This window comes from Populus nigra, chromosome 4 (assembly GCF_951802175.1).
Source record: "Populus nigra chromosome 4, ddPopNigr1.1, whole genome shotgun sequence".
In the NCBI taxonomy this organism is placed as follows: domain Eukaryota; kingdom Viridiplantae; phylum Streptophyta; class Magnoliopsida; order Malpighiales; family Salicaceae; genus Populus; species Populus nigra.
In genome coordinates, this window is record NC_084855.1 from 11,513,543 (window position 1) to 11,639,871 (window position 126,329).

The window sequence follows — 126,329 nt, forward strand, 5'->3', positions numbered from 1 at the left end:
TGTACTCTTTTCATGATAAGTTACTGATAAGGTGATTTTTCAATGCGAGCATGGGAGATTATGCTGTCTTTGATGTGGATATTTACGAGCTTCACTACACTTGAAGCACCTCTGGAGAGTGGAGATAAATGAACCACTTTTTCGGTGCCGGTTGCCGGAATATATCGCAGAGAAATAACTTGTATACAGGTTCTTTAAGGTAACTTAACTAGACGGGTTCTCGTTGCTAGTCTAATGGCAACCGATCCCTTGCTCCCCCAATCTCTCGGTTGTCAGAACCGTTTCCTATCATTGGGCTACAACTCTCACACCCCAGTTACGAGTCCAATGGCAAGGACTTTCGTCCCAGGATTCAACGCAAAGATGAGAAAGAAATGGCTTTGGTTGTTTGCCAACCATAACCAATTATCTGTGAAGCTTGAGCTAATGTTGCTACATTAGTTCAAGCTATTTGACCTCAACTTCTTGCTTTCTATGTTCTGATGATGCTGCTGCTGTACCGTCTTACGAAAAGAACGAAGAAACTATCATGAAAACTGCGAGGCTCTAGTAACTTGGAAGAGAAACACTGCAAGGTATACAGAAAAAGGCCAAAACTGCATTTTGATTGGCTAAGGCATGATATTTCTCATTCACCATGGCAAGCTTTTCTGCTCTGAATTGTAAAAGAAGAAGAAAAAGAAATGTTGAGAGTGGGATTTGAACCCACGCCCTTTCGGACCAGAACCTTAATCTGGCGCCTTAGACCAACTCGGCCATCTCAACATTTGTTGACCGGGAAGCCTCATGATAATATATAAACTTTATGTTGTAGCTGCATATCAGAACACGTTTTTGCTTAGCGGCAGTAGTGATATTACCAGGGAAAACAAAATCCTGGTAAAATTAAAAACATTTGGTTCACGTTAAGTTTCATACTTTCATCTGGTTTCGAGGGAGAAAAGCTGTAATCATTATTTATATAATGAGATTAATTTTATAAAAATAGATTAATAAAAGTAGAAGAGAGAAATATTATATAAAAATATTTTTATTATTTTTTGTTGGTTATAGATTTTATTCTTTCTCTTCCCATCCACCCACGTGTATTCATTTCTTTTTTTAAAAAAAATAAATAAATTTAATTGAGTAACTAATAGAATTCAACTAGTTATAATTTTAGCGTGTACAATGATTTTTTTCTTTTAAAATGTTTGATATTTATATACAAATTTTTTTTACACCAAAACATATTATCAAAACTTGAGTCTAGATAGTTTTAAACGGATTCCAATCCTCTTATATTCTTTTGAATATAATTTTTTTTTTTTTATTTAAACCTTCTAAAATAAACGATAACTTAAAATATTATTACCCAAATATTACTTCATTAAAATCTAAAATTTAGTTATTTTAGATTAATATTACATTTCACATACTTCTTGTTTTAAGACAAGAAATGCATTCACATAAAGAAGCTGCATTGGCCTTGTGCCAAGAAGTCTTGGAACAAAATAGTAAAAAAAGCTTTCGAACTCTTTACAAATGGCTCTCCTCTTATTGTTTTGTTTTATATATGTTTGTACACAGAATTCAAAATCTCCGAAAATTCTTTCCTGTATTAATCATCATCAAGCTCTCAGAAAAGAAAAAAAAGTTAACTAGCAACGAGAATCTTCACAAGAAACTCAGAGAAAACAACTAGATTACAAGTAACGAGCGGAGCAAAACAGCACCCACTGGCACTGTCTCCTATAAAGATAAAAACGAAACACCATCTCGTGGAATATCGAAAAGAGGAGTTAGTCCCTGAACACACCTGAAACCCAGAACATTTCTGTGGAGAAGATAGCGAATTTCTCATATCTAAGGCTCATGAGACTGTTGTTACTTTCAATATCGCTGCCAAAAGCTTTAATTATTTCATTTACATTCCCAGAAAATCGATGGTCGCCCAACGTCAACCACCCTATCGTTTCTGCATCACCACAATTTCCTGACGGAGAACGCAAACAAAAGCCTCCAACGCTCCAGGCCAACCCCACCACGTCATATTACTTATCCAAATCCTTTTAGCAGAGGAATTTGTTCAACATGCGCACAAAACTGGCTGCAAGAAGCAGCTGATAAAATTTCTGTGGAACCCAAATCCATTTGTCATAACGCGTTGGTGTAGAACCTGCTACATGATTTTATCAGGACCCTCCCATCTCCAAACAGACTGCCAGATACTATCCATCTCACTCCAGTTATCACCACCTTTTAACTCCCCCTTTTCCATGACCAGCCAAAAAGAGAACACGCCAAGTTTACGTTTTTTTTTTTTTTGGGACCCTGACTGTATTACAGACCAAGTTTGAATCACAAGTTTTTTTTATTCATATAAATTATATAATATCCAATGGGAACCCTGAGAATTCTAAATACAGACCAGCTTTCGTTTTCCCTTTTCTTCATTATCATCCATCAAATCTAAGTAAAGGAAAAGTCACTATATTGTTGGTTCATGCAAAGCATAAATAAAGCAATACTCGCTGCTGCATTACAATTCTGTTTTGCCATTCGAATAAACATCCTTCTCCAACAAAACAAAACATTGGAAGGTAAAAATTTGCGGTTCTCATCAGATCCAAATGCTCAAAAAGACATGGAAACAACAAGGCTGACTGCAAAACATATTTTTCTATCATCAACATTATTCAAAATCAAAGCATCGAAATCATCTAAATGACAAAAAAAATAAAATGCCTTCCAATAGTTGAAATGGCTAAAGCATGAATATTATTAATGAAAAAGCACACTTATTGCACGGTAAAGGAGCATAAAAAAATGTTCATGAATAAATTAACCTACCCAAAACATCGTACAGAGCTTCCATAAAGCATGACTTTTATTCCAATCAGCCCAATATGACATGACTGGACGCAATCTAATTGTGCACTCTTACAAAATGGTTGAACACGCAACATTTAGACCTTTTGCTTTCCTTTTTGAAGTCTGTCTAGTTCTTCTTCAGCATGTTCCAACTGCAGCTTTAGGGTAGATATCCTTCGTTCTAAATCTTCCACAGCACTTCTGCTGGTGGAAGGTTGATATGGTGATGTAAAGTGACTTGATAAAGCTCTGAGCGCTTCAACTCCAGTAACCTATTAAATAGGAAAGCTAGTCAAATGGATGATTAACTAATAAAAATAAAATAAAAAAGCATCAGAGCGGCAAGAAGCCAAGTGAATGACAGAAAATTCACCCCTTCATCTCCAGAATACACTGAGGTAGAAAATAATACAAAAACAAATTGCATTCAATGGAAAATAAGCTCCTTTGGAAAACATTGGCATACGCTCATCCTAAAATATTTAGAAGGTGATAAAAAAAAATATAGGAAAACAATAGCTAACTAGTTTTAAAAACGGTTTACATTGCTTTAAAAACACGAAAGAAGCAAGAAGTTCCTTGGTAAGTCCTACAAGCTATGGCACAAGTAGCTTACCTCTTGTGGCAACAATGGAAGTTTTGTAATGTTGAAGTCATCATACAACATATAGAACTGATCAAGGTACTTCTGTTGCATCCGCATTCTCGCTTTGAGTAATTTGGATTCGACATCTACAATAATAACACCAACAAATAATGGTTAACATATTTATCTAAGCAAGAATATATATATATATATATATATATATATATATATATATATATATATAAAGTATAAAGAAAGGGGAGTAAGGGACATGTTAATAACACCTTCTTCATCATAAAGGACTTGATTAATGATAATATTATGCGTGTCAATCTCAAACTTGGTAAGCTCCTGAACCAGTCTCTCAGTTTCATAAAGGGATAGGAACTCGGGAATGCAAACACAAACAAAGGTTGTCAAGTCCTGGAAACAAGAAATACAAGTGCATTAAATAATTAATTATAGTCAGATGAAAAGAAAAGAAAAGAAAAGACAAGTGATAAAGAAACTAGAATGTTCAACTGGAAAATAAAAGTATCATCTATATAATGAAAATTTTCAGTGAGAATCAGCCCATCAAGAAAAATTGCAAGTCATAGCTTCCAAACTTACAAATCTACAGTATCTTAGGCCATCGATGTAAGAAATTATTCAAGTAGATGAACATGTCAAAGACAAAATACACATCCTTGCACCAAACCTTAATAGGAAGGAGCAAAAAAATAAAATTTAGTTACACCCTCAAAACTATATGCAAGACACCCATGATATGAAAAAATAGATTAACTTCAATCCAATTTAACAACAACACTCCACTGCATGTCATTAAACTACAATAATTCCAGACACACGGAGAGATAATGCAGCAACAATGAGAACTTCCTAAACCCATACTTATTTAATTACCATTACCACAATTCAGGCACCTTCATCGAATATGCTACAAGAGGCTCAATCCTCTAAACAAACTCTGGCATATATACAATCAAACAAAAAACCCCTGCAACTGAAACATAACATAATTAACACTCAAATGTATGCAAACACAATCACATGGATTAAAGATCTTACTGGGTCTTTGAATTGCTTATTGACTTGTTCAATCACATCTTTCATGCCTTCAAGCCTTCCCAAGATTGCATCCTCACCAAACTCATCATCGATGCCAAAGAGACGAGTCATCTGTCACAAAAAATTCCAAGAATAATCAAAAGACATGAGAATTAAGGATGCAGAGGCGTGAAATTTAATATCACTCAAATGTATGGGAACAGGAATCCACTACTCAGAGACTAAACTTTATTCTCAATCATCAATGGGTCAAAATGGCAAGAGTAATACATTCTGCACTTCTTCCAAATGACTAGAAGTTATAGTGACTAAAGACAGCAGACAAGCCCCTACTATTATTATCTTTTCTTCTTTTTTTTCTCTCAGATAAAAAAAACTTAGCATTTCTGGATTCAACTCTTTAATCAGAAGCTTCAACCATACAAATACCAGGCAGAGAATAAGGGGAAAGTAGAAAGAGTACTGCCATCTGAGGTCAATCCTATAAATGGTCCACCAATCATGGATGGTTCAGTATGTTTTTGGTCTCACCATTCCTGCCTAATGTATGAATGACTGCTTGAACTAAGATAACTAGGGAAATGAAAGGACAATGCAGAAAGAGAAATAAAATTGCAGTCATGCACCGGCAAAAGGCTCAAATATTGAACTGGCACATTGGAGATTGAATGATCATTCCACAACCTAGAATCAACTCGAAGATTTGATAAAAGCAGAAGGAATAGAATTAATTAATTTTCATGCCATTCATACATTAGACAGAAAAGGAGCACCGGACTGATAAATGCCCTGTGGGTACAAAATTGTATAATAAGTCACAACTTAGGAACCCAAACAACAAAGGATCAATGTGAACTGCATTGATTAAATTTTTTCCGAAATAGAACACAACATATCATAGTGCACTGTATTTTTATGTCCTAGCCATTAAGCTAAGGTAAGTGGATGTTGGAATGAAAGGAAATACAACTGCTCAATTAATAGAACATGCTAAAATAGGAATAGAAAAAAGAAGTTAAACCAGGCATCTGAACAGTTTGAAATAACTTATTACATAAGCATCACCTGACAAGAAAAGAAAAGGATGAACTTTATTTAAATAGTTGTTTCAACTATCATATAGTCAAAGACAAGCCAACAATATGACCCCCATTTGAATTAAAAGGCTAATACTTGATATAACAATGAAGGACATACCTGACCAATTAAGCCGCCAAATTTACTTTTCAAAGACATCACCTTCTGAAGCCCCTTCTCCAGAGTTGATGGAAATTGTAATAGCCGGAGTGTATGACCAGTTGGAGCAGTATCAAATACAATACAGGAATAATCCATCGTTTGCACCAGTCTGCAGGAAAATAAGTTGAGCAGAAAGCATTCGATTCTTGATAATTAAAAAATTAAGTTGATTCAACTTGGTCTAGCAAAGGCGAGAGTGAAACCACCATGTGTCTCTCAGCAGAGCTTTGGCAAGGAAGGGAATAAGATGTCAGTTTAGGTAAAATAGAAAAAACACTTCACATACAACAACACAATTCATTCACTCACATTCTAATTACATTTGTAGAACTATTACAAGAACTGAATATGGTAAAAGACCATATCAAGGACATGCTCAAAACTGTTTGATCAAAGATTCATATGATGGAAACAAATAAATAACATCCACTAGCTCAAAACATGTAGCACAGCTCAAATAACATGCAAGAAGCCCAGTTTATCAGTAGGAGTAGTCAACTCAACTATAGCTACTTGACAAATAAATTCACTTAAAGTTAACCCCTGACCAGTGCCTGTCATCGAAACAAAAGAGCAATCCTGGAACTAATAATGTCATAAATCTCAACTTCTTGCAGCTTTGCAAACTTTGAAGAAACCCCAGAGCAATCCTCAATAAAGAAAGGAAAATAAGCATAGCATCCCCACCCATAAAGTCAATCAAACATTAAGCCATTAGATCATAATATTTATTGATCCACTAAATGCTTTTCAACATTGCAAGTGATCAAGATAATGGAAACATGGTTCTTACTTCAACATCTCCGCGAAACTCATGGCCTCATCAATGCCAGGAATTGCATTCGCAAGCTCAGAAAACAAACTATCCATTCCTTCGCTTCCTCCAATATCATCGTTTTCAACGTTAGGATCCACCTCCTGCAAATCACCATTACCCAAATAATGCCACAATTATATAATGAAAAACAACATTATCAACCAATATAACAACTCCCCAATACAATTAACAATGAGAACTCAAAATCAACCTCTTCAAAGAAAAAAAGAACAAAACTTCATCAAACTTTACACAGATGTTTCACACAACAAAATCAATTTCTGAACTCTTCAAAAACCAAAAATCAAAAACTTAAAAAGAACTAAATTCACAACTGGGTATTCTCAAATTCAATTAAAAAAATACAAAATTCCCTTGAAATCCAACAAACCCAAAACCAAAAAAGATCCAAACTTTTACCATAGCGTATAAATTGCTGAACCCATTAACCAAAGTAGGAGTCTTCGTAAATCGTTGTTGAAACGCGTCACTAAGGTTATGAGCTGGATCAGTAGATATGATTAAAACGGAAGATCTGACTTGAGCCAGAAGAATTGAGAGAATCGAACTGCAAGTCGTTTTGCCTACACCACCTTTGCCTCCAACAAAAACCCACTTGAGAGTGTCTTGGTCTAGTATGTTGCTTACCGTTCCATCTGGTATATCTGTTGTTGCCATGTTTTTACAATGTCTTCTTTCTTTTCGTGTGGCTGTCTTTGTTTTGTTCTTGTTTCAGCTTTGGGTTTTCTTTTCTTTTCTCTAAACAGAGAACAAATCGAAGCGGAGAAGTGGCAGGCTACTCGTTACGGTGGCGTTTCTGGATCTTTCGTTATATTTTAAGCGCATAAAGTGGCATCATGGGCCAAGCCATACTGTTTTTTGGGCTATAAATGAGTTTCCGATATGTCAGGATTCCGAAGCTGCCCCGAACCGCAGATCCTTCTCCCGATTCCTAGAATTTTATAATTGAAAATGATAATGTAGAAACTACTAGCTAAGGTACCCGTTTAATTACATAATAAATCATAGTTAAAATAACTACTTATAAGAAATACAGTAATTAAGATAACAGAGAAAAATGTATTTTTTTAGTTAAAATTATCTTTTCTAATTTAAATAATATTTTTCTTTTAACATGTCTTTTTTTTTATTAACAGCTTGTTTATTGAATAAAAAAAAACTAATAGCAATTAAAACAATTATAGTAATTTGAATTAAAGAGGAAAAACTTTTTTTAATAAAAAAACCTTTCCTTATTCATATATTTTGTTTTAAAAAAAACTATCAAATTTTTTTTTATTAAAACTATTATGATTAGGAAATTAAGTTTCAATAAAAAAAATTGATGAATTGTTCATATTGAATAATAAAAATATATTTTATTCTTATTGAATATTAATGATTATTTAAAAAATTCATATATTAAATTAACATATAATTATTCATAAAGTAATTATCAATATTACCATAAAAAGTTCTTATTTTTTTTTAAACTATGGAATAATTGTATAATTCTTTAAATATCACTTTAATACATCTATTTAAACAAAATTTGATTTAAAATCTAAGAAAAATAAAATTTTTAAAAATAAAAACTGAAAAAATCCAAAGGCTATTTAACAAAAAGTTATAGGAGGTTAGACCTACATACTTGATTTTTTATTTTTTTAATAAAATAATAAAGCATTATCTATTTAACAATGCATTTTCTTCTTATTCAAATTTTGCCCACCAATCAGGGTTCAAGTTCTAGGACATTAAAAACTCAAATTTCAACATGTTTCATTCTAAAAACATCTCTAAAACATCTTAATTACCCCTATAAAGCCATTTATAACATTAAAACATCATTTAATGAGTTTAAGAATCGTAAATCAAAAACTAAATTCATAGGCTCTACCATTTCTAATACGTTTAAAGAAAAAAAAATCATCTTAATTTAACTTCCATTTTTAAAATGATTTTATTAACACTAAAATCATCACTTTTTATGGTCGAAATATGGTTGACTAAACATATTTTCCCTCATTTACCCTTTGGATGATCTTCCATATCCTATCTCAAGAGCTAAGAACTAAAATGTCATAAAAATAAAGTTTAGAATCAAAACATAAAAGGCTAAAACAATGTCGCGGGTCGCACTGCTACGTCGTCAACGACGATGGAGGCTTTTGTTGTGCCTCCAATGAGGTGTTGTGTTGCAAAAGTTTTTGGATTTAGTCATAAAATTATGATTAATGTTCAGGAGTCGTCACCTAGTATTATAGTCACTAGAAACCTAAAGTCTGCAAGAATTTTAGTAAGAGACTGATTGAGTAAGGTAAGTTGCATTGTTGTTTGATTGTTTTTCTATGTTGAGTTTCTATTTGTTGGTATTTTTTAAGGTTCAATGCAGATCTCTCTTCATGAGAGACTCTCTACCTTATCGAATTAAATCCTAACCATTCCAAAGTCTGAATTTTAGCATCACATTTATTTACACCTTGTATCTTTAATACCTAAGGGTGTACTTTATCATATAATTTTACACACTACAAATATTAAAGTCTATATTTGAACCCTAAAAAAAATTGAAAAAAAGTTTTTGATATTTTGGTCAAACCCTAATGGATGGTCATAAACTGGTTAAGATATCCACTTTTTCTTGGATTTTCAAAACATGAGAAAGATGCAATGTTTTATTTTTTTATGAAAATATGCTTGGAAAGATTTTTAGGATTTGACTGTATGCATGAAAACATTTTATTTTTTTTGAAAAGGGAAATTAATTTAAAGGTTTTGAATTTTTTTTGAAATATTTTAGAGAAAACCGAGTATTTTAATACTGAATTTGTATTTTACAATGTAAATTTACGGCCCGATATTATACAAAATTGGTAGAAAAATATTTGAGAAAATTATAATTTTTTGAAATGATTTGTTATTTTATTTATTTGTTTTGTTTTCTTAATATTATAATATATTATTATAAATAAATATATATTGGTTGGGCCGGCCAAGCCCAAAACTATTGGGTTGTGCTGGTCTCGGCCCAACAGAGCTTTTTTTCTTCTTTTTTGGGGCTAGTCCGAACCGGCCAAGCCATCTGGGCTAAGCTGGAAATGGGTCCAGCCTATCCCCATAATTGCTGGCGAATGCCAACAGTGCATGACGTGAATTAATTCACGTCCTGCATGCTCTGATTGAAGGAAGAAGAACAAAAGGCGTGTTGTAGGCGGGGATGGTTGATGGAATTCACCTGGGCTAAGGTTGTTGATGGCAGCCCGACTATTGGTGCTTGGCGTGATTGGAGAAAAAGTGGCATTTTCAAGGCAGAGCTAGAGGCAGGAAGAGAGAGGAAAGCAGAAGAAAAGAAAAGGTAACAAAGAGGGGGGAGAGAGAGAGACCAATGGTGGCTCTTGATGGCTGGTCGGTGGTGATGTTGGCTTCTTGTGATAGAGCTGGTGACTGACGAGCTAGTGGTAGCATCAGTCAGCGGCTGGAACGACAGAAAGAGAAAGAGAAAGAGAGAAAAAATTGCAGAAATCAGGGGTTATGGGGGCTTTTTTTTGCCGACTTTAGACCCGATTTCCTTCATTTTCTGGCCATGAAATCCATATTTATTTATAGGGGATGGAAGATGGATATTTTTTTATTTAATGGTGCTAAATCCTGGCCTTTAGTTCAGTTGGGAAGGATCTCAACCGTTGGTTTAAAGTATGCATTGTGAGTTGTCAAATATGTAGGAAAAGGCTGCATGAGTTGATTTTTTTAGGCCGGCACCAAGGTCGTTCTGTTGTCAATCGATCTGAACGAGTCACATGGGGTTGTAAAGCAATGTCAGGTGATTATTTTGGTTCATATGTTGTCAATTTTGGTGGACATATAAGGTACTAAATGCACTTGAAAAGTAGCCACCCAGACAGCATTTTCGGGCAAAATCGAGGAAGATAATGAACAGTGACCAGACAACGTGTCGTCTAGTTTTTTTTTAAAGTTCAATCTAGTCCTTCGCCTTTCAATGCCTTTTTAATTGCACTTCTAATTTACCTTGAACTTTTGATTTAGTGCAATTTAGCCCATGCCGAACTTTAATTTTATCCCCGAATGACGGCGTGCCTTTTGCACTTTCGACTTTGGTCTTGGATTTATGCAATTTAACCCCTAATTGACCATTAAACTTCACATCTCTTCAATTTCACCACCGGTTTTTGTCAATTAAGCCTCTATAGTTTGGTTCTTTTTACAGAGTGGTCCTTGACTATGAATTTCTTCAATTTGACCCCTATTTAACCTAAAAACTCTAATTTTCTTGCAATTTTGCCCCCTAATTTCAATCAATTAACTTGGTAAAAATTAAATTTGGTCTCTTAAAATTATAATCTTCTCAATTAATTCCAAATTAGGCTCATTTATTTTGTTTTTTTTAAAGAGTGAATTTTGAGGAATACCCCAGAATTGGGTTATGACAAATAATAGGGATTGATTATACGTAAGTTAAAACTTCAAGGACTCGATTGAAGTTTTTCGTGCGTTTTTGAACAATGAAAATAAAAAAAAACAACTTTGTTTTGTGACAAATTCAATCCCTTTTTTCTTTTATTTTTTAGCTATATTCTAAAATTTTATTTTGTAATATCTATCTTTAACTTAACATCAGAATATTCTTTGACACTTCACATTTGTGAGAACATGCACAACGAAAAAAATCTCAACATATAAACCAATTTAGTTCTATTTTCATATTGAGTCTTTTAAGTTGATGTGTCTAATGGATCCAAATAAAATGGACCCAAAATACCCCCTAAAATGAACAAAAAAAATTGCCCCAAAATAAACCCAACAAGAACACCCCTTGAGCTCCGGCTTTGTACACTGAGCCCAAAGTATAGTAAGGAACCCAAGGAGCCTCAGCTCGAGTGTGGTAACCTGAGTCTATGCAGGGCGTAATCCCAACATGGACGTGGTATACCCGAGTCCAACACTTGCTAGTGATATTTTTGGGACTCCACGCGAGTCTTTCAGTATTTTATACTGATCTAATATGTATTATTTTGAGTGTAATACAACTTAAAATATCACAAGGTGAAATTACATTGCAACATCTTCATAAAAGGATAAGATTCATGGGCTATAAATATACCATGAATCCTTAAAGTCAAAAGTTCATAATCTCTTTATTCTCAATATTTTTAGCATATATATTTCAAAATCTATATCTGTAAAATATCATTGTACTTTCTCCCTCTATAAAATTAGTGACTTTAACATTGGAGAGTCCTCGCGTCCATCAAAGTGAACCTTTTACAGAAACCAACTATCAGACACCTGGCTTACCAGACATCACTTACAATTACCACAGTTACTGGCCACTTGTCTTATTATACATCACTTGCTACCACTTATCAACCCTCTGGACTTTCCATATCAAATCACCAGATACCTTGACTATGAAGAATGGATTAGATTGCTTGAGTTAAGAGATCAATCAATTATCCAATACATCAATCTTATTCCTAAACATCTTTGATTTTAGGACTCATTAATTGATGTCATTTGTGGGAATTGATCAAAAAGCTGTTAGTTTTTAAAACTTGTTTTTAACATTTCCATGTCATTCCATGACACACAACCAAAATACTTCTTGGTTAGGACTTAAGACAAATCTACTTGTTATCATAAACACTTATACCCAAAATTGACCTTAGGTGGATCATTTATTTATGCCTTCCTGCATGTTTTGTTTGATGGATTGGCTTCCCATGATGTTTTAAGCTATTGATAACTAGCAGTTGTTTAGATTAAACATGTGATAATTTTCATTATCCAACATCAATACAAGACCTTTGAATGTAAAGGAAATATGAAAAATGAAGTTGTCACCTAGTTTTAAAGGAAACTACAAATTCTAAAATATGTATTAGTTTAAAGATCTAAATAAAAGGTTGGTTATGCTCAAAGAAAGACAAACACCACCCTTATTGCATCATTTCAAACAAAAAATTACCTCTGTTATATGTTCATCTTTAATTTATTCCATACCTGCCATTAATCTAAATTATTTTACGATTTTATTCACAAATCTTTTTATCATTTATCGATGTTCATCAAGTCAAGTTAGGCCCTGAATCAAAAGTCTCACAACTCGATGAATTGTTTTATTATATATATATATATTATTTTAAAAAAAAATCATGTCAGGCCTACTTTGATCCCTAATAAAAAAATAAAAAATAACTGAATAAAAAATTTAAACAAAACTTGATCTATTTTTTCTAGCATGTTTATAGGAGAAAAAAACATAATCATCAAGCTCCTCTCATAAAAAGAATCTATTCATATAAAATAAAACATCGAGTTTCATTGTTAAAAAGTAACCAGTAGCCAGCTTTGTCTCTTTTTTATTGTTTTCAAATGACTTTTTCTCTTTTCTTTTAGACTTGATGAATGAAATGTTAAGAAAAATAAAATTTTGAGTCAAAATTAAAATTGTCAAAACTAAAGGAACTACATAGCAAGAACAAGGAAAGGGGTGGAGTAAATAAAAAATTTTCTAGCAAATTTATGATTGAGCACAAGATTCTCTTGTTTTACACTTTGATTTTTTTTTTGTTGAATTTTTTTTTAACAAATTTTATTAAATTGATCATTAATTTGCACATGAAAAACTGCAATTGAAAAAAGAAAAGTTTGGCAGTGAAAAAGGAAAAAAAAATTATTAGTAGCTTGGATTGCTAGAAAATGTTATATTTAGTAATGTAATTTGTAATACCAATATTGATTTTAGAAAATCAACCAAGTTGTTTGATGACATTTCCCAGTTGTAAAGGTGCCTGTTTTAAAAATCCATGCACTGAATCTACATCTACATCTACATCGTCGACCGACCATGGATTGCTTTTTCATAATTTCAGACAAGACCGCTAGCTCCAGTCAAAGAAAGATAACTCATTGTTCGAGAATAGATGGTAAGTTTTACTGACCACCCTGGTCTCTCTCATGCGCTTGGAGGAAGATGACAACATCCATGGATATCCTTAGTGACTCAAAAAGAAAAGAAAAGAAAAACGAAATGATTTTCAGAATTTGCTCATGAATGCTAGCTAATTAGTCTTCGTGTCACTTTACCTGGGCTGCCAATTTCCAACTTGACTGCTAGGAACCAATTAAAAGTGTCATCTTAATTTCGTGACTTGGCATAAAACGCCCTCAATAAGAAGCCGCAAAGTGGCCCAGTCCGTGCCTTAAATTGACGTGCCACAAAATTCATTGTCATTGAAATTTTGTTGATTTAATTATTTTCCGACCCACAATTTTGTTATTACCAAGGAAAAAAAAATAGAGTTCTACTTATTTTGAAGGCCAGGAAATGATGGGTTCTGCGTCCTCTTTCCATCTTTACACGTCGTTTCCTTTTTCGTAGTTTAGCTACTAGCTAGCTATTCAATCATTCTATGTTTCTTTCCCTTTTCTTGTCGTGCGCAGGTCTCTCTGTTTTGCGCACAGACCATGTCATGGATATCTCCAAAAAAACAAAAGCTGTTTCAGCAACGCACTCTCTCTCTAATTACTACTTGGTTGACAAATGGCCATGGTGTTCCTTCCTTTAATGCCGAGCCGCTCTTGTAGAAAGAATGTCGTGTCAAATTGTTGATCCGATTCTTGACCACCAGCTCCTTTTTAATTCTGCAGGATCATGATTAATTGCATGCAACTACAAAAATAACCGTATGCTGTGTTTGGTAATTTAAGCAGCGCTACTCTCAGATCATCCCTACAAATTGCAAAATTCTGAATTCGAGATAGGGTGAAGTAATTAAATGATAAATAACTTGTTTCTTGTTCCTTGTTTGGACTCCAAGTTCAAGGAAGAATGGTTTCTTTAAGCCAAAATAAAGGTGACAATGTGCAGTTACCCAAAAAAAAAAAAATTGATGTGCAGACAATATTATAACCAATTTTCTAATTAAACCCTCGTAGGGTTACATGGAAATATATCTTATATTTAGTTTAATAAATTAAAAACCTCTCCCTTTACAGAAGGATAGCAGTAGCAATAACACAACCATATATTAACTCGAAAAATTAATATTCTGCGTATATTGTCAAACTATATTCCTCAAGAAATAGCAACATTGGGATATTGTTCAAATCTCTTTTTGGTTCAATAAATTTAATTTGCAATAAATTTTATATCCATATCTTTGAGACTTTGCTCAATACCATGAATACAAACACAATTACTCTGCAAAATATTTCATAGAAGATCTCCCTCCCTTCCTTTTAATTTTTCGCAATTGATGTGTGCGTAAAGCCTACAAACATCGATACATGGAAACTCAACAAAACGAAGTAATCAAAAGCAGACTTCTTCAATATATGATGGCTATTTTTTACATAACACTATCTTGTATTTCAAGAAAAAAAGATAAGAGAAAAGAGTAACAAAGAGGCCAAGAAGACTAATACTATAAAGACGATCAACAAAAACTAGCTACCGCAATAATTTCCTAGACCTTGAAGGAGTAATCTTGATAACAAGACCAGGAAAAACATCATCAGGATCATGAATATGAGGATTCTCCTCCACTATAAAAGGGTCATCGCACTTATCACTGATGGTGTGAAGGGTTTCTCCTTCTTTCACAACATAAATTTCATCGCACGGCCGGTAAAATATTTGATTGCCTTCAACGACAACATCATGGTGACGATCATCACCGTATGTGGGAGATGCCTCTCTTAAAGAAGCAAGCAATATTAGAGCAAGAAGAACAAGGGCACAGTACCATGTAGCTGCATCAGCTACGGACATCAACGTAAACATAGGCTTGTTTGAGACTATGAAAGCCATGAGAGATGTGGAGAAAGAAGACATGGAGATGTTTGGGATTTTTATAGAAACATGGGAAGTCGAGTTGATGTGGCACGAGGGAGATGTGAGGAAGAGGGGTCCGTCAGTTTTGGCGGTTTTTTATTGAGGAGGTGTGTGGTGTTGGGGAGCTTGACAAAATGGTCACGATTGTGTTACTCTGGTCACCTTGAGGAGCCAAGGAACGGCCCCCAAAAAGACTCTCTTTATGTACACCGCCTTTTCTGCTTGCTTAATGCTTGGTTTGGTTGTGTTCTGTAAAGATACCCAAAAGACCCTACCAGGTTAATTTTATTTTTTATTTATGGATAATTTGATGAAGTTATTTTAAATAATGAAATTAAAATAAATTAATTTTTTAAAAAAAAACAACCCATAATTAACTTTTAAGACTAATGACTCTGTTTACGAGACTCATATATATATATATATATATATTCACTGTTAATGATTGTCCTAGACTAAATTCATGTATGGTAAGTGATAAACCGTGCTGGCAAAGAAATGGGTGGGTTAGGGTTAACGTTAACGTGGCCCTTTAGCGAAGAAGACATCCCATTAACATGGACAGCCCACACACTAATTAGGAAAGGTGGACTCTCAAGGCCCGTACTAATTCTTGTGACTGCTGCATTTCACCATTTTTCAAGCTGCTAATAAGCCTGCACCCATGGCCTCCCCCTAAAGGTCTCGGTGTTGAGCCATGTCTTTATAACTGGCAAAAAAAAATACAATTCAAGCCGAGGCCTTTTCCGTTCGAAGTGTTGAGTTCTTGTAGAAGACAGGAAATGAACAAGAACAACGATATGTTGTGTATTTACAGAAGAAAAATATTGAACGGACAATATTCTAACCTCTTGGTCCTTGCTAAGAAAAATAAGTGCTAACGAACACCACTATTTTTTTTTATTTCCTCCTACAAAATTTCATTATAGGCTAACGCTAGAAATATCCCAAAACAATGAGCATGGGTTATGTCATTTAAGGGATAATTTCAGTGCATTTTCAGTATAATGGGTGATTCTAATATTCGCTAGATATTCACTTCTGTTGCTTCTAATCAATCATCATCAGCAAGAGACGAGATCAAGCAGCAAGTCATCAACCAAAAGACGAAGCACACCATTCTCAATTTCCAAAGCAAGCTCTTGTTGCTCTTCCTCAAACTTTTTCCATCTGCCTTCCCTGTCCATTTCTCTAACATAATCCTCCCTTTTATTCACTATCTCCCATCCAACCCATAAGCTGTCTTCCCCATTTATCCAAGCTTTTGCTTTATTCAGTAATTCCGCATCAATCCCATTTTTTCTAGTCTCATATCTCCCTGTAGCCAATTCATCTCTAAAGAAGTTCAATAGTAGGTCCACGTTGTCATTGCAGCATTCCACACCAGTTTCTTTGATATGGTTCAGTAGCTTCCATGCCTTTTCTTCGACTTTGTTAATTTCTTCCTCTTCTTCGTCCTTGATCATATTTGTTTCTCTAATTCCTTCAAGATCATCGCTGTCTTCGTCATCGTCATCATCTTCTTCAGAGCTAACGTTTTCGTCCATTGACATCCATTTATCGAGGTTGACAGGGACCAGTTTGGCTACACTCTCAGATCTTCGGATCTTTTCCATAATCTTTTCTCTAGTCCCTGCATTTCGTGGACGTCTTAGAAACATTCTATCATCATATATAGGAAAAGAACCATTAGCACTAATTAATGAAGCCTCATATTTTCTTGTTAATTTAATGAATTAATGCCGCCTCATTTATGCTTGCAGTGCTAAACAATTGTGCATTATGGAGTAGGAATTAAGCCAGAAGGGAACATACTATCCAAAGTGGCAAGGCTTTGATGAAAAGACGAACTTGACTCTTCATCTTCTTCAAAATGGAACTCAATTACTGAAACAGGACTATGCTGTTGTTCGTCCTCGTCCTCCTGTCATTTTACATCGCTCCAAATTAGATCAATTTACACTGTAAAACAAACACAGGATATACCATAGACATGATCATTACAGAGACATTTGAAGCACATTTCCAGTTTATATTAAATCTTAAGCACAACGAACTTTTTTCTAGCTTGAACAATCACCTAAAATTGTTTTTCATACAACCCGAGTGATTCGATGCAAGATTAATCAGTGATCTCATTGTCAACCCGTGTCCAAGAAAGCCATAATTAAACATTCAATCACATAATAGAGTAAAGCAATAAAGGGCATGTTTGCATGCATTAAGCATATCTTAGGCTCCATTAATATTATGCTCCTAGCATTTTCCATGTTGATAAATCTAGATGTAATAAATATTTTGATGGCACTGGCATGTAATGAATGTTTGATTCCCAGCCAACCTTGGCAGCTTCTTAAAAAAATTGTGCCGGTGTGCCCTTAACTAGAGATCTAGATCTATCTAATCTCATTGGACAAAGGGACAATGAACATACTTCTCTTTTGTCCTATGTGATTCAACACTAAATTACATGCTTCTAAGGAAACCGACAAAGTTAAAACACGAGCCACTAAAAGACACATTCTCGCCGCGGGTTAAATAAAAACAGCAGACACGCAAATTTTTATAAAGATGCGATACACTATATAATTTTACCTTGGGACCCACTTTTGTACATGTTCTTGCCTCTGTTGTCGCCTCCAAAGAATCCTCGCCGACACATGGTAAGAATTTCTTACCCGCTCCGACCACATTTTCAACACACTCGTCAAAATTACCGTTCCAAGATGGCAAATAATCCGAGTTGAAATCACTATCGCACCAACTTGACCCGCTACGTGGGGTGGTAGAAGTGGACCTGGTTGTGGTAGTGGTGCAATGATGGGGTGATGGTGGCAAATCCGATGGTGGAGCTTTGTCGTCTTCGACAATGTCCCGAAACGATTTCCACCGTATAATGTCTTTTACCGTGATTGTCATTTTGACTTCATTCTCCTTGTTTTGACACTTCTTTTTTGATAGTCTCCGGGAGAGACTCCTGGGTAAAAGTGAGGGAGACTTAATGGCAATGAAATGCACGTTCTTGACGGCGTTCACCATGGCTTGAAAAGCTGAGATTGTTGTTGAGGCTGCTGCTTTTGAACGACTTTTAAGCAGCTTGTAACTTGCAATATTGTTGCTAGGATTAGCAACGTTTCTTGGATTATAAATATCAGTTTCGATAAGGGTTTTCATGGTGGAATCGCATGGTTTTCTTGAAAATGATTTGAACCCCCTTGAGGAACATGAATATGAATCATCTATGAGAAACTCTTTGAGCATCTTAGGCGTGCGCTCTGTTGAAAATTGGTTTCTTTGATTATAATTTGTGTTTGAATATGAATTATAGAAAGAACCCATGTTTTGGAAAGCACAAGAGAGACGAAATCAACGAGCTAGAAAAATAGACTTAAAGAGCAAGCGAGCTAGTGAGAGTGAGAAGAGGGAGTGGAAGTAGAAATTCAGCTAGACATTATAATGAAGTGGGAAGTGAGTGGGGGGAGAGGGTTTTTAAAGGCTAAAAACAAGAAAGGGGGAGGTAACTTCTAGCTGCCGGGGATTGCAAGGTAAGAAGCTCGTGCGAGTGAATAAGCCCATGTCTTTTTTGGTAATAAAATGGGTGTCAGTTGACAAAAAAAAAAATTGTAGAAGCGTGGAAACTTCTGTTTTATGGTTTTTTTTTATTAAGGGGAATATTAGACTGTTGTGGTAATAAAATCTTTGAGAGGGTAAGATTAATTAATGTATTTCCAGTGTCTTGTACTTGAGGTATGTCGTTGGTTAGGGAGAAGGGTGTGATTTGATTCGAAAATCAGATTGTAATTAAAAAAGAGAATCATTTTCGCAACTAAGTCCTAATTGTCAATACTGTGTTACTTGTCTGCTTTCTAACGACTTGGATCACATGCATGCAGCCACTGGAGCCTACAAGTACCACTGATCGATCTCGTGATTTATGTCTACCATTTTTATTTTTATTTTTACATTAGCACGGTAAATTAAACCAGCATTTAAGTAAGAAAGTTTTGGTAAAATAAAATAGTTTTCCTTGTAACTGTATATTTAATGAATGTTATTATTTTTAAACGTAGCGATCACTATGTTGCTTTCAAATAAATAACAACAGTTTAATATATCATATTTTTAATATGTGACATGTTGTGAAATTTAATCTTCTCCGTAAATCAATAAACATAAATATATAGTCTTTCTCTCTAAAAATGATGCCGATAACCCCCCTTTCTTTAAAAACACTAATTAATGAATTACACTTGTTTTTTCTTATCCTTAAAATACGCGAAAACTCAAACTCTTCTTATTCTCAAAGTCTTTTAGGATGTTTTCTTCTTAAAAACTACTAACAATTATTGTTGTTATTGTCTTCGCCATCCGAATACTTTCTAGTTCTATAAACAAAGTAAACATATTGTATTGTTATTAATTACATGGATTTTATATTTAATTTGTATTTAACTTAGTTGAAATAAAATTATTATTGTTATTTAGGGTTTAAGTGAATTTAGAACTTGTTGAATTATTGATAAATTAGTTATGAATATCATCAATTAGAATTGATTAAGTTAATGTATTTGGGCATGAAAATAACATCAATTAGATTGGATTTAATGAATTATGTATTGTGTTAAATTTCACATAAGTTGTTGAAATTTAGGATTTTGTATGAATTAGTTGAAAGTAGCTATGAATGCTATTAGTTAAGCTTGGTGATTTCATGCAAATGAGCATGAAGTTGAATTCAATAGATTATATATTACGTTGAATTTTGGATAAGTTGATGAATTTGAAAATTTATATGAATTGATGAATTTGAAAATTTATATGAATTGGTTCGAATCAACTATGAATGCTATTGACTAGGCTTAATGATTTCATGCAATAAAGCATGAATGAAATAAAATTCTGATGAATTATATGTTGCGATGAATTATGAATAAATTGTTAAATTTGATATTTTTGTTTGAATTTACTATGAATTTAGATTTGATTTCATGCAATTGAGTATGAAAATATCAATTAGGTTTGATATTATGAATTATGTTGAACTTTGGGTGAATTTTATGTTGCATTAAATTTTGAGAATTTGTTTGAATTGGTTTGAATTTGCTATAAATTTTGACAATTAAGGTTGATTTAATGCGGTTTAGTTTAAATTACATCCAATTGACGGGAATTAGACTTATTTTTTATTTTTTACAGAATATCTTATAACATTTTTATATCATGTTATTACGATGGTATTATTGTTCATTATTATTTCTGATGTGAATAATAATATCACCTACAATAGCAAGAGCAATGTGCTGCTAAATTGTAATTCAGACATGTTATATATAGAAACAATAATGAACAATAGTATATTCGTAATGACATGATATAAAGATGTTATAATATATCCGATAAAAAAATAAAAAATAATATCATCTATAATAGCAAAAACAATAACAATGTCCCGTTAAATTATAATCCAGACATGTTATATATAAAAATAAAAATATTAATTTTCCGTCATTTTTTCTTGGAGCTGTTGGGAATCAATTGATATTCACTCACGAAGATTCAACCCCAACTCAATTAGCCTTTTGTTCGTGAAAAAATAAAATAAATAATATGTAAAGAAGAAGGATTACGTGCGGGCTGCCACTGCATGCTTGATAAGAAGTGAAATGCTGGAGAAAGCTAAGGGATATTTAGTTTATATCATTTTGGTGATTTTCTAAGATAATCCTTGTAATTAATCTCATCTTTTAAGCTTGTAATCCAGCCCAATTCGAATCTAAGAATCTGGCTTTACTCTTTTTATCATTTCCTCTAAACCATTTAAATTCAGAGAGAACAAATCTGCTTACCACCCGAGTACAGGAAGAGGCTATTAGCCAGCCGTCGCCCAGCTCAAACTCCGTCGGCCTTCTCAGCAAACAAAAACAAAAGGATGGGTTATTCCTGGCCAGACTGATCATCACCCAATATTGAACTATTTGTGTATGTTCTTGCTTTTTACCCTCGATGTCCTGCTGCGTGCTGGAGCCACCACACAATCGAACTTGAAAAAGCAGCTATATTGAGTTTCTTTGGAAATGTAGTTGCTATATCGAGCTTGTTTGACAGTGTAATTATAAATGCTTTTTAAATAATTTTTTTATGTCAAAATATATGTCAATAATATATTTTTATTTTTTTAAAATTATTTTTGATATCAACACATTAAAATGATCCAAAATATATAAATCATATTAAATTTTAATAAAAATAAAAAAAATTAATTTTTTTAAAAATCCAGCCACAGACACGTTACTAAACGCCGCCGAAGTAACCGGTGGTCTGTAGTGGCCGACTTGGGAATGGGCACATATGTGCGAAGAGTGGGAGAGCTAGCTAGCTTGCAGGGCCTAGTTTGAAATGTTTTTCAGTACAAAACAGCCTTATGATACGGGAAATCTTCAGATTGTTACAGATATCTGAATTGTCGATTTGCACGTATTGCAAGTCATGGAGGACATGTGCATGTTGCCACTTACTACTGGCCATTAAAACATGCAAAATCTAACTCCCAAAGGTGGCGCGTCTTGTCATTTAAGTGGTGGTTGGTTCGGTGACGACTGCTTGGTCTTTTTCCTCCTTCCCTTGTTTTTTTTTTTCCTTCCCAAGTCCCAATATTCATGTATATCTTTTATAAATTCAGTTATGTTATGGTTTTCAATTTTATTTTTTATTTATTTATTTATTTTATTTTTCAATTTAGTTCTTTATTAGTTTCTTTTAATTATTTTTATGCATTATTTAGTTCTTATTGTTTAAATTTTAGTTATTTTAATTTTAATTTTTTTTATGGTTTGAAATTTTTCTTTGTGGTCTTTCATGTTTGATTTTTACAGGGTAATTTCAATTTCATAACTCGGTCTACCAGTTTCGACGACAAACTTAGTTTAAGTTCGATCTTTTATAGGATCTTTTTTTAAAATTAGTTTTATTTTTCATTTTCATCATTTGACATTGAATTATTAGGTCTTGAACTTCTTGATTTATTTTGTTTTTTTTTTTGTTGGGTTATCTCTGCCTCATATCTCATATCGCAAGTTAATTGACTTAACTTGAGGTGACTTGAGTTTTTTTTTATCATTTGTCATTTAATTATTGACCCTTGAACATGTTTTATTAAAAAAATACATGTGTCAATGCATGATGAGTTATCCCGATTGCGAGGTGGTAAAGTTAACTCGAGTTAGCTTGTATTTTCTTACTAAGTTTTTCTTATTTAAATTCGGTATTTTTTTTACTGAGTGCTTCTTTTGGAAGTATGTTTTTTTTTCTCGATTTTTTTTATGAGTTTTGTTTTTTGATTTCATTGTTTTACATGGAATAATTTTTTCTTGTACTTTGTTGTTTTTTCACTTTTTTTTTATTTAGTTATTACAATGGCTAGTTGATAAAGTTTACTCAAGTTAACTCAATTTTTTTCAAGTTATTTTTATTATACTTTGTTTTTTTGCTAGATGTTTATTTTCAATTTTTTTTTGTATTACAATCTTATATTAATAGTTATGAATTTAACAAATTAACTCGAGTTTGTTTATTTAATATTATATTTTTTTATATTAAATTATTAAGTCTTGAACTTTATATATATATATATATATATATATATATATATATGAATTATTTCAGTCGGAGTTGTGCTTTAATAAATTTAACTCAATTTATTTGAGAAAAATTGAACAAGCACGGACCACAGCATTAGCCACCAATCTATTGAACTATTTGTGCATGTTCTTACTTTTTACTCTCGATGAACTGCTGCGTGCTGGTGCTACCTCACAATCGAACTCGAAAAAGCAGCCAGATGAACTAACTGGTGGTCTGTAGTGGCTGACTTGGGAATGGGCACTGATGTGCGAAGAGTGGGAGAGCTAGCTAGCTAGCTAGCTTGCAGGGCCTAGTTTGAAATGTTTTTCAGCACAAAACAGCCTTATGATACGGGAAATCTTCAGATATCTGAATTGTCGATTTGCACATATTTCCAGGTCACGGAGGACATGTGCATGTGGCCACTTACTATTCGCCATAAATACATGCAAAATCTAGCTCCCAGATGAGACGTGGACCCCAGGGCCCAATGCTGTTGTATTGATTGCGAGTGATGGAGTCAGTGTGCTGAGTGTCGGTTCAGCCCCTGTTGACCCAAATATGCTCGTCAAAAATCATTATTAAAATAGATGTATACACACACATCTAATTTTAAAAGATAACTCAATTAATTAAATATTAAATTTACTATTTAATAATTACATATTTAAATTCTCTCATAATTATTAAAGTTTGAGGTTTATATGATCTTATAAAATTAATTAAAATACAAGTAAATTAACCAAACATTTATATTTTCTCTTCTCCCACACCTTTTCTTTATCTTTTCCCCACCATAGATTGTCAAATAAGCACAAGCTGAATATTTTTTGAATTTTTTTTGAGTTTCAAGAAGTCAGGACAATGCACGAGATACAAATTTTTTTTATGTTATTTATTTATTAATTTAAATATCAAAGATTTTATTTTTTCACAAGTAACTTGTTTTTTTATAAAAACTTTTGGTCATTAATTTAAACCCAACAACCAGGCTCAAATACAAAAGTTTGTATTTAAGCCCACATAACTTAATCCAAAACTACAATACGTAGAAAACTCAATTTTAATGTAAAATATTTTCATAAAATCATCAATTTATTTAACCCCAAATATTTTCCAGATATTTTTTACCACGATAAATGTTTTCCAACTCAACACCTCGCTGATAATTTCTTTTAGAAATTCAATAACTCTGCCGATCATTAAAAAATAACCATTTCGTACCGAAGGCACGTCACCTGTGGGCTTAACTTGTCGACATTGGACCAAACATTTTACAATATCATAAAAGGTAAACGTGGGCCTCGCCTTCACCATTGTTTAAAACCTGAGGCCTGGCCTACTCCGAACATTCTAAACTCACACGGACTTAAACGAGCCCATTAAAAATCCATATATATATATATAGAACACGAAGATTCCTGTAATGGGAGAAAAAAAAAAAAGTAGATAAAAACTTCAAACTCTCTGCTTTTTCCAAAACATGCAAACCTTAAAAAATCTTAACACATTGTCCATTTAATAAAACCAAACTCCCAATTTTAGTATTGTCTTGCAACTACTTACATTATTCAAGAAATAATATTTATGGTTGTTGGTGGCAAATTATGGGATTTACTAGAACCCCATGCGCGACATGAGGGACCCGATTTCTTGAGAGAAAAAGGATCACAGTCGATCTTTCATAATGGATAGTCCAACATGAAACAGTTATCGAGGCAACCCATTTCCGTCAACCTCATCTCTGTCTCACTTTCTTCCGTACCATCAATCTCTGCTCCAAGGTTTGAGCTTTTTTTAGAAACTCTTTTGATATTTTTTTGTGGGGTTTAGTAATGGCCTTAAAGAATCATTCTTTAGTGTGATACTTATTATTATTTTGGAGATGTACGTTGTATGAGTACCCTTTTGGTTAATGATGTGGTTAGATTGAGTGGAAATTGTGAAAAAGTTGAAGATTTTGAAAGATGGTTGTTGTTTTCATTTGGATGTAATGAGAAAGCTTGAAACGTTGGGTTTTTTTTTTTTTTGTAGTTTGGAGTGTCTCTTGTTTTCGTTGTTGATGAGACTCCGTCGCCAATGAAGTTTCAAGCGAGAATAGCAAGGTTTTTTTTCTGTTTTCGGGGGTTGATATTCCGAGTTGGCCGGTGGCTGAAAAGGGTTTTTCGGTAGAGAGGAAAAGACTTTTCTGAAATGTGTTCGAGGGGGTGTGGTTAGTCGCTGTTAATTTTATAAATGTGTTTTCCTTTTATATTCATTTGTGAACCTGCATTTGGTTTCTGAGAATTGCATTCTTAGCAGTATTTGTTTGGACATATATGAATTTGATTTTACTTCTAATGGGAGAGTGCTTCTAATTAACTGATTCTCTGAAGTGGTTTTTGTAGGAACTGCTTGAACTATTTGGTATGCCTGTTTAAAAAAGCCAATGGTGAAGCTGAAGCACTGTGTGCTCAGTTAAATGCCAAAGGCCATGTGGATGCTTGTATAACAGCTGATAGTGATGCTTTCCTTTTTGGGGCTAAGTTTGTGATAAAACCTCAAGCCTAATACCAAAGTAAGCTTTACGTGTCTTGTATTCAATTTTCTGATTATTTGTGAGTTATAGGTAAACTTGGAAGTAGTGCCTGAATCATAATTTCTACAACTTACTGCAATGCAGGGTAGTTTTATAGATCTTTTTATTGTTCTGAATGTAATAGGCAATTCAAATTTCTTCTTCCTTTTGAAACACAAGAATGTCATTGTGTGCAGGAACCATTTGAATGCTACCATATATTGAAGCTGGTCTTGGGTTGAAGAGGAAACACTTGATAGCTATCTCTCTCTTGGTTGGAAATGATCATGATCTAAATGGCGTGCAAGGGGTTGGGCTTGAGAAGGCTTGTTGTTTTGTCTGAAGTTCCAGTGAGGACAAGATATTGGATCTGTTCGTTTCTATACCTGTCTCCAATTTAGTTTCTTTTGTGTTCTTGAAAATAGTGCTTTGTGATTGAGCTCGATCCAACTTGTTCTCTATGCAGGTTACGTGAAATTGGCAATGGGAACACTCCATTTCAAATTGGCCCAAAAGTTGTAGATGATTTAATGCTTGATCTAGATGAGAGCCTAGTAAAGTCAAAAACTTCTCATTGTTCCTTCTGTGGGCATCCAAACAGCAAAAGAGCACATTTCAAGTCAACTTGTGAATATTGTGGCACTAGTAATATTCAGGGTTTGCTTAAGAAAGCCAGAGAGTTCTAAGTGTAATTGTTCCTCCTGTAATGAGGTATATTTTTCCTGTTCTTCTGTTGAGTTTTTTTAGCTGTAGTATGCCTTGATATACCATTATTGAAAGCATTATATGATATTTGTCTGGTAGGATTGAAAAGAAAAGGAGCAGCAAAAACATGAAAATTGGCGCATAAAAGTTTGCAGCAAGATATCCATGGAGCCAAACTTTTCAAATGATGATATCATTTGAATGCATTTGTGCATCAATCATGGAAACTTTACTGGTATTGGCTGTAGGATGTGGATTGCATGTAATATATATACATATCAAATTTTGTTAACTGAGATAGTCTAATCTAACCTATCTCATGATATTTCCTTTTTTCATTTTGACTTTCTTTTCTAAAATTATATATCTTAAAAAAAATCCTTCTGTGCGGGTATAATTCCACCTTTGGAACATTTCAGAAAGCCCCTTTTTTTTCCCTTGGGATCAAGGGCTGTGCGAATGGTGTTAGATGTAGGAGCAAGGTGGATATGTTTGTAGCTTCTTCTTCTTTTTTTTTTAATCTTTTATTGTGACTCAGTTTTCTGTGTTAACTTGTTTGATTTTTTTTTTGAAATGCACATCATTTTTCTGCTATGTTCTGGTCCCTTATTAAGCCCTGAATTATTTCTTGTATAGCTGATGATGGCCCATGCTTATCATGGAGAAACCCAGGCATTGAGATGCTAATTGATTTCTTGGATTTTCATCAGCACTGGGAACCATCTTATGTTCGACTGGGAATGTCTCCCATGTTGTCCACCATATATTTGCAAGAAATTTCTGCCAAGCATTAGAAACCATGTTGTATGGGCAGTGTGTATTTGATTCTATCCAGCCTGTGAAAATAAGACGGACACCAATCTTATGTGATCAGGTGGAGAAAAGCCACAGGTACAGCAAGCAGTCTTATACATACCAACTGTATTGAAGAGTCTGACAGGCCTTAAGAAGAGATCATTGAAATTGATGAACTAGTTGATCAATTGGATGAGGACGTCGCCCCCAGATTCATATTGATGATGGGTATTGCTTCCTGTTGACAGATGAAAATATGGAGCTTGCTTGTTGTGCTTTTTCAGAAGTTGAAAGTTTTTTGCATGAGAAGGTATGGTTTTTTTCCCCCATTCTTCTTCTCTCCTTCTCACTTTGTCAAATTGCTGTTTCTTTTCTTTTCTTTTTTGTTATAAAATCATGGATACCCTATTTTCTTGTTTTCCCTTGTGATTTAGCAAACTTGATGAAGTAGAGGCATGTCTCAAAATGTAATTATCATAAATTAATATCTGCAGATTAATTCTTATATAGGAATCTCTAAGTACCCATTATCTTAGAATGTTTAAGATTGATGGCCCAAGGAGAGAAGCAAGTAGGAATGGGAGAACTGGTTTTATGTACTCTTTGACCCTGATTTCTTTTTTGTATTAGCTAAAATACTTAAAGAAATTGCATCATAGTCCATGCTTTATTAGTCCAAAATGCTGAATAGTGCAAATGGGAATGTTGAATGGATGATTGACAAGACAAGGACTAGTTTATTCAGAGGTGATTGTATATATGAGAAGTAAATGACAGCATGAGATACAGATAAAAAGGTGGAGATGGATTTTCTGGATGGAAGAAGGATAGCAAAACAAGGATGATAGCAAAACAAGGATATTAGTTTCAGTTGAAAAGGTAATGTGCCCTGTGGTGGCTCGAGTTCATCAGGGGTGCTGTGTCCTTTTCTTCATGTGCAAAATGGTTTAAACTTGAGGACTCTAGATCGTTGAAATTGTTTAGTTTGTTATCATGCTGCCTGTTATATATAAGGATCTTGGAAATGAGATAGCCTCAGGGCCTGCCAGATTATTTACTTTTGTGGTTGAAAATTGGCAGGAACGGAGAGCTTCATAAAGAAGAAAGGGTTCAAGCTTAAGAGCTGAAGGGTCCGATGAAAAGTCGGAATCAACAAAGTCAAAACATGTCCAACTTAGTATAACAGAATTTTATCATTCTGCTAAGGTAGCAGCAATTCATGCAAAACAATGAGATCTAGCCAATAATTCTGAAAATCAACAGGATGGGACATCAAAACAGAAGAGAAAGGTTTCAAGTTCAAACCTTCCAAAGTCTATGAGTCGTAGCCTTTTGTTTAAGTAGAGGACATTTAGGGACTTCAGATATGAATATGTACATAAACTGTTAGCCTTAGAACCATTACTGTGGATAAGTGGAGGAGAATTCTTGTACATGAATGATAAGTCTACTTTCTTTTGATTTGTAGAGAAGCCCGCTCTCTTTGTAGGAAATATAGCAGTTTATCTTTACAGTCCATTTATACCGGGTAGCTTTGCTGCTTAACAACTTTTAACGGGTGCACATTTAAACTACAGAGTGACCAATTCCAGGCTCTAAATATAATGTGTTACAGAACAAATCGGTAATATTGATGGGAAGATCCAGTTAGTAGGAAACATTGACCTTCAATTGGGTAATCAATCGATAGTCAATTGGCTTCTTCTCTCTAGACTGAGTCTGTTATGATCAATATTTTCTTCAAACACTCAACCTTCACCTGATTTCCATATTATCTTGCACCAATCACTAGAACTATCATATTGTAATCCTTATCTAGTGTTTGGTAGTTTCCCCTACTCTTATTACCAAATACCTTTGTATGAACCTGGATATTAAGGGAATTGAATAGTTGTTACTGATTTTTGATGGCTCTGAATTCTTCTAAAATAGTTCTGAAACTTGATTTGTTATTTTTTTATGAAGCTTGAGCTTGTTTACTAATATAGGAAATGAAATAAATGTAAATATTGTTAATATAATTTTGAATTACACCTTTTTTTTTTCTTTTTTTTTTTATCTAAGTACTAAGTATATTAGCCTCAACTTGAATGTTAAAATCATGTTAGGTGTATTTTATATTTTATCTTCCATCCAAGCTATAATAAAATATTGTTTGTATTTACTCTTTTAGATAATCATCTAAATTATATTTTATGTTTACGAACATTTTGAATTGAGTATTTAAATGTTGCAACTTTTCATAAAAATAATTTAACTTTGAAATTGTGATCAAACTTGGTGAATGAGTATTTTATCAAATCTAACAAGAGTCAAGCTCAATTAGTTTGGTTCATTATAGAGCATTGCAAGATAATTAATTCCCTGTAATGAGAAGTAATAGCATTGGTTATCATCCCAAACACCATTGAATTGAACATTTATGGGTGGGTACTGTCATCACATGTTTGGTTACATTCATGTGATGACAGTATGAGCAATATAAAAGGTTCATGCATAAGGGTTTTCTTATGCATTCAAATATGGAAAATTGTGCACACTTCCTAGAGAGGAAACTCATCAAGCGACCTGGAGTTCTGTATATATGGCAATTGTAGGGGTATACTGGCAAGCTAATTAAACTGTGTTGACTACCATCAATTTTCAATTGACAGTTACAAGGCTAGTGCTGCCATTTTAGAATGCTCTGCACATCTTCCCAAGTGATTGTCAAAAAATTTCTATGATCATTTTGTTTTATCACACTAGAACTTTAATTCCAGATATGCTTTAATAGTTTTGTAGAGTAATTTATTGAGGAGCCTCCTGGTTTGGATTCAACATCTGGGCAAAGTTTGTTGCTATCAGGGAATGCTTTAAATAACCATCTATGCTTGTGTGAAGTGATTTTGTCCATCCAAATGTGGGGTCCACACGCCATGAACGGACAGAATCATCTCACTTTGCGTGGAGAACTGTACAATTCTTTTCTCAAAGATTCTTTCCTTGGGAAGCTACCATAAGTACTTGATTATCGGTTATATATAGGCAACTCAAAATAAATGCAGACATCCTATATTTTACAGCAGAAGCATATCTATCTGAGTCTCCCTCTCTGTGCCTGTCAAATTGTCCCTCTCTCCCCTGTAGGTTCTGTTCCAGACATGACTAGTGAGCAGTTTCTCTCAGTTGATGTTACAAAAAATAATGCTAGCTCATTTGCTAAAGGTGTTAGAATCTTGGTTGTGGAAAGTGATCCTACATGCCTCAGAATTGTGTCAAAAATGCTTCAGGCATTTGGATATGAAGGTATGTACTGGAGATTAGTCGGTTATCTTTTTATATCCGCCTCTGCTAGACTCTTAAACTACGATTGTTTTATCAGCATCCTTGATCACGAGATGCAATATTGCTTTACTGTTTAGTTATACTCACCTTTAACATTTAGGAATGTGGTGGAGCGATGCGATATATCCTCTGCCTTTGGGCAGGGAAGGTTTTTATTAATGCCCCGTGTACCACGTTCTCAACCGGACCCTATGTTCAATAATAAGTATGCTACGTTAGAGTGTTGTACGAAGTTTAAGAAAAAAAAAAGAGGGTTTGTCGCGTTGGGGGGTGGGGTGGAGGGTGTTGGGGCTGTTGCAGGCAATCCCTTCCTCATATTCCAGGTAGAGTTTGTAATCCTGTTCTCAGATGTTGAGATTTAGTTGCTCCTTGTAGATAACGACACGTTTCCCAACATGCTAGTTTTTGGATCTGTGTTCCTGCTTTGGAAAAGACCATTAAGAGCAAAATCTGGTAATTTATGTTGAAACTGTTATGTTCCATTTGGTCTATAAAAGCTAAATCGAATCTCTTACCAGCTCCAGCCACTTGCTTTTAAGTATTGACGGGCACTTAGCTTGTCTTCTTCTTTCTTCTTTGTGATGGAATGGTCAAATTTAAGTATCTGTAACTTTTTCGTTGATAAATCTTATACATAAAACTTGCTATACTGTTGTACCTGTAGTTACAACTGCTACACGAGCCACTGATGCATTGCACATTTTACGGGAGAAAGAAGATGAAATTAACCTTATTCTGATAGAAACTCACTTGCCTGATATGGATCAATATGAGATCATTGAGACAGTGAGAGCAATGTCTTCTTCTTTGCCCATTGTCGGTAAGTAGTTCTTGATTCAACCTCAGCCATGCATCTTTTTCCATAAGATGCTTGTTATTTAGAAATACAATTTTTAACATTTGATTTTGGTGGTTTTACTTCTATCGCAGTTTTTTCAGCTGATAACAATTTGAGCGCCATGTTAGGCTGGCTGTATAAAGGGGCTGCACTTTATCTTATGAAGCCAATCGTCAAGAACGATGTAAAAAACCTTTGGCAGTTAACATATAGAAAGAAAAAAAAGACAACTATATCTAGCGTAGGATCAAACAGCTTTCATGCTGGGTTGGCAGAGGAGAATGCTTCAAGTGTGACCGCAGGGATCCCATCACTCTTAAGTACCATGGGGCAGAGTGACCAAATGGGAAAAAGAAAGGAGCTAGAAGAGACAGATAACGATGATGAAGATAATGGCAATTTGACTGTTCTAAAGAAGCCAGAGCTTGTTTGGACTAATGAGCTGCATAACAGATTCTTGCAAGCTATCAGGATATTAGGCGTTGATGGTAAAAAATTCTTGACAGAAGTTGTATGATAATATTTTTCTGTTTCCATCTTTTCTGTTGACAATAATGGTACAACATTACTTAAATCTCATTATCAATGTAGGTGCCCATCCAAAGAAAATACTTCAGCACATGAATGTCGCAGGGCTAAAGAAAGAAAATGTTTCAAGCCATTTACAGGTTTGTTCTCTGTATATGGGTTGAGGGCTAGATATGTCTAGGGTGTAAGGACCTTTACTTGTTGGTAATATTTGAAGCCTGATATTTCAAACATGAGTGATAATTGGCCTGAGGATTTTACTGTCTCAAACTACCAACATGTAAATGCTAGAAGCATATATTTCTTCTTTTTTTTGGAGATCTCTGCAGGACACAATTGCTATGTTGATTTTTCAGAATAATTGAACAATGTTATGTTGCTGTATACGTAGTCCTTATGCATTGTAGGATTATGAAAGGGCATCATTTGCGTCTAACTATTACAAATGTTATGTTTTCAGAAATTTCGTCTTTCCTTGAAGCGGGAACAAGATGCAACACAGAAGACCATGATTAGAGATCACCATCCTTCATTGACTTTGAATTTACAAGGAGGGTTTTCTCAATTCACAAACCCGCAATTCTTCATGGCAATATCTCAATCAGAACACAGAAACAATATCCAGAATAATCTCTGTAGTCCTGTGTCAATGCATTCCCTTGGTTCTGCACATTCTCTTACTCAAGTGAACACAAACTATGATGGCATGTTGATTCCTAGCTATGGGCAACAAAGCAAACAGCTAGACCGTACTTACCCCAATTGCAGTCATACTGGAATTGGGACTACTAATGATGGGAACTTTGCAAGTTTAGGACAGAAAGGAAATCATAATGTGGAAGAATATCTCAATCAAGGAACCACTTTCTCCAATGTTGGAACTCATGGCCCAACATTTCTGGGCAACTCTCAGCAGCAGCTGCAGTTTCCACAGCTACAGCCTCAACCACTTCCAGAGAAGGAAGATGAATCTGACATTCCCAATATCGTAACAGAGGCAAGGAATGAGTTCCTTGACTATCCTAATAATGATCTCTGGTAGGTTAATGATTTTTGTGATCTAATTTTTAAATGCTTGCTTCATGCATTAAGTTTCTGTAGGGTAATTATAATTATCTTTATTTGTATTTCCAGTGTCATTTTTATTTTCCCACTTGTAATGCTTTTGTGAATTCTTACACAAGGCTCTGAAGTGGCAATGGAATCCGAGATTGGCTTTGATGCTTTATAGAATGAAGAGCAAGATCCCCAAAAACTTTGAATCTGGCCATGGTTGACGCAGCAGAAGCCAAAGAAAGGGTGCAATTGTTGGACACGTTATCTCTCAGTTTGACATTTAGTTTTACAGTTAATAAGTTGTTAAAATACCTCAATGAGGGCTCTGTTATTTGGATGCCGTTTCCTTGTTTGCTATGCCGATAAAGTAATGACTGTTTGTTGTTATTTAGTTGCTCTTTTTTTGTTTGCAATGGCATAAATTAATCTCTCCTGTCTGGGGAAAAAAATGAAGTTACTGGATATTTGTAGCTCTTTATGGTGTGGTCAAGAGAGTGAAATGCTACCCTCTTTATGATAACTTGCCCAGCTTCATATTCCTAAAGTACATAGAACAGAAGAGGATGGAGTTTTTTCATTCTGTTCTCAACAGGAAAGGAGGATGAAATCATGCCTATTTCATTGGTATGAAAACTCCCTTGGCATAAGGAATATAAAAGCTTACCATAAATGATACGTTGGCAAAAAAAAGCCTATGCTTTTGCATGTGGAATTTCTCAAAGCGAAGTTGAATGAAATCCTAGAGAGAGAGGGAGAGAGAGGGAGAGTTGAATGAAATCACTGCCCATGTGACTACCAGGATAGTTAAATGCTCGATTACCAATCTCAAAAGGATTTTACTTTTGTTCTATGGTTGGTATTTAATTGATTCTGAATAAAATTACATACCTTGTATACATCTTACACAAATTTGGTAACAAGCATATTGCTAATCATAGAGTACAATTATCACTGGATAAATCAGCTGACATGGGACTGTTCTAGCTTAATCAAGGGTTTCTATTTGAGGATTGGGAATGTAGCTGCGTTAAATACTTGGTAGGGAGAGCTTTGCAGCCCTTGTGGTTCTACCCGGCTAGAATCTAGATTAGTCGGAGCTCACCTGATAATCTAACTTAAAAAAACTACATTGCCAGTGTCCCAAATGCATTTTGTATGCCTCATTGCCACTCAATTTATTCTTCACTGGTGTAAATTTTGCCAGGCCATAAAAATAATAAATTTTAACAAGAAAATATATCACATTTTATGCATGTCGGTTCCTGATTCCATAGCAATGTCTGTGTGTGTGTTGACTTCAAAGAGTAGCTTCTCATTTATACAATTTGGATCAGCCTTCATAATTTTTCAAGCATGGATAATACAATCTCCGGCCCTGTTCAATCAACCAAACCCCAAAACCTTCCTTGAGAATTCAATATTGTGGTTGTGGATAACGACCCCACATGCCTCAGCATTGTGCCTGGGATACTTCAAGCATGCAAGTATGAAGGTACTAACTACTTTGTGATTCCTTCTGTGTATTTGGTGCTATGATCATGAGTTCTTCAAGATGACAATTTTTCCATTTTCTTCTCTCTTAGTTGTGCGTTATGAAAAGGCAGCTAATGCTCTAGAGGCCATTCAAAAGAGAACAGGAAGACTAAATTAAAAGTGTAACTTTGATAAGATTGTATATAAGAAAATTACTTAATGTAACAATTAAATGTGTTTTCATTAGTTTTTCCCTGAACAAAAAGTGATGTTCTTGAGAACGCATATCACAGCAACAGAGGCTAAAAAGCAATCTTTTTTCAGAGAAATGCTATGACAATCTAAAATTATATAGCATGTCAAATCCCAGAATAGGGATAAAAACATGAGTCGTTCATAATGCAATACATTACCTCTGAAATCCAATTTCAATTGCATCATGTTTGTGCCATACTGCCATGGCATTCTCAAAATAAAGTAAAAGATGAAAGATGGAAATAAGAATATAGCCAACGAGATGAAACTCAATCATTCATCCCATTCCAAAAGCTCACTTCATCAAATAGACAATGCAAGCGAAACTCCCCTGCTCTGCCCTCTGTTTCCTCTGCTCTATTTCTTCCCAATAATAATCAGCCATGAAACTGGTAGATAAGATCCAAAGCCCTCAACCTAGTCTCACGGGGATCAAAGCCCACAATTCCTCCCCCAAACCCATCATCATACAGCCTCCTCTCCTCCGCCACCGCCACCGTTGACGGAGAAAGAGGTCTTTTAAGCCTCTTATTCTTAATAAAACAATCTCTCATCCTCTCCTCTACCTTCTCAATAGATACCACCTTGCTGGAATTCTCTTCATCATCATCTCCAACTTGCATAGGCTCGTTTCCATTCTCATCAGCCCCAGTTGCCGAGGAGAGAGAGTTCTCTTGTGGTGGGGGTTGAAGAGGGAAAGAAGGGAGTTGGTGGTTTTGAGAGAGGAAAGAGGAGAGGTGATGGTGGGCATGGTGGAGAGAGGAATAGATTTGGAGGAGGTGGTTGGGGTCAGTTGTTGATGGGAGTTGTTTAGCCATTAGTGTTGCTTGCTCCAATGATAGTATCAGGTCAGGTAGTGGCGGTGGTGTGGTGTTGTTGTTCATGTTTGTTGCCTCTCTTTCTCTTCTCAGCAAAGATTTTTTTTTTTTTTATTTGTCAGTTTGCTATTGAGACGTACTGAACAGAAAGTAGGTTTTTTTTCCCTGGATTTTTTTTTTAGGAATCATGGTAAGGTGTTGAGGATGTCAGAATTCGAAGTCAGTTCTTGAAGATGCCCATGTACTACTGTATCTGGAAAGAATTTTTTTTTTTTTTCTGAGGGGTTGTCTTTCCTCTAAAAATCAAAAGCACAAAGCATACTCACAAGTCAATTTTAAAAGTTAATAAAAAAAAAAAAGAGGGTTACAAAAGGGGCTAAAAGCCCAAGAGAACGAGAGACTACTTGCAGACTTTAAACTGCCCTGCTCCGTATTGGTCTTGTATTTAATATAACATCCGACCAGAATACCTGGAGACATACATTATTATCTAAATTAGCCAATCCATCTGCACAGCTATTAGCCTCTCTAGAGGTATGGAGAAATTCAATCCTCCAGTCTCCAAAACATTATTCTACTGGGTTCAGGTTCTTTTAAGCAATAAACACACCCTCCAACCACGGTTTACAGTCTTCTATAGCTTTAGAGTTTACACCTGAATTCACTTTACATTCAATACAGCCTCGTTTTCCAGTTTCCCTGTTCATTTCATCTGTAAACAAATTTGCTACACATAATGAGGAGGGAATTACACTCTGGCAAGCCATAACATATACTTTCAAGTATTTTTCAAATCATACAAACTTACATGCGTGTAATACAATTCTTACACTCCTAGCATCAGCAGATAATCATCTATTATTGACATTGCTGATGACCGATAACTGGAACCAAAGAGATTGTAATGATTCAGGTAGTGATACAGCAAATAGATCTCTCTCCTCTTCTCAAAGCCTGGTTGTTTGGGCATCACCTGGTAAAAAAGGTATGCACAAGAATGTCATTGGATCCTGCATAAGACTGCGGGTACAACCCATTGAACATTTGAGCAGGCCAGCACGCTTCTAAGCATTTTTTAGTTTCAAAATGTAATGTTGATGCAACTTTTCCCTTATCTTATGTGATCAATATAGGACTGCCTGGATTGCATGGTTGTGTCAGGGTATCGCATCTATTGCCTTGACATTGACATGGATGTAAACATGACCATGACATGCCACTATTGATGTGTACCAACGGGACAAAGTCAATGGTTATTGAGCCCCATGTTTAGGTGGATAGTTTTTTGGATATGAAAGAAAACCATAATTTTGGTACTCATATAGCTCGTATCTCTATGGAAGAATTGATACCTCAAAATAAGCATTGTAAAATGATCCTCCAAAACCAGCACACCATGACATTCCAAATTCTGCTTCATTGTGTCCATCTGAAACAAAACTCAACAAATAACGTGCAATTAATGGATTAAAAGAGTAATAACTACATGAACTTCATGCATTTAGCTAGATAATGAACGACTTAAGCAAGCCATGAACTTCAGTTATCAACATTCTCGGGTTAGAATTTCAAGCCATTAATCATCTAAACAGGTGTTTTCTTTCTTTACATATTGTCTACAGCAGAAACATAATTCAGTCATAAATACAAGTGCAAGATGTTTTCAAAGAATACGAGCCCTGCTGCTACACAATGATTTAGCAATCAGATCATTTTTAACTTACAATAGCATGCTGGGTCTAGTATAACAGGCTCGCCATTCTTGTCAGAGCTAATATTCCCACTCCACAAGTCTCCATGAAGTAAGCATGGCTCTATGACAATGTTTTGAAAGAGAGGTGCCATGTTCTTCACCAATCTTTTTCCTGTGAATCATGTGTCAGATAAGTATCCCAAAAATATGTCACTTGCACAAGCTACTGAGTAACAATTGACATTTAAGTTTCATAGATCAAAGTCTTTGTTTGTCTATGAGTGCTGAAACCAAATAACAATAAGTGTGATGAGAAGCACTAAAGCAAATGATATCTGAGTTATTCAACATTAGTGATTTAATATGATGAGGTTCTCCTTAGAAAAGAGAGGTCAGGCAGTCTTCCCATAAAATATGCTTTTGAATCCAAAGTTCATGAGTTGGAAAACAGAATTAAGATCTCAGAATGACTTAATGCAACAAGGAATATCGAAATAATGCTGCATACAAGAGGCACGAGAAGAAGCGTTTAACTACTGTGGTTCTAGTGATGCAAACTGAATTGCAGTTTCAACATTGCACAGCTATACCAAATGCATTCATGCTTATATACCCAGCATCATGTTTTCCAGTACATTTGCTAATTTTGCCATCTATTAAATTTGCATTTTTCACAAGCAAAGACATGGAATGGATAAAATAAATTATCACAAGGATGGGATATGTATATAACCTTTTTGATAAATGGTTGAATCACCATATTGATCTAATGCCAACTTAAGTTGGTAACCCAATCTGTGTTTTCCGTAAAACTCTATCCAGTCTGATGTCCAAGTGTTTATCTGTGGAGTACTACAAATTTGCACATGAATTTCTTAGAATTGAGCAAGAGCCCGGATTCATTATCAATTTCAAAGTCAGTGTACATATGACATTTGCATCAGAAAATAGAGGACAAAGATGACAACAACAGTTTCCTGAATGGTTGCACCTGCCAATGGTATTATCAACATCGAAACCAAAGCCTTTTTCAGATTTCCCAGCTTTATGCATTTCAGCGAGCTTTCTCCCTAGAACAGACTGAAGATTGGTAAACCGTTCAGACATCAAACTGTAAAGAATTATTGCCAAGATCAAATTATCCATTTTCTTGCACCCTCACCTGATTGCCTCTAGATGCCCCAAATTCGATAAACTCCATAATGATGTATGATCCACCTGTTGGTAGGGATCCAACCTACAATGCTTAGCAAGTAGTTACAATCCAATCATAATGCCATGTGAAAACTTATAAAGTTGACATGTTCCATCAATAAGAAGCAACTAATAGAAGAATAAGCTTAGCCTTCTCACCTTAAATGGCCTAGGTACCCTGATTGTTCTGGTTTCATACATAGCACCCAGGCCAAGAGCCTCTCCCTCAAACATGGATGGTCCAATACCCCTAATCCAGTATTTGAACAATAAAAATCTTTAATCCCTTTAGACATGTTAAAATAGAAAAGCATAAGCCTTTGAAGTTATTTCACTGATCTAGAGTCAAGTTTCTTTATTACCTGTTTGTTTTTACAAAGAAAGAACCAGCATCAGTGTCATAACGCCTTGCATTGTTGATACAACCACCACCAATGGCACTAGTTCGTGTTATCTGGGTTGCATTTCCTTCTGACATAATCCAATCACTGATTGGATCATCGCTCATTGCAGCTGAAACTGGTAAATAACCAAACCTCAGGTACAACCAACAAATTCAAGTAAACCCCTACCTACAGGAACTTGTGGCATAAAGAAATTTTTAAAGCAAATGAATTTCCCATAATGACAAACATCATAATTTCTTGAAAGAAAGGCTCATAATCTCCCAGACAAAAAAAGAGTTTCTCTACTGTTGAAATCAATAAAAGCTCCAGTATTTTAACTATATCTTCATATCTAATGGACCAATTCTCCAAATGCAAAGATAATGATATTCTACTAGCATTCAACTAAAAGCTAGAAACGGACAACAACAACAACAACAACAACAACAACAACAAAAATACTTTTACAGTTTAAATGAGACATATGAACATTACTAAAGACTCCACAAAAAATGTCAGATGGCTTCAAACTGCATATTGAAACTGTCACGGGTCAAACAAAGTGAAGTTGAGACTGAAGAAGTGAATTTCTTGTTCCAAGAACATTGAATGGAAATGGGTATCTCTCAAATAACTAGTTTATGTCGAAGGACTATAAGGCCTCGTAGTCATACCCCAAAAATTGAAACTTTACAGCAGTTACTATAGGCATCAAATAAGCCCATAACATGGTCATTGCAATGAAGGGTAATCACTAAAAAAAGACAGAAGAAACTCAATTAATTAAAACTAACTATCAAGTAGAGATTTATACTTGACAGCACAAAAACTAATGCTACAAGCATCATCAGAATTCAAAGCAACATGCCATTAAATAATCGATGCCTTACCTGCAAATGGTTTGCGTTTAGCAAAGCAAGGTCGAGGAGGAAAACAAGAAGAATTGAGAGATGAAATACCAATGTATGACGCCACCATTTTTTTATCTCCTTTTCCTTCTACTCGTCTTTTCTTTGTATGCTTTGCCACCCTGTTTTTTAGTGTATCCTGTTTGTACTGGATGTGCATTTGGTGACACTAGGCATGGCTCGCGGGTCCATATTTTTTATCATGAAAAATGATATTTAGATGCCGAAAATACCTTTCAAAAACAATTAAAAAAAATCAATTATTTGGATTATAGTAATAACCAAGTTTAATAAATTGTTTTTATTTTAATTAAATAATAAAATATTAGATAGCGATAGTAAACAAACAAATTTTTTTATAAAAAAATTACAATACTTTTAAAAAAATATGAAAAAAATAAAATTAGATAAAAATGAACAAAAAAATTAATTTGAATCAACTCAAGGCATTGGGATGGACATAAAACCTAGGTAACAAGGTAGTGCGATGGACATGTAACCTAGATAATAAGAGGCAAGCCAACCTAAATTAACTTGCAAAACTTGTAGTCAAGATCATGAAATCAAGATAATTTAATAAAAAGTTTTTTTGAAGAAAATCACAAAGATATATTTTTTAAAATAAACTAATATTGAATGATGACACAAGAAAAGAAAATAATGTAAGCTCTCATTAACTTTTCAAACTCATGACTTTAATAATTAAATCGAAAGCATTATATATATAAAAAATAACAAAGCATAATTCCTGGAAAATTAAACGATGGAAAATGAAAAGGAAAGAAAAATTAACAACACAAAAGAATCTAAAATTAAAAAATATTAATTAAAAGAACGAAGGTGGAAATTAAAATAAAAAATAAATCAGAGGGCAACTAAAATATTTGATTGAAGGGTTAAATTGAAAAGAAAAATAAATCCAACAAAAAAAATAAAAACTAAAAGAATGATGAACGAATTAAAAAAATAACACACCATAAACTTGAATTGAAGGATAAAATTGAAAATCAATAAAACTTTTATAAAATAGCTAAGGAATAAAAATAAAAAAAAATCAAAAGAATAAGAATCAAATTAAAAAAAACATAATATATGATAAATTAGAATTGAATGACCAAATTAAAAAGAAATAAAACTTTCACAAAATGGACAAGAAAAAAAATAAAAAATTAAAAGAAAAGGGACAAAAAATTTTGAATGGAGATTTAAATTAAAAAGAAAAATAAAACCAACAAAAAGAATAATTTTTTTTTAAAATAAGGACTAAATTATAAAAAAAATATATAAACTTGGATTGAATGATGAAATTGAAAACTAATAAAACTTTTATAAAAATTCTAAGGAAGAAAATCAAAAAAATAAGGATTAAATAAACAATACAATATATAAAAAAATAAAATTAAAAAACTAAATTGAAAAAAATAATATTACACATCAGGGCCAAGGAAAAAATTAAAAAATTAAAAAAAAAACTGAAGTAGAAATATAAAAAACAACAAAGATCAATCTGTAATTTTTAACGTACTAGAAACAAAAAAAAAAAGAAAACAAAAAGACCAACTAGTAACAAACTAATTATTTCTCAACAATACAGGCTGTACCATGAGAAAAAACAAAAAAGTAGCACATTAGAAAGACGATGGAAGCTCACGTGATATCATGAAGAGATGGCGCCTAAAGCATGCAAGTGTCTTTTATGCACCAGCGCATGCACACACATGTCAATAACTTTTTATATAAAAAAATTAATTAATTTTAATTATAAAAGCTAAATTACCCTTGATAAACAATGAAATATCAGAGTAAACCATTTGAAACGACAAAAATAAACATGGGAAACTTTTTTATCGTACGGTCATTTTAGTAACTTAATTGTGAATGCAAAAGTGAAAATTTGAAATTACCCCGCCTCAATTTTTAACATCTAAGGTTATTTATGTCATTACACCATTTATTGAAAAGAAAAGGATTTTACTACCCTTCAACTAGCCCAAAGTTTTTTTTTTTTTGGATTGAGAGAGGTAAACTTATAAATTTACTGTAACAATTTACAGTGAATATAGGTATATATACTGTTCAAAATTCAAATGACCCTTCCTTTTAGTTTATTCTCGGATGTATTTGGCTACTGTTTGAAGATAAAACATTGCGTGGCCTATTCCAGGTACAGAGTATTGCTTGCCGCGGTTAGCACAAACAAACATGGCATGCCATCTTCCGAAAAACCTGGATAGGCTTGGCACAAACAAAGTCGTGTTAGATGAACATTTAAATATATTTAGAGTATATATAATAATATAGTTGTGATTGTTTTTTAAATAATATTTTATATTGAATTGCATGTTAATAATGTTTTTATTTTTGATATTACCATATTAAAACAATCCAAAATATATAAAACTTAATAAAAAAAATTTAAAAACACGATTTACACCTTGTTTCCAAAATAATTTTATATTTTGTTAACAAAATCTTATGTTCTTCATGGTTGTTTTAGGGTTTTGTTCTTCAAACAAAAATACCAAAAAGCTATTTTTTATATGTAATCCTGTATTTACGTTGTTTTCATTCAAAATGTCAAACAAAACCTACCATATTATTGGGATTCTTTGTAAAAAAAATAACATTATACTCGAATTTATATTTTCCTAAAAAATATTTCTCTATTTCTAATAGTTAATTCTGAAGGTCTTCGACTGTAAATTAGGTCTTAGGAGTCATATGAAATAATATATTAATTCTAAAAATAAAGAGCCAAGTTTTAACAATTTATATCTTAGAGACTAAAATAAAATTCAAGGAACTTATAATGATAAATACTTAATATCCAACCGTCCTATTTTAACCTGATTAATATTGACTTCTAACATGTAGTATATTTATTTTGAAAAATATCAAAATAATTTTTAAATAATTTTAATATGATAATATTAAAAATTAAAAATAAAAATAAACATTGTAACATATTTTTAAATAAAAATAACTCTTAAAAGCACGTTACATCGCAGTAACAAACTAATTTTTCGCGCTCTAGTCTCTTATTTTTCGTTTCCAAGAAAACAGAAATGGCGGATCCAGCAATCCACCACGAGACCCAACCCATTAACCAAATCGCCATAGACTACACCCCAGAGGCATGCACTCACTGCCCGGAGTCCAATTCCATCACTCTCACATACGACTACCGTGGGGGCGCACGGTGGCGCAGTACCACCCGCTTTCTTTGCGGCACTTTCAGTTCTCTCATCCAATGTCCCAAAGGTAACACGAGTGGCCTTAACTTCAACATCTATCTTTCTTCTCTTGAAGGTGACAAATCCCAAGATGAGATCGACTTTGAGTTTCTTGGTAAAGACAAGACCATCGTACAAACTAATTACTACGCTTCAGGTAATGACTGTTAATGACAAGACTGGTTCTTTTTGTGGTTGTTTTTTAAAGGAGACTTGATGATTGTGTGCAGGGACTGGGAACAGAGAAGAAATTCATGATCTGGGGTTTGATTGTTCTGATGCGTTTCATGAGTGTGTAATAAAGTGGTGTCCAAATTTCATAGAGTGGTTGATTGATGGAAAGGTGGTGAGGAAAGTGGAGAAAAGGGAAGGGGAGGGATTCCCTGAGAAACCCATGTTTTTGTATGCTTCAATTTGGGATGCAAGCTACATTTGTGACGCAACTTGGACTGGACCTTATATGGGGTGTGATGCACCTTATGTTTGTCTCTACAAGGACATTTGTGTGCCTGTTGGGACTGCGGTGGAGTGTTCTTGTGATTCTTGATCCTGGTTCTTCTTTTTCTGGATTGGCAATCTGTTTTTGCTTTCGTGAGGGCATCAGCTTGCCAACTGTGACCAAATGCTGGTAAATGGTCATTCTTCATGACCTGACCATCTTTTTTATGTGTGTTCTATGTGTGTGAGTATTTGTCTCATATCTTTGATTCTTTTTTGAATTGATCTTTTTAAGTTGTAACGCTCCTTTTCACTTAAATAGTCATGAAATGTGGATCTGTGATGATTGTGGTGGACATTCTTCTTTAAGAACGACTATCCTTATTTCATTTTGTGTTGATTGGTCATATTGTGACGGTTCTAGAAGGAAACTAGGTTACATTGAGATGGATAGATAATTTTGGCAGGATATAAAGTGAACAGTCATCACTTGCACCATATATATATATATATAATGTTTGAGAGATGGCAGAAATTAAGCTGTATAGTTGTTTTTTGTTCGTACCTTGGCAAAGCTTCAGAAACAGCAAGATTATCTTTTCGCTTTATGGTCCAGTTCAATCAATTTTTGGTTTCTTGATTGCTCATTAGCGGTCCAACTCTACTCTCTATTTCTATCTTAGTTTTTATAGGGGTAAATTGACAAGCTTTATTTAGGTTGAGATTCTACTAGTTTATGTTTGCTGCTTTTTGCTTCATGGGTTTTCTCTGTATATCTCGTTCTTGCTGGTTAGACTAGCCAGATTAATTTGCATGTTTCTTTGTAGAGTCCTTTAAGATTGATTTTACTGTACTCTACTAAGATAATAAGTAGACAAAATGAATTGGTTTCACACAGCCCGAAGATGTTATATGGTAGCTTCATTCTGAGGTATATGACAGGGGTAAGTGGTTACTAGTCATCCTCATTAGATAGACTTGGCATCTGTTGGTCGTAGAATATTAGATCTTGCTTTTGTGGGATCCGTGTAATAAAGTACACCCTTACCACCAGATAAAACCGTAATCGTCATTGCAAAAGAGAAGCCTGCAGTGACCCACTTGTTTATCCAGTCGCCCAAAGGCCTCTCCTCTGTTAGGTTCTGTGGAGTGTTAAAATGTCACATTAATCAGCCAGGTATGTATTGTGGACCGGTTCAACAGAGGACCGGGTCATAATAGTGATTCTGATTAGTGGAGAATCTTGATTCATAATTTTTTCTCCCTAACTGCAGTTCATCCCTGTCCATTCAATAGAGATTGGATGATGCTTGAAGGACTAGAAAAGAACCTTTTGCTTTTCTATATCTTTGCTGCTTTATCATGTATTTCAACTGGAGAATCATGTGATTGACTAGTATGGTGGTGCTCATTGCTTTCAATCGAACTGTTCGCCTTCGTATAGTGTTGAGTCTTCAGGGAATGGATCGCATACCTATCTTTTATTACATGCATGCATTTGGGGAAATGTATAGAGAAGCATGGGCCCTAGGTTTGTTCAAAATATTAAGTTTGTTGTCAGTGGTCAAATTGGCTTTCTCAATTGGAAGATTTTGGTATGCTTTCAAGGATGGTGCAAGGGTGGAGATATTTGCCAGTTTGAATTTATCAGAGAACTTGGTGGTTAAATATCAAATCTGCCAAAGAGGGCCAATGCCATAATCAAAACCCTCAACGACGAAGGTGTTTGTCTGAAAAATCATCATCAATTCCTCTTGCAGGGGAGTCACTCTCATGTTGACAATGGTTCCCTTCTTGAGTTCATTTTTTTTGGCAATTGCCAGTGTTCCATGAGTGGGCCATGATGACCAAGCTCAGCAAGCAACTCCAGGTGATTTTACAAAGGGATTTCTAATGAAGTGGGTCATTAATCTTGACGAACAATGTAGTTTTGCCCTTGTTTAAACAATTCACAGGTAAGTATTATTGACGTGTTATTTGGTCCAAGACCAATCAACCACCTGATTGTTTTTTACTGGATTATTAACGTCTGCCATTACCATCAAGCATTAGTGAATTATAGGTAAAGTGCACGTCAAGAAGGCCAAGTCCTTGTCAAATTTTCTCTATTCAATGACAAGACTCGAATCAACCCCAAATTCAAACAATTTCCTGTTGCTTGCTAGGTGGGATTTTGCACTGTGTTATACCCTCATTAATGTAATCCCCAGAACTTTAGTATTCTCAAGGAAAGGTTATTCAAAGCATAAGCATCAATTTTATGGAACAAGTGGCTTGACAGGTAAGCAAGTATCCTTTCTTCTTTGTTGTCGAACTAGAAAGCGAGCAAATAGACCTTCCCTCTCCCCCCAGAAAAAAAATAAAAAAAATTAAAGTTCCAAGCTCCAATCATTGGGAACTGAACTAGGCCTTATCTTAAAGAAATTTAAATCCATGGTGTAAGAAAAACTACAAGCAAAGACAAAAAACCTGTTCACCTAGAAAACTCGGAAGAAGGCAACTCAAAAGAAATCTTTCTATATCCACTTGTTACAGTTTAACGGCACTGTTTACCGCCAAAAAAAAAATACTGTAATCTGAAAGCTATTAGAGGAGTTTTTAAAATATAATTTATATTATTATTTAACATACTTTTTTTTAAGTGAAAACATATACCATATAAAAAAAATCATATTACTCTAAAAATTAGATTATTAAATAAAATTTTAAATATTATTTATATTATTTTTTAACAAGTATTTAACACCAAAGCAATTGCTACGGCCTAGAAAGCGAAGTGTATCCTTTTTCCCACAAGTCTGTTCAAATCATCACCATCCATTCAGTGCCTCCTCTCCTTCTCTGCTAGTCTTTTAGAATCAACTTTGAGTCCACCTAAAGCGATTAGGATTCCAAATGGGTAGTTTTTATTTTTCTACTTTGGTTTGTTTTTCCATTTTGGCATTGGATTATTCAACTCTTGCCATTTCTTGAAGAATCCTGATCTGGGGTCATTGTTACTCTCCTTGTTTATATTGTTTCTTGCCGTCTTTTCTTTAATTTTTTTATTTGCTGAACTTAAGTGGTAAATTCTCAAACTTTGATTGAAAATTCTTGAATATTTGGTGTTGGACTTGGTGTTTTTTAGTTTTGAGGAACTGAGTTCCAGAAGTCAGAAACTTGAGAGGTGATGCAGTTGGGAGATGTTTGGTGCAACTATGAATTTAATCACAACAGCTATTGGTTTTGGTATGAGTGCTACTTTTATTGTGTTTGTTTGTGCAAGAATTATATGTGGGAGGATAAGAGGTGCTGAGTCCAGGCAAATGTTTGAAATTGAGTCCAGAATTGATCCTGAACAGGTATTTTTAATTCTTCGTAACATGTTCATGTTTGGTAAGAATTGTTTTTCTGGATACAGACATCACTAGGATTTTAGGTGACATGCTGTCTTTCCTTTGATTTAGTAGCCTTTTCTTTCTTTTGTTACTTGGTTCAATGATTTTGTCGTGCATTGAATTTCTCTATGTAGCATCTTTTCACATGGTCACATGGCAACTGGGATGAAAGGGTGGGCTGGCATTTTATTTGTGGCATAAAGTTTTGGTACATGTTTATAGCAATTTATTCACTAGGTTTTTGAATATTTATATGGATTCGATTGCGAAAATATTTTGCTCAAACTGAGATACCTTAGATTGGTAGAAGAAAGAACTCAAAAGATAGAGCAAAACAAATTCTGAGATTTCTCGTTTGGGGTTTGGTATCAATTTGCAGCTGTCACTAAATTGGGAAGAAAAAAAAAAACTTTGAATGAACAGCGAATTTCATTTATTTCCTCCCTAGAACAGGCTAGCCATAACATTAGGAAATTCAGAAGACACACAGAGCAAGCCAACACGCTGTGAATTAGTATTTCCCTTTTCTACTTTTTGAAAGTTAATTAAAACTTGAAATCGGAGCATAGGGTTTTTTACCTTCTATTTTTCTGGCAGCCAGAGCATCGTATTGGTGGCCTTGAACCAGTTCTGCTTGCTGCAATCCCCACTCTACGGTTCACCCATGAGGAATTCAGTTCTGCAGAAGATGCACAGTAAGTTTTGACACATTAAAATAGCCTATATTTATGGGTTTTTGCTATATTTTGCAGAACATGCAGCTAGTTTGAGATTGAGGCTTTCTTCTTGTTGTTCCATAACAAGCAAACATTTTTTTTCCCTCTAATCGATCATGAAAATTTTGGTTCTTTGTTAGCCTCGTATGTAAACGTAAAACGTACCTCCTGTTAACTCAATTTTCATATTTCTGATGAAAATCAACAGACTTGAGGCTCTCCGCTTCTGCTTCCTTTTTCCTTCAGTTGTTCCCCATTAGATTAAGATTCAATTATATTCATGTGTTGTATTCTCTTTACTTCCTGATGGACGAAGTACAGATAGAATGTTGTCGTTTTGTTATCAAAGTTAGTGCTGCTAACTCTACGGCTTAAAACTTGAGATTATTATCAAAGTTGGTTTTGTGCTTTGAAATCCCTCCACCAATAGAGCCTTAGAGATCTTTTCATTAATTGAATACTGTGTTTTCTTCCTTGCCCTATTTCTCCTCACATTGAAGCTCAATATTAGGTGGACATTGTTGTCGCTATTCAGCTGTTTAGTTTGCTTCTATTGTGTTCAGTCAAACCTATAAAGAAAGTGAAGTCCTGATGCTCTTGACTTCAGTGTACCATCTGATATTCTCTGAATTAATCATAGATGAGACTCAATATATCTTCTTTCAACAGGTGCTCCATATGTTTAGGGGAATACCAAGAAAAGGAAGTATTAAGAATCATGCCCGGATGCGGCCACAACTTCCATCTCTCTTGCATTGATGTATGGCTAAGAAAACAGTCTACATGCCCAGTCTGTCGGTTCCCAATACAAGATTCTTTTGAAGCAAAGCACATGAGACAGACAGCAATCAGTATGGTCCAGGCAATTGATAGTCCTGATACTCCAAGTGAACAATCTCGGCAATGGCTGCTGCCCAGCTATCAGGGTTCAGCGGGGAACCACAGCAATCAAAGGCATCTTGACCCTGTTCCTGGAAACCCTGAAATTACTCCTGGAGAATCACAAACAAGCCGTTCATGAACCAAACAAATTGTGAGGAATGCTTACATGTGTGCTTTGAGCCAACTTATACACTTCGAGACGTTGAATTACATGGTGGAACAGGTATATACGACTTGAGATTTTGTATATTTCATTGGTACATAGCACTTCTCGTGTCCTTTGCAGTAGAGTTACTCAGACTAAGTCAAATTCATTGTAAGAGAAATTCAATAATCTTAGAAGTTCAAAAAAGAAGCTTGAATCATCTTTAGCTTTTTTCCTGCACATACTTTTCCAGATTTCAACACGTAGAATTTAGGAACTCCATATATATTGACATGGATGACTTCATACATTCGGAATTTTATTGCGGAACTTTCTCCAGCCTTTAGGTTTGTTTCTGAACTCTCCTTCACTGGTTTGACTCATAATGTTAAAGTGTTGCTTTATTTGCTAGTATTTTAATTATTAAAAATAAATAAATAAATATCAGCATCCTCATAGAATTTATAGGCACAGAGATTCCTTAGTGAAACGCAGAAACCTGCTCCAATCACTTGCAGTTACAGGCACAAGGTTTCTTAACAGTCTGAGTTGCAAAAGCAAGGGGAACTACTGGTTAATGCAAAACGAACCCATTTTCACTGTGCAATAAAAGAGGATGTTCTTCTCTTCCCCTTCCATGTCGAAGAAGCTCTCTGTCAGCCTGCAACATTACTTCAATCCAATTTGAGATGTCGTACAATCTCTTCAATCACAGCACAAATCTGTTTATGAGGCTCAACTCAACACTGCATTCAATGTAAAATTATCGGTCATTACATTTTCATTCTGCATTATCAAGCAATTACAATGCATGACAATGTACAAGCATCACAATTCGTGTGAGAACATATTGGACTCCAGTCTAATGTTTCCAAGCTCGAGTTGTCTAATAGAAAGCTCCACATTGAGCGAGCATGTCAACCAGAGCCGTGGAAAGCGCAGCAAGACTGCCACGTGTCAATATAACATACGTTACTATCATAAGGACATGAATGTATTTGCCCCTAATCAGGACATGGATGTTAGATATCTTGGGTTTATCTAAAATCTTAACTTCTCAGGTAAAACTTCAATAAAACTTACTTTAAGATATAATTTATATAATTCTTTAAAATATTTTTTCAAGTGAAAGTTTTTTAAACTTGAAACTTGTTCATGCTTACACTACATCATGCTTAATTTTAGAGTGATATGATTTATATACTATTCAGGATATTAAAATTCGAACTCATGACTATTTAATCAATAAAGCTTTGATATTATGTCAAATAATCATTTCACCCTATAATTTAAGCTATTGGGTTGAATTAATTATTTAACATGGTATAAAAGTCTTGATAATCAAACGGTCATGAGTTCAAATTTTATTATTTTTTTAATTAATAATATAAGATAATATGGATTTGTGTAAATTTTAATTCTAAAAAACAACACTAGATTTATTACATGAAGGGAACAACTAATAGTACTTGATAAAGAGATAAATAAATAAAACATAATACTTAGAACCATTTTTGTCAACAACGGGGGCAAGACCCCATTCATTAGCATACAAGTATTCAAGTGAAGAATTAATGGCTTGAAAGTGATGTGTTGGAGAAATTAATTTTATGGGATTTATTAATGGCATGATATGAAGGTGTTGCTAGACTTCTTGAAAAACAAAGAGATAGACTTGCAGCTAAGAAGATGTTGAAAAATCTTGATGGAGGGATCGCCAAGGTGGTTCTGCCGCGTATCAAGAGATACTCGTGTCCCAGTAACTAAGGCTGAGATCAGAGCATGCTTATTGGTATCAAGAACAGGGAGCAGATAGACACTCTCAATGCAGTCACCTCGAAGCAGTTGCACCCCCGTGATAAGATCCTTCATAAGAAAAAAATTCAACAGATACTCAATTATTCTTGGTAAATTTGTGAATGCAAGTTAGATTTCTTTGAATGGATAGCACACACAGAGTGTTATCAATAATAAAAGACCTTTTAGGAGAGGAAAGACGCATAGATCCAGTGTGAGTAACATGCGAACCTATTCCATCTCCAGTAATAACCTCATTTTCCCCATCATATTCAGATGAATAATTAATGAGGTTGGAGGGATCAGATGTTATATTATGAGAGGCACCTGAATCTATAAGCCACTTCTTCTTTTAACCATTTATGGTAGCGCAATTGGCGACCGCATCAACAGGACGATACTCGAGACATTGTTTGGCTATATGACCAGTTCGGTCACAAAGTTGACGAGCTCGTGTAAGACGATTACTGCGCTGCTGGGATTTTTTGTTGGGAGTTTTGCGATTGTTTGTTTTCTTAGAAGAATTACCTTTGTGATAGAAGTAATTAGTCGTGGTCACCAGGGTGGAGGAGGGTATTTCCAGATGCTTGAGATAGGCTTCATCGCCAATGAGAAGATCATGAAGTTCCTTAAAAGTGAGGGATGTCTCCCGAGCCCGAATTATGGCTACAGTGTCATGAAATTCAGCACCAAGTCCATTGAGGACATGAAGAGTAAGATTATCATTGGTTAAAGGTGTGTTAATGAGAGCAAGTTCATCAATCATGGCTTTGATAGAATGCAGAAACTCAGAGACCAAGTGAATACTATGCTGGCTTAACACGAGTTCTTTCTGCAACTGCATAACGCTGGTCCATGAACAGTTGGCAAACAGACGGGTAAAGGTGCTCCAAGCATCTTGGGATCTGTCAACTGTGGCCACAAGAGGTATGACAGTTTGAGACACAAACAAGAAAAATTGCATTGAGAAGTAATTTATCCTGACAATTCCAATATAAATATGCAGGAGAAAGAGAGGCTGTGGAAATATTGAAGAGGGAATTAGGAGCAGTTTGAGGTGGGCAGGTTAAAGAACCATCCACTAAACTAAAAAGATCATAATTGATCATGAGTAAGGAGGTAAGTTAAGCATGCCATGAAGGATAATTTATGGTTGTTAATAGCTTACAGGCCGGAGCTGAGACGCAGTGTTGATAGCTGCAAGAGGTAGAGTGGTGGCATTTTCTGAACTGGAGACTAGGTTAGGACTAGCATTGCACTCTAAAAGAAAAGTGAACAAAGGAAGTAATCATCTTTCTATATTTAATTAATTAATTCTATTTAGTTAAAGAATAAAATTCATTTTTTAAAAAATAAATTTAATAAATAACAACAAATAAGAAGACTCTGTATAATCAATTAAATGAAAAAAAAATAAAACAAAAGATGTAAAAAGCAAAAAAAAAAAAAGAGTTCAATCTTCATTTAAATAAATGTTAAAGAATAAAATTAAAAAAAATATTAACTTAAAAAATGACAAAAACACCAAAGTAATCCTAGGTGAACCCCTTAAAACTAGGTTATTTCTAAAACTTCCAATCTCTGAAATCCTAAACACTAGCTTAACCAAGAATCTCAAATCCAGACCAATTAAATGTTCAATGATAAAATTAAATAAAAAAATATTAATCTTAAAAAAGAATAAGGGTGAAATATAATAGAAGAAAGAAAGTGGTGGAGGGTGAAATCACAAAAAAAATCAATTCTCAAAATTTCTCAAAATATATAAATAGAAATTAAAAGAATGAGGATCAAATTTGACAAAATAAGAAATTGATTGAATACACAATCAAGATAAAATTTTAATCTCATAAATTAATTCAAATAAAACAAATAATAACCAAAAGAACATGCACTAAATAAAAAAGCAAGAGAAGTTTAGGGGTTAATTTGAAAAATTACAAGGCAACACAAATACCAAGAAAGAGAGAAGGGAAAAAAAGAATTATCGGCGTCAAACCGGAAATCTTTTATATTCACACACTGCTAGATGATGGATGAAACATCAAGACTAATTGAATATCACCCTAAAACAACTATTTTAGTCACAAGAATCAGCCGCGTGTCATCTAAAATTAACAAAACAACTGACATTTGATTGACACGCATCAACATATTTTTTTTTTAAAAAGCTTGTAATGTATTAAAGGACTAAATTTCTTCACACCAACTAATTAATAAAAAAAACCATAAAAATATCATCTTACCAATTAAACTAGGGCAGTTACGTCTTTTAAATGAGCTTATCAAATGAAAAATATGAAAACGCTATAATTGTTAGGTTTGTTTTTTTTATTATTATTATTATAAAGGGTAAATACATTATTTTACCATGCACATCTTATATAAAAATAAAAATAAAAACCCAATGACAACTTAACAATTTATTATTTTCAATGGTAGTGATGTAAATCTATGGTTCTATTACAACATAAAATATCCATCTTGTCCCCGGTTAATTTTAAATTTTCAAAATAATCCCATTGCAAAAACAATTCTAACCTCAACCATTAGTCTATAAATTATTATTTTCACCTTATTTTTTCAGTCTTTTTTTTTATCATCGAGCCCCCATAATGAAGATTTACTTAGTGCTCAGCATAAAAGTCATGGACAAGGTGTTAGAACTTGGAATTGTGGAGTCATCCAACTAGCTGCGAGACAGGTTGCCTATTTGTGCACGAACCATTTCTGAACCTGTGGTTAATTTTAACCTTAGTATGAACCCTAGTAATGAAATGGGCCCCACTGGCCAATGGGGTGAAGCCACATGATTATCGTACATGACACGTGTGTCTCATGGAGAAAATCCAATCACAAGGTGACAACTCCCCCCCTTCCACACCGGGAGGAATGGAGGTTTTGGGAATCTGCAGCCACCCCTGTAGACGATGGTGACGACTGTAGTCCCAATCCAAGGGCCACGCGTTGGTCATTAAGGACAAAAACTTCTGTTTCCCAACCCCCACTAAGGCAAAAAAAGAAAATTAATTAGGAATCAAGCGATGTTAAGTATAATTAGAATGGGACAAGCTGGCGTGGAATAAGATCAGAAGATAAGACGAAGATATGGGACCCACGGTTCATTCTATTTCCAAGCGCTAAATTCCAACGGTATTTTAATTAGATAAACTAACTTCCCGCCGGATTTTAAAAATTGGGGATCCAACGTTCCAAATCCGGTCTTGATTTACAAGCTGACAAATTAGACCGCCTTTTCTCTGTCGGCTTCTCTCTGTACCTTTTGCTGCATCATTAAGCCACTTGGCTCGGCTTCTTGTCCTTGATTAAGCCCCTAGTTTGCTTCTTAAGTTCTAGGTCTTCAAAGTTCAGATGGCGATGGAATTGAAATATTAATGGGATAAAATCAATGAGTTTATTGTTGAAAAACCATTATGTGAAATATATACAATTTTTTTTTTGTTGGGAACAAATTAAGATATAGAACATCAAAGTATAAACAAGAAGAAATTTCATTACCAATCTATACTTTAATTACAAAATTCATTTTTATCCTCATACTTTCTCTTCTCAACCTTCACAATCTTTATGATTTTTTAAAATTTAATTTTAATCCAAAAATTTAATTTTTTTAATTTATAGTCCCTGTATTTAAAAAAAATAAGAGAAAGTCATCGAATTTCAACAAGAAAACAAAAAGTCATCCGTTAACATAAATTATGAATACTTAAAAAGTTAATTTTTATATCAAAATATTTTATTAAATAAGAAGAATTTGGTGATGATTGTTTTTAACTTTAATATTACCTGAAAAACATATTAAAGCTGAGAACTTTTTTTATTTGATTTGATTTTGTATTCTTTGACCGTTTGTTGGGTTTTTAGCTTGATAAATGCAAGGATGCAAGGATTAAGTTGCGCATTCTCACGTCAAATTTAATCCATGTTATTTCAATAGTTTTAAATTGATAAATCCAAATCAAATTTTGCAAAACATAGTATTACTGTAATGCACACCGCGTATAATGCTAGTACGAGGTTTAAAATTATGTTAACATAGCATGAAAGGATGGAATTGAATGAAAAAAATGTCAAGGGATGAAAATAAATAACCATGAAAGGACTAAAAAGTAAAAAAAGAAGAAGAAGGAGCAACCCAGGTGCATGGCAGTAGTCCGCTGTACACCTGGGTCTTTTTAAACATTGAAAGAAATAAGAAAGACGTGGTAAGACTCTCTTTAAAAAATATGTGTACATACTTCAAAGATACAATATATTTTTTGTCGTGTATGATTAGATATATTTTTTTTTCCAGGAATAAAAGGTATAATTTTTTAAAAAAATCAGTGTTAATATTATCAAAGTCATTTCCTATAATCATAGTTTTTAAACTCGGCCTGGTGGTTAGCCCGGTCCAAAACTCGAGTTTGACTGAGTCACTGGATCGGCCAGGTCAATTTCTATTTTAAAAAGATTTCAAAACGGTGTCATTTTAGTAAAAAAAACAAAAGTTAATTGGTTACAACCGAGTTTTTAATTGGATTTTACCATATCATACCGGGTCATTATTTTTTCTATTTTTTCTTTAATCCGGCTTAATTCCAACCCCCGATTAACCCACAAAACCAGCCAGATTTCAAAACTATACCTATAATCATAAAATGTGAATATTATAGTAATAATAATAATATATTTTAAAAATTAATGTAATCATCACAATCACAATAGGAGACAATGAAAGATAAGTAGCGGTGAAGGTAGAAAGAGTAACGGCGACGGCCATGATGATAGAAAAATGGTGGTGTAAAAATAATTATAATAATAATATATTTATAAGAGAAAAATGTTACTACCATCATCAATGATAGCGACGACAAGTAGTTTATATATATAACGAATAAAAATGACATATCATTTAAAATATATATTTTCATTCATTATTTTTATTATGACCTCTTTCATGAACATAAGATTATATTTAATTTTCATTGTAAATATAATTCTTATACTTATTTTTTTAACTGAGAATAAAAGTTTATACTCATTTATATTCTTACTAACCGGGATATAATTCTATTTTACAATCCCCCAAATGTGGACAGCCCAATCATGACCCCACGAGGATGACTTCTATATATGAAACAAATAAGAGGTTAATAATTGAAATATTAAATTATTGTTTCTTTTCAGTGATAAGCACTGATTAATTAAAATTAGCGCATGATTAATTGTATGAGATGAAATAATTGTTTGAGAGTGCGGTTGTAATTATTTTTTAAAGTATTTTTTATGTTGAAATGTATTAAAATAAATTTTTTTATTTAAAAAAAATTATATTTGAAATCAACGCATCAAAATGATCTAAAACATATAAAAAAAATTATTTTTTAATAAAAAAAATTAAATTTTTTAAAAAACATGGATTGACCTGTTTTTCTAAAGAATTAGTAACCAGCCATGTCATTAAGCTTAAGCCACTGCTTGAATCACTCTGCAAAGTACTGATTAGAGCTAAAATCTAATGCAAAAAAAAAAAAAAACAAATAATTGAGATGGGTAACTGCCTACACTCACAAACTTATTGGAGCCATATAAAGCCACCTTTATATACATGGTGCTAATCACTACCTAATTGTGGGCTAATACCCTCTATGCACTTTCCACCTGCAACATATATATGCAGTCCTAAAAAAGACCTAATCACGGCTCAGATAAGTTTAGCCTGTTTAAACTTGTTATAATTTGCTGTTAATGGCAGAGCCTGAAACACTGAAAAACTCTACTACTGCGAACACAAGCAAGGCACAAGCAACCAAAGGCCCTACAGCTAGGAGATTTGTTGGAGTCAGGCAAAGGCCATCCGGAAGATGGGTAGCTGAAATAAAGGATTCATCTCAACGTGTAAGGTTATGGTTAGGAACGTATGATTCGCCTGAAGCGGCAGCTAGAGCCTATGATGAAGCTGCTCGTGCCCTACGGGGGGGGAATGCCAGAACCAATTTTGCTTCGGTTAATCCTAGCTTAAACCAGTCTGGATCGTCCCCTTCTAATGGTGGGTTCAACATGCCAGAGTCTGATGGGAGGCACAGTCTTAGCTTCTCTTCGTTGAAGGCTAGATTGAGCAAGAATCTACAGGGTATCATGGCTAGGACGACAGAGAATAAGTCAACAAAAAATAGAGTGAGTGACCACTTTACTTTTGCTAATATATTCCACTGTAGGAGCTACCAATACCAAAACCCGGTGGATACGAAGAACATTCAGAAAGTTGTGCAGCCAAGCATCATTGTGCCCCATGTATCAGGTCATGAGCCTTCTTGTTCCTGGGAAACATCTAGTGTTTCAGATTGTAGCAATGGATGGATTGGATTCAGACAACATGGGCTTGATTCAGATGGATCTGATATTAGAGAAGTCATCGCTGTTAATGCTGATCAAATGATGGGTTGGATTGATAGCCCAGATGCCAGTACTTGTTGTGGAGAGTGTTCAAGGAGTAAGAGGTTCAAGGTTTCTTCTTCTGTTGTCGTTCCTCCAACCTTTAGTGGGCCTCCATCCTTTTGTGCGTCTCCTTCCTTCAGTGGCTCTGCATTTCATGGTGAGAACTAATGGCATATGGAAAAATGGAAGTCGGATGGTAACTGCGTCGTTCATGGAATGTGATGAAGATGCTAGCGAAAATGTTCTATAATCAATGGTTGGTTATATGGGATGTTAATTTTGTTTGTGTAAATATATTTATTTTATTAATAAAAACTTATTTATTTTTAATATTCATCAAATATATATTTTATTAATGAATATGAAGGAGCTTGTAGAATGAAATGTACATGAGAATTTTATATGAAGAAATCACCTGTGTTTATGAAAAGACTCACATGACGGTTATGTAAATGATCTTTAGACTTGAAATCATTAAATTATTTTATATAAGGAGTGTCATGTTTTTTTTTTTGGGTTTAATGTGGTTGTTCGAGCCAGCTTGCGCGCACCTCGACTAATCCCACGGGCCTTGAAGTTAACGACCATGTAAGTCTCCAATGGTCATCATATGAGTAACCACAAGGTTCAAATCTGAGACCACAGAGAAAGCAAACCTCTTAGTCCCAAACTCTTACCACTAGGCCACCACCTAAATGGTTAGAAGTGTCATGTTTTTTTTTTTTTAGTTTAACGTGGGTGTCCGAGCCAGCTTGCGCGCATCTCGACTAATCTCACGGATCCTGAAGTTAACGACCATGTAAGCCTCCAGTGGTCATCATATGAGCAACCACAGGGTTCGAACCTGAGACCACAGAAGGAGCAAACCTCTTGGTCTCAAACTCTTACCACTGTGCCACTACCTAGATATTTGAAGTGTCATGTTTTGATTCTACTCGTTGTTTTAATTAAGGGTAACAAATAGATAAATATTATATATAACATGAACTACATGAATACATTTAAATAATAAAGAGGAAGTTCATTATTCTGTCTGTTTTTTTTTTTTAAAAAAAAAGGGAAGTTGAATTCAGAAAACAAATCCTGTGTCAGTTATACGGTATGAAGTTTAGAATACGTCAGACCTCTGTTTTTTTATACATCACTGTTGAGAGTGTGCTTTGTTTGTTTCACAGTCTGTCTGTTGCCAGGATTCTGAAGCATGCATGCGCATGTATATCTTCTATATGTTATAACTAAGCAGGTGGGCTAGTATAGTTTAATTAGCATCCCCTTAAAGAATGAATGCGGAAACAACAATTGCCTGCCTGCTAGCTTTTCCTTGTGATGCTTTGGGTACTGTATCCAAATAATTAAGAGGTAATTAAAGCGATCAATTTGCTGCAGTTTTGAATATTACTTTCAAACATAAGCTCCCTATATATGGCAACGGACCTCCGTAAAAGCTCCATGAGTTTTAGATTTTGCGAGCTCTATATTATATATTGATTATGATCATAGGATGAACCTTGAGAGAGAGGACGTGTGATCACCAGACGTATGGTTTTTTCCCACAATATGTTTGACTCAAGGATGATGCACCTGGGGCTACATGATTGGTGCTTGGTGTGCTGATTGGTCCAAGTATCCAATCGATCGAGTCTTCTAGGTGGGAGTTCTAAAATATCAATATTTATTTTAGAAACTAGAGCCTTGCTTCGCAGGTGCATGGAATGTGGGATTTTCCGACCGAGCACATGGGGAGCTAAGATTTTCGGATATGTCCATGAACATGATGGATGAAGTTCAAATCGATTTTATTCATAAAAGAAAAGAGAACCTCCACAAGATCCGTCGCCGGCAATTGAATTGTAAGACTACAAGCTCTATCATATACTAGTCTGGACTTGTAATTAAATGCATTCTAGCTAGCTCAACCAACAATAATATATATATATATATATATATATATATATATATATATATATATATATATATATATATATATATATTGCACTTGAGGGTCTAGCTGTTGTGGTCAATCGTGTGACTTGTTCCGTCCTCGTCCCGGGTTCGACCCTCTATGTGTACGTCTGTCACCCCCGTGGTGCCTAACCTGCCCTTGGGCTTACAGGATGTCCAGTGAACCGTGAGGAATAGTCGTGGTGCGCGCAAGCTAGCCCGGACACCCCACGTGAATAATATATATATATATATATATATATATATATATATATATATATATATATATACATATATATATATATATATTGCCTCACCAAGATCACGCATACATTAATAGAATTAGCAAATGCGGTTCCATTATTTATTGTTATATTTCTCGATCATTGTAGCAAATCTCAAAAAAAAAAAAGGTATTTCAGAAAAAAAAAAAAAGTATTTTGAGAGTATAGTAAAAATTGTTTTTTAAAATATTTTTTATTTAGAAAAATATTAAAATGTTATTTTTAATTTTTTTAAAATTGATTTTGATATCAGCAAATCAAAATAATAAAAAACTATTATAAATATTAATTAAAAAATAAAAAAATTAAATTTTAACAAGAAAACACATGTTAGAATTTACTCCCAAACAATACCTTTATTTGAATTACTTCTATTCTATTGGGTTTTGACATCCAAGAACGCCAATTATAAGATTACCGAGAAGATGAGCATAGGAAAATCTCAATGCCGAAAATATTAGATCCACGGGGCAGTCATTTTTTATTTATTTGAGGTTTGCGTAGTGATTTATATTTTTTAAAATATTTTTATTTAAAAATATATTAAAATAATTTTATCTTTTTTAAATTTAATTTTGAAATTAGCTAATTAAAAAAAAAACTTTTTTACAAAAACACGCGGCCAGACAGCCTCTGGGACAGACAATGACCTCTTCTCTTTTTTAGGAGAAAGAAAGAAACTTTTGAGTTTCAAAACAAAAGAAAATTACGCCATATTTCCACGAAAACGCTGTCGTATTGTTACCATTTTGTTCCCTTGAGCATCCTGTCTTTCTGGCTGTCTAGTGTCTATTCTGCCTATCTTCAATTTCTGATTTGCAGTTCGTCCAGTTACGCTGCCTATCCTAGGGTTTCTCTTCTGAGTTTCTGCCTCACAAAGACAACCAGGTACTCTCTTGCTGCGTTTCTTTACTCCAGTTTTCTTTGCCTGTCTCTATATTTCTATTTATTAATTTCTTTTTGGCCTTGGACGATAAGCTTTGCTCGAATTGCCGGGGAGAATGAGGGCTATATTTTGCGGCAATCTTGATTACGACGCGCGCCAGTCTGATGTAGAGCGTCTTTTTAGAAGATATGGGAGGATTGATAGGGTGGATATGAAGTCTGGTTAGTCAATTTTATTTTGTATTTTTAGTATAATGTTGCTGCCTGAGAATAGATCAAAAAATAAAGTAACTGGTACATTTTGCTGGATGTTGTTTGGTATGTCATTTACTTTTCTTGATGATGGAATAAAGTCTTTGTAAGGCGTGATGATCCTCTCGCCTACCCACATGAGTCATTGAACTTTGCAAATTCAGAAACTAGGGCAAAAGGATTTACCTGTGTTTCCTACTCTGGACATCGCAAAGTTGCTACAGAGGATGTAAGGCGCAATGATCCTTTCAACTGGCCACGTGAGGCATTGGGCAACATGGTTTGCTTCCTATTTCTAGACAGATTCCTGTCCAGGCCAAATGGAAAGATCTCCAGAGCATTTGGATTTCTGAGACTGTGATTGGAAGACGGAGCTGGGACATGTTAGTGTTTTGAGTTTTTGTAGATCAACCTATGTCATATTCTGTGTTTATCACGAGCCCTTTAAACCATAGCAACCACTATGAGTGTGGCACACTAATTAGCCCGCTGCTTTGCTGCAATTGGAGATGGCAGGACAATTATGGTAGAGCTTATGTGCCATCATGTTGATGTCCTGTTGGGAATTTAGTGCTTATTTTCCTTGTATAAATAGTCTAAAAGATGTGAGCTACAACTGTGAATTCTAGGTTGAACATGTAGTTGGCACTTTGGCACCAAGAAAATTTTAGTTTGAATGCACTTGAAAATGAGATTTTCCCCTTTTTTTTTTTTTTTTTCATGCCATTCACTCTTCCCATAGCTGTTAGGGAAAGGTCTTGAACTGGTGTCATAAGGGTCAATTTGTTCTTTGGAAATAATTATTTTTGGATGCATATTAGTTTTCGTATTGGCTGAAAGCAACACTTTTTTCTTCAGCATGTGAACCCAATATACTCAAAGATTTCTTTGACGCAGGATTACTTGGAATGTCCATGCTCTTCTTGGATGGATATGCTCCTCTGCATTTCTTTTTGTGGCATGTTTTCAAGCATCATCTTCTTCTTGTCTTTTTTCCACAAGAACCAACCTGATCCACCATGGAACTATCTTCCTTCATTCCCTGAGACACCATTGCCTTAATTTCCTCATGAGTTTTGGTCAATGTTCTGATTTTGGAATCATTCAGCATAGAAATCATGATGATCTCAAAGCCAATGACAGGCGTCATATTACCTCCCAACAGGTCTTCTTTTGGATCTATTTTTAAAAAACTAAATTTTGTTGGGATTTTCTCATGGTGTATAATGTCTACATTAAAGGATGCTTGACTCAAGATGATCTTTCTTCTGGGTTGTAACTGTTTTTTCCTGGTCACTTGACACTCTGGTTTTGTAGGATTTGCTTTTGTCTATATGGAGGATGAAAGAGATGCTGAGGATGCCATCCGTAGGCTTGACCAAACAGAATTTGGGAGAAAAGGACGTCGTCTACGTGTTGAGTGGACTAAGGTAGGTTTGGTAGTTACTTAAGGTGTGTGAGCCTTGGAGTCTATTTGTTTCATAGTATTTTTGCATTCCATATCTTGGTGTGGTGGGGACAAAGGACCCAAAACACTGTTCACGCATTCGTATGATCATAGATGATTGAGGGTAGCCCAAACCGTTGAGAGAATGGGCTTTAGCTTATGATTTGATTTGATTTTATTTATTTGAACTTTTAGTAGAGTTTATTAATTAGATTTTATTTGTTGGGCTTGATTTGATAATTGTTGGGTATTTTATTTAGTGGGTTATAAGCTTAATTAGTTGTTCTAGTTAGGATTTATATTCTATTTTTTTTCTAAATGTTTGACAGTTTTGATGAATTGAATAAAAATTGCAAAGTTGTAGACTTTTCAACCCCCATTCTTATCTTCTTCAACCTTTTCTTCTCTTTCTTTGGCTTCTTCTTCGTAGCTTATTCTTTTCTCTCTTCTTTAGCTTTAAATCTCTTTTATCTCGCGTCATGGTTTATATTGGCTCCATACATAGGTATGCATATATGTGTTCGCACAGAAACTGTATCTATATGTGTATTAAAAACGTGACCTTCATATTTAAATTTGCAAGTATGTGTTGTTTAAAATCTCTGTGTTCTGGCCTCCAAAGAATATAAGAACGCCAGGCATAACTTGACATTTAGCATATTCATGAAATTTTGGTTAATCCTCTTATCCCCTTTCTCCCTCTCTTGACCCTCTCTTCTTGTGTGCGCAACTCTCGCAATTGCTTCTGTTTGTTTTTCTTTACTTTCTCAAGGATTGGTTTCAGTGTTAAATGGGAAAAATGTATTCACTTCATATATACATTGTTGTATGTTTTTTTTCTATAATTAATCAAATCAACCAAAATTGTGTATTGCAGCAAGAACGTGACAGTAAGCCTGCTGGTTCAAGAAGATCATCAGCTAATATGACTCCATCAAAAACTTTGTTTGTCATTAATTTTGATCCAATTCATACCCGAACTAGGGATCTGGAGAGGCACTTTGATCCTTATGGAAAAATATTGAGCACAAGGATTAGGAGGAATTTTGCATTCGTTCAGTATGAGTTACAGGAAGATGCTACTAAGGCATTGGAAGCAACTAATATGAGGTTGATTTTTTCTTGATAAATTTTCTAGCTGCTTGCTGTCTCATTTAGTAGCCTCATTCAAACTTTGTCTTAGTAATTATCAATAACAGATGTGATTAAGTTGCTGTGTTAGTGGTTTTGCTTTCTTGGTTAAAACAAAATAATCTAACCAAGTTTAATATGCTTCAGTGAAATAACTTATTGTTCAATGTGTGAGACAGTCCAAAGAAACCCATTAAGTGACCATATGAAAGGTTTTCATTGATAAGTGTTTCCAAACTCCCATTGGCATTTTCACTTTTGCCACTTTCGAAAGTTTTTTTCAAAAACTTGTGCTTATTTTAGTGCTTTCTATTTTGATATTGTGTTGCAGCAAGTTGATGGACCGGGTCATTTCAGTGGAATATGCTGCTCGAGATGATGATGAAAGAAGGAACGGGTACAGTCCTGAGAGAAGAGGCCGTGACAGATCTCCTGACAGAAATTATAATCGCGAACGATCCCCAAGTCCATATCGTAGAGATAGGGGTAGCCCAGACTACGGCCATGGACAGAATACAAATGCCAGACCTCAAAGAGGAAATCATACTTATGATAAAGCTGAAGGTCCTGAAAATGAAAGATACCGCAGGTTCATATTATCCTCTACTAGCAATTCTCAGTTATTTTTGCTTTGTGCTCATTTTCTAATTTTTCAATGCTGTACCATGATGTGAATATGCCGTGTTTACAAGCATTTTGACCATATTATTTACAATGCAGCCGTTCCCCGCCATCTCGGGAAAGGTCACGCTCTTGAGAAAAAGCAGAAGGTTTGATAGTCTGTTTGTGGACGTCCTTTTCTATCTTTTGACTAGTCAATTCAGGTAGCTGGGCTCCTCCGTGATGTGCATTTTGTATCAGCTACTTTCTTTCTTTTTTAAGACAGTGATTTTGACATTGATATGCTGTTGATTTGGTTAGCTCTAGAGGCTTCTTGTGTTTTGACATGGTTTGTGATGTTTCATATTTAATAATTTCGTAGAGATTTTGGTGCGATCTTTCTCAAGTCACATTCTTGGTCCTAGTGCGATTCTGGATGAGTGCAAATAAAGCTGGGACTTAGAATGTTGAATAGAAGTTGGAGAGCTATTGCCTGTAATTGTAACTGTAATTGTGTACCATTGTTGTTGTCATTCCATCCCTTTTCTTGGAGAAGAACAGTTTCTACTTTCGAGTCGAGAAATCATTTGTTTAGGCAATTGACACTGAAATCATTGGGCCTTTGTTCAATGACAACAGTGAGGATTACAAAATGTCATTATGGGTTTTGGTGGACATCTTTTTGCGTGCATGCAAATATTTGAATGAGTGAGCTTGCATGTGTTTTTGTTTTCGTGAGTGAAATTGCCTATCTTTCTTGTGGTGATTGTGGAAATGATAGATTAGGTTTCTGGTGGCAACTTGCAGGAATTGGTTTTTGTCGATTTGGGTCAGACCTTGTCAGCCAAAGTTCCACCTTGATTTGTATACAATTCTACCAAACTTGGAAGTCAAACCTTCCCAGATTCCTTCTTCTTCTTCTTCTTCTTCTTTTTTGGTGGTAGGTTTTTAATTGGTCATGATACTTTTTTAACTGCTTAATGCCGTTTCCTTGCATTTGTATGAAGGAATTTATCTGTCCAAAGCATCAACGATTAGACTTATTCATGTCGTCGCTCCCTTTGTTTTTTCGTGTAAAACCTTTTAAAGCATTTGGCAAGTCAAGAGAAGCAAAGCCAAGAATCTCTCTTAAATGCATCCGCTGTACACACTCCACATTATATATATATATATATATATATAATAGTTTTTTATCAACATATTAAAATAATTTAAATAAACAATGTTTTGACCTCAATATTAAAAACGCTTCTTATGTGAGGTCAAGGAGTTAGCAATAACAACTAATCATTACATAACCACTTCAATTATCATAACCCCTGTTTTTATATATCGAAATTAATATATATATATATATATATATATATATATATATATATGTGGAAATTAGAACCATCTCTTGATTGAAAAAGAAACCATGCAAAACTATGGTTTTTAAGGATATTTTACTTGGGGCAACCAAAATTAAGAAATCCAACCCTCTTAAACCTTTGTAAAAGGATATAATTATGTAAACGGAGAGATTTGCAAACTAATAACAAGACAAGAGAAGGGATTTGTGAGAAGGAGCAGTGAGTATGGTGTGCAGTGCAGGTGGGCATAGAAAAAGCCAAAATGTTGCAAAAAGCCGACATGCACAGCGTTTCGCTCCAGTTATGCATCCACGCGTCTTGGTACACTCGCTCTTGCCCCTCTACAAAAATAAAAAGCTAGCTTGCTCTCGGTTCTCCTGCCGCCGGTTGTGAATGGTCACTGTTCCTTTTACAGTCATTTGACTTCCTCTAATGCCCATTTCTTAAAGAATATATATATATATATATATATATATATATATATATATATATATATATATATATATATTAAGATTATGGCTCCTCGAGGGAACTAATAATATTCGTGCTAGATGTTATTAAGTAGCTGTGATTTGCATGTTACTTCACTAGGAAAGTAGTATCGGTGGCATGACTACTTTACCATGCATGCCACTGAGATGGGAAGATTTATTTTACTCGACAAAGCATATTGGAAGGAAAGTTGCCTTTTAATTATTGAGGTAACTATAGGTTATAATAATACTTTCTAGGATGTGGTTAGGAGTGTGGTAATAGTTGTTTTTTAAAGTGTTTTTTACTTAAAAATATATCAAAATAAAATATTTTTTATTTTTTAAAAAAGTATTTTTTAATCTACACATCAAAATAATTTAAAAATATTAAAAATTGATATTAAAAAAAAAAAACGAATATACTAAACGGTACACCTCTTTTCTCGTTGACAAGCCTTTTGAGTCAGGAGATTTGAACTTCAAATTCATCATTGAGCTCATTATACATGTTGCTTTGTCAATGCACTGTGCGTGTCTGGTTATAATAAAGTTGGATAGTAAATTTGCGAAAAGTCTTAGAACAGTGATAGCCTTTGTTTGTTTAAATGTTTTTTTATTTAAAAATATAAAAAAATTAAATTTTTTAAAGACTACTGGTGATCATGTCTCTTAATTTGCCTTTGTTACTTGAGATATAATAAATCGTAGAAACATGCCTTCCTCTCCCGGCATGAAAATTGTGAATCGGATTCGTCGAGTACTGCCTGATTACCGACCCTTTTCACTTTCATGTCTGCCCTTAATATATCACCTTTTTTTTTCCAGTAAAGATCGTGACGTATGGGTCAAGATGAATATATATATATATATATAGACATCAAATTCTTAGTTAAGAGGCAAGGGATAAAGTTGCTAAAATGAGAGAGAAGAGAATGCGATTTTGTTCGGCCAAATTTTGACTATAAAAGAGATCGAATCAATAGGTTTTTCTAGAAAAGAAGAGCTCTATAGAAGTTGTTTGGGATTTTAACCATGCTATACTAAAAGAAATATATATTACAATCTCCAAATCGTTTTTACTTTAGTTTGATTGATTTTAAGTATGGAGGCTAGCTACAAGGTGTTTAGTAGGGTTTGAAAATTGAGTTATTAAGATTCCTATAATGTTCTTTGAGTGCTTTAAGTAAAAATTATAAGTTGAAATTTAGATTTAACAATCAAATATGCCTGGATTTTAATTTTTTAATCATTAAAGGTATTCGATGATTATTATAATAGATGACATATTACCTGTTCAGATAAATAATATGTTGTCTATTTATTAAATAAAAAAAAAGCTAAAGCAAATTATATACCATCCATTTGAGCTTAAAATAAAACAAGATGCGTGGCATTGATCTTCTCGCCCCTAGAAAAAAAGAAAAAGAATGAATGAAACCCTTTAGGTACACTAAAATTTGAATGACAATACTCTCAATATTATTGGAAAGACCATGATGAGATAAATTCAATAATATCTTAAAAAGTTAACAATAATGACTAGAGTGTATTACAAGTGTTGTCAAAAGGTGGGGATTCATTTATCTTTGGACGACGCGTGTACTACTCCAGGCGCTAGGCACTCATGGTTCACAAGAAGAAAAAAAATATAATACTAATAATGTTGTTATTAAAGCTTTGATGTGCATCTTTAGGTTCTCATTCATTTTCTCTTTCTTTTCTTTTTTTTTTATCTCTTTTTCTTTATTTTAGAAACCTTTTAAAATATTACTATTCACCACTATTCCTGATGACTTTTTTTAAAATCACAATTATTATTAGCGATTTTCACCTAAATGTACTATTTTTCAAAAAATTTAAATGTGATAATTCTTTTTCTTAAAAAAAAACTCCACCTCCTCAATGGCCTATATAAATATTTCCAAAATAAAAACACATTCAAATTTCACCCACATCTCTACAGTCAAATGCCCTGTTTGAGAAACAATCACAGCCGAATTATCCATTAATCATGCTCCACGATTAACCCTCTCTGTCTAGACAAAGAGTAAACTCTAATCTAGTAGTTTGAAAAATTAACAAATCAGCTGTACTAGTTTAAATCCCAATCTTATAATGATCCCTTTTAGGGTTGACAGAAAAATTTGAATGCCCGCAAACTCTATCTAAAACTCACCTCATTTGTCGACTAAATTTATTATTTTCACGCAAAACTCATCAATAATTACTGAAATATATATCATTCCCACCTTTCCTTTAAAGAAAGAGAACAATTTTATTTAGAGCAGGGAATATAAATGAAAAACTTCAAATTATAAGCATATATCTCATGAAGATTATACATATATTTCTTAGTTGGACCAGGTATCCATAATTTTTTTATTTGACATGTAATTGGTTTCAAGCTTCTTATATGAAAAATATATAAAAAATTAATTCCAAAATAAAAAAATTTATTGTTTTTTGAAAAGAATTTAAAACAAAGAAACAAATGTGCTCACCAGCAGTTTTGCAAAGAATATTACCTAAGATTAGTCCCTCCTTTAAGCAAACCTGACTGAAGGATCAAGTTATATATTATAAAACTAGAGGGATCAATGTGATGATTCTTTAAAATACAGAATCTTAACTATATTTTACCCCCCCTGCAAAACTTCTCTCTGTGAAAGTACACTCCGTATTAAAATAATGTTTTTTAGCACACAGAGAGGCCTGACACATTATTTACCAGTAGCCGAGAGAGAGAGAAGCAGTTCTAGAGAGAGAAAGAGGGACAGAGTTTGATTTTTGAATGTGATTGTTATTACTTATTAGTATTAGTATATTTGTCATGCTCTCTTGTGTCTGCTAGTGTATACATTCAAACTTGACCTACTAGTTTCTTAGATTCTTCCTTTTCTTTTATTTTCTTACAATGATTTCGACCGTTTGTGTCAGTTTCTCAATTTTCAAACAAAAGCAGCTTCTGGGCATTCCTCATTCTCAGTGAGTGAGAGTGGGATTCCTTTGCTTTTGAAGATCAAACTGGTTTTAATTGTTCATTCTGGAGGCACTACTTAATTCTAGCTTGCACGAAGTTTGAGTCTTGAAGGCAAAGTTGTTGTTCCTCCTAGTGAGTTTATGGTTTCAATCTAGAGAGAAACAGCTCTGGTTTCGATAAAGTTTGAGTCTTGAAGACAAGAGTTGTGAGTTATTGAACTTTAGAAGCAGTTCAGGTTTCAACTGAGAGAGAAAAGGAGAGAGAAGTTGAAGATCAAGCTATACAGCTGGTTGTTGCTTTCTGGAGAGATGACAAATTCTGATTCCTGAGGCGTAAAGGTTGGTTCTTGGAGTTGATTTCTTTTGCTTTTTATGATCCTATTTGGAAAAAAGAAGTGATCTTTTTCCCCTTTTGCTCCCCCCCCCCCTCTCTTATTGGGTTCTCTTATCTGGTTTTTAAAGATCAGTCAGTTCACATAATTAATGGTTCCATTCTCTTACTGTATCATTTTCTTCTCGTAGAGACAGGAGGGGCTTTGAATTGTGGAGGTCTTTGAATGTCGAGGAAGGTCAAATCTAATTGAGGTATATATATTTTGCATTTATTGATTTTAATTTTTTTCTAAATAAAAACGAACTTGTAGTGGGGCTGGTGTATTGAATCAATCTTGAAGAATTTAAATACACCTAATGTATATTACAAATGTAGATAGAGACTTGTAACTTCTCTTCAAAGGAAAGTCTCTCTCTCATTCTCTGAACCAGCTAGCTCTCTATTTATGGGGATAAAAATGGCAATACACAGCCTAGAATCCAACTTTTTATCCAAAAATGAAATCTTGACCATTGGATATCAATCAAGATCACCTTAACAAAGCTTAGAAGATAAATCTGATACCCATGTTCTACCTTCTTCATGGTTGAAAAGTAAAGTTTCAGAAATTTTTTCTTTCACTTCCCATTGTACCCTTCAGCACGACGTGGGAGGAAGTGTTTGGTAATATAAAAATATATAAAAATAATATTTTTTTTATTTTTTAAAATTTATTTTTAACATTAACGTCTGATTTAAAAACATAAAAAAATTAATTAAAAAAAAAACAAATCAAAATTTCTGACAAGTGCGGATGGCCCGTAGTAGTTGTCAAGCTCAAGATTGTATTCGAAAGGGTGTTTTGGTATTTGCATGGTGTTATGTCTTAATAGGACGGCAATATTTTTAGTCTTTAAAAAAGAAAATTCTTTCAATTTCACGAGTCGATCCGTAATAAATTACAACGGTTTCGTGTTTTGCTGGATATGCATTCTTTTAGGTTTAATTTTAGTTGGCATTTAATGATCACTTAAAAGGCCATGGAAATGATTTGTGGGAGCATCTTAAAGGGTACTTTGATTTGGTTGGTCAAGTCTTGTTTTCAGTTAAACATGCTTTGTGTGATCATGCAAGATTCTCGAAGCCCTTGATGTTAGCGTATTTGTTTTTTATTTGTGGTTTATTTTAAAGAACCAGTAACCTTAGTTTATAATTTATGTATGATGACTTTAACTGCTCCACTACCTTTGAATTTTCTAAGCAAATATCATTTCCTTCCTCGTTTCTTAATGCCCAGGTCATCACTTTAAGGTTTGGTTCTCTTTGTAATTCAGTTATTGCAGCTCTGGTGGCCAATTTGATCCGTACCCATTAGAAATCATGGTGGAAGATAGAGGGAAAGAAGTTGTGGTTGATATTCAGTCAGTTGAAGACTGGTTATGTCATGCACAAGAGCTTGTTCCTGTAGCCGTTGACAAGGCCAGGGAGGTTAAGGGCTTTCCTGGTAGATGGAAGATGATAATTTCCAAGTTGGAGCAGATCCCATCGCGTTTATCGGACTTGTCAAGCCACCCTTGCTTCTCCAAGAACTCTCTTTGCAAGGAGCAATTGCAGGCTGTGTCAAAAACACTCAAAGAAGCAATTGAATTGGCAATCTTATGTATGGGTGAGAATTCTTGTGGTAAGCTTAGGACGCAGAGTGATCTTGATGCTTTATCTGGTAAACTGGATTTGAATTTACGAGATTGTGGACTTTTGATCAAGACTGGGGTGCTTGGCGAGGCTACTATGCCTTCAGCTGTGGCTGGCTCATCAACAGAACCTGAGGCTGCTATTCACAGCAATACAAGGGAATTGCTTGCCCGTCTTCAGATTGGGCACTTGGAGGCGAAGCATAGAGCTCTCGACACACTTGTTGAGGTCATGAAAGAGGATGAAAAGACTGTTTTGGCTGTTATGGGGCGGAGCAACATTGCTGCTTTAGTCCAGTTGTTAACAGCAACTTCTCCTTGCATTCGAGAAAAGACTGTTACTGCAATCTGCTCACTTGCAGAATCTGGAAGCTGTGAGAATTGGCTTGTTTCAGAGGGTGTTCTGCCACCTCTCATAAGGCTTGTTGAGTCAGGCAGCACTGTGGGCAAAGAGAAGGCTACAATTTCTCTCCAGAGATTGTCAATGTCAACAGAAACAGCCAGGGCAATTGTTGGGCATGGTGGTGTTCGACCACTGATTGAGATCTGTCGAACTGGTGATTCTGTTTCACAGGCTGCAGCTGCTTGCACGTTGAAGAATATCTCAGCTGTCCCTGAGGTTCGACAAGATCTAGCTGAAGAAGGGATCGTGAAGGTAATGATCAATCTCCTAGATTGCGGGATTTTATTGGGATCAAAAGAATATGCAGCAGAATGCTTGCAGAATCTCACTGCCAGCAATGACAATCTGAAAAGAGCTGTTATTTCAGAAGGCGGAATTCGAAGTCTATTGGTATATCTTGATGGTCCACTACCCCAAGAATCTGCAGTTGGGGCATTAAGGAATTTGGTTAGCTCAGTTTCTATGGAAATGCTGGTATCTCATTGTTTTCTACCCCGTTTGGTTCATGTGCTCAAGTCTGGATCACTGGGTGCCCAACAGGCTGCTGCATCTGCAATTTGCAGGGTTTGCACATCAGCAGATATGAAAAAATTGGTGGGTGAAGCTGGGTGCATCCCTCTTCTTATAAAATTGCTCGAGGCTAAATCAAACAGTGTTAGAGAGGTTTCTGCGCAAGCAATTTCGAGTTTGGTATCCCTTTCCCAGAACCGAAGAGAAGTTAAAAGGGATGATAAAAGTGTGCCAAATCTAGTGCAATTGCTCGATCCAAGTCCACAGAACACTGCAAAGAAATATGCTGTAGCGTCCCTTGCATCACTCGCTTCGAGTAAGAAACGTAAGAGGTTGATGATTTCGTATGGAGCGATTGGATATCTCAAGAAGCTTATTGAGATGGACATCCCGGGCGCTAAAAAGCTACTCGAGCGATTAGAAAGAAGGAAATTAAAAGGTTTGTTCGGTAAGAAATAGAGAGACGAAAATCTACTTTTGTATGACAAGTTCTCTTCCCCTTTCCTTCATGTATTCACCGTTTAATTCTCTGTAATAAACAAAGTAGTCAATGACAAGCTGAGAGCACTCAAAAGTGTGCTAATCTATGCAATCGATGTTCTATTTATAAAAATACATAAGAAACCTCTTATGCAGTTATGCTTCTTTTATTCTTCTTCTAGCTTTCATATTTCGCACGCAGACAGCGCTGCAGCCATGATATTTCCGGCCCCATTTCTTTCTGTTACTCAACTTCTCTTTTTGTTTGGGTAGATCAAAGATCTTCATGCCATAGGCAGACCATTGTAGCTGTCATATTTTAGTTGTGGAAGGAATGGAAGATGTTCCAACCGGTGATTTAAGCCTCTGCAAGGCAACGCAGCTGATTAGCTTCAGGGTTCTTCGTTGAAATCTCTCTTGGTCTGCCACCCACAACTGGGGGTGTCAAAGATTCCCACAAAGAAAACATTGTCGTCTTCAATAGTTAGGAAATGATTGTGTTATCCCCTAATGCCCAACTATTGTGCTTGATGTACAGTGCTGTAAAGACTAATGAGCAGAACCACTCATTGATGCTTCAAATTTGCTGTCAAGGCCCGGTGGCGCCAGAAAGAAACCTCAATCATTTCAATCGTCCAAGAAGCATAATGGCAAGGCCTTCCTTTTTGTTTTTTGTGATTTAAATTTGTATTCACAAGCTAATCCCAGAAGATAAACGCAGCCAAAGATCCCACCTTTCGAAAAAAATCCCCGTACTTCATTTATGTTAGCTGTGCACCTGTAAAATTGAAGATATAAATACGACCTTACCAAGATATGTTGTCGGTTGTAGACTTCAAAAGTAGATTGAAGCACTGATTCTTGGCCCCACCACCGTGGTACCTTTTTACCCTTCAGCATCCGTCGTTTAAAATGAATGGGCAGCAGCTAACATGGGATGTATTCGGGATTGCGTGAAAGTACGCGCGGTAGTTTTTTTTATAAATATATATTAAAATAATATTTTTTATTTTTAAATTTTTTTATATTAGTATATTAAAATAATATATAAAAATAAATTTAAATCTTCATAAAACACTGCATAGAACACATTCCCAAACAATATCGTCCTTTACCTCTAGTTTAATTTGCAAGCCAGTAAGAAAAATAATTACATGTGAAAAATGTAGTTCTCCGAATATAAATATTTAATTTCTTTAATATATAAATATGGTAAAAACCTGAGTCAATAGCTCCCTACCGACCACTGTCACCAAAATAATATAAAGCAGCCCAACTAAGATTCAGTGGGCTTATGTATGGCCCACAAAGTTTGGAACTTCTTGGGCTCACCCTATTGCTAAAGGGCAAAATAAAATAAAAATAAAAATAAAAATTCAAGGCTAACTTTATCGGGATCATGGATTTTAGTAGAGATGAAGATTTGAGTTGAAATTAATAGATATTAATCCGGATTTGATTTGAATGCATAGATAAAGGATGAATATTATTAAATTTAGTTTAAAATTTATTCAAAACTAATTTTAAAAATATATTTATATTTTTTAAAAAATAGATTTATTAATACAACATAATTGATATGTATATATATAAAACAACGTTATGATATTTATTATTTTGTTATTTAATAAAAATATACATGCTTTAAATATATATATATATATTAATTATATGCTTTATTTTTTATTGAATAATAAATAATGTATTTGAACTGGATAAATAATTGATAAATATTTTTTTTTTCTGATAAATAAAAAATTAGGATATAGCCCGTAATTCCCTATTTTTAGTCGGATCACAGGCCCCACCAATCTTCATCATTACCCCGCAATTCCCATATTGGGCTGCGTGCAAAGCCACCGCACTGTCTAAAATCAGCCTATCTACACACATCCTCATCGGTCTTCACACACAAAAATTCACTTAATGACACGAACATGTGATCAGAGCCGTAGATGTTGGATAAACCAATTTGAGAGATGGCTCGAATTTCATGCAGAGACAAGGAAGTGAATAAAAGGCGCCCAGCAAATTAATTTTGTATTTTAGTCCTGGGAGAGAGCGCACCAAACATGGCCTTGTCATGGTCTATCATTAGCTGATATATAGAAACTTAAAAAACACTGGTTGCTGCGCATTTGCCAATTCTATCTCTTTAAGAACAAAGTCCCAATGCTTCTGTAGAGAGAGACGGCTAAGGAGAGATTGTGAATTTCGAGGCCATATCCATCTGGGCACTCCCTTCGGTATTACACGCACACACGCTCTCTCTCTCTCTCTTCTCTTTCTCCTTAGAAATAGTGAATTTGCGAACCCCGTGTTTGATTCTTGATCTGTGCTTTTTCTGTGGTCAAGCTTTGGTCTTTATTTATTAGAGCATGTTCATGTTTGTTTCTACTTAGTTATTTTAACCATTGCAACTTTATTGCTGATGACTTTGAGGTTGCTATCTGTCTTAACTTTTATTTGGGTGTTCTAAAGTTGATTTCTTTTTGTTGCATTCTTGATGTGAATTACTGATTGTCAGGTTCAAAAGCAAATATTGTTTCTTTCTTTAGCTTCTACTGTTGTTGTCTTTTTTTTTTTTTTATATGGGCTCAGCTAGATATAATATTTTTGTTTAATCAGGTTAGTAACATTATTTCAGGCTTGAATTCTTATTGACCGTTTTCTTTTTTATTATTTTTCTCTATACTAAGAAGGCCAAAGGCATACAATCTTTGAATTCACTAGATTCTTAGAATCTTCAATTTCTAAGTGTTTGGGAAGCTGGTCAGTTTTAAATTGAGAATTGTTTCATTAAGAGTTATGTGTGTTCGGTGATTCATCAAGAAACTATGACAGAAACTAGTGATAATCTACTGGAATTGTTTTTTTTTTGCTGCTAAAGAAGATTGCATGGGTTGCTTGTCTATGATATATCAAAGAGAGTATACGCCTCAATTGCTCTGTATTGTGCGGATTAGGTTTAAAAGATTTCGTTTTGAAATTATAGTCAAGGAATGAGTGTTCCTAATCTGATAACTGCAATGATTTTTATCTATGTTTATTGGATTCAGACAATTTATTATAGCTTTACTTTGTTGAATTTGTTAAAAGATTGTTTAGAGGACATTTTTTTTTTGTAATAAACAGCCATTGGCACAATCTAAGAAAGGACCCCGAGAATTTCTTTCCATAGAGATGATTTTTCTGAGTTTTGTTTTTGCATTTCTCTTCATTTTTTCATGATGGAATGTTTGCTTTGTCCATGTTTAATTATGTTAAACTCTATTACTTCTTGAGTTCCAAGGATAGGTCATTAATTGATTTTGCAGGTTTGATCAAGATAAAAGATGAGTACACTCGATGCAACTAGAGCAGAACTTGCTCTTATAGTTCTGTATCTGAATAAGGCTGAAGCCAGGGACAAGATTTGTCGGGCAATTCAATATGGTTCAAAATTCTTGAGCGATGGACAGCCTGGTACCGCCCAAAATGTTGACAAATCAACCAGCTTAGCTCGGAAAGTTTTTCGTCTTTTTAAGGTAGAGTTATATGATATAACATTAGATATGATTAAGTGGAATTACATCTGGCTTTGTTTATTTCCCTTCAAATCTAGGAAATGCAGAACTTTTTCCTGTCTTTCTTTCTGTAACCAAAAACATGTATCATTGTTCAGTAAATGGAAGCCGAAAAGGTACTTTAAATTGGTTGTCCATTTTTGTTCCTAGAAAGAACTAGTGGAATGAATGAAAATGCTGAAGGACCTACATTTGGCAGTGTTTCGTGTGGTCATTCTATGAAGAGGAATGAAAGCTATTCTTCTTGTTTTTATGATTTGGCAAATTTTACCATATGCTTCTTGATCTTGTCCATTTGCAGTTTGTCAATGACCTGCATGGTCTTATTAGTCCAGTTTCTCAAGGGACCCCCTTGCCTCTCGTTTTATTGGGAAAGGTAAGAATGATTTGTTAATAAAATGTTTTTGTTACAGTATCACTGTCTTCATGGTGGTGACTTTAACAATTGGATGCTTATTTCAGTCCAAAAATGCGCTGTTGTCAACTTTCTTGTTTCTTGATCAAATTGTTTGGCTTGGAAGAAGTGGCATTTACAAGGTATGAAATGCTCCACTCTATTTTAATCTTTTAATGTTTCAGAATGAAATTATATGAGAAGCATTAGTTAGAAACCTGAGAAGTCTTGATATTTACAGAACAAAGAACGTGTTGACCTAATTGGCCGAATATCCCTTTTCTGTTGGATGGGATCCTCAATTTGTACTACTTTGGTTGAGGTTTGTAGCTTTTCACTTCCTTTTCTTCTCTTAGAAATTGAGGGAATGAGCGCCTTTTTGCAAGCTGAAGATGATTTCTATGACATCTTCCACCATTTCCACATCAGGTTGGGGAGCTTGGGAGGCTTTCTGTGTCAATGAAGAAGTTAGAGAAGGAGCTTAAGGATGGTGAAAAACATCATGTATGTACATCATTGTCGTATCAGGCTGATTGTTTAAATGCTTTCATGTAATAAGGCATTCTTATTGGTGATCCTTTTTGAGCACAGAATGAGCAACACCGTGCCAAACTTAAAAAATCAAATGAAAGGTCTCTAGCCCTTGTCAAATCAGCCATGGACATTGTAGTTGCTGTTGGGCTACTTCAATTGGCACCCAAGAAAGTCACTCCTCGTGTTACAGGAGCTTTTGGAGTTGTTACCTCTCTAATCTCTTGCTACCAGGTATCCATTCTTCTCATGCACTGTTTTCATTGGAACCGGGAAATCATCAGTATATTACTTTACTTTTTTTAGATTGGCTATGGATTGCCCACTAAAGCATATCTCCTGCCCAATCCAAGATTCAATTTCGGCTCTTCACCCCCTTTGCTTCCTCTCATTGCATCTCCAAATAGTGTCGGTGTAAATTTGATGCTTTTAGTTTTTATAGAGTACATTTTGCTATTACTGAACAACCAAAAAAAAAAAAAAACTGCTTTGCTTTTCATAAACTATATTTAATTGGCATTTTTTAAGTTAATTATTTTTTTGGTCATCATTTCAACATAGTAAACTGTTTTGATAGCACACATCAAATATTTTCTTTAAAACAACATCTTGCCCTGACGTATAATGAGGGGCGGTGATATTGGCAATCAAACCAGTTCTAACCAAATGAGGGAGAAGGGTGCTGTGATGTGTGAGTGCGCTCATCTGAGTATTTGAGTGTCTGAGTTACAGGGACAGTTTTACCATAAATGTGCATGCATTGTATGAAGCACTGCTGGGTTGAACTTGCTTTATTTGGATTTTGTTTTTTAAAATTGAAGTTCCCCGAAGTTTTGGGTGGTGATGCGCGCGCTCTTTACTGATGGATGTTCTTTCTGCCATGCAGTTGCTTCCTTCACCACAAAAGCCAAAGACAAATTGAAGACACGAGCCTGTTCTGCTCAAGAAGTCAAAAATGTCATCTCAATAATTATTTGAACTTTGTGATAAACCCCGTGTTGGTGTAAAGCTTTTTAGCTTCTTGCCATCTTGTGGGTGACCTCGAAGGTTATTTACCTATTTAGTTCTCTATTATTCAGCACCCTTGTTAGTCACAATTCATAGTCCATTACAATCTATCTTGCAGTAGTAATGATAATTCAGCAAATGTAATCTCTGGTTCGTATTTTACTCTACAATCATAGCAGCTGACCTGCTAATGTTTGTCTTGGGGAGGGCTCTACACTAAACTAAATTCGGATCACAGATTTGCACATATGCCTAAAGTAGGGTGGCATTTTTTCGGCTTTTCCACAAGCGTTCATAATTCTCGTATAAATGATTATGTTCAACTCAACCTACCTGGCCAAACATCATCATCTAAGCTTGGTGGTATACATTCTATGTTTTGTTTCTGCCTACTTGGGTGTTTGGTTTTGTTGATGAGGTATTTGTTTCTCGTTATCTTTGTTAGATTGTCCCCTTCTCCATCAGTTAAGATGCTATTATAAATCCTCCATTTTTTTTGTCACCTAAAGAGGGATTTTTTTTGTTTTTTATTTTTATTTGCGTTCGAAGTTTTGCAAGCATTGAAATTGTTGCCGGAAAAAAAACACAGGCCCACTAAGCTACCAAAATTTGCACTCCTCTTAAAAGAGGTCGGCCATTTTAGTTTTCGATTGAGCCATGCATGACATAACGATCGGGAGGTGTCATTCCCGGAATCACTCAAAACAGAAATTTTTTTTGGGGACATGTCTATAATATCACATTCAAGTAAAGCCCTAACAATGTACAGACAATAGGAAAAAAACAAGGGATTTTGATGGACTCTTTAACATTTCGGCAACCTTCAATCTCAGTGACGTCAGATAGTGGCATGCAGATTGATTCCTCCTTAAATCAGCCACCATGTCTTTCCCTCTTAAACCAGGCTAGCGGCGTAGAGCAGAGATGGACACAAGCTCACTAACAGAGGTTGTATGTGCTTAATGGACATAGAGAGGGGGGTTTATTTATTTATTTGAACATGATTGAGAGTAACAGCTTTAACAGCAAAACCTGTCTTCCGATATTAGCACATTCCCATTGTGACTAAGAACTGAAAAGAAAAATCAACACCACCACATGCACGTAACAAGATCTTCGTGCGAATTTCTTAATCGAGTGTAAACCAAAATGATATACATATATAACAACTCTTAAGAGCGGAAGAGTAAAAATAAAAACCAAACGGAAAAACTTGGGATGCTTAGCATAAGGGTTATACACCAGCTTGGCAGGACTGGCAAGGTTTCCAGCATAGTCACTCTCACTTAGATAGATCAGGATACCAACTAGTTACTCAGCCCAGAAGGGAGGGTAAAATAAACAAAGGTAGGTTATAATTATTATAGATAGATGACAGGTTAGAATGCTAACTCATCATCCACTTCATCCTCTGAATTCCAATCATATTCAAAGTCTCCTTCTCCCCTCAACACATTCATAATCTGCTCCCAATCAACACGCCCATGCAAATGTCCACCATGATATGAGGAGTCCTCATCAGATAAGCTTGGTGGGTTACAGCTCTCGGCTTTCAGTATAAACTTTCCCGAAGGTCCAAGCATTTCAACACCAAATGCTGGTGATAATGGCCTACCTTTAACTTGAACTTGAGCCACGCTGCAATACAACAAGAAAGTGCATTAAAAACAGAAACCATACATGATAGTCAGCAGTCCCAATTCCAACACACTGCAAACTGGTGGTACAGGATAACAATTGCAATAGCTCTGCATTAAGGAATAGTTTCTTTTAACTTTCAGCTGTTAAAGGCTGACAAAAATTTTGAAAAATTTTTCAATTCGCAAAGTCACCAACACAGTTTCTATTTTTATTCCCACAACAAAGATTTGGCCAACACTTAACATCATCAAATTTTACGCACATGCAGGGAATCAAGCCTGGTCACTGGAATTAACACTATTATTTGAACATATTCATGGAGACTAGCACACCATGAAAAGCCTCTCGCACAGGCAAGGTTGTGTGGGGGGAGAGAGAGAGAGAGAATTCCTAGAGTAGCGATCCTACTCACATAAAAGTGAGATCCACCATGATAACTATCCATAAATCTCACTATTATGTGGGTGGGGCAGCATAATATATATCAACACCAAAATAAAACTGCTAAAGAAGAGTGGGTTGAACAAACCATGTATAGAACAAGCCATCCATTTCTTGCCTCTGAACCCTTCCCAGCAGCTCAATCTGCAAAATCCCACCAATGCAAACAACTGGTTCTGGAAGCCTGAAGTTCTGCAAGCTGCTCTCCTGTTCATGTAGAAGGCTTTGACAAATTAGGAATTCTGTTGAGAATTCGGTCATAGAAAGTTGTAATTACTCAAAAGCACATGAATAGGAGCTCATGCCCCAAGCAAGCACACATATAGACACAGACAGAGAGCAGCTGACAAAGGAAATATTTTGGATAGAAATCATAGAAGCCATTAAAGATAACAGAAAATATTGTTCTCTTTACAGAAAATTCTAAAATGCAAAATCTTCTCTTGATACATGAAGACAGCTCTATGGGGTTTAAGTTACCATTCAGTGTTCTCAAAGAGTTTGTAATTCCAATTACTGTTCCTGTTCTTTTATCACACAGACAACAAAAAAAGACAAAATCAATCACTGTATATGGTTTATGATCATGTTACTTGGGATTTAGGAATATCCTTTGGGATTGCAAATGAAAGATCGCTACTTGCATTGGTCTGTGAAAAACTTGGCTACTACATTGCTTAATTTACTCCCCAAGGTTTCCTGCAATAAGTAACCAACACAGATGCATGCTGCTGTGTCTACATATTGGATCCCAACTCCATGTCTACATATCTTAGATTGCCACAATTTCCCACAAAAGGATCCATATACTATGCCTGAATATAGAATGCCACACCTGTGCCAATGTCAATCAATATTTCACTATGATCTTTTACATAAGCTCCACTTATTGAATTTATAAAGAAACTGTAGCTAATAGTAAAGCAGTTCCGTGGCTACATTGATATAGGTAGTGTTTTAGTTAAGAAAAGAAAATAAACCACACCACCTTCATCATGACAAAAATAAAGGAAGACATAGTGACATACCTGGGCCATTGGAAACTCTGGTGAAGAGTAAGTCCATATGAACTTGTCATCAGCAGAGTCATCCAATGGTTCACCCAAGGGATCACTCATTGGGTGTATGGGATGACCCATATGAAACCGCACAGATATGGCTGAATATATAGGTGAACCCCGCTGAAAATAAGCTGAACATAAAACCATATGATACCTCAATAAATGACTACTAGAAGGTCAAAACAAATTGAGTGAGTGAATGAATTTGATTAGGTGTATCAGAAGAATAACCTTGGAAAGGTTGTATATTGATTTCAGTAATAACACAGATATCAGCAACCAGTTTATACACAAGTGTCTCAGGCACCGCAGCATTACGTTGTCCTTTACTCGACCAGTATGAAGCTCTGCTTTCAATAGGGTCTCCTTGTTGCAGAGTGTTACGAATGCTTTCCTCTGGATAATTATCAGTGCTAGAAGCACTTATTGCATCCAAAATGCACTTTCCGAATGGAAATGACATGCACCCTTGAACTAAAAAGGCATACACTTTATGCTCCCTCTTCAGAGTTTCCCATTCCGCAAATTTGCTACATCCAACTTCCGAAGCCTTTTCAATATCACAACAGGGTTCAGTGACGCATTCAACTCTAAGAAAGTGAGGAAACATTCTCAAGCACAGCTGCTTACAAAGGCCATTTGCAATCACTGTGAAGCAAACCAAAACAAATCAAAACATTTCCATAAACATAGCAAAATTCAATGTTAAAGGGAAACTTCCACCAGCCAAACCCTGCAACCATCACTAAAATTTCAATGACGATTGTAGTTGAGAAGGTAGTCAAGACATCTTTTCAAAAACTATCAAACAATGAATGCATTATATATAGCAAGGTTGAAAACAACTAGGATCAATCTTGTTAAGAAATAATTGAAAACTGCATGGGCACCAGCAACAGATGATTGATCCCTTAAAATAGAACTTGGGGACAATTGCATGAACGAACCTCAGGGAGAATCTAACTAAATTGCAGCTACCGGAAAATTAATTAATTGTAAATTTCTATATGAAAGAGAACCATTGTTTAAAACCTAAAATGACTAGAAAAACACAAGGAAAAAATCTCAACTGACCAAGAACCAACCAACATTCATTGCAACAAATGCCGTCTACTCTTTTCCTTTGGCAGAAACTAGACGATCACTTAGAGAGCACAATAATTCTTGCAATGAGTTTCTGTAGATACCAAAACAGATGCAAAATGCTTAAAGAGTTTAGTCTAAACAAAATAACACTAAATACTCACCAAAATGTCGCCAAGAACGAGAGACAGAACTAACACGGACAAGATCAGCCGGATCTTCCAAACACCTAAGAATCTTCATCGACGTGTCATGGTCAAGCCAGTCCAAGAAATCCATACGGATCTCCATTTTAAACGACTTAAACCAATTCACTAACAGCACCGTGCTTTCTTTTTTTGAACCTCAAAATCTGATTCAAAAGGGAGAAAAAAAAAACAACGCATTACTAACAACTTCATTAAATAACATCAACAGTGCAAGTACATTCCAATATTGAAATAACCAAATGCTTATATTTAAAGCTTTAGTTCACTCTCATCTAACCCTCCTATAGCAACACAAATACCAAAAACCCTTATGTCAAATTCAAAGTCAAACAAAATCATGAGAAACACAAGCTTCCAAGAAGCTATCAAGGGACTGGGACCTTGTGCAAGCTGAATAATTAGAATTCATTCCCTAATCACTCGCGTAATTAATTTTAACTTCAAAAAAATTAATTGAAATCACTCACGAAATTAATTTTAACTTCAAAAAATTAATTGAAATCATTAAAAAGAGTAAAACCTCTTTAATTTTTTCAAAGGGGACCCCAAAAAAAGAGACGGAAGACTTTCGCATTTAAAGACGAAGAATTCAAAAGGGTTAGTTTAATTCCATTAAATTCAACCAAAAATACACAATCAGGATTTAAAATAAAAAATAAAAATAGTACAAGTAAAATAAGGATTATCAATGATGAAGATGATGATGGCATTGATCACTAAACATAACAAAAGAAAAAAAAACAAATTCAATTAAATCAATGCTATTGGCCATTTCAGGATGAACCGATGAAAAAAAATATTTCAAAAATCAATCAGAAAAGGAGTGATTTTTTGCAAATTGATGGGAGAAAAACAGTGAATGCCAATTTTTTGAAAGAGAGAGAGGAGAGGAGAGTAGGGAGAGAGTAAAAAACGGAATTTGAATTTCTAACCTTTGTTGATGAAGAAGAAAACTGTGCTTCTTTGTCACAAACCCTAGAGAGAGAAAGCGAACGAGAGATTTTGTTGAGAGATAGAGATAGACTTGGTGGGGATTATGGTAACAGAAAGAATGGTTGTGTTGTATATAAATGACAAACAGAATTCGATGCTTCTATCTGTAATTATTATTATTATTATTATTATTGTTAATTGGGTTGGAGTGGATATCTTACATAGCCCCCTTCTTCTTGAACATTTTTTTTTTAATTTTAATAACATCTCCAAATTTCAGATAACTAGGTTTTTGTCGGTCCAGACCCATCTATTTATAAAAATGTTTTTCTTTATTTGTTTATATTTTTTTTTCAAATTAAAGATATCCATGCACTAATTATTGTATAATTATTCTATCCAACACCCCCTCTTTTTTTTTTTCTAAGCATTTGATAATCTCGTATATATTTTTTAAAAAAATACATCAAATATTAGATGTAGGAGGTACATAGCCGGGGAAAGGAGTGATCATATCCTCTAAGAAATATGTAAAAAAAAAAAAACTATAATATAAAATGATATTTTACCAATTAAAAATTTCAAGAATAAAATTAAATTTATACATAATTATTATAACATCAATTCACATACGTTGTCAAAGGCTCTCAAAGCAACCATAATTCTTCTAACTCATTCTTTATTTTATTTCATTTTACTTTCTGCAATGGCTTTTTTTATGAATTTGTATTAAATTGTAAAGAAAAGAGTCCTAAATATTGATTAAAAAAAAATTCATGGGATCATATTTTGTTGGGATAGATACAACTAAACTTCTAGCAGGGCTACACCGCGGGGTCAAATTGTAATAATTTTTTTATAAAAAATGATGTTCATAAAAATATTAAAATTTATTTTAAAAAGAAGTGACCCCAACAAAAAGAATTGAGTTAACTTAAGTTAACCCGTCAAACTTGCAGTTCAGGTTAAGTAATTGGAATAACCCGATAGAAAAAAAATAAAGAAAACCAAAAAGCTCATTCTTTATTAAAAAAAAAAACCTTAAGTTGGAAAAGAAAATAAGTAAAAAAAAAAAAACAATATCAACTCGCGTTGATTATCCAAACTCATAACCTCATCATTAGATTAGAAGCACCTTACCTTGAAAAATAAATGAAACATAATCCTCAACCAATTAAATGTTGAAGGATGAATTTAAAAAAAAAACTATACAAGATTATTCAAAACAAAATAAAAAATATTAATTAAAAAGATCAGCATTGAAATAAAAAATTAATTAAATGACAACTAAAATTTATTAATTGAAGGGTGAAATTGAACCAATCAAATATTGAAGGATGAAATTGAAAATAAAAACTATACAAAAGGATTCAAAACAAAAATAACAATTAAAAGGACATGGAAATAAAAAAATAAATTAGAGGATAGTTATTTTTTTGTATTGAATGGTGAAATTGAAAATAAAATCAATTTAATAAAAGGATAATTAAAAAAAATGAGGATCAAAATTGAAATAAAAAATAAATTAGAGGACAAATATAAATTTTTTATTGAAAGGTAAATTTGATACAAACCCGATGGATATAAAAATTCATAACTAAAGTTAAAATTGATCACAAATCCTGAAAAGCTAAAATCAAGTTTGGAATTAAACTTGATACAATGATAACCTATATCGATATACCAAGACTGTAATAACCAGACCCCTACCCAACAATTATAGAGAATAACAAACAAGAAATATGAAAAATGCCATGAAGATTGGTTAATTTTTTAATAAGTCAAGAAAAGTTATTTGAAGAATTAAAGTAAGAAAATCTTTTACAACACATAATAATAATTGCTAAAATCAAAGTATGTCCATCTCTTATTATTTTATTAAAAACTTAAATACATGCTAAATAACTTTATTTATAATAGGTTAAAAATCATAAACAATGCTAAAAAATAATAAAAGAGCTCTAAATAAAATAGAAAAAAAAATCTTAAATCAATCAAGCAACTAATACAAAATCTCGTGCCATAGCTTCTAAACCTTATCATAAGTCCTTCCCAATGTCTAATTGACATGAAGTTTTAACCAAATATAAAACAAGGCATCAAGTCTTGTAGGAAAATAAGGAATCAATTGATAAAATTTTAGTATGATTCAATGATCGGATCAAAACCCATGCTCATTAACATAAAACCACACATTAGAAAAATAAGATCAATCCACGTGTAAGTAGAAAAATAAAAGACTAAGGCCTAAATATCTTGATTAATCCATTGAATATCTCTTTAACCTTTTTTTAGTTGTCCAATTAGCACATGTAATGAATCTTTTGGTGATGCTCGTTGATTCACATTAGAAATTGAAAAGAAAAATTAATTTAAGAAAATGACAGTTAAAAGAGTGAGAATCAAAATTAGAACAAAAAATAAATTGAAAAAAATAGCATATCGCAAATTAGGATTGAAGGATAAAATTAAAAAAAAAATTACAAAAGAGTCAAGAATAAAAATTAAAAATCAAATGAATAAGGATAAAAGTTAAAATTTCAATAAATAAATGAGGCAACATTGAAATTTCACATGTTCATTATGAATTTTGAGGGGAGAAAAGAGAGACAAAAGTTTCATCAATATCATATCGCCACACACTGCCTTAATAGGAAAAGGATGGTGCAACGCTTCCAATGATATGATGGAAGGGATTTTTGTTTGCTAGGAGGCACCGCTCGCACTGCTTGAAAGGCATGGGTGCCTTTTATATGATGACATGTGCGTTGTATGCACCAACTATTTTTTTTAATTATATTTTATATTCATTCAAGTATCAAGTTATTCCTAAGCCATCATGATAAAAAAAAAACAGTTTGAAAAAACAAAAGGGCCTCTGAACACCAATTTTAAATTTTCTATTTTGAAGAGTAATTGAATCATTTTATTATAATTTGAAAAAAAGATCAAATTGTCCCCAATAAACTTAATAATAACCAATGAGCTTTATAAAAAAACTTCTTACACTCAATAGCTAGCTTAATAATTTTTTAAGGGAAGAACAAAATCATCATTACATTGTTTTAGTGAACAATGTCATTAAATGTGGATATTTTTTTTTTCAAAGGGGTTTTAGCTTTTGTTAATTTAGACAATCATTTCAATTACATTAATTAAAAAAAATAAAGGGGAAGAGGAAGTTATTCTACTTCTAGACTCGTATTATTTATTATAATAGTATTCTAACGAACTTGTCCCTAGAGTATAAAACAATTGAACTAGGAGTTGAGATAAAAATGATTTTTTTTTACCATATTATAAAATTATTTTTAAATTGATTGGGGGTAGATTTATTTTTTTCATTTTTAAGAACAAATGCCGGAAAAAAAAAGATACCTTACATAGAGGGGCTTTTATATATATACATATCTTGTTAAAGTTATTTTACTTAATTATCTTTCGGTTCAAAATCAATAAAAAAAATTATCATTTAGGGCATTTTTATATTTTAAAAATTGTTAAAAATTAAAAAAATTAAAAAACCGTGATGGCATGTGTGTGGAGGTGAGCGAACCTCGAGCCTTTCAGGTGACGTGTGATTGGGCCTAAATGTTGATGTGATTGTACAGGATATGAAAGCAAAAAGGGCCAGCAAAACGACAGGGAGTGTCCAGATCCTGTGTGCATGCCTTTAACACGTGGCACCTGTTTCATTTATTAGATCTGATGATATTAAAGATGTGTTTCCAAACCGCCTTATCTTAAATTATATATATATATATATATATATATATATATATATATATATATATATATATATATATATTTGTTTAAAATAATTTTTTTTCATATTTTTAATTATTTTAATATATCAATATTAAAAATAATTTTTAAAAAATAAAAAAAATATTTTAATATATTTTTAAATAAAAAATACTTTTTAAACCATTGTATATATAATAATCTAAAACACATCCTCGAAAAGCTCACAAATCATGAGATTGAGTCTAGCAATGTCGATGTTTATTTTCGGTTTTTATTCGCAAGAATTAAGTTTACATTTCTGTGTAGATTTAAGCCTAGTTTTATCCATTTCAAAACTAGAGAATTCATGCAAAAGCCCGTTTAATTGCTCCGACTCTAATTGTTCAATTCTCTTTTTATTTTAAATTAATCCACCAATCTATTTCTATAAATCTAATTATTTTTTATTTATTTTTAAATTTAATATCTTTTTTTTATTTCAAACTTGCACTTATGTATAAAACTCAAATACCACCTCACTTGTTAAAAAAAAAGAATATATATAAAAAAATTTAATTCCACATGGCAATTTTTTTTCAGATATATTTCGTAATAAATCAATTTAGATTTAAGTTTTTCATGTAAGGATACCTTCGTTTATTAGGATGAGAATATATCCCAAAAGATTAGATTGGACAATAATCTTAGATAATAAATAAGGAGCAATTAAATTTATAGGGACATATTAGAAACTAAAACTTAAATATAAAAACAAATTAAGCTAATTCTTTAAAAAATTATACCTAATTTCGTAAGTATGCCAACTTCTTAATCAGGGCATATAATTTAGGCATGGTAATGAAAGTACATTTGTGCTTATAAACCTACAATTATTAGGGATGACAAAGGTATCCACAAATTGATTTTTTATTATTATATCAATATCCATACTTATATCTAAGAAAAGATATTTATACTCTATCTAATATTCATTGAATAAAAAATTTAAATATTCACATCCTACTTATTAGATTTTGAATATCCATGCACTGTTTATTATTTAACATAAAATAATATATAATAATAATAATAATGAAATTATAAATGTTGTGTGTGTAATATTAATTTGGTTTTGCTTAAAGTTGATCCTTGAGCAAAAAATATAGCTTATTCTAAAATAAAAAATAATCAAAGTATAAGGAGCAAATGTAAAGAAAGAAGAAATTAAAGGGGTTGTTTTTGAAATTCTATAGGAGCTGACACAAAACTCTAAAAGGAGAGAAGAAGGAAAAACAACTAGTTGTCGTCGACAAACCACTATCAATATTGAAAAACGCGTCATACCAACTTGTACAAGACATCGAGATATTCCGAACATTGCCCCAAAATACTACTTTTAGTTGTTGGAAGGCTCCACATGCGTCGTTTGAATGACGCGCGAGCCGTCCACGTGTTGGCGTGTACAAACAAGTTTTTTTTTTAAATAATATTCAATATATGATAATTACAATAACACTCTTGAGTAATCTCTAAAATTACAATAAAACCAATGTATAATGACAACAAAAAAACTTTATGAGAGCGTAATATCTTTTTTGTCTGCAAGACTACTAAAGTAGTTGCACTATTCTGAATAAAATGAAAGCACTAAAATACCCCTAAGACAAAAGCATAAGTATTTTTTTATTTTAGAGCTAAGGTAGTAATTTTACCGTGTCAGAAATTTTAAAATGACAAATCTAACCTCCCATAATATGTTAAAGACATTTATGTCATAGTAAAAATACTAAACCAGTACACATATTATTATTCATTGTAATAGTGGGACACAATAAATTCTCTTTTAGGTTTAGTATTTTTTCTTAACTAGTTTCCTAATTCGTGCTATCTTGTGGGTCAAATTTAATTAGTTTTCTAACATGTTGTGGGTCAGATTAAATTTTTTTTGAATGTAAAAAAATATATATTCAAGCTACAAGTAATTATTTTACATTGTTATTAAACCTAATCTAATGAGTCAACCTAAAATTCTTCCAATCTTACTCCTTATTTAGCTCGATTTTAAAATTACTCACGTGGGGCTTATTTTAATATGACCTAGTCGACTTGTTAAGTCTAAAGACAACATGGGCCACCAGTAAAACTTTGTGGTTTGACTTTAAATTGTTTTTCAAGATGATATTTTTTTTAAATATTGAGATGACGACATATTAGATTGACCCGAGTTTCATGACTTAACCCGCTAAACCATTAACCCGGATCATGGACTCCATTAAGTTTAACAACTTTGTTTTTTTAATAAAAAACTATTTTTTACTTAATGATGTGATAACAAAAATAGATGTTTATAAAATTTAGCACTAACAAAATACCAAGATGTTTGTTTATGATTGCGATAACCTCATATAAAAAAAACTAAAATAAATCATAAATATCAATTCAAAATCAACTACAGATTGAAGGATGCAATTAAAAAAAGAGAGACAAAAAGGATTCAATAAAAAGAAAAAAAATTGAAAGATGAGATTTTTTTTAAAAGAGAATTATTTGACATTGTTTTTAAACTCGATCCAAGGGATCCACCTTGAAACTTCCCAACTCAACTCCTTGTCTAAAACTCAACTCCTTGTCTAAATTGAGTTTAAAATTAACTTGTATGAAAGTTGTCTCGACATGACTTAGTCGACCTAATAGGTCCAAAGATAATATGGACAACTAATAAAAACATGACTTGACTTTTAAAAAAATTCAAGATGACTTTTTTTTAATATTAAAACAAAGACATATTGGATCGACTCAAGTTTCGCGACTTAACTCGCTAAACCCGTAATCTGGATCATGAACTTTATTGAGTTTTAAAAATTTATTTTTAGAACTTTTTTTTATTTAATTTTATGATAAAAAATAGAAGCTTGCAAAATTAAGTACCACCCAAATACTAAATTGTTTGTTTGAGACTACTAAAATTTTATAAAAAGCAAATCAAAATAAATTATAGTAAATAATACAGAATCAATAAAATATTAAAAAATAAAATTAAAAGAAGAAATTCAATTTGTTGATTTTGATGAGAAATCAACAAATTATCCAAAAAAAAAAAAGAAATTTGGATAATTGTCTAAAATAACAATATTCCACTCGAATTATCAGAATGCTCCCTCCTGATTCAGGTATCAATTAGTGGTTGGGACCATGTAGTGGTAACTGGTGAGAACTTGGGAAGCAAGTTTACAAACTATTTGTTTTTGTATTTTAATTTTTTAAAAAATATTATTTAAATATTATTTTTATATATTTTCAGACAAAAAAGAACATTATTATTATAATCCCAAACGCGTTATTTGCGCAGTGAAAAGTGCTTCCAACAAAAGTAATAAAAAGGAACCGATCCCCTTTATTCCCTTCAGCTTGTTCTGAAAGGAGTGAGCAGTGACCAATGGCCCCATTGGTGGACTCTCCATGGACTCTATTGGTCAATAGAGAATGTGATCGCCATTGTAAATAATATATAAATCAATCGGCCTCTTCTTCCTTCCTGTCTTAGGAAGACGAGAGACAGGAAGACGAGTGAATTGCAATTTCTCATCCGGTGAGTCAAGTTTCACTCTTGAAACACTTTGTTAGTAGGAGTATTTTTCTTCTTGTTTTTTTATTCTAATTTTCATTTTGGTTTTTTGTCTTGGTTAGTCATGGCTAATCCGAGAAGCTCAGTCCAGCTCCAGCTTATGAAACCAGTTGGATTTAGATTTCATCCAACCCATGAAGAATTAATAAGTCATTATTTGGTGCCCAAAACGCGTGGTGATAACGTGGAGGACTTGCTACTCATGGCAGAGGTTATCCTTTGCAAGCATGAACCATGGGATCTACCTGGTAATAAAAATTGACATCTGTATATCTTGTATGTTAATGTCAGAATGTTTTGTAAATGTTGCTTGCACTTATGTCTGCGTAGATAAATCGATTATGAAGTCAGATGATCAAGCGTGGTATTTCTTTTGCCCTCGCGAACTCAAGAATTCGAACAGAAAATGGTCTAACAGAAGAACGAAGGCGGGATTCTGGAAATCAACCTGCCAGGGAAAGCTCATAAAGGCTAAGCATACCAAGAAAGTGATCGGTATAAGAAAGACCTTGGTTTTCCATGAAAAAGCTGGGCCGAAAGCTAAGAGGACTGGGTGGATTATAGACGAATATGATAATATCACCGATTCTAGCCTGTCTAAAGAAGTAAATGCCAACTTTAATCTCCATGGTTGAAGTAACACTGTGTTTGATGCATCATTTGGGAAATTGTGGTCTAAGTAGTTGCTTCACTTTTGTGTTTGACATTTTCAGGGGCAATATGTTCTTTGTAGATTGAAGAAAAAACCAGATGAGAAGACCAAGAAAGGTGAACAAAATCACCACATGACTGCAGTCTCAGATTCTGATGCTGAACCAAGTCAGAGTATGGCTTCTAATTCTGAAAGTCAAAATGGAAGTGCGATGACGGTGAATTCAGCTTTTGATGCAAGTGAACTAGGCTACCATGTGGCTGCTTATAATTTTGAAACTCCAAACTCAAATGAGCTGATGAATAACTCAGATCCTCAAGTTAGTGAATTAAACCACTACATGGCTTCTGATTCTAGAAATCAGAACTCAAATAAGGTAAAGTCTAATTCAGCTTATGCTGTAAGTGGGTCGCTCCACTCCATGTCTTCTAATTCTAAAACTCTATACTGGAATCAGCCGACAGTTGGTTATTGTGAAGGAGGCAAAAGCCACTATAAGGCTTTTGATCCGGAAACTCAAATTTCAAACAACATGATTATGCCAATTAATGAAAAATCGTTAATGGCTTATGAGAAATGGTTAACGGCTCCTGATTTAAAAAATCAGGAATCGCCCTCTCAACCTGAAGGTGAATGCGGTCCTTCCGTGGTGATACCTTCTTTGTTTATAAATCAATCAACTAATGATAGTGAACCCAGGAGCCAAATGGCTTCTGAATTTATAAATAAAAATGCCGACAAGGAAATCGATATATCAGACTTCGATGAACGGAGTTCCCTCACAGAAACTCCTCCGGATTTTTTAAATCAAAATCCTTGTAAGAAGACTGATATGTCAACCCTTGAAGAAGGTTATTTGAGTAACTCGACGACTTCTATTTCAGACAATAATCTAGCTGATGTCGCGCTTCCAGAGGTGAGTTTTAAGTAACATGCCTTGCAGATTATTTTTTATTTTTCTTATGTGGTTTGAGTAGCAAACCGTAGCTTATTCTTACCCTACAAGATACTTCCTGCAGGTAATCCGTAAGAAGTTGGAAAAGCTGGAAAAGTTTCTTGAGCTATAGAAAACAGCCTTGACACTGCACTTCAGCTGCCAGTATGCGTGGAATACAGCCACTACATGCGCTTTGATACCTGTGCATCTACTTAAAAATACCAGTTCTCTAGTCCTATACCCCCTTCATTTCCTATTTAACCAAAAAAAAAAAAAACCATACCGAACAGTCATAAGGAGTTTATTATTTATGGCTTAAGAGGGCAACTACTAATGCTCCTCTAATCAGCCAATTAGGGTAACTTATGTTGCTCTATTTGTTTGGATCCTTGAATGCTTGCTGATCTATATATTCAGCTTGCTTAATTGATGATGTTGCTTAGTTCGGCTTCATCCAGCCCATGCAGCTTCAAGCTGCAATCCTTTAAAACATAGCCTTGCTGTCCCAAATCTGCAGCTACATCTACAGAAAGTCTTACTACTATTAGCAGACAATGCAGCTCTGTTCTATGATCCTGATGCGATTGTTGTCCCTCAGTCCTAAAGACATTATACTTGCAAGTAGTGTGCAAGTTCTATATCTGTACATTTACTTTCTTATTATTCTTATGTGTTTCTGGGTGTGTGAAGGTGAAATTGTATCTAGAGCAAACATCTCTTATGGATTTTGTATCTATGTATCAGTGTGTTTCAAAGATGTTGACAAAACTTATGTTTAATTGATATGTTCTAGCTCTCTTTTCTTATCTTTGTTGAATGTTGGATTGCTAATGTAAAGTGAATGCAGATTGGCACTAGAATGCGGTGATTATGTTACTGAAAGTTTAGAATGACGTTACTGTGCTGATCAACATTGGGTAGATGTGATGCAACTTTCTGTCCTGGTGAATGGCGATGATCCTATTATGACTGATTGTTAAATGCTAGCTGGTTATATGTACTAGTAGCGTAACAGAAGGGATTGAAAGCCTCTTGCCAACATGTTACTGATTCAAATTTGCATCTCAGAAGCCAGTGGCAGTGTGTGTTTTCCCGTATCAAACTATGTAGCCTGTCATTAATCTTAAAACAAGACCAATTTCCTGTATCATTGAAATCCAGCATCAAGCACAACATCCAGGACAGAAGTACTAAAGCACGGGAAATATCCAACCCTGAGAGCGAGTGATCGTATGAAAGAGATGGGATCGTTGTAAGCATTTAGCAGAAGAACCAGGGAACAAGCAAGGAGAACAGGAGCTCTGCTGTGTCATTTTAAGTAATCAAATTAAACTTGTAGTCAGATGACTAAGATGTGAAAATGAAGGGACCGATGGAAACCAAAAAAATGTTCAGGGGGGGCGAAAGTGGTGGGATCAGACAGAAGAACTTCGGAAACAAGTTTGAAAACAAATCTCTAATAGCATATCAAATTCCCAACATGCAGACGACTGATACCCATTCTGCCTGATAACTTATGGTTTCCACTTTCCAGCAAGTCCCTGTAGGGTCCAAGAAAGAAAGTCCTCCCTTGCCTGGGGATTGGATAAATCTTGTAGCAAAATCCAAGGCTCAAGCTTTAGTACTCTTTCCGTGTACACATAATTTAAGGACTAAAATGAAAATGAGTGAAAAATCACATTATACCATCACAACCATGTAGAAGAATACAGTAAAATTAAATAATTTGTATAGCACAAAGTATCCTGTAGTCTTCGTAGAGCATCAAAGATGTCTACGAGTGACCCCGTGAACATTCCAGATTATTGTAGAAGAGGGGCAGTGGCTGGTGGTAAAAACTTGAGTGCCAAACCTGCCCTGTGGAAAATGCTTTTCATAAAGTGTCAAGAGAGAAAACGCGTTTCCAGTAGAAAACTACAAATGTGGAACTTCGGAGTCCAATGCCTTCAACTTCTTCTCGACAAAGTAGTGAGTACAGAGTTAATGGACATTTTCTATCAATCAATGGCCCACATCAGTACATTGGTGGACTCACCATTGATTCTATTGGTCAATTACTCATAAGAAGAGAATCTCTAGCACTTGGTGCAAATATTTTATGTTGAAAGCATGCTCACACTGTCCATCCACTTTCCACTCCTCTCTCTTGTTTCCAACTTCCCACTGAAGTGAGCACTTCTCCATTCTTTCAAGACCAGATTCCTGTTTTAGGAAGAGTAATGAATTCCGATTTCTCATCAGGTCAGTCAAATTCACCCTTTCAACACTACTCATCTTCATCTCCAACGTACACTACTTGGTTTTGTTTATTATTTCTAATCGATCGGTTATGGTTATGGTAGTCATGGCGAATCCAATAAGCTTAATGCAATTAATGAAAGCTGGATTTAAATTTCAACCATCCCCTGAAGAATTAATAATCAATTATTTGGTGCCGAAATCACGTGGTGGTATTGTGGAAGGCGTGCCCATGGCAGAGGTTAACCTCTGCGAGCATGAACCATGGGATCTACCTAGTAATAACGCACGACTATAGTACTTTCTCTCTCTCTCTCTCTCTCTCTCTCTATATATATATATATATCTGTCAGGATATTTTGTTGATCAAGGTGGCTGGATTTATTTCCTTGCAGATAAATCGATTATAAATTTAGCTGATCAAGAGTGGTATTTCTTTTGCCCTCGCGATCTTAAGTACAAGAAGAAGAGCAGACTTTGTAATAGAAAAACAAAGGCCGGATACTGGAAGTCGACCTGCAAGATAAAGCCAATCATGGCCGGGCATACTAAGAAAAACATTGGTGTCATGAAGACTTTGACTTTCTATAAAACAGCTCGGCCGAAAGATGTGAGGACTGGCTGGATGATATACGAATTTGACATCGTCACCAATTCTAGCCTCTCTAAAAAGGTAAATTCATGGTTGAAGTAACACTGTGTTCGATGGATGAGTTGGGAAATTGTGATCTAAAGAACCCGTTCATTTTTTTGTTTTGACATTTGCAGGGTCAATATGTTCTCTGTAGATTGGAGAATAGATCAGATGAGAGGATCAAGAAAGGTGAACAAAATCACCTTATGGCTTCAGTCTCTGTTTCTGAAGCTGTACCAGGTCAGAGTATGACTTCTGATTTTGAAAATCAAAACTCAAGTGAGATGGTTGTGAGTTTAGCTTCTGATGATAGTGAAATAAGCCACCATGTGGGCTCTGATTCTGGAAACCAAAACCCAAGTGAGCTGACCCCAGCTCGCCAAGTTAGTGAATTAAGCCACTACATGGCTTCTGATTTTAGAAATCAGAACTCATGTAAGTCAGGGTCTAATTTAGCTTACGATGGAAGTGGTTCGTGCCACTCCACGGCTTTTAACTCTGAAACTCAATACCGGAATCAGCCAACAGTTGGTTCAGTTTGTATTGTCAACAAAAACCATTATATGGCTTTTGATTTGGAAAATCAAAACCCCAATGAACTGCTGACAGTTGATTCAGTTTATACTGTCAGCAAAAAACATTATATGGCCCCGAATGAGCTGCGGACAGTTGATTCAGCTTATACTGTCAGCAAAAACCATTACATGGCTTTTGATTTGGAAAATCAAAACCGAAATGAACTGCTGACAGTTGATTCAGTTTATACTGTCAGCAAAAACCATTATATGGCCCCGAATGAGCTGCCGACAGTTGATTCAGCTTATACTGTCAGCAACAACCATTATACGGCTTTTGATTCGGAGTATCAAAACCCAAAGGAGCTGCTGACAGCTGATTCAGCTTATATTGTCGACAAAAACCATTATATGGCTTTTTTTTCGGCGTATCAAAAGCCCAATGAGCTGCTGACAGCTGATTCAGCCTATGATGTCAGTGAAAGTCAGTACATGCCTTTTGATTCAGAAAATCAAAATTTGAACAATATAAATTCTATATCAACTTATGAGAACTCGTTAATGGCTTCTCATGGTTTTGAAAATAAAAATCCACCCTTTCCACCTGAAGGTGAATGTGATACTTCCGTGGTGATGCCTTTTAAATTTATAAACAAATCAACCTATGATGAAAGCGAACTAAGTAGCCTTTTGGCTTCTGATTTTGGAAACCAAAATCTAGACAAGGAAATTAATTTATCAGCCTTCGATGAAGGTGAATGGAGTTCTCTCACAGCAATACCTTGGATTTTGGAAATCAAAATCCTTCTAAGAAGGCTGATATATCAACCCATGAAGAAGGTTACTCGAGTTACTTGACGGCCCCTTTTTCAGAAAATAACCTAGCTGATGTCTCGCTTCCAGATGTAAGAATTAAGTAACATGCATTACAGATTCTTTTTGTTTTTTCTTATGTGATTCGAGTAACTAACCCACGTTTTATTCTTACTTTACATGATACTTTCAACAGGTAAGCCCTGAACTTCTAGCAGGGACGCTGGAAGCAATTTTTGAGCAAAAAAAAAGCCCCAACACAGTACTTCAGCCGCCTGTGTGCGTGGAGGAAAGCCACTCCTACATGGACTATGATACCTCCACGTCTACTTGACCATATCTGTTCTGTGGACCTATACATCAGCGGCACGTTCCTATTCTGCTATTTTAATTTAACATAAACATCCATCCTAAACAATCGATGCAGTTTATTATATATGGCTTAAGAGGGAAAATACTAATGCTCCTTTGATATGCCAATTTGAAAAACTGATGTCGCTCTAGCTGTTTGGATCCTTGCATGGTTGCTGATCTACATACCTTGCTTACTTTATGGTGGATGCTGCTTAGTCCGACTGCATCCAGCCCATGCAGCTTCAAGCTGCAAACATCTAAAATATAGCCTGTGCTGTCCCGAATCTGCATGCTATATTCATAGAAAGAATTTACTACTAGTAGCAGAAGATGCGTCTTGTTCTGTTGTCCTGATGAGATTGTTATCCCTCACTACCGAAGTTATTAACTCGAAAAAGCCTGCAAGCTCTACATATCTACAGTTGCTTGCTAGTTATTGTTATTTTTTGCTGTCTGTGTGAAGATGATATGTATCAAGAGCAAAAAGCTCTTAAGAACCTTGTATCTAAGTATCAGTTATGTTTCAAAAATGTTAAAACAAAATTCTCTGTTTAATTTATAAGTTCTAGTTCTTCATATCTTTGTTGACTGTTGCTTTGCAGAATACTAGTACTAGAATGTCTTGATTATGTTATAGACAGTTTGTAATGAAGAAATCTATATTCATTAATTAGAATTATGTTAATCAACATTGGATCAATTTGATCCAAATTTCAGACCTGGTAAATGGCCATGATTAATTGTCGAATTCTATTTGGTTGGATGTTACTGATTCAAAGTTGCATCTCATTTTTTTTTCTTTATTATTGAAATCCCGCATCAAGCTCAACATCCAGGACAGAAGTACTAAAGCATGGGTATTCACATATCGGATTTCTTGATATATATATATATATATATATATATATATATATATATATATATATATTCATGCTTTGCTTATTATTTATCAGGTAAAAAATTTAAATATTTATAAATTATCAATCAAGTTTCAGATATTCAATGAGTATCCATTGTCTGTTATTATTTATTAATCAATAAAAAATAAAATAGTTAATATATATATTTAAAGCGTGTATGTGTGTGTGTATATATATATATTAAATGATAAAATATTAAGTATTATTCATATTGTATAAAAAAATTGAAATATTCTATAAATATAATTATATAATATAAATATGTATTTTGAGTTAGATTCGAGCGGGTTTGATAATATTCATACCCTGTTTATTATATATATGGTTCAAAAGATTCATAATTATTTAAATCGAGTCGATATCATTGGATTAGGATTATTGTGATCCATACTCTAGTCATATGAAAGCAATAGCAGCGTTGTAAGCATTTAGCACAAGAATCAGGGAACAAGCAAGGAGAACAGGAGTTCTGCTGTGTCAATTTAAGCATTTAGGATTAGGATTAGGTTGAAGGCGGATGTGAAAACGAGGGGACCAATGGATACCCCCAAAGCAAAATTGGGGGACAAAAGTGGTATGATCGGAAGGAACCTGGGAAACAAGCCTGAAAATCTCCAACAACATCTCAGTTTTCCAACATAAATAGCTGAAATCTTTCAGGTGTGATGACTTATGGTTACCTGCAGGCAAGTCCCCTGTAAATAAGATTTTAGAACAAATTCTACGAAGCCTTGGCAAATAGTTGCGAAGGAAACAAGTTTCAACGCCTCCTTTTTTCCAAAGACGAGAGGAAGTCGGATCCACATTGCAATATATAAACCTTGACATGATTGATAAAACCTGTAGCTTCATGATTGAAATGAAATCTTTAGGTAGCCTACAAGCACGCAGGAGAGGATTTCAATGCCTTTTCACATAATTTTTGTTGTGTTTTCATAAGTTTTGATCCCATCATGCAAATTTTGTACAAGCTTTCTGTGACGTAGATCCAGTAAGATCGTGTTTGATGAGAAAAGAAACTATATCTGGTTACATTCGACCCCGAATATTACAACGTAGATCGATCAAGCCGTAAGTTATCGTGTAGTTTCTGTGATGGTTCCTTCCAGAGAATTCTCGTTGCAGCTTGTGCTCCTCAGTCTTTAACTTCTCGAGGAAGTGGTTGTGACTTCGCACAATCTTGTTTCCTATCGTTAATTTTATATAAAATGTATCTATCGTCAATTCTGCCCAACTCCTCTTTTTTTCCCCACTTCACTTAGAGCATCTTCGACGAAAAAGCAAAAAGAAAAAAAAAAACTTAATCTTTTCTCCCATGATTTTGCAGCTCCAAGTTCATAACCAAATGAAAAACTAAAATGACTTTTATACGAGAAAAAAAAAGAGTCATTTCTACATGTCTATTAAAATAAATTATTTTTTCATCATCACAACTTTTCTCAATGTTTTTTCTTAGAAAATAGAAAATATTAATAGTAAATATATTAAAATAGAAATGGATTGTTAGAACGACTTTTTTTTAATTGAAATGCACATAAAAAATATATATTTACACTATTCAAAAACTCTTTCGTATATGTTATTCCCATTTACTACACACATGCACAAACTTCTTGTATCCGTACATTGTTGTGGGTTAATTTTCAAAACATATAATTTTCATTTAATTTTATGATAATAAGAATTTATATTTTAAAGATTTTTAACAATTTTGTTGAATATTTATTTTGTCCATAATGAATATCTGTAAAAGGTTAAATGATTTAAATTTTGATAAAAAAGATATATTTATCTTGTCGGAATTCCTTTTTGTTATTTTTTTTATATTGACAAAGTTATTTTTATTTAAAAAAATTAAAAAAAATCTTTCAAAACTGAAATTATTTAATTAAGTAACAAATTCTTTAGCTAAAGATTCATTTTTTCTATTTGTTAATTTATTTTTAATTTTGCTTTTGGGTATCATAAACTTTTTTTAATTGGGAAACAAAAGGATGTTTCTTTTGTTTAATGAAATAAATTAAAAAATAAACAGAGTGATAAAGTGAGAAGCTAATATTCAAGGCTGTTAAAAATACATTTTTAACACGACATGAAAAATACAAAATAAAATCAGGTCGTAAAATCAAAAAAAAAATTTCATATAAAATTTAAATATTTTAAAATATATAATTCAAATAAAAATTCATATATAATTTAATCACCTTAAAACTATATATTACTTCAAAATGAATAGTTTTTATACTGCTTGAGTGACTCCACTAAATGACTGAAGAGAAGAAACATATGAATTTTGGTGTATGCTTTGACTTGCACGTGACTTTTCTTCAGCGTAAGCGAATTTTCTGAGAAGGGAAGAAAGAAGTTCGTTAGTGGAGCCCAACAACCTTGAGCTGTAAGTTGTGGGATAAACCCTCGGAAAATGAATTTCTCCTTTTATTTTCTTTTCTTTTTGGAAAAATCTTATTGCTAATTTAAGCATAATTTGTTTTACGTTGAAAAAAATATTTTATTAATATTTTCTAGTGATTTTAATACATTGAGTCAAATATATATAAAAAGTTATTTCATGCAATTCAAGAAACTTTTACCGAACACATTCGCGTCGTAATACCGAACTCACCGGCTCGCGAACAGGTACAGCATACTGTACGGACATAAAGACACAGTTTGAAGTAGGCCCCACTTAGATTACAAATCAACGCCTTCGAAACGACGAACTTCTTGGTGAAGTAGAGACTTTTAGGATGAAGCGGATGCTTGGATGTTTGGGCTTTACGCTGAGAAACACAAGATGCCTATATATACACACACAAACATGCAACGGCTCATCACAGATAGATAGACGATTGATCTTACACATTGTCACTGCTCCATTAATTGCCTCCATCATTTTCGATTGCAGAATATAGAATTTCTTCTATAACATCGGTGAAGATTTATCTCTAATTAGTTTAGATAATGTGATCTTGCGGCATTGCTTTAAGTTGTGTGATGGGTTGTGAGTTGTAACTTCAGTTTCTTTTCTTCTTTTTTCTCTCAGTTACAGACGAAGTGAGTGACAGATAGATGACAAGCTCAACAACACCTTTTCGATCAGCCCCAGTGGGTTATGGATTCCATCCAACCGATGAGGAATTAGTGAACCATTTCCTCAAGTTAAAAATGATCGGTGGCTATGATCACGTAGTCAGCACAATCGCCGAGGTTAACGTGTGCAATTATGAACCTTGGGAACTACCTGGTACTTGCATATGTGCATGCATGTTTGTTCAATCTTTTTCTAATTTGTAATTTGCTAAGGAACAAATTCCATGCTGATTGTGTAGGGCTATCAGCAATTCAGTCAAATGATCCAGAGTGTTATTTCTTTTCTCGTCGCAATTACAAGTACTCCAACAGTCAGAGGGCTAACAGGACTACTGGGGCTGGATACTGGAAAGGCACCGGTAGGGATCGTACAATCACGGCTAAGAGCACAGGGGAGCAAATTGCTACGAAGAAAACTTTGGTTTTCTACAACGGTCGCGTTCCTAATGGAGTCAAGACCAATTGGATCATGCATGAGTACAATCCAACTTTCAGCTTCCCTAACAAGGTAAGCTCTCTTTCAAAGTAATTTTCTAGAATTTATTTCTCTTTCATTTGATAAAAAAAACTTGTTGATATCAGCTCTTTTGATCAGATTATACAACCTGCCTTTTGTTCTCTAGTTATTATTATTATTGTACATTGAAATGCTACTACAAATTTTTTTTGGTCAACTTTGTGCAGGGGGACTTCATTCTCTACAAGCTCAAGAAAAATCCAGATGATTTGCCAGCATTTGATGAAGGTGAATCAAGTGCTTCCAACGTGGATGAGGTGAGAAATAGCACGAATTACAGGCAGTTTTTAATTTCAATTTGTTTGTTATAAGCATATCAAGAATTTACCTTGACCTCTACAGGATGACTCTCAACTACGAGCACAACTGGAATCATTCAGTGGGATTGACGAGGGAGATTATAACCTCAACTCTGCCCTACACTTTTCAAATTAATGGGAACGTGTAGTGAGAAAACCCCCCTCCTAGAAAGGGTTTTCTATCATCCAAGTGTCAATCTTTGCTATTGTGTTGTAGCCAACTTTATTTACTAAGTTCCTATGTTGGTACTTTATCAGCATATTTGTCCTAGATTTCTTATCTATTAATTAGGGTTTAGCTGAGGCCTCAGGCCTCTAGTTGTATTTATGGTGTTTCTCCTTGTTTGTTTTGCCAGAGTGTGATTTAATGCATTTCAAGTATTTAAGCTTTGTGGCTCGTTTATGATAACATTGTTGATTGTTTAGTTAATACTAGTTTGTGGGATATGATTAATAAAGAAGGAAAAAGAAGAAAAAAACCGGTGTTTCTACGGCCTCTTGCTGACACGTCCTGTTTATGATAATTTCCCTAGAGGCTGGAGGCTTGAGAGCACTGCAGACAAGTATGGTTTGCTATGATAATTTGCAAGATCTAATCTTCAAGTAAAATCCCATAACTTGTAGGCAGCACATCTGTTCATTTCGAAAAGAGCATGATTCTATACAGGAAAAAAAAACATACAAGCACGAAATGCTTTTTAAAGATACGGCCATGGGTGTAGAGAAATTCAACGGGAATACCAGGAGATCATCTCTAATTCTGTAACCCGATTACCCAAAATCTAACACTCCTTGTTCCCAAAACAAAATATGAAACATAATGGCAACAGAACTACAACACACATAAAATATAAAAATCTCAAGTCAGATGCAAATTTTTGTACAAAAAACAGGATGCCGTTCCCAGGACGAGAATTCCTTTATCAAAAGAAAAGAAACAAATGAAGGCGATTCTGTTTCTGTTTCAAAAAATTGACCAAAGGGTAAGTAGGCTCTGGGCAGGCAATACAGCAAACTAGCGGGACCATAACGAACAAGTGCTACAAAACTAGACCATTGAAGACCTGCAGAATTAGAAGAACCAAGCATGTACAATGAATGAGTGAAAACTCTGTAAACCCCAACAAACCAGCCTCAACTTTCTTCTTCAATGCTGACCAGCATGCTAGTTCACTGTACAGATCTCCCTGCCTATGCTACTGGAGTACTGGGGAATACAAAGGCCGCATCAACGCGGAGATCTCCTTTGGTGTGCGTGAGCTCAATCTGAGTCATTGAAAATTTCTTCATTAATTCGTTACCTTGACAATAAAATCCTCGTAAACCCAGTTCCCAGGATTGTTCAGAAAGAATTTTGATCGATGTTGAACAAAAAATCACGTTTAATTGACAGGATTTTCCAGAAAGCTTTGGGTTCTGCTCGTTGACCATCAGAAGTTGTTAGCTAGAATCGTACAGGTTTTATATCCCAGCCATGGATGTGTAACGAATTACCAACTCTACGGCCCATTCTCTTCGAGGACCTGCCAAGCTGGAGTCTGAAGAATAGGCTATACGTCCCTTTCGGAAATTCGAACTCAAACTCCCCATCTACTACAAACCACCAAATATCTTGAAGATATGCAAAACTGTGTGGAATCTAAATCCAGAAAGAGGAATAATATATCAGTCAATTGTTCCTTCTAGCATTCAGAGTCCAAAGACAGAGAGACAACCATAAGCAAGATATAGATCCAGAGTTTAGATGGCCCTAAATAAACAGAATTCTCTCTTGCTGGTCTCTTATTGAATGAAATTAAATACTCAGACTGATTCATTAGCGGTAACTCAAACCAGTAAACTAAAATAAATCAGTGGATATTATGAACATACTAGTAAGTGAAGGACCAGCAAAATGAAATTACTGAAATGAAATTGAGTTTACTAATCAATGCATTTAAAAGGGCAAGACGTATAATCCATATAAAAGCCAAGAAGTTGAGATTTGATCACACAGAAGACATCATTGCTAAACCACCAAAAAAGGCTTTATGTTCTAAAGTTTTTCAGTAAACAATATTTCCACTGCATCCCATTGGATCTAACAATCTAAAGAAGAAAAGAAAATATATTTGTTTTTTATGAGAATTGTATCTCACCTTGACTCCTCAGTTGAAATGTGGTTCCAATATCTTCTGTAATCAGTCCCAGTAATAGCTAACCCCTTTGAAGAAATCGAAAAAAAAAACTCATCAGTATTCTTATCGAGCCACATCTCCTGTAAAACTAAAAAGCAATGTGATAAGAATTTAGAATCAAGAGGTTTGCTTTCTTGTAATTTTAGGTTCGTATCCTGTGGTTACTTATACGATGACCACTGGAAGTTTACATGATCGTTAACTTCAAGGCCCATAAAATTAGTCGAGATGCGCACAAGCTGGCCCGGACACCTATGTTAAACTAAAAAAAAAAAAACCAAATCATTTTAGTATTATAAATTGCGAGGTCATTAAAAAAGCTTACATGGTCGTTAATTTCAGGACTTATGTGATTAGTCGAGGTATGTATAAGCTGGCCTAAACACTCACATTAATAATAAAAAAAATAAAAGCCAAACCATCTGATCCTATATATTCTAATATTAAAACATGCACACGAATTCAAACACAACCTGAACATTGCATAATACATCATTTACACATATTATAGTTTCGTAATAATTGACTTTTCTTGTATTATTGATAATTATTAGTAATCTTCTATTAAAAAAAAATTACCCGTATAAACAATTAAAAAGATAAAAATTGTACAAAAAAATTCGGATGATACACACCCTATATGTTTCAAAAAAAATAGTAGCTTAGACGGATGATACCTTGTTTGTCTGGGTTAAAAAAACCCAAGCGCGTGATCCAGATATTATTTTAGGCCATCCATTTTTTTTCTTTATTTATTTGATTGTTTAATTTTATAATAAAATTCTTTTTAAATAAAACTATTAAAATAACATGTGAAAAATCATTTGATTATGCATGCCATCTTTTCCAGATAAATTTTATGGTGATATTTTATTAGTTACTTTCTAAAACACATTTTGCAAAAAAAAACAAATAGAATAAAAAAATACTTAGTGAATATATCATTATCATTTTTTATGGGACAAGAATTTTGTTTTCTTTTATTTACTTGTGTTTGTTTCTTTCATCAAAATAAATAATAAAAAATAACTAATAAGATCTCTTATTCACTTAGTTTTTTTTGTAATATTAAAAATTACTTTATTGATAATTAATTATTGTTTTATTTTTTTATATTTTCAATTAAAATAATTTAATTAATTTTTTAAAACATTTTCTAACAATAATGTTAAGTTCTTAACTATGTTTTTGATAAAATAAATAAATAAATAAATATGTTCACGTAAACAAAAATGAATAATAAAAGGAAAGTTTTGGTTTAAGAAATAAACTTTCTTATTAAATTTAAATCATTAGAATTTTTATGATTAATTATTTTAATTTTACTGGTGAAATATCCTGAAAAGGATACGGCGGGTTTCATAAATGGACGAAAGTAAAATGTGGACAAAGAATCCGAACCTTAAAAACCACACAAATTCTATTAATTATTACACGCTTTGCAGATGAGTTCTAGTAACAAACAACCATTAAACTACTCACGGGGGGAGCGCGTACGCGCGTGATCCTCAATATCCCTCCCCCATATATATACTCTCTTCTTCTTCTTGGTCCTCCATAGACCTCCCCCTAATCCCACCTCTTGAAACGTTTACTCGTCGTTACTCTCACGTTGAATCTTCCCCTATCCCTCTCTACAAAATACAACTCATAGTAAAAATTGAATATATTCACAGACACACACACACACACCCCTCCTTGATATCTCTTGCAATTGAGGGGCTGGTTTTGTTTTGTCTGGTTTCAGTTTCAATGGCAATATTATCTCCTTCTTATCTCACATTCAAAGCCAAGAAACTCAATCTCTACAAAATCACAATAAACATAATCCTATGTACAGTCTTTTATTTGGCAGGTTTTTATCAAAACTCTCGTGGCACTATCTCTATTAACACAACATCATCATCCTCAAGCACAGCTTTCAGATGCGCCCCCACAAATCACAGCACCACAACGCTAGATTTTGCAGCACGCCACTTTGCTCAAGACCCAAAACCTCCGGTGGCGCGTGAGCATCACTTCCCGCCATGTGACCCTAAGTACAGTGAGTACACCCCATGTGAGGACGTTAAACGTTCGTTAAGATTTGATAGGGATAGACTTGTATACAGGGAGAGACACTGCCCGGAGAGCCATGAGATCTTGAAGTGTCGTGTACCGCCTCCGTATGGTTATAAGGTGCCTTTTAGCTGGCCGGAGAGTAGAGAATTGGCATGGTATGCTAATGTGCCACATAAAGATTTGACGGTTGAGAAGAAGAATCAGAATTGGGTCCGCGTAGAAGGAGAGCGGCTCAGGTTCCCGGGTGGTGGAACCATGTTTCCTCGCGGTGCTGATGCTTATATTGATGACATAGGGAAGCTGATAAATCTCAAAGATGGGTCAATAAGGACTGCCATCGATACTGGTTGCGGGGTACGTAACATCTTCACTCTATTTTACCCTTGTGTTCTTTACTGTTTCTTGAAGAGATGGATATTGAATCGGGCGGTTTCAGTGTTTCTAAAACGTTGTTTCGATAGAGTTGAAGTTTCATCTTTATTATTTTTTGAAAAGGAATTAAAAATACGTTGTTTGCTGGTACTGAGCTGGCTGAACATGTTTGCTTGATTTTCTTTATTTTTATTTTTCTAATCAAGTAGCATTTGAAGAATTCTAGGTTTTATGCAAAGAAGGCGATCGTGAGTTTGCATCAGACTAATTTGATGTTTCTCCTCTTTTATTATCATGCATGGTAAATTTTGGGAAATACTGTAGGGTTGTCCAATTTTCAGTTCTGGGCCTAATAATTGAATAATATGTAGGAGGTTTAACCTTCATTAATTAGTGCCCTTCAAAGAAAGAAAGGCCAGTAGTTTCCGGGAAGAAACTGTAACGTCATTATAGTAGAAAATCAGTGTAAATTTCCCTGAAAGTGATATTTCATGCTAGATTGAGAGAAGGTGGATGCATGAAAGTCTGTCTTCGGAGCAGATTTCCATGTTCATATTATGGGTCAGTTTTCTGAAAATAATTAAATATCACACTGGGTCAACTGTCCTTGAACAAGAAAGTCTGATGGGTTAAACCCGTCGCCACGCAGCCCAGCAAAAGGATGCTTTTTTCCTTATATTATAAAGCCTAAAATAGACTTGATCTTTCTGTGGGTCAAGTCAAGGAGAACTTAACAGTGGACGAGATTAATTTAATTTTTTTCTTCATGAAAACAAACGTGAAGCACAGTTTAATGGCGCAAGGTTTCTTAACAGGCACCTAGTTTTGGAGGAGATCGAGTAAACAAATAGATCTTGACAAGTTTGTGTTTGTTTTCTTTTTTAAAAATCCTTCAATTTCAAGTAAAGTGGCTAATTAGCAAGGGATAATAATTTGTTTGATCTCTGGGAATGCCTTTTGCATATCTAAGTTACCCCAGTAAACAATCATTAATTAACAAGTGATCTCTCGGAATGCCTATTGTATCATTCTTCAAAATGTTTTTTTTTACTGTATTAAAATATTTATTTTTTTATTTAATATTTATTTTTTATATTAACACATCAAAATAATTTAAAAATATAAAAAATAAATTAAAAAAAATAAATTATCAACAAATAGTTACCTTAATGTCAAACTCAGACCCCGTTTGTTTCATGGAAAGTGGTGTTCCTGAAAATTATTTTCTAAACTTCTTTGTATTTGCTTGTTATTAGAAAAGTTGGCCAATGAAAATCATTTTCTAAAAGTTATGGATAAATTAGAAATGTCATGTTACTTACTGATTATATCAAATTTGATCCTCAAAATTTTGATTGCTATATATTTTGTTATGATTTTTTTTTCTTCAATTTCATCCCTTAGAATTTGATTTAATTTGATTTTTATGTTAATGTTAGTCCTTATTTTTATTATTGTTATTTGCTTTTCTCTTATCATTTTTTTAATTGAAATTTTTTTATCTATCAGATTTGATTCTCATTCTTTTAATTATTATTTATTTTATTTAAAATAATTTATGAAATTATAATTATTATTTTTTAATTTCATCATCTTTCAACTTTTTTATCTATTAGATTTGATCTCTATTATTTTGATTGTTATTTATTTTATTTGAGATAATTTGTAAAATTAGATTATTTTTTTCCAATTTTAATCTTATTTAACTTTTTAATTTGCAAGATTTGTTTCTTATTATTTTAATAAACTTGAAAAAAAATTAATTAGTTATTTTTCAATTTAGTTTTAGTGACATGGTAAAAAATATTTTTCAATTTAATTATTTTTAATGGTACTACTAAGCATAAAAAAAAACACTTTTCATAAATTCATTTTTCAAAAAAACCATCCAAAGTAAACTACTTTTGCCTCAATCTACAACTCAAATTTCAACATCCATAAGAATATGTTTGGGAATGCGGTGCAAACTGTATTTTTAAAAAATTAAAATTTTTTTTGTTAAAATTTAATATGATTTGTATGTTTTGAATTGTTTTGATGTGTTGATATCAAAAATAATTTTTTAAAAATAAAAAAAATTATTAACATATATTTCGGCACAAAAAATTATTTGAAAAGCAACCGCTACTACGGTAAAGCACCCTCTTAATTTGATGACATCATTCTTCTTTTCTTACACGCCATATGTAATTGAGTTTGATTTTTAAGAAAGACAGCATAGAAATAATTATTTCACCGAATCAACCTTCCGCCCATAATAGTAAACGAATAATTGTAGAACCGTCCTCTCCCCTCCTTTAATTTTTGTTAGCTGTGTCAGGAGTTTTTAACAAATTAATCTGATCACTATATAATCAAAATTATTTTAATATCAATTAGGCATATCTAATTAAAGGCGATCGATCGTAACTTGTTCGATACACGTTATCATGCAATTTTTTTCAGTGCTTATTAATATGTATTTATGCTGGCCGTGATGATTCCCTTGTTCAATCATTTGACATTTCTGTTTGAAGAATTCAATCCCTTTAATCAATTATCAATTATTGGAAATGCGCCCTCTTCTGTTAATTCATTGCCCTCAATATGTTGCAGGTTGCAAGCTGGGGAGCTTACCTTCTCTCAAGGAATATTCTAACAGTGTCATTTGCACCAAGAGACACCCATGTGTCTCAGGCATAGTTTTGAAACCCGGCCCGGCCCGGCGGGTCGACCCGGGACCCGGCCGACCCGGGGCCGGAACCGGGCCGGGTTGATGAAAAAACGGGGGAAGGAAAAACCCGGTGTGACCCGGCTGACCCGGCGGGTCGACCCGGTGACCCGGCTGACCCGGCAAGACCCGGTCAAGACCCGGTGACAAACCCGTTGACTTTTGTTTTTTTTTTGTTTTTTTTTACTAAAACGACGTCGTTTTGATTTTTTTTTTAAAAAAAGAATTGACCCGGCCGACCCGGCCGACCCGGTCAAACCCGGTGACCCGGCCAAAACCCGGAACCCGGGCCTTAGACCGGGCCGGCCACCGGGCCGGGTCTTAAAACTTTGGTCTCAGGTGCAATTTGCTCTTGAACGTGGAGTCCCTGCGTTGATTGGAATTATTGCCTCCATTAGGCTACCTTACCCTTCAAGATCCTTCGACATGGCTCATTGCTCTCGCTGCCTCGTTCCCTGGGGCCAATATGGTAGAGCAGATGCTACAATTAACTTGTGATTTACTTGATAATTTGTTTTACATGATTTGATTTATTTCTTGAGAAATGTTCTGAGCAGACGGACAATACCTTATTGAGATTGATAGAATTCTACGTCCGGGTGGATACTGGATTCTGTCGGGGCCGCCGATTAACTGGGAAACTCACTGGAAGGGCTGGAACAGAACACGTAAAGATCTTCGAGCAGAGCAATCTCAGATTGAGAGAGTAGCCAAGAGCCTGTGCTGGAGAAAACTGGTTCAAAGGAATGATATTGCTATCTGGCAAAAACCCACCAATCACGTCCATTGCAAAGTTAACAGGAAGGTGTTCAAACGCCCACTCTTTTGCAAGTCACAAAATCCTGATATGGCATGGTAAGTAGCTTTCAATTTGAGTTGACACTTGCTTGTGCTGGGTTCTGATGTCATGTGCCCCAGAAAACATTTGCTTGGAGTGGGTTGGGTTAGGCATATGTCATGTCATAAAACACACTGTCCCTTGCTTTTAATAATGAATTTACTTCTGCAAGCAAACAAGTAGTGACTCTTTAGTTGCGATACTCAATGTATTCGACCACCTAAATTCTTATTTTTAGGTGGCATTTTTCTTCCCTGCCCTCTCTTTTGGGCACTTTATGCTTTAATTTGGTTGCTGAAACAAGCAGTGAATAGGCGCTTTGAAAATAAAAATAAAAATTTGCCCACTAATTTCCTATAATGCTCATTTGCTTTTGCACTGTTTGATTGGCTTTTTTGTTATTTTATTTTCGTTTTATAGGTACACCAAGATGGAGACTTGTTTGACACCGCTGCCTGAAGTGGCTAGCATTAGAGATATAGCTGGTGGGCAGCTAGGAAAATGGCCTGAGAGGTTGAACGCGATCCCTCCTAGGATTAGTAGTGGAAGTTTGGAGGGACTTACAGCAAATAGTTTCGTAGAAAATTCAGAGTTATGGAAGAAAAGAGTAGCATATTACAAGAAGATCGACTACCAGCTAGCGAAGACTGGGCGGTACCGTAACTTGCTCGATATGAACGCCCATTTAGGGGGCTTTGCAGCTGCTCTTGTTGATGATCCAGTGTGGGTTATGAATGTTGTCCCTGTCCAGGCAAAGATGAATACTTTGGGGGTCATTTTCCAGCGTGGCCTCATTGGAACGTATCAAAATTGGTATGCTTTTTAATCTCATTCCAATTAGGTGCACCGGTTAGCTATAATTTCACATAACATGATGTGTAAGAAATTAAGAATCAAACACTTCACCAAGAGTTTTTAAGGTACTTTCACTTATTAAAGGAACATGCATTGGCGTGTTTGAAAATGCGGTAAAAACTGCTTTTCAATATGTTTTTCCGTTTAATGCATTCCCTCCCTCCAAGAGCTCCTTTTAACTGTGCGGAAGGAAAAGAAAATCGGGATTTTCATACATAATTGTTGCTACTCTAAAGTAGGGCACCCTAGAAAAGCAGCAGGTAAACCACCCAGACCCACAACCGCTTTTTGGTGGTTGCTTTTGCAGATTGTAGTAAACTTCCAGATCAGTCTATTGTTGGCAAGACTTGTTTTTGTCAGCGCTAGTGACATCAAACATGCTAATGAATAATATTTATTAATGAAATTATTGTTCTCACATGATTTACTATTATCAGTCCATACACAGTGTCCATATGCTCAAGCAGCCAGGCTCGTTCAATCAAGTTGAGGTTCTTACTAGCTGCTTAATTACTGATTTGTCTCTTTCCAGGTGCGAAGCCATGTCTACTTACCCAAGGACTTACGATTTTATTCACGCTGATTCTCTTTTCAGCCTCTACGAGAATAGGTGAGATTTCTGTGTTGTTTATGCGGCTTTGAGCGTGTGTGCCTTTGTACATGGCGAAGATACTGATCCTCTTAATTTATCCACCGATGCTTGGCACTGCAGATGTGGTGTGGAAGATATTCTGCTAGAAATGGATAGGATCTTGAGGCCGGAAGGCAGTGTTATTATCAGAGACGACGTCGATATCTTGCTGAATGTCAAGGCTATCATGGATGCGATGCAATGGGATGGCAGAATTACAGACCATGAAAGTAGCCCTCACGAGAGGGAGAAGATTCTTTTTGCAAACAAAAAGTATTGGACAGCACCACGTCCAGACCAAGATTAAGGAGGGGTTGCTGCTTTGAGATGGAATTTTTATTTTATTTTTTTGGAGTTTTTAAAATTTATAATCAGAAACATTCTTTACACCCTTGTGGCTTATATATATATTATACGTTCATCAAGAGAACGCTTTTTTCCTGTTTCCGCCATTTTTCACTCTAGTAGGTAACTTGGCTTTTAAAATTCAATAATTCGGTGTTGTTTAAATGACGTAGGGTATGTTGAAAATAAAAGTTAGGGTACTAAGATTTCAATTCTAATATTGTAGAATAATAGAGAATAATTAAAATCCAAAATTAATTGAAAAAATAACTGAAAAAAATTTTAACTTCTAGATGTATTTATTATTTATTTTTGCATTTTAAAAATATTTTAAAAAAAATTTGATAATTTTTTATTTTTTTTATTTTAAATTAATATTTTTTGATATTTTTAAATTATTTTACTATGATGATATCAAAATAATTTTTAAAAAATAAAAAATATTATTTTAAACAATACGTGAAAAGGCAATAAATACTTAAAAGATGCAACAGTCTTATGACTGACAAAGTCAGTTCCAACTTAGAAATTTTTTTTTGTCAAAATACAGAAATTACAGAGAATTATATAAGTGGTTATCTGTAATGTTAGAAAAAAAAGGAAATCTAGTTTTAATGTTAAAAATTATATAAGTGGTTAGTTGTATTCATCGCAACAGAGAATTAAGGTAATCACTACGGAGATAATTTTGCCAAATCGAAGCTATGATTTTGCAGGCATAGTCTAGGAATGAGTTCAACTTACTTTTTATTAAAATTTAATTTTTTTAAATTAATTTTGTAATGTTTTTAAATAGTTTTAATATACTAATCACTTTAAAAAACAACTATTATCATATTTTTAAATATTTTTTTTAAAAAATATATCTTAAGTGTATTTTAAAGAAAAAATAATAATATCTTAGGTTATAGTTTTAACTATCCAATTAGTTATGTAAAAACCTAGTGAATATTTTTTTAAAAAAAAACAATGTTATTTTTATATATGTATAAAATAAAAAATAATAATTTGACCTGAGTCAACTCACCGACTCGTGACCTGTGACTTGCTTTGAGGTGATCCTCGAGTAGGAATTGAAAAGTATGAGATATATAATTTTTAAAACCCATGACACAGGTTGTTAAAATAGAAGCACCGTACATGAAAAAATAAAGATGTCCAAATCTAATACTCAACAAATCAAATATTGAATGATAAAATCAAGAAAAAAAATCAATTGCATGAAAGGATACAAAAAATAACATTAAAAAAATAAGAATAAAAAATAAATTAGAGAGAAAGAACAATTCTTCGATCATAGGGTTAAATTAAAAAAAAATCAAAAAAATAAAAACCAAATTATAGTTTCAACCGAGTTGAATAAACAAGTTTTTTTTTAATGAGATGATAAAAAAATTGACAATGATGATAAATGAATAACTTTTTTTTAAAAAAAAATAATCACAATAACCTGAGAAAAAAACCTCAAGAAATATGTTATTGAATAAAAAAGAAATAGAAAAAACCTGACTCAAGCAAACTTGAGGTTGTGTGATAAACATGTAATCTAAATAATAAAGGGCGGGTCAACTTGGATAACCCTCAAAACTTATGGCCTAGGCAATAAGATAGGAATGATTCAACAAATCACTTTTTTAAAACCCGACCCGACCCGATTGTTTGGCATGTGACTCAGGTAATCTAAGGGCTAGATTAGGCCAGGCTCTAATAAAAATAGGGGGAGGATTGACTCGGTATTATCCGATCAAAAAACAGGGTTGACCCGTAACCCAATTAGCCTTGGAAAAAACTACTAAAACCCTTTGACCTTTTTTATTTATTTATTTTTTAAATTATGTCATTTTTATATGTTTATAAAATAAAACGAATGGGTTGACCTGGGTAAACCACCCACTTGATCCGTGTTCCAAGACTTGCCTCGAGCTGGCCCTCGAGTCAAGTTTGAAAGCTATGTTACGGATAACTTTTAAAACTTGTGACATATGTCATTACACGGGAAGCATCATACATGAGAAAACTAAGAAGTCTAGTTCTCCACAAATCAAATGTTGAATGATGAAATTAGAAGGAAAAAATAAACAATTACATAAAAGGATTTGAAAAAATAGCAATTAAAATAATGAGAGTGAAAATCAAAATAAAAAACAAATTAGAGGGCAAGAACAATTCTTTGATTGGAGGGTTAAATTGAAAACAAAAATAAATTAACAAGAGAACAAAAAAAATCAAAATATAAGGACCAATTTAGAAAAAAAACAAAACACAACAAATTTGAATTGAAAGATAAAAGTGAAAACCATCAAAATCTTAACAAAAAAACCGAAGAAAAAAATTAGAAATTAAAAGAAGAAGTCAAAATTGAAAAACATTATATATAGCAAATTAGAATTGAGGATTAAATTGAAATAAACAAAACTTTCACAAAAAGAGGTAAAGAAAAAACATCAGAAATCAAAACAATAAAGACCAAATTGAAAAAACTAAAATATGCCAAATTAGAATTGAGGGACTAAATTGAAAAAAATAATCAATTAAAGGGTAAAAAAATTCAAAAGAATAAGGATTGAAATTGAAATAGAAAACAAAAGGAGGAACTACATTTTTCAGAAAGGAGATAGAAAAGAAAAAAATAAAGGTGCGGCGTGTGTCACACGTCAGCAACTTTATTGATTAAAAAATAATATTTTGAGAGAGAAAGATCAAATCATCCTCTATGTTTTTTAGATTTACAATAAAAATTATTTGAAAAGACCAAAAAGCCCTAGATTCATGGTTCATTTTCCCTTGATTGCCTGGGCAAAGTTGACATTTTTTTAAAAAAAAATCGAGAGTGATTAAGTCATTTAATTATTTAAAAATAATAAAAAAAGTCATATATTGACATTATACAATCATTAAATGATTAATGAGCCGTGTAAAAAGATTAATATAACCTCTAATCCAAGCCTTATGATTTTTTTTTGAAAGAGCAAAATAATCATAACATAACATCTGTGTGCGTTTGTGTGTGTGTGATGGACACTGTGTTAACCTTAGCTAATGGGCTTTAAGTTCATTGATCCTGTTATATATAAAAAAACAACTAGATATATAGATAGATGATTACATGGTTTATTGAAAAGTAATTTTTTTTTAGAAAGTAAATTCTAGAAAAATGAATTATTTTCTGATATTTGGTAGTGTAATGGAAAATAAGTTAGAAAACATTTTCCAGTGTTTGGTTATGTCATGGAAAATGAGCAGGAAAATAACTTATTAATGTTTTATTTTTCTCAAGTTTATTAAAAAATGAGGAACAAATCTTACAAATTAAAAAGTTGAATGAGAATGAAATTGAAAAAAAATATAATTTCATAAATTATCTCAAATAAGATAAATAATAATTAAAATAATAGAAATCAAATCTAAAAAATAAAAAAATGAAAGATAAAGAAATTAAAATAATAATAATTAACATTTCATAAATTATTTCAAATAAAATAAGTAACAATTAAAAGAATGAGGACCAAATTTGATATATAAAAAATTTCAATAAAAAAATGATAAGAAAAAAGCAAATAACAATTATAAAAATGAGGACCAAAGTTAATATAAAAATTAAATTTTAAGAGATGAAATTGAAGATAAATATTTAAAACAAAATATATATAGCAATCAAAAGTTTGAGGACCAAATTTAATATAATCAGCAAATAATATGACATTTCTAAATTTTTCACAGCTTCTGAAAAGTGTTTTCCGCTCAAATTTTTTAGAAAAACACTTTTTTGGAAACCAAATCAAATTTTATTTTGACTAAAAAGTATTTTTTGTTGACCAACTTTTTTAATAGTAAACAAACATAAAAAAATTTTAAAAATAATATTTTTAAAAATAAATTTTAAAAAACAAATATATTCTTAGTTGTTTTTTCGTATAACAGGATGAATGAACTTAAAGCCCACTAGCTAAGACAGGGTCAATTGGATGGGATGCTTGGTGCTTTGTATAATTTCTCAAGAAACAATTGAATTACCTGGGCAGCATTTCTTGCTTTTTCAAGGTTCCTCAGAAAAGTAGGACTCTTTTTTTTCTCGATCCTCACGGCAAGGTTGTTTCTTTAAAAAAATCTGTTGCATAAACCATGTCAAATCATCTCACCTCAGCAATTATTAATATTTTCAAGTTTTTTTCTCTTTTTTTTCAATAATTATTTATATAATTCAATAATTCAATATATATATATAAGTTCAGGGACTAAAGAGAAACGACGCCGACTTTAGGTGACTTTAGTCTAGACAAACGTCCATATAAAAGCCACCGTCCAGGAAGATAAACCAAGCAGTAGTCATTCACCAACCCAAAAAAACCCTAACCCACAAAATTCTTATTCAATGGAACCGGACGACGAGATCTACGCCAACGGCGAAGCCGACAGCTCAAACAGCCGAAACAGACCAATCATAAGCAGCGAACAACTTGACATCGAAGCATATGCTGGACTTTACACAGGAAGAACGAAAATCACGCGGTTACTGTTTATCGCGGACCAGTGTGGTCAGAATAACAATACGGCGATGCAGATGGAAGCGCTTCGAATGGCTTACGAAGAGATCAAGAAAGGAGAGAACACGCAATTGTTTAGAGATGTAGTGCATAAGATTGATGGGAGGTTGGGGGATAATTATGGGATGGATAGTGCTTGGTGTGAGATGGTGGATAGAAGAGCCGATCAGAGGAAAGAGAAGCTTGAGAATGAACTTAATGCTTACAGGGTAAAAAGCACTGATTTGTTTTTTCTTTTAAGAAAAATTATGAGCCTCTTTCAGTGATTATTATTCTTTTGGTGATTTTCGGAATTCATATTATGTCTACATTTACGCTGTAATGCAAGTATTAAACATTGGTTATGGTTTTTGTTGCGGGTTTGTTTAAGTGATGATTAGTTTGTTAATTTAATGCTGGTTGCTTTTTTCTTTTTTTTTAAGATAGATGTGGCATGGTTTATATGTATTTGCTATAAAAGGAGATTATGTTGTTGTATCTCTGCCACATTTTTATGATTATCCTTCTGATTATGACAGTTGAGACAGTTGAGACTTGTTTAAGTAAATTTCTCCCCAGTTGTTCACTTTTATGATGACTGTCTTTGCTGGTGTGATTTACTTTTCTTTTCTTTTCTATTTATTGTGTTGTGCAGACAAATTTGATAAAAGAAAGCATACGAATGGGATATAATGATTTTGGAGATTACTATTACGCTCATGGTTCCCTTGCCGATGCCTTTAAAAGTTATGTTCGTACTCGTGATTATTGCACTACATCAAAGCACGTTATTCATATGTGTATGAGTGCAATTCTTGTAAGCATTGAGATGGGTCAATTTACTCATGTCACGAGCTATATCAACAAAGCAGAACAAACAGCGGATGCCCTTGACCCTAATACAGTCTCAAAACTACGTTGTGCTGCGGGGTTGGCTAATTTGGATGCTAAAAAATACAAACTCGCTGCTCGAAAGGTTTGTGTTGTGTACTTCCAATGTATTCTGTTTAGTATCAATATGGTCTCTCCATTTTTTCTCCTTTCCTTTTAACTCGTGCATCATTGGTAATTCTGCATTTTTAGCATTATAATTACATAGGATGCAGTTAAGATAAGTAAGAATTGGACTACACAGCTGATATTTGCTTTCTCTCTCTCTTTCTCTCTGTTAAAATTATCTGAATTACTTACTGGTTGTGTTCAAGTACCTTTGGTTGCTTTGTGTGAGTTGTATTTCCTGTGATCTTTCTGGCTGTAAAGAACTTACAGCGCCACATTTGCATCTTTTAAGTATCTTCTGGAATTATCAAGTTTATGATTATGCTTTCAGCTATTTAAGAATCTTTTTTTCCTGTTTATTGATGGAATATTGCCATTTTTTGCTGATAGAGATACTGTATCCTCTTTGCATTCTAAGTAGGCATTGGTCAGCGTTTCGTTTAACTGTTGAAAACTTGAAGTTGAAGGGTGCTTGTTATTTTACTGAAATTCAGCTGCTCAGCCATTTTGATGAATCAAGTACCCTTTTTTTGCGCTCATTTTCGATATTGTTTAACTTGGATGGGCATTTAGAGGTAAGTCGCATCTTTATTGTAATTGTGATCGTACTTTGTGCATGTTATCTTTCTATGGGTGCAGTTCCTGGAAGTGGGTCCTGAATTGGGAAATTCATACAATGAAGTTATTGCTCCTCAAGATGTTGCAACATATGGAGGACTTTGTGCACTTGCAAGTTTTGACCGGATGGAGCTGAAGGTGTATCTTCTTCTCCTTCTTCTCAACTTCTCTCCGTTAACTTGTTTTTCTCTTGCTGTTAATGTACTTAAGAGATAGTTTCTAATCAATGCTTTTGTTTGGCAGAACAAAGTCATAGACAGTATCAACTTTCGTAATTTCTTGGAGTTGGTACCTGAAGTGAGAGAGCTTATTCATGATTTCTACTCAAGGTAATTCATTATGATGGTACACGATTTGATTTGCATTTTTAATTCTGACTTCATGATGATTTATTCTTGCAAGATGGAAATGAGCCATTCTGCTCTATATTGTAAAATTCAAGAAATCATGTGTTGGTAGGATCTTTTCTTTTTCTTGAATCAAAGTCCTGAATTTTGATTTTGAGCAAATGAGTTCTTTAACACTGGGAAGATTTTCAATACTTGCTCATTTTTACCAAGAGTTTGTCTCAATTAATAGATCTATAATCTCTGGGATCAACCTTTCCAAGTTCCAAAAGAAATCTTTTTGGGTTAAGCTTTCTGTTTTCCTGTAGTCTTTTTTCTACTTAAAGCAGGAAAAAGCTGGAAAAGAAGGAAAACACGGTTCCTTCTCATTTCATCTTGCTTGTGTCAGATTATCGAATTGTACAAGGCTGCTTGGAGAGTTTGCATTATAATGTCAACATTTTGATATTTAACACCAATTGGTAGCCTGAGACATCAGTTGCCTTCTTATTTTAGTGTCTTTTTCCATCAGCTGAGCTTACATTCATATTTTTAAATTTATCACTGTTCAACTCTAATTGATATCCTGGAGTATAGTTGAGTGCTCCATTTTCTTTTTCATTGTCTTTTCTCATATGCTTTCCAGCAGTTATATCTTTGTTGCTGGGCTTGAGGTGTGTTATATAAACAAAATTTTCTCCTTTACTCTGTTTTCTGTTGCAGCCATTATGCTTCATGTCTGGATTACCTGGGAAATCTTAAAGCAAACCTGATGCTTGACATCCATTTGCATGACCATGTCCAGACACTGTATGATCAAATCCGCAACAAAGCTCTCATTCAGTATACACACCCATTTGTGTCTGTTGATCTGCACATGATGGCTAATGCTTTCAAAACAACTGTTGCGAGCGTAGAGAAAGAACTTGAAGCTTTGATTACTGACAATCAAATACAGGTTTGCCTTGAAATTTGCATTGCTATTTCCCCCCTCTATTGTCCAGCTTAAGGGCATGTTTGGCATTGCAGCTAAAACATTGGTTGCCCAAAATTTGATTTTTTTTTTTGCTTGAAATTATTTTTTTAATGTTTTTGAATTGTTTTGATGCACTAATGATGTCAAAAATTAATTTTTTTAAAAACAAAAATGTTATTTTGATGCATTTATGAGCGAAAATCACTTTGAAACGCAACCTTTATCATACTCCTAAACAAGCACTAAATAGCCTGAACCCTTCTCTTTTTCTCCAAAAAAAAGAAGGAAATTTCTAGGTGTAGGAAATGTCCCGGGACTGGTATTCCTTGACCTTCATGATGGGGGTTTTGACCTGATCACTTTTCAGTATTATAGGGCATGTTCAGGGATTGTTTTCTGGTCTCACTGCCAAACCTTTGATAACATTGCGCATTTTATTTCAATATCGTACTGATAAGAACATCATGCCTCTGCAGGCACGAATTGACTCACACAACAAAATTCTATATGCACGGCATGCAGATCAAAGGAATGCCACTTTCCAGCGGGTACTGCAGACAGGCAGTGAGTTTGATAGGGATGTTCGGGCTATGTTGCTGAGGGCAAATCTTATCAAACTTGACTACAAGGCATCTAGGAAACCTTAAATGAATTTCCAGTCAACTAGGACATTGAGAGACGTGGCCAACATTGTCTCTATTTGTTTCTGGGAAGTCCCCAACTTGGGTCTCCTACTGCGGTGAATTGGGGTTTTAAATCTTCAAACAAAATTGGTTTCCATGGAGGAGCATTTTGGAAGAGTGCAAGATTCTAATTCACCTTGCCAATTTCTGGCTGATGTTTTTTGTATATACTTGGATTTATTCAAGAAGTCGCGGTTACTAATTTTTTGTCGCACTCCTTTTTTAGCCTTTTGGCCGTTGTTTCTTGTTTTACACTATCACACGACTACGTATGGAAATATGAATTGAATGTGGGGAATCAAATTTGAGTGTCTGTATGGTGATGAGTGGATGAATGATAAACTAATGTGAGCGCAATTGAACAGCCGGCAAGGAATCAAGTCCCTTGAAAGTCAGGAGTTGGGTAGTGTGATATATATATTTGCAAGCGAATTGCTGCAGCAACATGCTTGGCCTTCTGAAGAGCTGTACACACTTGTAGCTGTAACTTGAATGAGTTTGTACTGGTTTTTTCCTCGTTAAGTAAGAATCTTTCTGCAGATAATGATCCAATGTGTCACCACAACAGTTATAGAAAATTTTCATTCACAGAAAGTAAATTCAATTATCACCACAACAGTAGTGTTCTCTGATTTTCCCTCTTGTTCTCATACAAGGCAACCACCTCCGTGTTTGGAGATGACTGGGATCATCTCCATGGAAACTCGGTCTGATGGGAAGACCTTTCATGCCAGAGACATGCTCGGTGTGTACGAACACTGTGTATTGCTAATTTTTTTATAATTAGGTGTAAGCTGTTAAGATCACTGGACCTGACCGAAAACAATAGCAAGGTTGATTGCCTGGTGCTTCTTAAGCTCAATTATACTCAGGTTTCGTTTTTGTTTTCATCAAATTTTCCTTTTGACATTTTTGTTTGTGAGGAAGGCATTTTCATTTGTTTGTTAGATTTACCAAGATTATTTAAGGCAGTCCCGCTTCAGTTGTTGGGCCTAGTCAGAACTTTTTCATGACACTATCCTCCTATCCTTTTCTTCTTCTAAGTTTTTCTATTCATCACTGGCAGCCTGGCAGGCCTAAGGGTCCAAAATGTTCAGTAAGCTAATTCAGTTTTGGCAGTGCAAAAGAAAGTTTCCAATGTGGATCAAGCAATGTCCAAATATATCCTTTCGTGTGTGTGTGTGTGTGTGTGTGTGTAGATAAACGTTTTACCCTCTCCCATCATTGCTTAATCCGTGTGTGTGTGTATTACCATGCAATGATATTTCAAAATCTAATATATTCAGTAATAAGATTTTAGGATAATAGATAATCATATATTCATGCCAATTTTATCTTATTCAAAGCTCACAAAATAAATGGTTGGTGGTAGAAAACCTAACACCTGTAAAACAATTTATTTTAGTTGGGTTTAGAGACTTTTCAATGATAAAGTCAGTGATTTTTAATAAAACATTATATTAAATAAGAAAATAAGCTTTAAATTCTAAGAATAAAAGTGTTTGTTCTTATTTTTGTATAATAAATGTTATAAGAATTAAAATATGAATACTTAGATAATAGAAATTATAAACCTTTTACCTGGTTAGTTGGATGAGTATTTATAACAAATAAAACATAGTCATGTTACTTGAATAAAAGGGGTTGGAATGTCATTTTCTCTTGATAGTATTAATGAGAGATCAATACCTCTTATATAATATTAATATTGATGGAAATATAACAGATTCTTAGAAAAATTTTATATACCTAGAGATGTAGAGATATAAGTATCATTGACCTTAATATTTTATATTAAAAATCATAAGAATAAATAAACAAAGCCTCGTGAACCAACATGAGATCTATAATGATCGTCAAATCCATACCTACTTGGACTTGGCACAATAATAAGCTAATAGGCGATGAGTCTAGCAGTTTACCAGAGTCATGTTCACTTGGGCTCAGCGCTTAGATGAACCTAATGATATTAGGTCTGATCGCTCGCTAGACACATCTTTTTAGGCTTGACGCATAGTTGAATTCAATGACATTAGATTCAGCAACATGCCACATTAATATCTACTTAGGCTTAATACTCTATTGAACTCAAGAATATTAAGTTTAGAATCAAGCTAAATCCATGTCGTCTAAGCCTCATATTCTGCCTGATCCATCAACACAGAACAGAGGAGACAGAATCACACTAAGTTGACAATTTGGGAGATTTCCGGCAACTGAAACATTTCATAGAAAGAGAGAACCTTTCCGGCAATTATTAGTATTCTTTCAATGTCCCCTTATACAATTGGTTGTTAGAACTCATTTTCATATGAACTTGATACGAGTCAATCTGGGATGAAATGTGATACAAATTCTGGGAAACGAATAACCAAAATAGTATGGAGAATGGAACTATGCGTGCCCTGAGTTTAGTAAAGAATCCAAGCAAAACAATGGTTTTGCATCATGTAATGGAAGTGGAGGCAGTGATTTCTCGTGTTTCTTGTTTTATAGCACAATCAACACGTACGCATGAGAGTTGTGGTAGTGAATGGCTTTGGTAACAATGGTGGCGGGGCTACTAACCATCCGAAAAGAAGCCGTGCTTGAGATGGAACCCAAATTATTTTAGCTTTAGAGAGAACGACAGAGCTTGTGATTGTGTGTTTTGGAGAATCTTGACGAACACATAGTCAAACCTAATTGCGGGCACTCAATTATGCTTAGCTGCTTAATGTTTATATTGGAAGGTTGTTTGCAGAGCTTAACCTCTGTATTTATCTCAATTATTCAGAATTATCCTCATGTTAATAATTCGTTCAATAACTTTGTTTGTAAAACTGTCTCAATCGTGACCGATATTTAATTACCATCCAATTGCTATATTAATTAGGAATGACACACACAAACTATTTCCATGTTGGTTGAAAATTGAACCCATATATTAGTTGTACAGTTAAATAATATAAATATTTTCTAAGAGAATATTTATTCATTGTATTAAAATAAGAATTGGGTAAGATAAATGCTATAATTTAAAAAAAAAATTAATTTTTGTTTTAGTTTGATGTGGATAACCGAGCCAGCTTGGATGTACCTCGACTAATCCCACAAGTCTTGAAATTAACGACCATGTAAGCTTCCAGTGGTCATCATATGAGTAATTATAAGATTTGAATCTGATATATAAAAAGATAAAAACTATAATTTAGTAAATGTATTGTTGTCATTACAATGTATTTTTCTATTTTGTCTAATATATATTAAACATAAAATAAAATAAATTGTTCCGTCCAGTTCAATCATTATCCGTAACTCTAATTATGAGGCCGCGTTCGATAATGGACAAAAAAGTAATGCTTATGGGGACAGTTAATAGATGTGGGTGGGCCTGTGAAAGAGTTTTCACGTGTATGCCCATGCAAGAGCCTACCCACCCATGGTCAATAAGGTCCACCCCTCTTCTTTGATAGGAGTGCAATGAAGTCCGCTTTTTTTAAAAAATAATAATTTAAAAATATAGTTGTTGCTTTTTAAAATATTTTTTATTTTAAAATATATTAAAATAATATTTTTTATTTTTAAAAAATTATTTTTAACATTAGCACATCAAAATAATCTAAAAATATATTAATTTAAAACAAAATAAAATTTTTTTAAAATATTTTTATAAACAGTTTCCAACGGACCTTAGCCATGCTAGCATGATCAGTTCAAGCTGATATGGCTGGCTGTTAAATTAACAATAGAGGAGATGGAGGATGATAATTTCATCCTCTCTTTAACTCCTCTCCACTGCAAGATGAGAGTGGTCACTGGCCTGATACCTAGGGGTTGTTAGTATTGAATATTTTGGCACAGTTTGGTGAAAATTTAATAAATGTTTTATAAAAATGAATCATCTTATTGTTATTATTATTATTATTATCCAGTCGATCGTCTTGAAATTTGGCATGGATGATCTTGTAAATAGCCAATTAAAATCAAAATAAATAAACAATTCTGAACGGATGAGTAAATCTCAAGCATGGTACCCAGTGGTAGACGGTGTTGGATATTTTATCATATTCTCAATCCAATTTATATTGTCTAATTCGCTTTTTTTTCTTGGCTATGAGCTGAGAAATTCTTCCATCCTTCTGCTTGAATGAGTTGGAAACGTCAATCCAAATCCTTAAATATTGTTGGTGAATTTGGACAGGTAGATGATACTTCGTCACTCCATCTTAACTCCTCCCCATGTTCCCAACACACGGGGGACATTGATGAGATGAAGAGGTTAAGCTGTCCCCACGCCTCATGGGGCGATCTTTCAACAGAGAGTTCTATTGAACTATGGACTTGAAACTTTGTCAGGACCATTACTTACAGATGTGATCAAGTACGATCCTATCTTCACCAAGAAGATTTATACACAGGCTTCTTTAATCCTGAGATGCACCAAAAGCAGGAGCTATAGTTTGCGTTGGTGTAAAATTCTTCTCTTTTTTTTCCCGGTCCGATGGGCGGGCTTGAAGGTGAGATGATGCAAGGAAAAGGAGATATAGAAGGCAGATTAGTGGTTTCATAAATAGCTCCTCTTTACAAGACCTTATTTGATGGCCATTTTCCAGAATAGAAAAAGAGAGGTGGCCGCCGGTCAAGCTTTAATGTAAAGAGGCTTGAAATCTGGCAAATGGGTTATTAATGCCGCAGCAAGAGCAAGAGCAGATGGTTGTGTGGGCCTGATGCCTCCCTGCTGCAACTATCTCACTACCTGGATTCATAGAATTAAGTCTACGTTCAGATTACAACCACCATGAGAGTGAAGGTCATGTGGGGGTGTGGGCCTGTGGATGGGAACAGAACCCTCAACCCACCTCTACTCGGTCTCCTATCCTTACACTCACACAAGAATTCTTATGCATACTCTCTCCTGCTAGCTAGAGAGCTTGGACACTTGGACTTGATTTCTAGCTGGGACATCCAAGCCTTCAAAAGAAGTAAAAACTTAATGGCAAATTGGAGTAAATATAGCCCTCTCCATTGACTTTATGATCTTGTTCATTCATTTTGGTGTTTTCCCAGATTTATGATCCGTGCATTTGCTTTTTTGCAGTATCTAGAAAAGGCTACGTATTTCTTCGCCATGCTTTCGTCATATAAAGAAAAGACATCTAAAAATGATCCATGGACCATAGGCATGGTGTAAGAATTAAGCAAGTTGCTGGTATATAATAGTTACCTTAGCTTGCACAGCTAAATTAGTGTTGTTTATCTGCATCTATCTGGTCTAGAATTAGGTGATTTAAGCATGTGCTGAGTTTTTATGGCTCCTTCGCTGCATGATTGAGAAGGTTTTTCCTTCGTAGCTTTAAGGAAAGTTTGCGGGTTTTGTTTTCATAGATTAACTTTCTTTATTATTTGCATCTTTTCTTCTTCACGACATTATATAATTTATTGAGGGAGGTTTAGATTATTGCACACAATCTCTTAAATTTTGTATTGTTCTTTTATACTTTGTGATTTTTTTTCATTACCTTGTAAAATGTGAAGTAACTTAACTAGAAGATATGGAATGTCTAAAAAATGAATCCAAAAAATCATAGTGTTTTTGTTTTTAAATAAAGAGAAAGAATAAAGTCTCCCATAAAGTCATGAAAAGCCTTCAAACATAAATTAGATTTTTGTATCTTGAGTTGTTGTTATGGCCAGGCTACCCTCTAGTTAATAGGTTTAACCTGGTGGCTGGACATTCACTTGAAAAAACAAGTCTTTTGAAGAATAAAAACCTTTTTAATACTTAAGTCAGTAAATATAGAAAATATAGAAGAAGAAAACAATTACATGAAAAAAAAATAAAATAAAGTTATAAAGAGCGTGTATTTGGATGTATATATATATATTAGATCCTTCTAAGTAATTGATTATTTTTTTTAATTTTATTCTTCAGTGTTTGATTTGATGAGAATAACGCTTCATAATTTTTCTATTTATAGTGTTTCCAGTTTAATGACTCGGGTCATGTATTTGAAAATTAACATGAATCGATATTTTTTTGGCTCATTTTCTTTTCTAGATTAATCATTCAACATTATTTAAAAAAATTAGCTTTGTAGTTTTTTTAATTTCTTTCTATTATGTTATCTTAGTCTCATGATCTAGATCATAAATTTTACAGGTAAACCTGGGTTAGCTCACTCTTTATTACCCGGGTTTGCATATCTATCACGCTAACTCGGGTTAGCATGAGTTGTTTTTATTTTTTTTCCTCTTTCATCCCATTTTGTACTTTCATGGTTTTTTCCAAGTTATCATTATCTTTTTTATATATAATTTTTTTTTTATTTGCTATAATTGTTTGTTTTTTATCATCTAATTAACATGAACCAACTTATTAAATCTGGTCGAGTCTGTAACTCAATTCATTTGTTTTTTTTATTTCTTTTAAACGCATTTGCGTCACCTAGATTATCGTTGCCTTTTTCTTATTTTTTTATTCTAATTTTGATTTTTTTTAATTGATACATTTCTTTAATATGTCTTTTTTTTTAATTTTTGTTTAAATTAATATCCCTCTTCTATAATTTTTTATTTTGTGTGTGTGCTTATTTAATCTTTTTTTAATAGATATATTTTAAAAAATTGTTTTGTGTGTATTTAATTTTTGAAGATGTTATTATAATTTGTCCATGTTTTTTTATGTTTTATATATATAAACTTTATTTTTAAAAATAAAAAATATTTATTTTTAGATAATATCTTTAATATATGCAGCTTTGCATAATAATTTTTTATCTTTTATTATATTCAATCATTTTTATATATGTATTTATTTCTATTATCGTTTGATTGAATGAAAAATTGATTTTAATAAATAAATTTAGTAAACATAACTTGATAAATATTTCATATTGCGTAATCAAATATTTTGATCTATATCTATCTCTTGATTTTTTTAATTTTATTTTTAATTAATATTAATGATTTTATTTATTTATTTACATAAATGGTTATCAATTTATATAATTAGATAATTGTATAAAATTTTAGATGTGCACTTTTAATTTTTTTTATGTGAAAAATGCATCAAAAACACCTGTATATCTAATTTATTTCTTAAAAAAAGAACTTTTGACAGAGCTAACTTTTTACAGTTAGCTAGCTGTAATCTCAAGTTTCTCTGGCCATGTACTAATTTCTACACTCATCTTGTTGAAGAGCATGTTTGACAGTGTAATTGTGAATATTTTTTAAATAACTTTTCGTATTAAAATACATGTCAATGATATTTTTTTATTTTTTAAAAATTATTTTTGACATCAGCACATCAAAACGATCTAAAACATACAAACCATATTAAATTATAGTAAAAAAAAAATTAAAATTTTTTAGAAACACAGCCGCAGCCGCGTTCCCAAACGAGCCAGAAGAGGTAGTACTGGACTCGGTGCCTACGCCGCGAGCCAGACAATTTTATTTTGCTTAAAAAATGATATTGAGCTGCCATAAATGTGTTTTATAAAAGAAAAAAATATACAAGACTAATGTCACTGAGTTGAATAAATTGATTTTAAATCAGTTAAACAAAATAAATCAGAAATAGTAGTGGTTTGATCTAATTTAAAAATAAAAGTTATTAGTATTACTCAAGATAAAAATATTTTAAAAAAACAAAATAATATATCTCAATTTACAGTCCATTAAATATGAAAGAACAA

The 126,329-nt window shown here is 33.9% G+C and overlaps 19 protein-coding genes, 1 long non-coding RNA gene and 1 other non-coding gene across 39 annotated transcripts; 12 read left to right on the forward strand and 9 right to left on the reverse strand.

Moving 5' to 3' along the window:
* Positions 1–684: 684 nt before the first annotated feature.
* TRNAL-AAG (transfer RNA leucine (anticodon AAG)) lies at positions 685–765 on the reverse strand. Its single transcript has one exon. It is a non-coding gene; the product is annotated as a tRNA-Leu (tRNA).
* A 1,969-nt stretch (positions 766–2,734) lies between these two features.
* LOC133692557 (ATPase GET3A-like) lies at positions 2,735–7,401 on the reverse strand. Its single transcript, XM_062113598.1, has 7 exons — positions 6,987–7,401; positions 6,543–6,667; positions 5,708–5,858; positions 4,511–4,621; positions 3,724–3,862; positions 3,470–3,585; positions 2,735–3,125 (listed from the first exon to the last, which is right to left on the reverse strand). Exons 1-7 carry the CDS (start codon positions 7,242–7,244, stop codon positions 2,949–2,951), a joined length of 1,077 nt encoding a protein of 358 aa, XP_061969582.1. The 5' UTR covers positions 7,245–7,401; the 3' UTR covers positions 2,735–2,948.
* A 7,638-nt stretch (positions 7,402–15,039) lies between these two features.
* Positions 15,040–15,423, reverse strand: LOC133690770 (uncharacterized). The gene has a single exon (XM_062111035.1). It carries the CDS (start codon positions 15,421–15,423, stop codon positions 15,040–15,042), a length of 384 nt encoding a protein of 127 aa, XP_061967019.1.
* Positions 15,424–16,107: 684 nt separating this feature from the next.
* Positions 16,108–18,874, reverse strand: LOC133692779 (uncharacterized). Its single transcript, XM_062113926.1, has 3 exons — positions 18,019–18,874; positions 17,239–17,347; positions 16,108–17,056 (listed from the first exon to the last, which is right to left on the reverse strand). Exons 1-3 carry the CDS (start codon positions 18,760–18,762, stop codon positions 16,488–16,490), a joined length of 1,422 nt encoding a protein of 473 aa, XP_061969910.1. The 5' UTR covers positions 18,763–18,874; the 3' UTR covers positions 16,108–16,487.
* A 5,608-nt stretch (positions 18,875–24,482) lies between these two features.
* Positions 24,483–33,322, forward strand: LOC133692778 (two-component response regulator ARR14-like). Of its 6 annotated transcripts, none has more exons than XM_062113921.1 (13): positions 24,483–24,827; positions 25,078–25,255; positions 25,431–25,600; positions 25,798–25,972; positions 26,067–26,311; positions 26,405–26,540; positions 26,942–27,410; positions 29,877–30,388; positions 31,092–31,247; positions 31,358–31,753; positions 31,857–31,933; positions 32,254–32,831; positions 32,978–33,322. In XM_062113921.1, the coding sequence occupies exons 8-13, from the start codon at positions 30,142–30,144 to the stop codon at positions 32,982–32,984; spliced, it is 1,461 nt and encodes a 486-aa protein (XP_061969905.1). In that variant the 5' UTR covers positions 24,483–24,827; positions 25,078–25,255; positions 25,431–25,600; positions 25,798–25,972; positions 26,067–26,311; positions 26,405–26,540; positions 26,942–27,410; positions 29,877–30,141; the 3' UTR covers positions 32,985–33,322. The 6 variants fall into 6 exon arrangements, with proteins under 6 accessions (XP_061969905.1, XP_061969909.1, XP_061969903.1 ...); XM_062113925.1 differs by lacking the exon at positions 25,078–25,255 and having other exon boundaries at positions 26,942–27,196; positions 27,349–27,410; positions 30,230–30,388; XM_062113919.1 differs by lacking the exon at positions 25,078–25,255.
* A 1,287-nt stretch (positions 33,323–34,609) lies between these two features.
* LOC133690707 (uncharacterized) lies at positions 34,610–35,900 on the reverse strand. Its single transcript, XM_062110970.1, has one exon. It carries the CDS (start codon positions 35,459–35,461, stop codon positions 34,955–34,957), a length of 507 nt encoding a protein of 168 aa, XP_061966954.1. The 5' UTR covers positions 35,462–35,900; the 3' UTR covers positions 34,610–34,954.
* Positions 35,901–36,043: 143 nt separating this feature from the next.
* On the reverse strand, positions 36,044–39,744 carry LOC133690705 (protein-ribulosamine 3-kinase, chloroplastic). Of its 4 annotated transcripts, none has more exons than XM_062110967.1 (10): positions 39,559–39,741; positions 38,645–38,801; positions 38,442–38,532; positions 38,251–38,325; positions 38,080–38,168; positions 37,822–37,940; positions 37,120–37,260; positions 36,748–36,824; positions 36,204–36,368; positions 36,044–36,107 (listed from the first exon to the last, which is right to left on the reverse strand). In XM_062110967.1, the coding sequence occupies exons 1-9, from the start codon at positions 39,734–39,736 to the stop codon at positions 36,222–36,224; spliced, it is 1,074 nt and encodes a 357-aa protein (XP_061966951.1). In that variant the 5' UTR covers positions 39,737–39,741; the 3' UTR covers positions 36,044–36,107; positions 36,204–36,221. The 4 variants fall into 4 exon arrangements, with proteins under 4 accessions (XP_061966951.1, XP_061966952.1, XP_061966950.1 ...); XM_062110968.1 differs by having other exon boundaries at positions 36,044–36,122; XM_062110966.1 differs by having other exon boundaries at positions 36,044–36,368.
* Positions 39,745–42,597: 2,853 nt separating this feature from the next.
* On the forward strand, positions 42,598–43,636 carry LOC133691819 (probable xyloglucan endotransglucosylase/hydrolase protein 27). 2 transcript variants are annotated; one of them, XM_062112415.1, is made up of 2 exons: positions 42,598–42,966; positions 43,040–43,636. In XM_062112415.1, the coding sequence occupies exons 1-2, from the start codon at positions 42,642–42,644 to the stop codon at positions 43,354–43,356; spliced, it is 642 nt and encodes a 213-aa protein (XP_061968399.1). In that variant the 5' UTR covers positions 42,598–42,641; the 3' UTR covers positions 43,357–43,636. The 2 variants fall into 2 exon arrangements, with proteins under 2 accessions (XP_061968399.1, XP_061968400.1); XM_062112416.1 differs by having other exon boundaries at positions 42,598–42,837.
* A 1,451-nt stretch (positions 43,637–45,087) lies between these two features.
* LOC133691421 (RING-H2 finger protein ATL39-like) lies at positions 45,088–48,587 on the forward strand. 4 transcript variants are annotated; one of them, XM_062111919.1, is made up of 5 exons: positions 45,093–45,202; positions 45,294–45,412; positions 46,375–46,588; positions 47,222–47,319; positions 48,010–48,587. In XM_062111919.1, exons 3-5 carry the CDS (start codon positions 46,430–46,432, stop codon positions 48,359–48,361), a joined length of 609 nt encoding a protein of 202 aa, XP_061967903.1. In that variant the 5' UTR covers positions 45,093–45,202; positions 45,294–45,412; positions 46,375–46,429; the 3' UTR covers positions 48,362–48,587. The 4 variants fall into 4 exon arrangements, with proteins under 4 accessions (XP_061967901.1, XP_061967903.1, XP_061967904.1 ...); XM_062111917.1 differs by having other exon boundaries at positions 45,088–45,412; XM_062111920.1 differs by lacking the exons at positions 45,093–45,202; positions 45,294–45,412 and adding an exon at positions 45,438–45,528.
* Positions 48,588–50,516: 1,929 nt separating this feature from the next.
* LOC133690772 (uncharacterized) lies at positions 50,517–51,385 on the reverse strand. Its single transcript, XM_062111037.1, has 2 exons — positions 51,333–51,385; positions 50,517–51,144 (listed from the first exon to the last, which is right to left on the reverse strand). Exons 1-2 carry the CDS (start codon positions 51,383–51,385, stop codon positions 50,517–50,519), a joined length of 681 nt encoding a protein of 226 aa, XP_061967021.1.
* Positions 51,386–55,915: 4,530 nt separating this feature from the next.
* On the forward strand, positions 55,916–56,773 carry LOC133690774 (ethylene-responsive transcription factor RAP2-12-like). Its single transcript, XM_062111039.1, has one exon. The coding sequence runs from the start codon at positions 55,916–55,918 to the stop codon at positions 56,771–56,773; it is 858 nt and encodes a 285-aa protein (XP_061967023.1).
* Positions 56,774–59,495: 2,722 nt separating this feature from the next.
* LOC133691153 (serine/arginine-rich splicing factor RS41-like) lies at positions 59,496–63,822 on the forward strand. Of its 2 annotated transcripts, none has more exons than XM_062111518.1 (6): positions 59,496–59,718; positions 59,809–59,937; positions 61,285–61,397; positions 62,292–62,524; positions 62,877–63,134; positions 63,266–63,822. In XM_062111518.1, the coding sequence occupies exons 2-6, from the start codon at positions 59,832–59,834 to the stop codon at positions 63,300–63,302; spliced, it is 747 nt and encodes a 248-aa protein (XP_061967502.1). In that variant the 5' UTR covers positions 59,496–59,718; positions 59,809–59,831; the 3' UTR covers positions 63,303–63,822. The 2 variants fall into 2 exon arrangements, with proteins under 2 accessions (XP_061967502.1, XP_061967503.1); XM_062111519.1 differs by lacking the exon at positions 59,496–59,718 and adding an exon at positions 60,865–61,132 and having other exon boundaries at positions 59,807–59,937.
* A 3,875-nt stretch (positions 63,823–67,697) lies between these two features.
* Positions 67,698–71,501, forward strand: LOC133692890 (protein CELLULOSE SYNTHASE INTERACTIVE 3-like). 3 transcript variants are annotated; one of them, XM_062114059.1, is made up of 3 exons: positions 67,698–68,288; positions 68,472–68,534; positions 69,560–71,501. In XM_062114059.1, the coding sequence occupies exon 3, from the start codon at positions 69,643–69,645 to the stop codon at positions 71,323–71,325; it is 1,683 nt and encodes a 560-aa protein (XP_061970043.1). In that variant the 5' UTR covers positions 67,698–68,288; positions 68,472–68,534; positions 69,560–69,642; the 3' UTR covers positions 71,326–71,501. The 3 variants fall into 3 exon arrangements, with proteins under 3 accessions (XP_061970043.1, XP_061970042.1, XP_061970044.1); XM_062114058.1 differs by having other exon boundaries at positions 69,597–71,501; XM_062114060.1 differs by lacking the exons at positions 67,698–68,288; positions 68,472–68,534 and adding an exon at positions 69,113–69,333 and having other exon boundaries at positions 69,597–71,501.
* A 1,901-nt stretch (positions 71,502–73,402) lies between these two features.
* On the forward strand, positions 73,403–76,984 carry LOC133691982 (peroxisomal membrane protein 11D-like). Its single transcript, XM_062112618.1, has 8 exons — positions 73,403–73,592; positions 74,664–74,873; positions 75,214–75,288; positions 75,375–75,449; positions 75,548–75,628; positions 75,736–75,810; positions 75,898–76,071; positions 76,724–76,984. Exons 2-8 carry the CDS (start codon positions 74,682–74,684, stop codon positions 76,757–76,759), a joined length of 708 nt encoding a protein of 235 aa, XP_061968602.1. The 5' UTR covers positions 73,403–73,592; positions 74,664–74,681; the 3' UTR covers positions 76,760–76,984.
* A 960-nt stretch (positions 76,985–77,944) lies between these two features.
* On the reverse strand, positions 77,945–82,359 carry LOC133691981 (F-box protein At4g00755-like). Its single transcript, XM_062112617.1, has 6 exons — positions 82,213–82,359; positions 81,236–81,423; positions 80,220–80,636; positions 79,956–80,119; positions 79,016–79,134; positions 77,945–78,483 (listed from the first exon to the last, which is right to left on the reverse strand). Exons 2-6 carry the CDS (start codon positions 81,360–81,362, stop codon positions 78,225–78,227), a joined length of 1,086 nt encoding a protein of 361 aa, XP_061968601.1. The 5' UTR covers positions 81,363–81,423; positions 82,213–82,359; the 3' UTR covers positions 77,945–78,224.
* A 7,018-nt stretch (positions 82,360–89,377) lies between these two features.
* Positions 89,378–91,959, forward strand: LOC133691621 (protein NTM1-like 9). Of its 2 annotated transcripts, none has more exons than XM_062112203.1 (5): positions 89,378–89,528; positions 89,627–89,812; positions 89,895–90,169; positions 90,278–91,132; positions 91,236–91,959. In XM_062112203.1, exons 2-5 carry the CDS (start codon positions 89,629–89,631, stop codon positions 91,281–91,283), a joined length of 1,362 nt encoding a protein of 453 aa, XP_061968187.1. In that variant the 5' UTR covers positions 89,378–89,528; positions 89,627–89,628; the 3' UTR covers positions 91,284–91,959. The 2 variants fall into 2 exon arrangements, with proteins under 2 accessions (XP_061968187.1, XP_061968188.1); XM_062112204.1 differs by having other exon boundaries at positions 90,278–90,592.
* A 1,270-nt stretch (positions 91,960–93,229) lies between these two features.
* Positions 93,230–96,283, forward strand: LOC133691387 (uncharacterized). Of its 3 annotated transcripts, XM_062111870.1 has the most exons (5): positions 93,230–93,394; positions 93,496–93,669; positions 93,787–94,064; positions 94,160–95,445; positions 95,550–96,283. In XM_062111870.1, the coding sequence occupies exons 1-4, from the start codon at positions 93,373–93,375 to the stop codon at positions 95,396–95,398; spliced, it is 1,713 nt and encodes a 570-aa protein (XP_061967854.1). In that variant the 5' UTR covers positions 93,230–93,372; the 3' UTR covers positions 95,399–95,445; positions 95,550–96,283. The 3 variants fall into 3 exon arrangements, with proteins under 3 accessions (XP_061967854.1, XP_061967856.1, XP_061967855.1); XM_062111872.1 differs by lacking the exon at positions 93,496–93,669; XM_062111871.1 differs by lacking the exon at positions 93,230–93,394 and having other exon boundaries at positions 93,549–93,688.
* Positions 96,284–99,662: 3,379 nt separating this feature from the next.
* LOC133691039 (protein NTM1-like 9) lies at positions 99,663–100,881 on the forward strand. The gene is made up of 4 exons (XM_062111349.1): positions 99,663–99,871; positions 99,957–100,225; positions 100,402–100,491; positions 100,577–100,881. Exons 1-4 carry the CDS (start codon positions 99,697–99,699, stop codon positions 100,667–100,669), a joined length of 627 nt encoding a protein of 208 aa, XP_061967333.1. The 5' UTR covers positions 99,663–99,696; the 3' UTR covers positions 100,670–100,881.
* Positions 100,882–101,354: 473 nt separating this feature from the next.
* On the reverse strand, positions 101,355–102,792 carry LOC133691155 (uncharacterized). Its single transcript, XR_009841614.1, has 2 exons — positions 102,672–102,792; positions 101,355–102,172 (listed from the first exon to the last, which is right to left on the reverse strand). It is a non-coding gene; the product is annotated as an uncharacterized LOC133691155 (long non-coding RNA).
* A 1,465-nt stretch (positions 102,793–104,257) lies between these two features.
* On the forward strand, positions 104,258–110,622 carry LOC133690628 (probable methyltransferase PMT15). Its single transcript, XM_062110862.1, has 7 exons — positions 104,258–105,125; positions 107,739–107,819; positions 108,193–108,322; positions 108,411–108,708; positions 109,112–109,504; positions 110,079–110,156; positions 110,259–110,622. Exons 1-7 carry the CDS (start codon positions 104,463–104,465, stop codon positions 110,482–110,484), a joined length of 1,869 nt encoding a protein of 622 aa, XP_061966846.1. The 5' UTR covers positions 104,258–104,462; the 3' UTR covers positions 110,485–110,622.
* Positions 110,623–114,816: 4,194 nt separating this feature from the next.
* LOC133692403 (COP9 signalosome complex subunit 1-like) lies at positions 114,817–118,950 on the forward strand. Its single transcript, XM_062113306.1, has 6 exons — positions 114,817–115,275; positions 115,701–116,021; positions 116,684–116,800; positions 116,906–116,991; positions 117,712–117,946; positions 118,441–118,950. Exons 1-6 carry the CDS (start codon positions 114,895–114,897, stop codon positions 118,609–118,611), a joined length of 1,311 nt encoding a protein of 436 aa, XP_061969290.1. The 5' UTR covers positions 114,817–114,894; the 3' UTR covers positions 118,612–118,950.
* The last annotated feature ends 7,379 nt before the right edge of the window (positions 118,951–126,329 follow it).

Excerpts from the sequence above, each read along its gene's own strand:
- LOC133692779 (XM_062113926.1), bottom strand. The coding sequence starts at position 18,762 with ATGGGTTCTTTCTATAATTCATATTCAAACACAAATTATAATCAAAGA. Across the intron at positions 17,348-18,018 it reads GTACAAAAGTGGGTCCCAAG|GAGGACGAGGACGAACAACA; the intron begins GTAAAATTATAT and ends GTAAAATGACAG. Across the intron at positions 17,057-17,238 it reads AAGCCTTGCCACTTTGGATA|GGACTAGAGAAAAGATTATG; the intron begins GTATGTTCCCTT and ends CACGAAATGCAG.
- LOC133691387 (XM_062111870.1), top strand. The coding sequence starts at position 93,373 with ATGAATTCCGATTTCTCATCAG. Across the intron at positions 93,670-93,786 it reads TGAACCATGGGATCTACCTA|ATAAATCGATTATAAATTTA; the intron begins GTAATAACGCAC and ends ATTTCCTTGCAG. Across the intron at positions 94,065-94,159 it reads ATTCTAGCCTCTCTAAAAAG|GGTCAATATGTTCTCTGTAG; the intron begins GTAAATTCATGG and ends TGACATTTGCAG.
- LOC133690705 (XM_062110967.1), bottom strand. The coding sequence starts at position 39,736 with ATGCACATCCAGTACAAACAGGATACACTAAAAAACAGGGTGGCAAAG. Across the intron at positions 38,169-38,250 it reads GGGCATCTAGAGGCAATCAG|TCTGTTCTAGGGAGAAAGCT; the intron begins GTGAGGGTGCAA and ends ACCAATCTTCAG. Across the intron at positions 36,825-37,119 it reads ACTAGACCCAGCATGCTATT|ATGGACACAATGAAGCAGAA; the intron begins GTAAGTTAAAAA and ends GTTTTGTTTCAG.
- LOC133692403 (XM_062113306.1), top strand. The coding sequence starts at position 114,895 with ATGGAACCGGACGACGAGATCTACGCCAACGGCGAAGCCGACAGCTCA. Across the intron at positions 116,022-116,683 it reads ACAAACTCGCTGCTCGAAAG|TTCCTGGAAGTGGGTCCTGA; the intron begins GTTTGTGTTGTG and ends CTATGGGTGCAG. Across the intron at positions 116,992-117,711 it reads ATTCATGATTTCTACTCAAG|CCATTATGCTTCATGTCTGG; the intron begins GTAATTCATTAT and ends TTTCTGTTGCAG.
- LOC133691153 (XM_062111518.1), top strand. The coding sequence starts at position 59,832 with ATGAGGGCTATATTTTGCGGCAATCTTGATTACGACGCGCGCCAGTCT. Across the intron at positions 62,525-62,876 it reads TTGGAAGCAACTAATATGAG|CAAGTTGATGGACCGGGTCA; the intron begins GTTGATTTTTTC and ends ATTGTGTTGCAG. Across the intron at positions 63,135-63,265 it reads GAAAATGAAAGATACCGCAG|CCGTTCCCCGCCATCTCGGG; the intron begins GTTCATATTATC and ends TTTACAATGCAG.
- LOC133690770 (XM_062111035.1), bottom strand. The coding sequence starts at position 15,423 with ATGTCTTCTTTCTCCACATCTCTCATGGCTTTCATAGTCTCAAACAAG.
- LOC133690772 (XM_062111037.1), bottom strand. The coding sequence starts at position 51,385 with ATGCCACCACTCTACCTCTTGCAGCTATCAACACTGCGTCTCAGCTCC. Across the intron at positions 51,145-51,332 it reads CTGCGTCTCAGCTCCGGCCT|GATAAATTACTTCTCAATGC; the intron begins GTAAGCTATTAA and ends TGGAATTGTCAG.
- LOC133692557 (XM_062113598.1), bottom strand. The coding sequence starts at position 7,244 with ATGGCAACAACAGATATACCAGATGGAACGGTAAGCAACATACTAGAC. Across the intron at positions 6,668-6,986 it reads TCAGCAATTTATACGCTATG|GAGGTGGATCCTAACGTTGA; the intron begins GTAAAAGTTTGG and ends GGTGATTTGCAG. Across the intron at positions 3,863-4,510 it reads ATAAGCAATTCAAAGACCCA|GACTTGACAACCTTTGTTTG; the intron begins GTAAGATCTTTA and ends TCTTGTTTCCAG.
- LOC133690707 (XM_062110970.1), bottom strand. The coding sequence starts at position 35,461 with ATGAACAACAACACCACACCACCGCCACTACCTGACCTGATACTATCA.
- LOC133691981 (XM_062112617.1), bottom strand. The coding sequence starts at position 81,362 with ATGGAGATCCGTATGGATTTCTTGGACTGGCTTGACCATGACACGTCG. Across the intron at positions 80,120-80,219 it reads CAATATACAACCTTTCCAAG|CTTATTTTCAGCGGGGTTCA; the intron begins GTTATTCTTCTG and ends TTTTATGTTCAG. Across the intron at positions 79,135-79,955 it reads CAGAGTTTCCAATGGCCCAG|GAGAGCAGCTTGCAGAACTT; the intron begins GTATGTCACTAT and ends CTACATGAACAG.
- LOC133691039 (XM_062111349.1), top strand. The coding sequence starts at position 99,697 with ATGACAAGCTCAACAACACCTTTTCGATCAGCCCCAGTGGGTTATGGA. Across the intron at positions 100,226-100,401 it reads CTTTCAGCTTCCCTAACAAG|GGGGACTTCATTCTCTACAA; the intron begins GTAAGCTCTCTT and ends AACTTTGTGCAG. Across the intron at positions 100,492-100,576 it reads GTGCTTCCAACGTGGATGAG|GATGACTCTCAACTACGAGC; the intron begins GTGAGAAATAGC and ends TGACCTCTACAG.
- LOC133690774 (XM_062111039.1), top strand. The coding sequence starts at position 55,916 with ATGGCAGAGCCTGAAACACTGAAAAACTCTACTACTGCGAACACAAGC.
- LOC133691421 (XM_062111917.1), top strand. The coding sequence starts at position 46,430 with ATGTTTGGTGCAACTATGAATTTAATCACAACAGCTATTGGTTTTGGT. Across the intron at positions 46,589-47,221 it reads CCAGAATTGATCCTGAACAG|CCAGAGCATCGTATTGGTGG; the intron begins GTATTTTTAATT and ends TTTTTCTGGCAG. Across the intron at positions 47,320-48,009 it reads AGTTCTGCAGAAGATGCACA|GTGCTCCATATGTTTAGGGG; the intron begins GTAAGTTTTGAC and ends TTCTTTCAACAG.
- LOC133691621 (XM_062112203.1), top strand. The coding sequence starts at position 89,629 with ATGGCTAATCCGAGAAGCTCAGTCCAGCTCCAGCTTATGAAACCAGTT. Across the intron at positions 89,813-89,894 it reads TGAACCATGGGATCTACCTG|ATAAATCGATTATGAAGTCA; the intron begins GTAATAAAAATT and ends ATGTCTGCGTAG. Across the intron at positions 90,170-90,277 it reads ATTCTAGCCTGTCTAAAGAA|GGGCAATATGTTCTTTGTAG; the intron begins GTAAATGCCAAC and ends TGACATTTTCAG.
- LOC133691819 (XM_062112415.1), top strand. The coding sequence starts at position 42,642 with ATGGCGGATCCAGCAATCCACCACGAGACCCAACCCATTAACCAAATC. Across the intron at positions 42,967-43,039 it reads AACTAATTACTACGCTTCAG|GGACTGGGAACAGAGAAGAA; the intron begins GTAATGACTGTT and ends GATTGTGTGCAG.
- LOC133692890 (XM_062114059.1), top strand. The coding sequence starts at position 69,643 with ATGGTGGAAGATAGAGGGAAAGAAGTTGTGGTTGATATTCAGTCAGTT.
- LOC133691982 (XM_062112618.1), top strand. The coding sequence starts at position 74,682 with ATGAGTACACTCGATGCAACTAGAGCAGAACTTGCTCTTATAGTTCTG. Across the intron at positions 75,289-75,374 it reads CTCTCGTTTTATTGGGAAAG|TCCAAAAATGCGCTGTTGTC; the intron begins GTAAGAATGATT and ends TGCTTATTTCAG. Across the intron at positions 75,811-75,897 it reads AGGATGGTGAAAAACATCAT|AATGAGCAACACCGTGCCAA; the intron begins GTATGTACATCA and ends TTTTGAGCACAG.
- LOC133690628 (XM_062110862.1), top strand. The coding sequence starts at position 104,463 with ATGGCAATATTATCTCCTTCTTATCTCACATTCAAAGCCAAGAAACTC. Across the intron at positions 107,820-108,192 it reads GAGACACCCATGTGTCTCAG|GTGCAATTTGCTCTTGAACG; the intron begins GCATAGTTTTGA and ends CTTTGGTCTCAG. Across the intron at positions 109,505-110,078 it reads ATTGGAACGTATCAAAATTG|GTGCGAAGCCATGTCTACTT; the intron begins GTATGCTTTTTA and ends GTCTCTTTCCAG.
- LOC133692778 (XM_062113921.1), top strand. The coding sequence starts at position 30,142 with ATGCAGACATCCTATATTTTACAGCAGAAGCATATCTATCTGAGTCTC. Across the intron at positions 30,389-31,091 it reads TCAGGCATTTGGATATGAAG|TTACAACTGCTACACGAGCC; the intron begins GTATGTACTGGA and ends TTGTACCTGTAG. Across the intron at positions 31,248-31,357 it reads TTCTTCTTTGCCCATTGTCG|TTTTTTCAGCTGATAACAAT; the intron begins GTAAGTAGTTCT and ends CTTCTATCGCAG.